The 144,179-nt window shown below is 37.0% G+C and overlaps 1 protein-coding gene across 3 annotated transcripts; it reads right to left on the minus strand.

Annotated features, from left to right (window-relative positions):
* Window positions 1–49,081: 49,081 nt before the first annotated feature.
* Window positions 49,082–109,793, minus strand: MFAP3L (microfibril associated protein 3 like). Of its 3 annotated transcripts, none has more exons than XM_074274003.1 (3): window positions 109,573–109,793; window positions 78,572–79,008; window positions 49,082–50,873 (listed from the first exon to the last, which is right to left on the minus strand). In XM_074274003.1, the coding sequence occupies exons 2-3, from the start codon at window positions 78,870–78,872 to the stop codon at window positions 49,924–49,926; spliced, it is 1,251 nt and encodes a 416-aa protein (XP_074130104.1). In that variant the 5' UTR covers window positions 78,873–79,008; window positions 109,573–109,793; the 3' UTR covers window positions 49,082–49,923. The 3 variants fall into 3 exon arrangements, with proteins under 3 accessions (XP_074130104.1, XP_074130103.1, XP_074130105.1); XM_074274002.1 differs by having other exon boundaries at window positions 109,445–109,793; XM_074274004.1 differs by lacking the exon at window positions 109,573–109,793 and adding an exon at window positions 88,568–88,681.
* Window positions 109,794–144,179: the final 34,386 nt, after the last annotated feature.

Genomic DNA, 144,179 nt, shown 5'->3' on the forward strand with positions numbered 1-144,179 from the left:
TCCATGTGTCCCCTGTAACATGCTGCCTTCTAAGGATGCTGAGTGTCCCGACACAAAGTGTGAACCAAGGCTGCTAGCACCAACTCCCTCCTCCTCCAGCCACATAAAATACAAACTATGGTGTGTATATAGAACACCTGCAAGACAAAGCTGCCTTTAGAAAACTTATTTTTAGTGCTGAGGGTGGGAAGGAAAAGGGATGAATATGACACATGGAACTATTTGCCTCCTGCCGAGGCTTAAAATACCATGAACAAATGGCTACCATCAGTTGCTTTGCTTCTCCTTTGATGCTGGTGCCCTAATTCAGCACAACTGTTTTGCAAAAACTGCAACCGCCTCCATGAGGAGGTTCACGGTTCTCCTTCCTAAATGTGCAATGTTTGGGTTCAAATGTATCTAAGGTGGCCCAGCAGGTAGTGCGCAAGACCTGGAGTCAAGAACATCAAATCCTGCTTCAGACATGAAGTTGTTATGTCAATTTGTGTCTCAGTCTCTCACTCTGTAAAATGGGGATAACGATCATGTTTCCCTGCATTTCCTTTTCAAGGGTTATTGTAGGGATAAAATAAGAAATTTGTAAAGTGCTTTTGCAAACTTGCTTCTTCTTCTGACAACTTTTTCTGTCAGCAATCATATAATATTCCCCACCTTTGAAACTTTGGGACTATTAAGAGTAGCTAGGTGGTGCAGTGGCTAGAACACTGGCCCTGGAGTCAGGAGGACCTGAGATTGAGTCTGATCTCAGATGTTTATTAGCTGTGGTTGGGCAAGTAACTTTGTCCTTATTGCCTCAAAAAAAGAAAAAAAGGAAACTTCAGGGTTATCTTTGACTCTTCCCTGTTTTCTTGTATTTAATCAATTCAAAAGTCCTGTTCATAGGCTCATAGCATCATAGATTGAGAGCTGGAAGGAATTTTTGAGGGCATCTAGATGAGAAAGCCGAGGCCCGGCAACATGAAATTATTTTCCTATGATTCTACAGTGAGCTTGGGGCTGATCCTATCTTAGCAGTGGAAGAAATGTTGAAGAGTTGGGTTTCCACGGAGTATTGCAAGCTTCGAGATAGTGTGGGATAGTGGGTACCATTGACCAAGAGGTTTTCAGAATGTGAGAGGTTAAAGAAGGTTAAGATTCCACAGAACAATTAAGTGATCAATAGAAGCTTTGAGCAACAAGGAGCTGGGGAGCTAGGAAGGTACAGGTAGATTCAGCCGATCAGAAAGAGTCTTGCGGTTTTGAGAACACCATAAACTTAAGATAATAGCAGATCCCACCCAAACTGGTTGGGGTCAATGACCTGACATGAACAAATCACTACTGTGCCTGCTTAATAGGCTAATTGAATATTAAATGAATTGAATAAATTAAAATTTAATAATTTGAATAATAGGCTAATTGAATATTAAACAATACATTCCATAGGAGTAGTTTTCCCACCATTTTTGAACATGGGATATATGACACAGGAGGGGGAACATGTTTATATATATTTATGGGAAATTTTATAGTACAGGTATCAGAAAGATTGTAACCCAAAAGGGAATGGACCAATATGGTCTCTGAAGGGAGGGATCCGCCAAACTAGCAAGTATAAAGCTCCTCTCACTTCTGTGCTCAGGATTTCCTAAAGAAGAGCACAGCCTGCTTCTGGCCATAAAGGTTAAAATGATTCCTTAAGATTCTTCTTTAATAAATGTTCTTCAATGTCTGATTTTCCAAAAGGAAATTTTAGCAATTAACAAGGGGAAAGATACCATTAAGGCGGGCTAAATTCCTGATGAACTAGCCATTATGACACTTAGTAAGTGGGCTAACCCTAAAAGGTGTCTGCAAAGAAGAGAGGTACCAATAGGTTTTTTAAAAGGAGAAAAATAACTTTGGGGGTTGACATCTATAGCTTGGCCTTCTGATTGGATACAGTAACTGTGGGGTCATAATAATTTTGTAAATATAAGGAATTTGATAAAGACTTCAACAGGGGCCCACGGAAGTAAAGGTCTACTTAGGATAACCAAAGGCTCTTTTAAGTCCTATTAATATCCCTCCCTGCTTGCCTCAGGGATATCTTGGTCTCCTAATTATATATAGTAACTCAGTTTCACTCCAGTTAATGGTCCTCTCTGTGGCCCAAGAAGCTACCCAAGACCAAGGACCTCATCCGTACCATCTATCTCTCAGGGTTGCTGTGAGAATCAAATGAATTATTTGTAAAGTGCTTGGAACATACTAGAAACTTAACAAGTGCTTTTTTTCCTTAAAAAAATTTCATTGACTTTGTTGTTGATAATTCACTTTTGTCCCACTTCAGATTTCTTTTAACTCCTTAGTCTGCATTTCTGTTATGCACTTATCATACATTGTAGTTATTGCTGCTGTAGTTATTGCTTTATAGTTTTTATGCATAATAAGCCTATTGAAATATAAGCATCAGGAGTGACCGACCACTCATATAAGCTTCACATTTCATTCCATTTGGTAGTTTCATCTCATTAATTTTTCTTCCATAGTCATTCTCTTAATATCTGCTGGGCAGCTGAAATCTTGCATCTCTGGGTAGAGAGAGAAAGGCTAAAGAGCTGGAAGAATTTTGTTTATATGTTTAACAGATGAAAAATTTTTTCTCTTTTGTAACTTGGGAAATTGAAGAGAGTGTAAGTGGATTCCAATTTAAGAAAGTAGGATTTGCCATGGGGTTGGAGCCGGTAACAATTTGCCTCTGTGATACAAGTGGTTTGACTTCAACCATACTTTTTTCTGTTTTAATTAAATTAAATATCTTAATTAATTAAAATAAAATTCAATTAAAAATTTAAATTAAATTAATAAAATTTACTATTTGTTTAACCTTGACTTTTGAAGTTATCAATGAAGAAAGCAACATGGTTAATCAGAAAAGAATAAGTATCTCTTAGAGATGGGAATCCAAGTTCTTGAGTAGCACTCCTACGCTTGACTTTGGTAGGCATCCTAGACAAGAGAATCCCAGATTTAATCAGCAAGGGGGCAAAGTACTGGGTGGTTGACAGCTACCTGATCCATTGTCTTGCATTGTGTTTGGACAATCTATTATAATTGAATCTGTTTCAAGATCCCTGAGAGATTCTGGTGTAGATTTAATTCCACGGACAAAAGAAAAAAGGGTATAGCCAAATTCAGACCTCCCTAACTGACCTATCTTTTGGAATGCTCAACATGAGGAGATGCAAGGGTGAAAGTCAGTCCATAGGGAAATCTTGCCTATCTTATTCCTAAGGAACTCTCTGGAGACATATGATAGAAGAAATAATTATAGAAGCTGTTGAGTGAGTGACAATCAAAAGGATAAAGGCTTGAGATGGGACTGAGAAAGGGCATTGACAGTCCTATGAATAGGAAGGATTTTACTTCCATCCCACTGATTTTGAGAGAGGGAGAGACTATTGGTGTCCTTATCTTGACTTTCCTACTTCTCTTTGCATCTGCATGGGGTTCTTCCTTAGGAAAATTAGCAATAGTTTTGGTCCAGACTTAGCTCTAGTATAAAGAACCTCAAAAGGATGAAGAAGGAAGCAGAGAAGGAAACTTGCTACTCTAATTCCATTTTGTAGCCCCCTCAACTCTAAGCAAAGTGGTTTTGTTTGAGAGGGAAGAGCATGAGCCAGTAGAAAGAATACTGAGTTTAAAGGCAGAGATCTTTGGTTCAAATCTTAGCTTTGCTATTTATTATCTGTATGATCTTGTTAAGACAACTGACTTCTCTTGGCTTAAATTTCATCATCTATAAAATTAGGGGGTTGTATTTGATGACTCTGAGGTGATTTTTAATTTTAAATTTGGAGACATAGGGGTATAGACAGTCAATAAACATTTATTAAGTACCTACTATGTGCCAGGGGAAAAAAAAACACTGCTTCTAGGTCTAAATCCTGTCTATAGTACTTACTACTTATGTGACTTTGGGTCAATCACTTAACTTCATCATCTATATAGTTAGAGACTTGGATTAGATGGTTTAAGAGGTCCCTTTTGGCTCCTATGAAAACTATAGGAAATGCAAATTCACATATATATTATCTATGCATTCCTCAGCTTCTAATGCAATGCTTGCCATGAAGTAGGTGCTTAATAAATAGGGAAAGGAACAAGAGAGCAAGCATTTATTAAACATTTTCTATGAAGCCTTTTACAAATTTATGCCATTTGATCCTCACAACAACCTTATAAAGTAGGTTATATTCTTACTTTACAGTTAGGGAAACTGAGGCAGACAGCAGTTAAATGACTTGCTGAGCTAGTAAGTGTCTGAGGCTGAATTTAAATTCAGGTCTTCCCATCTCCAGGCCCATCATTCTATCCATTGGTTGTTGATTGATCAATAATCTACATTGTATGCACAATTTGTATAAAGGTATATTATATATAACATATATAAGTATTAATGTCCACCAATAATCAGCAGATTAGTAGACAGTTCTTAATAACTGAGATTGACTCTAGCTTTAGAGTTTACAAAATATCTTACATACATTATTTCATTTAATCCTCACAAAAAAACCTGGAGAAGTAACTAGTGTAAATAATATCAAGCTCATTTTACAGATGATGAATTGTAGTTGAAGAAAATTGAATGACATAACAATGGTCCCATGACGGCTGGAAAAGAGAGTTTGGAGAGTTGGAACCAGAGTTCAGGTCTTCTGATTGAAAATTAAGGTCTGATTGCAATGACTTTAGCTATTATGCAGTGGACTCTTGTGGATAATTCTGGCTTCTTTCCAAGAGTTTATTTGATAATATGATGCATTTCATTATAAAGAGATATTAACATACTGCCCCAAAGTCATACATTGTGCTTGCACATTTCTTTATTCCTAGGACTAGTGATCAAATATTCCCTTTGATGTATTGAACCCCCATTTTGAATCTATCCTTGGAAAGGGATTAAATGAAAAATAAATATAAAACATTTGGAAATGTGCAGTTATTATTGTATAGAGAGAAAGGGACTACACCTGTGACTTTATGGGTAGAAGGAATTCCTGTATGAATGTAGGTCTACATTTTCCTTCCACCAATGTAAGTCTACATTTTCTCTGCAACTTACAGTCTTGGTGTTTTGAGAAGTTTAGTCACTTGTTCAGAGTTCCAGCTAGTGTGTGTCAGAGGCAGGACTTGAATCCAGGTCTTCTTAGGCTTGAGGCCAGTTTCTATCACATCAGGCTACCTCTCATTGGGTGCGTGGCTAGGTCTATATGTATTAATCTGTATGTACATGAATACACATGTACATGTAACATGCAGATAATTTGCAATGCACATACGTGTGTATATGTACATGTTTATATAAGTTCACTGTATACAATGCATCATGACCATGTGCTGTAAACATGTATGCACAAGATCATGCACACATGTGTTACATGAAATGTGTATATGCATGCATATATAATTATACATGTGTGTATCTATATGGAAGGGAAGGAGGGAAGGAAGGGAGGAATGAAGGAAGAAAAGAAGCAGGGGAAAAAGGGAAGAAGGAAGAAACAAAGAACCCTTATATCATATAAGCAAAGTCAAGTAAAGCATATTCTCATCCACAAATGCATTTCTTATTCTATGTATTGTTCATTTTCTCTCTATATTGAAGTGGATAGAATTCTTCTTAATCAGACCCTTGGAATCGCAGATTATTATTTACTCAGTCAGAGTTATTAAATCTTTCAGGATTGTTTATCTTCGCAATACGTGGTAGAATGGATAGAATGCCAAGCCTGGAATCAAGAAAATCTGACTTCAAATTCAGATCCAGACACTTACTTTAGTTGTCTTACTCTGGGAAAGTCACTTTATTCTGTTTGCTTCAGTTTTCTCATCTGTAAAATGAGCTGGAGAATAAAATGGCAAACCACTTAAGTATCTTTGCCAGGAAAATCCCAAATAGAGTCACGAGGAGTTGGACATGATTCAAATGATTGACCAGTTACAATACTGATTGTCTAGTACAAATTGTTTTTAGTTCTTCTCACTTCACTGGGCATCATTCCATCTATTTTCCCAAGCTTCTCTGAAATCATCTCCTTTTTCTTCCTATTGTACTGCACAATAATATTCCATCACATTCCTCTATCATATATTGCTCAGCCATTTCCCAATTGATAATCATTTCCTCAGTCTCTAATTCTTTGTCATTACAAAAAGAGCAGCTATAAATGTTTTTGTCCATATAGGACCTTTTCCTCTCCTTGAATCTCTTTGGGACACAGGACTCATAGAGGTGACACTGAGTCAAAGGTAAGGCACTATTTAGTAACTTTTAGCACATAATGCCAAATTTCTTTCCAAATGGTTAGACCAATTCACAGTTCCACCATCAATGAGACACAACTTATTCACTTATGAATTGTTGATGGAGATTGGTCTTTACAGATGCATATGTGACTAAAACTTTGGAGAGGCCTGTGTACTATATTACATCCTTAGGAACCCCTAGTCAAGTTGGGAGGTGAATTTAACTTCCATGGAACAATAAGGTAGAACAATAATGCACAAACTACATAGGAGAGACTCCATGCACAACAAGATTTCAGAGAACCAGAGAGGTATGTGGAGGCTCAAGGAGTGATCAATACTTCAGGGAAGAAAGAAAATGGAAGAGAGAGACATTTTAAAGAATCAAAACGTTTGAGAAAAGCTGGTGAGGATATTCTAAGCAGGATGAATAAAGACAAGGAAAAGGAATAAAGATGAAGTGAACTGTTGATGTTGAAACTCATTGGAGACTTATAAGAAATAAGGACAGATAGAAGACAAAGATTTAAAAGTCAGGCAGAGAATTTTGAGTTTGATTTAGCTGAAATTATGTTTATTTTTAGAAACTGAATAGAAGTTAGTATAATTTAAGGGAAAGAGTATTGGCTCTAGAGCCTAATATTCAGGTTAAATCTCACTTTTGTTGGTTATTATTTGGTAGTATATTATTATCATAGATTAATTACTTTTACTTCATCTCACTTATCTCCATAATTGAACTAGATGACTCTGAGTTCTATGATCCTACAATACTCAAGTTCCAGAAGCATGAAACAGGACTCAGTAAACTCTGCATACCATCTTATATCTTATGCTTTTATCTAATTATTTTTGCTAACTAGGTCCTAAGATCAGTTGTTTTTGTTCATTTGTTAGTTTTGCAGGAAGGACTGGATGTACTTTGAGTGCCCATTAAATTTTGCTCCCCTGGGCAGAAGTCATGGTTCACTCATATCTAGTTATTACTCTGTGCTTAAACAAAATAATTTTATGATGATCTGGTGATGCTGCTGCTGCCTCACAGGGGATAATTTGAAAAATTGTTTTGAAAATCATAAAGCATTGTACAAATATAACTTGCTGTTTTGGTTCATGTCATTATCATTGTTTCTTGAGCATTTGTATTAAGAAACATTTTTCCCTGAAAATAAATAATATTTTCTCTCATCTTAGTGATATGGGAAGAAGTAGAATGGAGTGAAGATAGGTCAACAGAAAAAGACAATGGTATTAATAAATAGAGCAGATCCCAGATTTTCCAAACCTGTTTCTCAGATTAATATCTAAGTATAACAGCAATGTGGTTACGCTTTCTATTGTTCTGTGACAAAACAAGAAATTTGAAAACTACACAATATTGGGAGTTGCCATCAAATATTTATGTATAAGATAGATTTGGTGCACTTCAACAGAGATCTAATGTATGTATAAAAGACCAAAGGCCATTTTCCAATGTTATTATTGTTTGTCCTTTATTTTCAAAGAAGAACAGTTATATCACAGGGAAGAGCGTGATTTATGTGTTCATGAAACTTGTGAGACAGATTTGTGCAAAGTCTCACTTTTTCTTTCAGTCTTTGAAACCCAGTGGCAACACAAGATTTAACATGATTGGTGATGGCCCAAGATGCAACCTTGGTGTCTTACCTGTCTAACCTCTGAGAACTCCACAGCACCTTCAGCAGTCATCTTCATATCTTCATAGCCATCAAAAGAGATTGCTCCCATCCATCATTCTCCAACAAATAAGTAGTCAAAGGATAGGAATAGTTCTCAAAAGATTTGCAAATCATTAACAATTATTTGAAAAAAAAAAAAGCTCTAATATACCAATCAAAACAATGTTGGGCATTTACTTCATGCCCTGCAAATTGGCATAAATAACAAAAGCTAGGAATAGTCAATGTTATGAGTAGTTATGAGAAGTAAGGCACATAATGCATTCCATCATTTTGGAAAGTAATTTGGAATTGTGCAAAGTGATTATATTGTCCATATACTTTGACCAAGAAATTCTATTATTAAGGATTAATAAGAAAAAGAAGGCCATTAAAATGAAAAAAAAATCCCCACATACATAAAAAATATTTATAGCAGTACTTTCTATAGTAGCAGATGTTAGGTTCTTACTAAGTGCTAATGAGATAATGAGATATTAGGTTCTTACTAAGTGCTAAGTCGGTACTTGACAATTCTCTAGTTCCGGCCTTTCCTGGGGAAGAGCTTGCATGCTTAGAAGGAGCAAGTTCATTGGTTGAAGTAATTCTTCCCAGAAGCCCTTGCATTATCCCACGCCCATTCTCTGGGAGGATAAAGAGGGCAGCTCTGGAGGAAAAAGGGAGTCTCTGCTCTAGACCAGACTTGAGGCAGCTCTCTGCAGGAAGGGAAATCACTTCTCTGAACCAGAGTTGACGGCAACTGTCTGGAGACAATGGGTCTCCACAGGAAGAAGAATCTGTCCAAGAGATTTGAGTTGACACACAGATCTCCTCCCAGAGAGCAATCGGCAGCTTCTGGAGACAATTGCACGTTACAAATTGGCGCCCAACGTGGGGCAAGGACTTTTGCTTATCCTGACAAGGACTTATTCTGAGCCCTTCAGAGCAGCTAGCACAGACCTTCACATTTAAGGACTTATTCTGAACCCTTCAGAGGAGCTAGACTGGACCATAGCAAGCAGTGAATTGGAAACAAAATGGATACCCATTCATTAGATATTCATAGGGAATATCTAAACAAATTGTAGCATGTAAATGTAATGGAATATCACTGTGCTGCAAGAAGTGACAAATTTTAGAGGAAATGTGGGAAGATTTAAATGCACTGATGCAGAATGAATTAACCAAGGCCAAGAAAACATAAGACATGACTATGAGTAAGTAAATGGAAAGAACAACCATAAGATAATCAAATATGAATGATATAAAATTATGAAGAACAAGCATGTCCGCAGTGAAGAGATAGAAGATGTCCCCACCCCTTCACCTTTGTGGAGATGAGAAGCCCAACAATGGCTGTAGAACATTATGCATGTTATTAGACTTTTTGGATGTATTTACCAATTTTGTTGATTTTTTTCACTTTTTCTTTTTTCTTTCTTTAAAATATTATTTGTTTTTGGGATGGTTTTCTAGGGAGAAGAGGGAGAGATAGTGAGGAAATTTTGGTGATGCAAAAAAATCAATAATTATTTAAACTAACAAATATCTTTTCAGCAGCTAGGTCATTGTTATTTTATAAACCACAGCTCAGGCCTATAATCAGCAAATCATTCATTTATTCATTTGTTTGTTCCCAAGTCAATGGTTCATCAATAGAGAGAATTCCTGGTGTAGAAACTGCTTGCCCTAAGGCTGATTGGCTTCTCTCTTGGCCTAGTTTTGTCTTCTACTATAAGACCTCATTCAGCATCATGAACATTAGATTAGGTAACCTTTAAGATTCCCTTCAGTTCAGTTCTAGGTCTGTGATCCTGTAAAGTGGTCACTCAGTGCTATTTGTTGAACTGAACCAAATCTGTTTAGTAAATGGACACTGCTGGCAAGGCTCCTAAGGCCTTGTAGTTGAGGACCTATGTAGAATGAAAATCCCAGATGGAAAATCCTTCTCTTTCTTAACAGAAATTCAATAATGACTAATTGTGAGGGTAGGTGGCTTGATGCTGAAAACCACCTTGGTTTTATAATTCCATGGTTTAGCTCTAGAGTTTGACTCTGAAATCCTAACATAGGTTCATTGCCATTTACAATACAACCACAGAATTTATTTCATAAGTATTTCTAAATTAAGATTGGGAAAGATAAAAACCTCAGAAAATATATCTCTGTGTGGTTATTATATATAAAATATATGTTATATACATAGAAAAAAATATCCAAGAGTTCTTACTCAATAATGCATGAAGACATGCCTGACTGTGAGTTGATTTATTAAATATTGACCCTGATTTTCCAGGGACCTGATGGCAAAGTCAAAGAAAGTCAAATTTCATATTTTTTGCAAATGCTGTGATGACCAGCAGCATAGGCAGGTTTTGGACTAGCTCCCATGGCCTACTGAATCTTTAATAAATCAACTCAAAATGTTTAATAAATCAACTCAAAACAAAACCAGGGATGTTCCATGAATTATTGAGCAACTAACTATTCTTGGATGTTTATTCTAGAGTTTTATCTTTCCTGATGACAATATGGTTATGACCTGATCTTTGTGGAGCACCCCCATTGAGGTTGAGATCTGGTACATGTTCTTAGGGCTGAAGGGAAGTAAGGCTATTAGGGAATAATGAGAATCAATTAGTTAGTGAAATAATTCAAAATTCTACACAGTCTCTTTCTTTTCCTTTTGCATTGAGTTTCATGGAATTCTGTTTCTTTGAATATATTGACTGCAGGTATTGATTGTATTTTCTTGTCCAATAGGGAGCCATGGGAAGAGATGAAGCCAGAAAGCAATATCAATAAATATAATCCAGGTCAATCTACTTTGAGAAGAACAAGAATAATTTTAATAAACTTGATAGCTTTGAAAAACTGTGCCAGATTGCTCCAAGAAAGGCAGCTTCTATTTTTCTGATGGGTTAGTTTTGAGGTGATAGAATGTGTTTGAATAGGCATTCCGTAGTCTTGCATGGTCTTCTTTAGAACAGAAGCTCCTTGAGAGCAGGGAATGATGGTATACAAGAACAGAGTTAATCTGTGAACTTTATCCCATTCCCTCTGCAGATTGAGGTTGTATAGAGGAGATTGTGACCCTTCTAGTATGTGGAAGAATGTTTTTATGTTTGTTCTTGCTTTGCTTTTGAAGTAATTATTAATGCTAATCTAACTTTTAAATAGTTAAATGGAACTGGGGTGCTAGAAACCTTGTGAAATTAAAGGAATATATTCAGTGGGAGTTTGAACCAAACCAATAGTAGAGATGAGAGACCCATCCCCCAGCCTCTTTAAAGGTGGCAGAAAACTGTGAGGGAAAGGGTGAAATGTAGCATAGGTGGCCTTCAGACAGGGAGGATCAGAGCAATAACTTATGCAAGTATTATTATCATTTTACAGATCAGAAAGTGGAGGCTCTGAGAATTTAAATCATTTCCCTATCATTCAACTAGAGGTCTACTGATTATTTCACACTGACCCTCAATAGTTAAATAATAGCCAATAAGGCTGCCTGTCAGTCAATCCTCTATTTTCTAGGGATATTTTTTAGGGTTTTCTGATTGAAAACATCTATTGAATATGGGAGAACAAGACCCAAAACCCCATGTCCAAAATGCAACAGAGGACTCCATTGGGCATCAGAGTGTAGACTGATTCAGGGAAACGGGATGAGGGACCCAGCTCCAGGGCCCCAGGCAAAAAAATTCTTGGGGCATGATGGCAGCCAATGCCACACCCAGAGAGTGCCTCCAAGTCCAATACCCAGACATGACCAATCAGCCAGGAAGCCATCTGATGGGAGAAAGGGATTACATAATCAATCAGCCAGGAAGCAACATGATGGGAGAAGGGGACTACAATTAGGGAGGATAGAATTGTATGCAGCTGGGACAACTGAGATACCCCCTGGAGAGGTGAAATCTGTTCTTCTCCAGCTTATGGATCCCTTGCCTCCAGGCACAGTAGGCTTGACCATTTCCCCTCCTGAGAGTACTTACAAAATAGTGTCCATCCATACACTGATGTGGGAAACTGGGGAATGTGTAGATAATATCCCAGTCACTAACATGGGTAGACAATGTGTGACTTATCAACCAGGGGAAGTAGTGGCATCAGGTTTATTAATACAGACCCCTAATAAGCAATCTGGTTACAGTCACCCACATTCTGACTCCAAGCAGCAAAACCCAGGAATATACTGGACAGCAGCCATGATAGCTGACCGACGTATGCTCACCATCTATATAAATGGCATAGCATTAGAAGGACTGGTGTACACAGGTGCAGATCTCACATTCATTAGAGGTGCAAACTGGCCCAGTCACTGGCCAGAGACTAAGGCAGACACCTACATGTCTGGTGTAGGAGGATCAATAGCAGCTGAAGTTAGTGCTACCCCTTTAAGATGGATATTTGAAGGTGAAACAAGAGTTTTTACTCCTTTTATAGTTGAAAAAATCCCCATCAATCTGTGGATAAGAGACATTTTACAACAGTTAGGGTTAAAAATGAGTACTTCGGTTTTTTAGGCAGGGCTGCTGTTGAAGGCCTGCCAACCCTTTCACCTGTTCCTATCCAATGGAAAACTGATGCACCAGTGTGGATAGAACAGTGGCCTTTAGGTAGCGATAAAATTCAGGTCTTATTAGACATAGTACAGGAACAACTTGACCAAGGACACTTACAACCTTCTCTAAGTCCTTGAAATTCCCCAGTATTTGATAAAGATATCTGGAAAATGGAGGATGTTGACTGATTTAAGAAAGGTAAATGAACAGATGGAAACTATGGGAACTGTTCAACCTGGACTTCCATCTCCTACTCACTTGCCTAGAGAATGGCCTCTGTGGGTTATGGACATTAAGGATTGTTTCTATTCTATCCCTCTAGATAAGGAGGATATGAAAAGATTTGCCTTTTCTGTGCCCAGCATTAACTTAGCTGAGCCTTATAAAAGATATGAATGGACAGTTTTGCCACAGGGAATGAAAAACAGCCCCACTATGTGTCAAATGTATGTTGCTGCTGCTCTTACTCCAGTAAGAAAAGCATTTCCAAAAGTAATGTTATTACATTACATGGATGATATATTGGGATGTGCATCTGAGGAACAAATGTTAGAAGCATGTCTACAAAAAACCATAGAAACACTAAGGAATTATAAATTGCACAGAAAAGATTCAAAGACATGCTCCTTTTCAATATTTAGGATAGGAAGTATATCCTAAGGTGCTTACCGTACAGAAAGTCTCCTTAAGAACAGAGAAGCTAAACACCTTAAATGACTTCCAGAAATTGATAGGAGATATCCAATGGATGCGTCCTGTGCTAGGCTTGACTACCTGTCATTTGCAACTATTATATGACATTTTAAGGGGAGACAGTGCTTTAAATTCATTATGTCAGCTTACAAAAGAAGCTCAAGAGGCTTTGAGACAAGTTGAACTGGCTTTATCCAATTTTGTTGGAGTCACTCAAAAACCCTTGGAAATATCAGTTTTTGCTACGCAAGAGGCACCCACAGCAGCCCTTCATCAAGGAGACAATGTGATAGAGTGGGTGAACCTCCCAGCACAACCAGAACCAAGCCTTACTCCTTACCCAGTGCTTGTGGCTAGAATTTTATTAAAGGCCATTAAGGGAGCAGTACAATTATCTGGGATAAGACCTGACAAGATATACACCTTTTATACTAATACACAAGTTAATATGTGCTGTGAAACCATCCCAGAGTGGCAAATTTTATTAGCCATAGCTCCAAATTTTACATACGGGTCTCCATTAAAGATAACCAGAATGTTACATAATTGGCGATGGATTCTTAAAGAAAAGGTTTCTAAAGTTCCTCTTAAAGGACCAGCTATCTTTACAGATTCATCCAAACATAATATTTGCGCTGTATATTCTAGTGACTTAACTATAAAGAGAGTAATCAGAACTCCTTTTCAGTCCACTCAGCAGAATGAATTGTATGCAATCATTCTAGCTCTTGCTTATTATCCAGGAGACGTAAATATAATATCTGATTTGGTCTATTCAGTAGGTGTGGTACAAAGAATTGCCACAAATAAAATTTGTAGCCTCTAATATATATCACCTCTTTAAGGAACTTCAAAAGCGAGTGAGAAAGCATCCAGGTAAGATTTATATTTTGCATGTCCACTCCCATAGTGGACTTCCAGGTCCTATTTTTGATGGTAATTCAAAGGCAGATAGCCTTCTAACCATGTTGGCCCCAGTACTCCTTTATTTCAAGAAGCCCAAGAATCTCATTCTAAATATCATCAGGCTGCCCAAGCTTTATGTTTACAATTTGGAATAACAAGAGAAGAAGCTAGGAGCATAGTAAAAGTGTGTACAGCTTGCCCTCTTTTCCATGCTCCTACACTCCCTCCAGGGAAGAACCCTTGTGGTTTGAGACCTAATGAAATTTGGCAAATGGATGTGACCCATTATAAATCTTTTGGTCATCTATCTTTTATCTACGTCGTGGTAGACACCTTTTCAGGATTCACTTTTGCAATGCCAGCAGCAAAAGAGATAGCCTGAGTGGTCACTGAATTCCTTATACAAGCATTTGCGATTATGGCTGTACCACAAGCAATAAAAACAGACAATGGACCTGCATATATGTCTAATCATTTTGCACACTTTTGTGCACAGTATAAGATTTTACATACCACTGGCATACCATTTAATCCTCAAGGGCAGGCAATAGTAGAGAGAAAAAACAGAGACATTAAGACACTCCTCCAAAAATAAAAGAAAGGGGGAGCCACAGGAAACCCTAGAGAACTTCTATATTAATTTTTTAATTTTTGACAAAGATGCACTGGCTCAGACAGACAGGTTTTAACCCACTAGAAAGACAGTGTCCAGTGCAAGCAGCTCCACTGTCTTTAGATAATCGCCAGGTGATGTGGAGAGACTCAAAAGTGGTGAATGGAAGGGACCAGATAGATTAACTGCTTGGGGGAGGGTTTGCTTATATCTCCACAGATGGAGAAGGAATCAGATGGGTGCCAACGAGCTGTATTCACTTTGTCCATTGGAGAGAGACAGAGCAGACCCTTGAAATGAAGGAGAAGACCCAAGAAACATTGGGTGGTTCCATTGCTTACTGTGCCCACCACTGAAAGAACCTGGCAGTTATGGCGTTTGACTCATGAACATCAAAAATTGTTGGACTTGAAAACCCTCAGGAATCATTGGATTCTCTGAGACATCATAAGACTGTTGCAGGACTTCAAAACCTATAGGGATCATTGGATTCCCTAACATATAAAAAGACTGTTGCGGGACTTCAAAAACCTGTAGGGATCATTGGATTCCCTAACACATGAAGCAATGGACAATAGATTGGTTTTGGACTATCTCTTGGTTGCTGAAGAAGGTGTATGTGTGACTGATGTTTACATACCCTCCTTCTAGGACTTCTGGAAATCTTTTACAAAACTGTGTTGATTTATATTATTTGTTATATCACTATTTGCATGTACAATTCATGTTTGTTACATCACATTGAGCCTGCACTGATTGTGGGGAGAGTCATCACTAATAGCCTCTGCATTATTGCTATGTGCTTGTATAATAACTCCCATGCTGATGGATTTGTGCATACTTGTCTCTAATAAGACCCTTCAACCCAGAAACCTGCTAGCAATCCCCACTTCCCTTTGGTGCTTTTCATCTCCCCTCCTGAGAAGTCAGGGGGGACTTGATCACCTCCTTTTTGGGGTTCTCACCTCCCTGAAAAGTCAGGAATGGCGTGACCACCTGTGTTCTAAAACAAAAGAAAGTGGGAGATGTAAAGGGCTAGAACTGAGCAATGCACTTGGATAATGGAGCACGTGATACTAATTGCCAATTGGATGGTTCTCTATTAACTTATTTGAAGATTGACCCTCCCCAGCTGTTCTGTGATGATTTGATTGATGGGAAAAAGAGGGGGAGGTGACGTGTGTGGGGAGAGTAGGAGGAGGAAATTGAGGCATTCTCTCTTGTGGCGGTTGAGAGAGGAAGGTGGTGTAGAGATTACTAAATCTAATCCCCTGACCAAGAGACCTCCTCAAGAGAACAAGAATAAAGACTTTTGGTAATCCTGACTCTGGCTGATTTCTGGGAAGACAGAGTTCCAGCATTATTCAACACGACTAAATGATTATACCTATTTTGTCACCCTAAAACAGGTCTACAGATGCCTCTTGCAAACATATCCTCACTCCTGCTTGCTTATGAAACAATATCTTAATAATATATCATAAATATATTAACTTCATGAATTCTTCTCTCTTAATTATTAATGATATTCAGGTTGTCAGATTAAAAGTAATAAATATTATAATTTTCACATTTTTTAATACTTTCTTGCAATGCCTTTGCACATAGTAGGAATTTAATAAATGCTAATTGAATTTAATTGGAAATTAACAGATGATCTTCAGGGATGAGAATTACTTTCCCTATCATCACCTAGATCAACTTTTCCACTCCAAGTGAAGATACTTTTTTCTGCCTTTTACCCTAGATGCAAAAATTCCAAAGGCCTGTATTACTTGTTTCAGTTCTTCCACTTACTGGATGTATGACTGAGCAAGTCATTTATCTTTTCAGAGCTCCATTTTCTTAAACTGCAAAATAGGTATAACTTTAATTCTGCAAGTTGTTATGGAGATCAAATGAGATCATGTATGTCAATATGGTTTTGAAACTCTTATGCTGCTACATAAGTATAAAGTATTATTCAGTGAATTTGGCAAAATGGCTACCTTTGACACTGTGGACCACAGATCCTTTCAGTGACTAACTACATGAATGAAATCAGAGCATATTGGTTTCTTGGCACAAAGGCAGGTCTGACTCCATTCTTTTCCTTAGGGTGTAGAGTCATTAAAGAAAGAACATCCATGCAAGAATTGTCTGAAGCTTCAATATAGTGAGGTGTGGAGACTGCCTAATAAACTGGCAGAGAAAATGAGCCATGCATGAATCTGTCCATGCATATCAATGCATCACATGCATGTAGACACACATCATCTTTGTGTATATTTGCACAAGAATGCAATAAGGACATATGCTTTATTCTTTAATAGCTTATCATATATCCAAGCTCTGGGAAAATAAGGAAATTCCTTACAATGGAGGGAAGAGGAAGCAAGTTGTCACTAATTAATGGGTGTGTACATATTCTTTGCATAAACCTAAGAGGAATTCTTTAGTCAAGCTAACAACTAAAGGACCTGTTTTTACTTGAGTTTTATTTGTCACTGAGCACTTATATAACTGGTTTTACAATCCATAGTCTACAGCTGGCCTACAGAATAGTCAGGTCTGTAACCAGGAAGGGTGGCATCCTGAGCAGATTGGAGCTTATTGTGGAGGACAATGTACCCCCGTTGAATTAGGTCACAATGGAAAGCAGCTAGAAGGGGAGGGTAGCATATGAAGGACAGTCTGTATAGTCCCACTGGGTAAACCCTATGAGAAAGTGGGAGAGGAGAATTGAGGATGAAGTAAGTCAAGTCAACAAGCAATTATAGAGAACTTTTAGGGTTTGTAAAACACTTCACAGTTGTCTAATTTTATCTTCACAGTAACTCTGGGAGGTAGGTGCCCATTTTACAGTTAAGGAAACTGAGGTAGCTTGGGGTTAATTGACTTGCCCAAAGTTCACAAAGATAGTCTGTATTTAAGACAAGATCAATCATATTACCACCAGACTATTGTAAGCCCCTATAGTCTCTTGCTTAGACCACTTCATTAGCTTTTTGAAGCTTGAAAGTCTCTACTCCAATCTATAATCTACTCAGCTGCTAAGGTGATTTTTCCTGTTCAACAAGCTCCAGTAGCTCCCCTTTACCTAAATATAAAAGCCTCTCTTGGCCATTTAAAGCTCTTTCTATTACTTTCCTACCTTTCCGGTCATACTTTATTCCCTTCAACCAATTTTAGAGTGGAACAATGTTAGCTTACTCACATTTTTGGAAACACTATCTTCCATGTCCTATAGACCGACATACTGACTTTCTTCTGTGCCTAGAATGCTCTGCCCCCTCATCTCAACCTCGTTTCTGACTTTTCCTTCAAGATTCAGCTCAGATTGAATCTTTCCTAGTCCCTTCAGCTGCTAATTCCATTCCTCTTGTGCTGCCTTCCATTTATTCTACTTATATTCTATCTGTACTAGTGATTTACATATTTTCTCTCCCATTAGAATGTAATTCTTAGAAGGAAGAGGTGGTTTTTGCCCTTCTTCGTATTCCCAGCTCTTAGCACAGTATCTGGCAGGTAGTAAACACTTAATCAATGATTGTTGACTGGCTGATTGATAGCTAGTGTGTTTCTGAGGCATAGTGTGACCTTTAGTCTTAAGCCTCCAGGCTTCCAGGCCAGCTCTTTCTTCATTATGTTTTCCTACCTCTCATGAAGAGAGCTTTGATTATATTATCAGAGACACTAAAACAGACATAGAGATGTGAAAAGAAAGTATTGAGACTGAGCCCATAAACCACACCTTGAAAACCAACCTTATGACTTTATAATCACACCCTCATGTATCCAAATATTCCTAAGGACACTGGTTAGTTTGTGTGAATGTGCAGTGTGCCTGTGAGTACGTGTCTATGTGTGTGATGGGGAGGGGCAGGAGTGGTCATAGCCAATTGAATTTAGTTCACGAACACTTATTTAGTTCCTCAGATTAATGCTTATATTTGGGATGATATTGTATAGAGAAAGTTGGCTTTTAAGAGGGACAACAGATCATCAAATAATGTATCTGAGGAGACAAGCTGTTCCATTGTTAAATTAAATGGAAGATGTGAAGCCTGACGAAAAAGGAGCATACAGTTATCTTTTCCACATTCTGATTTTCTCCATTTCGATATATCATGGGTTGGCATAAGAAATTAAATCTGAACTTTTTGGGAGTTTTGCAGAAGCTGCAGACAGTGCCTGAAAGCTAGCAGATGATACAGGAAATAGAAATGCATAAAATATATGTATAGTATTGTAAATATCAATATCTTTTAATACATCTAATTCAGACTTCTCTGGTACAAGGGGAGAGACAAAAAATTTTATGCCATCAGAAAGAGGGAGTGCCAAGGCACTAACACCCCTCTCCCCCAATGTGAAAGGGATAATTGTGGAATGGCATAGTAGAGTGAGTGTTGGATTTGGAGTCAAAAAGAAGACTTAGGTCAAAATTCTGACAGCCACTTCCTAATAGTATGAATGTGGAACAGTCATTTCACTTTCCTCCTAAATGAAATGATGGGAGTAAGACTAAGGTTCCTTTCAACTTTGTCATTTTATGAATTTGCAACTTCAGGGGATGGTGAGGTTAACTAAGTCATGCAGACAAGTCTAGGATAAAATGACTAGCAACAATTAGAGAGAAAATAGAAGAGGAAAAAAAAAACAGTGGAGGAAGTAAGTGGTTAAGAAATTTCACTGGAAAGCAACCATGAGCTCCTCCAGGGATCTGAAAATGGGGATGAGGGTGATCAAAATGGTGTGTGCAAGATGTTATTTGCTGAGCAAAAGCTGCTGGTAGGTTGGAAAGAAGCAGCCAGAGACATGTCAAGTTAAGCCAGGAAAGAAAATCAATATGTTATTAGGGCTTGATGGTAGTAAAGTGGTCTATGGTAGCCTGAAAAGTCAAATATTATGTAGCAGAAATGAATCCATCTCTCATAAATCTAGGTCTGGAAGGGACTTTTGAGGTCAACCAATTCAACTTCATCATGTTGCATTTGAGGAAACTGAGGCACTAAGCTTAAGTGCCTAAGGTCACACAGCGATTATTAAGAGAGCTGGAGGATGAACCCATATCCTTAGATTCAAGATCCAATGTTTTTCCCATACTTTATCTCTCAGTTCATAAGTTTTTGATTTTTTTTTTTTTTTAGGTCTCTGGTATCAAAAACAGAGGCTAACCACCCCTCCCCATCCAAGTTCAGCTGGAATCATATTAAAAGGTAATAGAGAAATATTTAAGAAAATAAATAAAAATACAGCAGAAAATAGATGTTAGTATGTGGTTTTCTAAACTATATATGGCCTGCAAGGATGTTTATGTATGGTTTATGTATGACCTCTATTTCTATTTAAATTTGACATCATTATCTTAAACCTTGAAAAAGAGCTGAAAATGTTTATTTCTTGAGCTAACTCCTATTTTGCAGGGATTTGAAGGTCATGAGGATCAAAGGAAACACCTAGTCCACTCATCTTGTGGGTCATATAACTTGGATGTCCTATACTCTGCCTCTTCTGATTGCAGAGCAGTTTTTTGGAATATCATTATTTTTTCCTGGTGGATTGAGTTAGATCATTTCAGAGCCTCAGTTTTTTTTTTTTTTTTTATCTATAAAAGGAAGGGGTAAATGGCCTCTGAGATTCTATCCAGAACTAAATGTAAATACTATAATCCTACAATGAACATGAGATAAACAGCATCAGGCCTACTTTTCAGATTTCATTCATATGACCATATCAACTTACTTGCTTGAGTAGGTGGCCTAAGAAATAAGCTTGCCTGCCACAAAATTTGGATTTTTAAAAAATTATAATTTAAAAATAATTTGAAAGCATTTTTTCTGTGTTTTGACTCATCAAATTATAATGTAGTAAATAATTAGTAGGGTCTCAGTGTCTTTATCAATCCAACTCCACTCCATCAGCCATAAACTGTGGCCAACATAATATTTTGCTGACATGGTCTGGTGCCATTTAAATATACACACTCAAGTTAGAGCAGACAGCATTAAGGCAAGCTATCTGTCTGAATAAAACACCATTATGTTATCAAAATGAAAAATGGCTACATCAGCAAAGAGAATATTAGTACTCGGGACTGGGTGAGTAAAAGAATATCAATCCTTCACTTGATTCTAGAGTCTAACATAACTCTTCAACTCCCTTGGGTGCTCATTGTAAAACTGAAGATGCTTAATGGTACCAGAGAAAAAAACAGACAAATTATTGTATCAGGGGAACTCAGAAATTATAAGAGGAAGGCTTGGCAACTTAATTTAAGGGTGTGAAAGTGAATTTACATGATCTTTAATACTAAGCATTTTCTGTAGGAGGAAAAGAACCCTCTCAAAATATTTTATTTTACTATAATTTCAACCTTCTGAATTTCAAAAAAAACAGGTGGCAAGAATAATTAAAAATTCTATAATAATAATAATAATAATATAATGGCTTTATGCCAGTAAAGTTCACCCAGAAAAAAACAGATGGTAATAAATTTGATCAGTGCCCTCCAAAAAGCAAGGTGCGAATAGTTTCATAAAACAAAGCAAAATGGTCATAATTTAAATGTGAAGTAGATAAAAATATAACACAGGGCAAAAAAAGATCAGGGATAGTTTCATCTCCCCAGGGGGGGAATGAAACTGCCCACACTGATATTTGGTGAAAGCTAAGGCCTGGTACTTTAAACTTCAAAAATGATATCCCATGGTATCCAAAAGCCATAAGCAATCATTTATTTATTTTGATGATTCCTAAAATGTGTGTTGATTGTCAAGTCACTGGGAACCCATCAAATAGATTACCAGTTTTTTTTTTTTTAAGGTTGTATCACTCTGCAAAGGAAAGATGGAATGGCATGAAATGAATATTGGACCTAATAGGAGATTAAATTTCAAATTCCAACTCTGACTATTACTTCTTAGAGAAGAGTAGGCAAGTTATTTAACTATTTTCCTAATCTGGAAAATGGGATAATTCTGTTTATAGTGTCTACATAACAAGGAACTAAATATTTTGTTAATCTCTCAAAATTATATAAATATAAGCTATTTATTGTTCATAATATTCTATGTTTACTTAACTTTTTTTTGGAAATGAACCTCTACTTGTTTCTTTGTTTGGCTGGGAGTGAAGAAGTTGGAATTTGATTTTTTGGTGTTTAGCTTTCCAGCTAAACAGAATGCCAGTTTGACAGTTGGCCATTATTTGCTTGGTTTGGCTGGTGTCTAATCACAGAAGTTGGTTGCTTTTCATTGATGAAAATTCATAGATTGCCTTTAAAATTTTTTTTAAGTTTTAATTTTGACTATCCTAGGCTAATAGGATCCTCTCCAGAGGACTATTTCTCTCCCTCATCCCTGTCCATCCCATCCTCCACCAGCCCCCATATCTTATGCTTTGTTATGGTTAGTAAAAGAGGGCTGAAAACATAAATTATGTTATGAGAGTGTTCATTTTACTGTGAGATGGTTAAGGATATGGTAGGAAATCAAGAAACAAAAGGCATCAATAACATGAAAAACAGCTCTCTCATTGCTGAATTTAGCTGTCAGAGAATATCACATTTCCATTTGAGAAAATCACATAGTATGTTAAAAAAATGATAGCATATAACATTTTTATAGGATTTCATGGTTTGCAAAGTACTTCACAAGTATTATCTCATTTGACTCATACAACAGTTTTGGGAGGTAACTACTATTATTATCACCACTTTACAGATGAGGAAACTGAGACTTAGGTTAAGTTATCTCCAGGGTCACATAGCTATTACATTTCTGAGGTGGAATTTGAACACAGGTCTCACTGACTCCAGGCCCAGTGCTCTATCCAATGTGCTACCCAGCTGCCTCATAAAATAAAAATTGTTTTTTGACTTAATTGTTACAGGATTAAAAGAAACCCATTTTTTTATCCTACCAAATCATTGCTTCCCTGATCATATCCCGTCCTCTCTAATCTCTATATGTTCTTTCTTTCTTTTTTTTTAAAGTCTAACTCAGGTGAATTTTTTCACTTATTCTCCCACGTGAAAGTGCTCTTTACCTCCTTAAAGTTACTTAAAGTATTTTGAATGAATTTGTCCTTTGCTAATCACTTTCTACCTTGAATCACTTATTTGTGTATATTACATTCTACCTTGTATCACATTTGTGCATGGTACATTCAGATTTTATCTCTCATCATACTTACTTGTATATATTACTTTTATCACACTTACTTGTGCATGTTACATTTATATTCTACCTTGCATCATACTTGTGCATGCTACATTCACATTCTCCCTTGCATCACACTTATTTGTATGTATTACATTATATCCCTTAAAGGGAGAAACTGTATCCTTTCATCTTTGAATACCCAGGGCCTAGCACAGTGTTGTTCCCCTAGTAGATCATTTAAAAACGAGTTGAAACAGGTTATTAGTCATGTTGGCATTGAAGGCTGAGTGATTGGTACACAGTACTGCCAAACGACTCAAATTCATGCTGTAGTTGTCTGGTACCAGGTAGGCAGATATTTGGAAGTGAAGAAATTATATTGGAATGAAAAAATGTTGGGAATCATGAAGATTCCAAGCTGAAATCATTATTGGGTGGGCTAGGAAGAAAATATTTAATCCTCAAATATTTGAAATAAATTGAAGTTAAATATTAAAGTGAGTCCCTTATGAATGACAAATCTAAGCTATTCGTGGGATTGCTTTTTTTCTCTCTCAAAGCAATTGGGGTAAAGTGACTTACTCAGAATCACACAGCTCGTAGTAAGTGAGGTTAAAATTTGAACTCCAGTCCTCCTGATTCTAAGGCTGGTGTTCTATCCATTGTACCATTTAGTTACTCCTCCTGGATTACTTTTTACTCTTTATTGAAATCAATTCTGTTCATAACTTCTTCATCCCTGTTACTTTGGTCAATGCTTCAATGTGACCTGATTTTAAATGGTTGCTTATATCTCTGTCTCATAAAATGGAACTTCTTTTCAGGCAACTGTTTCCCATGATATTTATAGTTTAAAAATATTTTTATTGGCGGAGGTCAGAATGCTGTCTAGGTCTAAGGTTTGGGGGGTTGGTTAAAGAAGAATCTGTGACAGAGAAAAATCAGAATTTAGATCATGTCTCTCTCACTATTTCTTTAACTCTCTCTTCCCTCTCTTTAATCTCTCTTTTCCTCTTTTCCCTCTTGTTTTCTCTCCCATTTTCTCTTTCCTTCCCCCCTCTCCTTGTCTCTTCCACTCTTCCCTTTCCATCTCCTCCTCTCTCTTTCTCTCCATGTTTTTCTCTCCTCTCTTATTTTCTTTCCCTTCTCCTTTCATTCCACTCCCTTGTCTCTTTCTCACACTTGAAGCATTCCTGATTCTTGGCTTTTCCAGCCTCAGGGTTGGTTGGGTAGGCCTGACCTTAGGAGCAAGAATTGTAGGGATATACTACAATTATGAATTAAAGGATTCTGGGCAATGCCCCAAACCAGACAACTTCTTCACTAACCAGCACCCTATACACAGAATAGAAACTGATGCTTTTTGGTTTTGAAGATATTACAGGCTTTAAGAGTCAGTTTTTAATAATGAAAATATCCTCAAGTTTCTTAATAGCTGAAGATCATAAAAAACATAGACTATTGGCTATTTAAAGAGACTTTATAAGTCAGCTTGTCCACTCTCCTCATTTTATATCTGAGGAATAGAGGTTTAAAGATTACAGGATTAAATGACTTTGCCAACATCACATTGGTCTCAAATCTTATGATTTCAAAGTCTAGAACTCTTCCCAGTGTACCCACCATGCTGAGGTGTTTTACAAATATTAGCAGAGAACAATAAACTGAAGATAATTGATAGCTAGATAAATTAAAGGATTTGAAAATGGGCAAATGGGAAAGGTGGGAGCTTCAAGAGCTGAAGTTTTGAGGACAGCTCAAAGATAACATGAGCCCACTTTGGAATAACACCAACTATGTTTACTTCATCACTTTTAATAGGTTTAGAGGAAGCTAGAGAATACACACTGAGATGGAGATGGAGGCAAAATAATAACACCAGTTTGCCCAGTCCCCCTTATTTGCCCTTTTCTTCCCAAAGTGCCTTCAGAGGTCTCAAAGACCTTTCTTTGAAAAGCAGAATGCAGTTATATTACTCCATAATATTGCAGTCAAGAGTTTATTTAATGAAAATTCCTAAATTTCCAGAGATTTGGTCAACTAGTGTGGTTTTTATTAGCATATATAGAAAGTTATTATCAGCCTCAATTTCATTAAGAGTTTTTTCCTAACTAGGGATGAGTTGTTCAGGTGACTCACACAGAACCTGAGCTATTAGTCCAGGCAATTATTGACTATCACCTTCAAATGATGTAACCAACTCATACCTCCTGAACAAAAGATGAAGTGGATTTAGAATTATGAAGCACAAATCCCAGTGATAGAATTAGTAAAAAAAAAAAAAAAAAAAAAAAAAAAAAAAGTTTATATTTAGTGTAGCTTTTTGGCAGAGGATGGGTTTATTTCTCAGTTCCTGGAATGTTTTGAATTCATAAATCTTTTTTTTTGACTGGTTTTCAGATAATCCATGTAGTCTGGGATAAAGTTACTTTCTAAAAAGTATGTATTAATCTTGTATTAATAACAACCACAATCATGAACACACATATCAAATAGAGATTTGTATATATGTATTTATGCACACACACACATAACATGTGTGTATTTGTATAAGTATGAAATAACAAATAAAAGGCCAGCCTCAAAGCCACCAAGACCCAGATTTCAAGTTCTAATTGTAACCCAAGCTAAAGGTGTGATCTTAGGCAAGTTACCTCTCAGTAACTTAAGCAATTCTTTAAGACTGTAAGTGATAGGTAAATTGCTGAAGTTTCCATAATGTGAATTACCCATCTACACTTTTAAAAAATCACATGATCAACTCTGATGGACTTGGCTCTTTTTAGTAATAAAACGATTTAGGCCAACTTGTCATGGAGACAGCTATGTGCAACCAGAGGGAGGACTGTGGGGACTGAACATGAATCACAACATAGTGATCCACACCATTTTTGTTGCTGTTTGCTTGCTTTTTTTATTTCTCATTTTTTCTCCCTTTTTGAGATGATTTTTTGGTGCAACATGATAAATGTAGAAATATGTTTAGAAGAATTGCACATGTTTAAACTGTATTGGATGACTTGCTGTCTAGGAGAGAAGAGCGGAGGGAAGGAAGAAAAATTTACAATACGGGGTTTTGCAAGGATGAATGTTGGAAATTATCTTTGTATGTATTTTGAAAATAAAAAACTATTATTTAAAAAAATAAAATGAGCTATTTGTCACTAAAAACCCCACCAAAGCACAGAATCAGGGAATGGTGAAGTTAATATATGTGTATGTTTTATACACACATAAATGTGAACATGCAATGCATGTGCATATATGTGTATATATGCATATAAATACTTAGTTCAAGTATTGCCTACTTCAAGAGGTCTTTCCTGATTCACCAGTTTTTAATGCCTTAACTCTAATAGTTAATTGTAATGTTTCTAGATTAGATTAAATGTCAAATTGTAAGGGGCCTTTGAGCTTATGTCATGGAGCATTTCCATTTTAAAATATGGAACTGAGACCTATAGAGATTAAGTGACTCGGGGAAGCTGAGTGGCCCTGTGAATAGTGCACTAGCACTGGAGTCAGGAGGACCTGAGTTCAAATCTAGCTTCAGGTACTTACTAGTTTTGTACCCTGAAAAATCAACAACTCTTATTGTCTTAAAAATAAACAGCAACAACTACAGAACAAATTAAGTTACTTGCTCAAGGTCACATAGTAGAAAATGGTAGTTCTGGGATTCAAATTCAAGTCCTCTGGCTCCAAGTTCAGAACTCTTTATATATCTTGAATTAAGCTCTGAAGGGAGTTAGAGGTTCCAAGAACAGGAAGGAAGGACCGAGAGCATTCTGAAGAATGTCAAAGATGGGGAACAAAAAGGATTTCCAAATGACTGGAGCATACATGAGGACATGATGATTAGAAGAAAATAGTCAATAGCCACCATGAAAGGTTTTAAATGTTTTCTTGTAGGGATGGCAAGGCATTAATCATGCTACTTGAACAGAGAGGTAACATGGTCAGATGCGTACTTTGAGAAGATCAGTTTGAAAGCTAAGTGAGGAGCACAGCGCTTTGCAAAATGTTTTTGGATTGTTAGCTGTTGTTATTGTATATTGTATTGGTATATATTACAGTTTCTCTGATTTAGTAGATGATACTGAAGAATTACTACAGCTGCAAAATTCGTCAACCTGAGGCCAAACTAATGGTGAGCCTCTCCAGATTTAATGAAGACAGTTGTTGAACAGCAAACATACATTTCACCACTGGACCCACAATGGAACCATTTTCAGCATGATATGACCTACTAAAGCTTATGTTCTTCCTTCATAACTTTGGAAACCCAAGATGACATGAATGCTACAATGAGGCATCAAAGAGGGTGGGGGAATATACAAAGTTTATATATGATGGGGACTCTCATGAAACTTATAGTGTAGTAATGGTAATAGCAGCAGCAGCAGCAGTAAGAGTAGTAGTAAAGTGCCTGGCACTAAATAAATATTAGCTATTTTAATTATATTATTAAATATGTATTCTTTTAGAACTTCCCATGAGCATAAAATATCCTGTATTTAATATTATCATTATTCATGGTAATAATATTTAATTTTCAAAAAAAATTAATTTTGAATTTTACAAATTTACATTTATTTTGACTTGAAATATCATTAGAAGAGAATAGATTGTGACCCATCTAGCCACTTGTTTAGAAGATTTAGGCTCTCCAGCTCTGTTCTTATTTGACATGAATAAGCTTGATATCGCAGATATTTTAACTTAGACCTAGTTCAGGGCCAGGGTCCATAGCTAGTCAGCTGGATTGGGATACATGTGGCATGCATTTGATTATTTGAAAGCTTTCATGATGTCTAGAAAGTGCACAGAATTCTTAATTCTCCATGCCTAGTGTATCCCATACATTAACATGAAGGCAGATATCAAAAGTTGGGCATATGCAATATTTATCTTACCCCAGACCTTCAACATGCATCATGTCTTCCTAAAAGAGTGAGCAAAGTCCCAAAGGTACAGATAAATGGAAATAGAATTCATGGGTAAACACTTTCATGAGCTTGAGAAGGACAGGTTTAAACAAACAGGAGACAGTCTAATTTATCAGGATGCTTTTATCAAATGAGTGTAAATGGAACCTCACAGGAGACAGTCCCAGCAATTCCTTAGGCAGTGGAAGCTGAATCTCTATTCTAACCACACTGTAATGATCATAAGTCATTCATGATAGAAATCAATGACTTCACTTTTTATGACAGCCTTTGTTCATTGTTCCCAGGAACTACTTTCTGGTTTTCCTCAAGAGGGTATTTAGAATTTTAAGCTTTCTCTCTCTGCTTGTTTATTATGTACAGCTCATCTGCAAAAGAACAGGCAGAGCCAAGTTTCTTCCAACTTGGCAGTCTGGGAAGACTTTCCTTTCACAGTCCCCAGAGAATACATTTCAGATCTCTGGCGACTTCAAGTTCTCTCCAACTAAGGATTGTGCTTTGACTGGCCAAGAACTTTATTCTGATCAGTCCTAGTTTCTATGACTACAGAACTCCTCCTGAACCAGCCATGGCTAAAAGAGGCCAATTTTCTCAATTTCTTAATTCAGTGAGACAGAAAGTTGAAAAGTTTGCTCTCTTGTGAGTTGTGGTCTCTTGTGGCAGTTGAAAAATGAAGAAGAGCAGCCCGACAGAACATCCAAAGTGTCATTTTCTCTTAGTTTACTGAGTATGTCTTGACATAGCTCTTTCTCCCTTGCAAAACTGATAATTTGTGGCTTCAGACCTATAAGAAGAGACTTTGGTGACACCTCAATCTTAAATCAAATCCAAGAAGCAGGTGTATCCGATGGAGGACAAAATGCTGCTTCATGGGCATAAACTCTGGAGACTGCTGGGCTTGTTTCTGTCTTCATCTTGAAGATGTGAAATGTTCCTGCTAATTTCCTTATTCCATCAAGCTCTTTTGAGAGGTCTTGCTGTGAGAGAGTAAGTGTCTTGACAGGACGTTATCTGTTAGCTCCTGTGACATGGAAAGAAAAATATAAGCAAAGTATTTTTATCTTATTGATATTAGGCCAAATTAAATCTTTGAGTTTCTTACCTGCCCTATCATTGTCTGACTTTATGGTTCTCTTAAGTTCTCTCAATTTGAGGCCAAAATATGAAAGACTCTTACCATGGAAAATCTGACAAAATGGAGAAGACATTTAAAAAATTAAGAATTTTTAAATTATATTGAAATCACACATGGGGAAGGGATATTGAGATATTTGTTTAGAGGCTGTCACCTATAAAATAAATCAAATCTTTCAAATGGGATCTATGGAGTTATTCCAAGTCTGAGGGAGAATTAAAATGACAGCTATGCTTCAGAATTATTGTCTAGGTCTTCTGACTAAGAACTAAAAATAGATCACGATGAATGGGACTTTACCTCAGTTGCGGATGTTCTAAGGGGGATTCTTTATCCCTCTCATAGTTTTCCAGCCTGCTGTGCCCAAGCCTTTTGGCTTTCTGTCATTCTTCTAAGGCTATCATTCCAGCTAATTGCCTGGCCTGAGTTCCATACACCTAGGGTCCAGTTCTGTGGTGTAACTTTTTGAGGGCCCATTCCTCCTTGTTCCAACCTCTCCTCCAGCTTCCTTCTGGGGATTGGGACATTTAGGACCTTTGACTGTACACCAAGACTTTGTGCCAGACTCTCTAGCTTAAAGGCTTCCTTCACTTTTGGAGCAATTATATTTGGGGTGATCTATTTTTGGCCAGTTCCTTCCTGAATCATATCCTCCTCAAATGAATTTCTTCTGGATGCAAAAATTTCCAAGATATGAATCTGTCTCTCTTCTGACTTCTGACCTATCATTTGAGCTCATGCTTCATCTTTACAGAAGACTTGGATTTTTTTGGGTCTAGTGAATATTCCTGTTTGTAAAAGATTGGGGGCATACATGTAATCGACTTGTAGAATGATAAAGATTTCTTTGAGAATTGAGAGATCTGCCTCTTTCCTGTGTTGGAAATACTTCTGTCTCTGTTCATCATGGTTGATGTATTGTGGTTCATTTAGTTGTGTCATGATGAGATGTATAATTACCTCATTAAAAACTGGAACAGCTATCATGGGGGAGGCAATAGGGAACTGCATGGATCCAAATATAAGCAATATGGTAAACATATGGAGGAATATATAATGACAATCTGACCTAGCTTTAGAGCAAATCAAAGATTTCCCTTCATGCTCTCCCACCTTCATGTCTCCTATATAATTTAAATTTGAAGCATAAAGAAAAATGGTTTTATATGTATATATATATATATATATATATATATATATATATATATATATGTGTGTGTGTGTGTGTGTGTGTGTGTGTGTGTTTGTGCGTGCGCATGCAAGTGTGGGTACATACACACACACAGAGCCCAATAATATAATATTGATATAATCCTTTAAAGTTTGAGAATCAGTAAGCATTATGACAATAGCTTGTGGGAGATCTGGATCCAAACTTTGTCTCTGATATGTATTAAATATGTGACCCAGGACAAGCCAACTAATCTCTCAGTGCAGAGAAGGAGCCATTTTGAATTAATAAAGGAAGTTTCTTCATCTGGGAGTTCTTTACACCAAGAAAATTATAGATCTGGTTTTAAAGTTATCAGAGCACATTATTTTTGTTGAGCCTCCTAACAACTCTATGAAATAGATAGTTCAGATGTTATTATTTCCATTTTACACATGGGAAAACTGAGCTGCAAGGAGGTTAAAATGATTTGCTATAGTCACACACTTAATAGATATCAAAGGAATGTCAATTCAAACATTAGCCATAAGGTTACAATGCTTCCCAGGGGAAAATACTTAGAAAATGTTCATTTTCATGCAGAATGGGGCAATCATAGTATCACATATTTATTTATATTCTTTCTTTTTCTCTCCCCCCTTCCTCTCCCTCCCTTCTTTCTTTCTTTCTTTCTTTCTTTCTTTCTTTCTTTCTTTCTTTCTTTCTTTCTTTCTTTCTTTCTTTCTTTCTTTCTTTCTTTCTTTCTTTCTTTCTTTCTTTCTTTCTTTCTCTCTCTCTCTCTCTCTCTCTCTCTCTCTCTCTCTCTCTCTCTCCCCTTCCTTCCTTCCTTCCTTCCTTCCTTCCTTCCTTCCTTCCTTCCTTCCTTCCTTCCTTCCTTCCTTCTTCCTTCCTTCCTTCCTTCCTTCCTTCCTTCCTTCCTTCCTTCCTTCCTTCCTTCCTTCCTTCCTTCCTTCCTTCCTTCCTTCCTTCCTTCCTTCCTTCCTTCCTTCCTTCCTTCCTTCCTTCCTCCCTCCCTCTTTTTCTCTCTGAGTCATTATTATCATTCCACAGATGTACATGGTTATTGGCAAAGAAGGAAAATTGAACTCAATGAATAGGATTTTTTCCTAAGCAAAGGGAAGAGCAGGTTACATTGCAATCACTTGTGTAATTAATAAAATTGAATTGCAGGAGAGTTAGCATGAACAATGAAATTTAAATTTTTACCATATTCCCCTGAAAGAAAAATAACATTATTGCCTTCTATGGGCATCAAAATCCAGTGGCTCATGCTAATAGGATTATAGAGTCATAGATTTAAAGATGAAAGAGAACTTGAAGGACATGAAATCCAACCTCTCATTTTATAGATGAGGAAACTGAGACCCAGAGAGATTAAATGTTTTGTCTTGGTTCCTCATAGACAGGCTAAAGAAAACTCAGAAAACAGCAGAGTGAGACAGGGACTAACTTATAAAAGTAACTTCAAAAGTTTGTATATCTTTTTTTTTTTTCTTAAATAGTAATTGTACATCCATCCCTTCAGGTCTACAAATAAGATAATAATGATTCATTCTGGAGAGCAATCTGGAATTATGCCCAAAAAGTTATCAAAATGTGCATACCCTTTGACCCAGCCATACGACTACTGGGCTTATATCCCAAGGAAATACTAAAGAAGGGAAAGGGACCTGTATGTGCCAAAATGTTTGTGGCAGCCCTTTTCATAGTGGCTAGAAACTGGAAGATGAACGGATGCCCATCAATTGGAGAATGGTTGGGTAAATTATGGTATATGAAGGCTATGGAATATTATTGTTCTGTAAGAAATGACCAACAGGAGGAATACAGAGAGACTTGGAGAGACTTACATCAACTGATGCTGAGTGAAATGAACAGAACCAAAAGATCATTATACACTTCAACAATGATACTGTACGAGGATGTATGCTGATGGAAGTGGATATCTTCAACATAGAGAAGAGCTAATCCAATTCCAATTGATCAATGATGGACAGAATCAGCTACATCCAGAAAAGGAACACTGGGAAATGATTGTAAACTGTTATTTTTACCTTCTGAATCCAATTCTTCCTGTGCAACAAGAAATTCGGTTCTACACACATATATTGTATGTAGAATATACTGTAATATATTTAACATGTATAAGACTACCTACCATCTGAGGGAGGGGGTTGAGGGAGGAAGGGAAAAAATCTGAACAGAAGTAAGTGCAAGGGATAATGTTATAAAAATTACTCATGCATATGTACTGTCAAAAAAAAAGTTATAATTATAAAATAAAATAAAAATTAAATTAAAAAAATAAAAAAATTAAATTAAAAAAAGAAGAAGAAATAGAGAAAACTAAAAAAAAAAAAAGATAATAATGATTCATGCACAGACTGATTAGGGTTATTGTTGATTAAGAAAATGGAAACCAGATTCAGCACCAGAATGATGGAGAGCTCTGACTGCCAAGAATTACAGCATTGTATTTGGAAGAGACCTCAGAGGCCATTTTGTCCAATTCATCCTTTAATATTAATCTTCTTTAAATTAAGCCCTTGCATTTTTAAAAAATAAATGTTTATTGTTGTATCTTGCTTTTATATTAGTTACATTTTTTCTATGTACTTTTCTCTCTCTTCCTGGAGAGCCTATAATGAGTAGAAGAAAGGAAAGAAATAAATCAGTAATCAAAATATGCAAATCTGACATTGTAGGTAAAGTCATTCCACCCATAGTGTTTCATCTCTGCAAAGAAGCCAGAGCAAGATGCTTTCTCATAGTTCCTATACTTTATCATCATTCATTTATATATTCAAATATACATTTTTATATTATATATAGTTGTAGATTATTTCTATTTATATTATTGCATTCATTATTATTATTATATCATTATTATTAAGCTTTTATGATTCTGTTTACTCTACATTGCATCATCAGTTCATGAATCTTCCCAAGCGTCTTTGTGTTCACCATGTTCAGAATTTCTGATATTCCATCACATCCAGATATCACAAATTGTTTAGATATTCTCCAATCAATGGGCATCCACTTTATTTTCAGTTTTTTACTACCACAAAAAGTTATGTTATAAAAATTGTGATGGATGATACTGGTCCTCTTTTTCATTGTTATTGTGCTTTTTTGGCATATGAGCCTACCAGTGGAACTTCAGTGTCAAAGAGCATGGACATTTCAGTCACTTTTATAATAATTTCAAATTGCTTTCCAGAATAGCCCAGCTTCTTATTGAAAGGAACTATTAAACTCAACAGCTCAAGAGGGTATTTTAAGATGGCTCAGGAGGAAACTTAATCATTTGCATTTTGTTTCTGAATCCATCTCCATCTTCCCCACTAAGAGTATTAATCAAATGTACATGCTCAGGAAGGTAGATCAGCGGGAGGGCTAAGGTAAAGCACTATTCAGGGTAGCAATTAGTGTGATGTATGAACAAAGGGCCATAGTTTCATGATGTCAAATGGCATTAATGCAACATTTATGTATGATGATATGGTTTGCTATCAACAACTTGGGACCTTAAGATTACAGGATTAAATTGAGAAGGGAATTTTAGATGTCATCAAGTCCAAATCCATAATTTTGTAGATAAATCAAGCAAAGTCCTTCCAGAAAGATTGACTTTCCATGTCATAATGCATGTAAATACCAGAGATATGATTTGAATTCATGTTTTCTGCCTCTACTAACAGTGACTTTCCCCAATACCAGTCCTTTTCTTGTCTCTTCATTTATGGAGATGACCACAACCCTACAATATTCCTTTCTCTTTGCCTATCCAGGTCATTTTTGTTATGGTGTATTTATTAATGATGGGGAGAGATATTCAGAATGGAAAAAGTCAAGAGGATTCTGTAAAAGAGGGAAGGAGGAAGTAGAAAGTATATATATATATATATATATATATATATATATATATATATATATAAATGATGTTGTATCTGAATTGCCAGTAAGAACTAATAATTGCAGGCATTTATATAGAGCCTATTTTGTGTTAGGTACTATCCTTCCAACAACTCTGAGAGGTGAGTGCTATCATTGTCCCACACCTGAAGAAATTGAGGCAGATAATAAACAATTTTTCTAGTGGATACAGATTTCTGAGACCAGATTTGATCTCAAGGCTTTCTGATTCCAGGACTGAATACAATATTCCAGATGTGGTCTGATGAGGGCAAAATATGGTGAACTAATAAATATTGCCTGTGTTATACTCCTAACTCATATTGAGTTTGTGATTCCAGGATTGTGGACACTCTTTTCAGTGCTGTGGATCACAAGTCATCCATCCTTGCCTATTAAATTGCTTGTTCTTCATTTCAAAGAGGACCGATGCCATCATGGGATGATGACTTGACTGATTTGTGAATTGGATTGAAGTGAGGCAAAGTTGCACAAAATTACACTGCCATCAGCCTCACTCTCTTATCTAGAATCATTGAAGTTCAATGGTAAGATGAGTGTTTGTAAAATTTTTGCATATCAGAGGCCCCTTAGGCAATCTGACAAAGTCTATAGGCCCCATGTCAGAGTAATGTTTATAAATGCATAAAAATAAAACACTTTATACAAAACACAATCATATTGAAATAAAAGTGAAATTTTTATTTTTCACACAATTTCATGGATCTCCTGAAATCTATCTATGGGTCTTTTAGGAGTTGTTGGATTTTTTTTTTTAACCTTTGTTCTTGAAAATGATAATAACACCAGGGAGATAATGTCAGGGCAGGCAAATGAATTGGATTTGAGTGAGGCAGCCTCATTTTCTTCTCCAAAACCATCTGGATCCTATGGATTAGGATGAATAGAGATGGTACTATATGAAGTAGAAGACACTGGCCTTTTTAAACTAAGTCTTTAACATGTCTCAGTTTGACTGAATTAAAACCCATTGAGTGATTAAGGCTAGTTAAGAAAAAAAAATTGACTTCAGGCTAGGATTGAATATTGATTTAGAGGGAGGTGAATTTAACAGGGACCATTTTCCCCCAAATCTGAGACAATTCTCATAGGATCATGAGCTTTAAGCAGAGTGAAGCCAGCTGTATAGTGGGAATTATAATTCAGAGTCTTACCCTGTCTAGGGAGAGAATTGTAGCTTACAGGAGCTGACTTCTGTATTCCTACTTTTCATTAGTTTTATTTTTATTTTCCACAGGAAAAAGATCTCTGAAGCAAGGCCAAGGCATTCTGGCCAAAATAATTCACTGAAGCAATGACTATTTGTAGTTCATTTGCTGGGGCTGCAGAGATTATGTTCAGAGAAGGGTGCATTTTTATTCCACTTGGTCTTCTGGCCAAATTTGGATACTTGTAGAGACAACAGTGTAATGCTACCAAAGTCATTTCAACATCACAAATTCTTTCCTTTGGATTTTTGGTCTGTTTTATAAGTGCTCAAAATATCATTATATTGAAAACCCCAAAGTGGACAAGGACTCTTTCAATTTATGGATGAAAGTGGCCAAAAAAGAAAGAAAAACTGTATAAGAATTCTATTCCATTATTTAAAGGTGACATTTATATGGGGAAACAACAATAAAATCAACAACTTGGAGATAAGGCAGATGGGAGCTGTAAAAATCCAAAACTCAAAGTGGTTGTGTCTGCATATGGTTGTCAAAAAGAAAGGAAGGAAAGTAGCATCTATTAACCACATATTTTGTGCCAGGCACTGTGCTAAGAGCTTTACAATAATATCTCCTTTGATCTTCATAACAGTACACATACCAGAACATAAAATTTCCCAGATTGCACCAATCTGGGAAAACTTCAAACTTCAGAGATGATGTATCTATCATATGAAGACCAACCTAATTGAATTCAGAAACTCCTAACTAACTTCTAACTAAAACTAAGACTGAAGAATGCTTAGTTTTCCAGCCAGGGAAACACTCCAAGACACTTTGGCTCTGTTGGTAGAAGGAGTCAATGAAGCAAATCACAGATGCTTAAAAAATGGAAGAATAAAGGCATTTTAATGAAATGGAAAATGTCTTAAGACAAGATTGGGGAACCTCAATTCAGAAGAAACCTGCTAAGACCCTGCTTCTGGCAAAGCAGTGTTGTGCTCTAAGACTGAGAAGTGGGTTATTTTCATTCCAAGGCAATGCAACAGAGGTTGGGGTGAACTTTCAGTTAAGTGGAAAATCAAGGCTTGAGTCTATATACAAATAATGTGAATATAAGAATTAGCATAGCTCTGAGGAGAAAAATATAGATCAGAAACACTAATGAAATGGCACTTAAAATATAACTTGATTGTAATGGGTTGTTTTAATGTGCCACATTTAAAAACAAAGAAGCATTTTAAGATGTTTTAGTATCTCTGTCTAACTAGAATCTTGGCCTGGGTTTTAATAGAAGGAATGGGGATTTTTTTTCAGAGGTTCCCATCTGGTTTCATTGAAGGAAGAGGATATATTTTCTTTGAAATGTTTAGATTTTTAAAACTTAGTTTTTATACTAGAGAACATTAACTTGGATGCTTACTGTTGAATCACTACAATCCAACAAATTCAACAAGCATTTATTAAGCTCTGTCTGTCTGCAAGACATTTTATGTACTAGGCAAAGGGGAGACAAAACCAAAACCAAAAAATCACCCCCAAATCCCGGTGCTGCCTGTTTCCCAGTGTCAAAAACAATAAAACAATGGTCCCATAGATTTGCCAAAATATTCCAACACTTGTGGCAGTAAAGAATTGGAAACAAAGTAGATGTTCATCAAAAAAGGGATAGCTAAACAAATAGTGATATGTGAAAATAATGGAATGTTCCTGTGCTATAAGAAATGGTGAATATGAGCAATTCAGAAAAACATGGAGTTAACTCTGCGCCCCACATATATTGTTCATACCCTCTGCCATTTCTAAACTTGCTATTTTTAAATGAATCCTGGTGTCTGAATTGTCTCACCACAAAAGCAGACACATAGATTTAAATACCAAATATAGCATTTATTATAGAATCAATAAGTATATGTGGAGTATGTGAGAACAAGGGAGCTTCTTTCACTCCTACCTTAACTATCTCATATTCAGGTATAATAAAATTATTGATTTTTGGTTCTCTGTAAGCTGCAGTTATTTCCACTGACTGATTGGCTTTGGAGTTATCTCTCCACTCCTACTCTTTTATTCCATATCACTTTTCCTTTTTAAGTTTGTGAAACTGATTTGAAGTAGACAAAATTGTCTTGGAAGCAGGTAAGATTTATAGAACTAAATTCCAGATAGTAAATAAAGAGATATGCTCTCATGTGGGGAATGTATTAGGTTTAATAGAGGTGGGGTGATTTCTAGTCTATCCTTAAATTAGGCTCCTAGAATTGAAGTTGGAAGGGACCCAAGAAATCAGGCCCAATTCCTTCATTTTACAAATGGGGAAACTGAAGCTCAGAGAATTGAAATAAGCATTTTCAGGCATAGCTGACATTTAGACCCAGTTCTTTTGACTTGAAATTTCATGCCCTTTCAACTACATTATTGAGTCCAACAACTATGTGTGTGTAATCATTTAAAAAATCTGTCAAGTGATGGTGGAACCCATCACTATCCCAGGCTACAAAAGCTTCCTCTAAACATAGAATTGATCAGCTGCTTGGAATCCTGGGAAATTCATAATATGATTTTGTTAACTTTCCCTATAGCTGTAGTACTTGTGAGCAGACAAGAGAGTGCAAAAGTAAGTTTCCAAAAGAGGCAAGGCTTACAGTTTCAGGAGGACTGTTCCTAAGACACTGACATGAAACTCTGGAGAGATTCTGGACCTGGAATTAATGGTGTGTTAACTGGATTTGGGAGCTGGGTGAATTTTCTTCATCCTGGCCATCCTATCACTGGGAAGGGCTTCTGACCTCCATAATTCACATCTAACCCATAACAGAATAGAGTGGGGGGACCCAGTGACTGATCCTTAGTTAATGGAAAACCTGACCTTAAAACTGTCGGTTTAGGAATTTTTTACTAATTAAAAAGATTCATGCATATGTGTAGTTTACTTAATAACACACATTTTGTTAGGGTTTATTATTGACTTACTAACACACATGCAAGCACTATTTTAGCTACACATCAAAAATTTACTAATATAAGAAATATTGCTTAATTTTAGCTTTAGTGTCTCTCACCTTCCTTCCTGTGCATCTCTTCTACTTTTGTCTTGACCTTCAGTGCTTCTCACTTCAGCCTCCCTCTAGAACATCTCACCTAGTCTTCCTCCCTAAGCAGTGCTGTTGTTTCCAAAATTATATCTATTCCAGTAGAAACTCAGCTGTGCGTGGTACCCTGACCTCTCACTACAGTAGGGAATGATGCCCAAAGAGACAGGATGACCTCTTTTCTTAGAGGTGGTTTTTGGCATTATTGACAGATGAATGATAGTTAAAAAGAGCTGAATTTAAATCCAGTTTTACATACTATACGAACCTGAGCAAATCACGTATCTGCCTTGATTTCTTAAACTTTAAAATGGGGATCATAATAACACCTGGAGTTAGTAGGATAAAATGAGATAATATTTATAAAGTGTTTAACACAGTGTTTGACATATAGTAGGCAATTAATAAATGCTTATTCCCTTTCCTCTTCCTTCTTGATCCAAAATATGAGCATAAATGATGCTAGTCCTATAGTTCTCACCTTTCCCTTCTAACAATGGATTTAAAACAACATCAAAGCTGATACCCATCCTTTGCTGGACTCTGGATATTGAATACTCTCTTGTTTTCTAATGTAGTTAGAGCTGGAAAGGTAATATGCAAGTCTCAGTTGCACAGATCTAGATATAGTAGCCCACATTTTGGTGACTACAATGGACATTGCCTAACACTTTCTTTTCTTTCTGAAAAGGACCAGAGACACCAATTGGAAGCTTATAAAGAATGCGATTTCCTGCCTCCTTGGGAATAAAGAGCATAGTAGTTCCAATGGGCTTGTGATGGACAGAGCCACCTGCACCCAGAGAGAGGACTGTGGGAACTGAATGTGGACCACAACATAGTATTTTCACTCTTTTTGTTGTTTGCTTGCATTTTTCTCATGTTTTTCCTTTTTGATCTGATTTTTCTTGTGTAGCATGATAATTGTGGAATTATATGTTTGATATATGTTGGATTACTTGCCATCTAGGAGAAGGGGTGGAGGGGAAGGGAGGGAGAAAAAAAATCTGGAACACAAGATTTTGCAAGGGTGAGTGCATCTATGCATGGGTTTTGAAAATAAAAAAGTTTTATAAAAATTTTAAAAGAGAGAATAAAGGGCATGGAGGAGGTGTCACCACTCTGCCCTATACTCTCTGCCTTTTAGCTTCCAAAGACATCCTGGGTAATGAGTCTGATACCAAACTGGACTAAGCCTTAATGATCATACAGCAGTAGCAATTCCTATACAGTGGGTCAGGATCAACTGATGACTTATTAGGAATGCTTGGTCTAGAGCAAGGGCTTCTCAATCTGAGGGCCGTAAACTTAGCTTTTAAAAATATTCTGATGAGTTTTGATGAAAATGTTTCAGTATGGTTGGGGTCCTCTGTGATGCCATATATTTCATTTTAGGCACTTAAAAATATTTTGAGAAAGGGTCTGTGACATACACACAAAAAGGTTAAGGATCCATGCTTTAGAGAGATTCAAGTTTTTTTAGGAAGTAGGTTAAATGAGATGACTTGTAAGGTTTTTCCCCACTCTAAGATTTTGTGATTCCATATTGATAGACTTTTACATAGATCAAAAACTAATGACTTAGAGTCAGTTAATCAGCATTTATTAACCTTCTAAATGTTAGTACTATACGTCATAGTACTAAATGCTGGGGATTAAAACAAAGAAAGGCAAAAGAGAGTCCCTGGTCTCAAGTCTAATGGGGGAAATAATATGCATACAAAAAAGAATTTATATAGGATAATTTGGAGATAATCAAAAGACGAAATATACTAGCATATTGGGGAAAGGGATAGACATCTTGCAGAGGGTAGGATCAGAGCTAAGACTTGAAAGAAGCTTTTTAACCTATGATGGCCTTTTATAAGCTGTGTCATTCTATACAAGTTCTCTGAGTCTCATTTCCCCCATCTTTCAAATGGGGGTTAGTAAATAGCTTGGGCTGTTGTGGTGGTCAACATGAAATAATGTATTGCAAATCTTAAAGTGTTGTATAAATGTCAAGTACTGATAATAATGGGGGGCAGCAGTAGGGAAGGTTCTCCTCTTCATATCCCATGATTTATCAGGATTCCAACAGTAATGGAAGTCAATTGGTTATTTTTCCATGCACATCCATTGTCATGCACATCTTATTGTCAGTATCTCCACCAAAGGTTGAATGAAAAGTAGTTATCTCTTTCAAAAAACTTTGGAACCCTTACCTTAGTGATTTCAAGGTTTTGTTTTGTTTTTTATAGCAACTGAGAATGGTTCACATGATTCCTCCTAAACCCTACTTGTATTATCAATTTGGGAGAAAGGAGGATTTTTCTAGAGTTAATGTCTAAATTTAAGAATTAATTTCTTGATGAGGAGTAAATGATGAGTAGTAAACTGTGTTCTAAACAGAGATGGGTCAGTTCCTTTTCTCTCTTTCCTTCCTTCCCCAAAGTAACTAATGGCGGGTTCGGCAGCAAAGGAATTTGCTACTTAATGCTGTATGGAAACATAGTCTTTATTGACTAAAATGGAAACACCGGAGAGCCGGTGGGCAAAATGGCTGCATGGTACAAGGCCATTTGCAAAGAGAGGATCCCCGAGTTCTCTCTTTTATGCAGTGATGTAAATAAGATAAGGATTCTCTTGTTATCTTTTGGGGACAGACTCCCAAAAGGAATTTCCTGATGCCATTTGGTCTATCTGAGCAGATTAGAATGGGGACTGTAAAACCCTGGCCAGCTCAGATAGCCCAAACTAGTTTGACCACATCTTGTATCAAAGATCCAAGTCCCAAAGAAAGTTGGAGATCAAACAAAGAATACCAAAGGGGCTACCGCCCTCAACATTCTGATCTTCAAACCCCTCCCTACTTTATAACTCATCCCCCTACAAAAATGAAAAAGAAAGTGAAAACACAAAGCCTGAGGTATTTTTGTATTGTATTTTTCTGATTCTTACTTGCTTTGTGACTGTTGGCATTTACTCAATACCAGTCAGCTCCCTCCATTTATATAACAGTAAAATGGTATATAACAAGCAAAACTAACATGGTGAACACTTTGACCTCAGAATGAAGATAGAACCCAAAGAAAATTAGCCTCCTACAAATTTTGTGCACCTTAAGGAAACCTATTTTCCCTTGAGATTTCAATATCATAAGTCAACTCAGAGGGACAAGGGACAATTCCAGTGCACTCACTCATTTTCCCCAGAATCCTAAAGTTTAACTAAGTGTATTACCTCCAATATTATTTAACCCAGCTGTGTGCTAAGTAGCTTCCTCTGAATTGGAGAAGAAATTATCAAAAGCTAGGCTAAGGGGAAGCTTACAAGGGATAAAGTGTTAGACCTGAAGGTGTAGACTCCTAATTCCACGTCACACACTTATGGCAGTACAAAAGTTGCTTTTCTTCTCTGGGTCTCTGTAAAATAAGGATAGCTATTGGATTTGAAGAGCTTTGAGGTCTCTACTCCAGATCTATGAGCCTATGACCAGGGAATGGTGGGATATGCATGGCAGAGAAATAGAGATTTTACTTAACTCACTTTTAATTACCAGAGTATTTAAAACTTTTGTGACCCTTGAGAAATCATTTTACTATTATCATCAAAGACCTTTGAAAAACTCTGGAATTTTTTCTAATATGAATCTAAAGTAGCTTACTTGATAAGTTTTAGGTTAAAAGTTTGATTCTTTAAAGAAGTGAACTCCAGGTATGTTGCATGGGGATAGATTGTACTTGTAATAGACCCTGAGGCAAGGCAGACAAACCTCCACTGTAGATATATGAACTTCGGGTACTTCCTGGTACTTCTTTCTGCTTACTTCTGCTCTGTCCTTTTTCTGGACTTTCTCTGTCTCAGTATCTGGCTGGAAACTTTCAACTTCTTGGCTTTTTGTCATCTATGTTTTGGGGGCATCAGAGGTAGGATATCAGCCAGAGCCACCTTTTAGAGAGCCCATTACTTCCTAATACATTCAATTTCCTTTCTTTGTGGGATGAATTCTGAGAATATCCACAGCAAACTGGGAAGGATAGTAAATCAATCAACAAGCATTTAAAGTATGTTAAGTTAATACTATCAATAGTTTAATACATAGCATTTATTTAATGGTTTAAGGTTTGCAAAGTGTTTTATAAATGGTGACAATGCTATTCCTACTGTATAGATGACAAAACTTAAGAAAAACAAAGATGAGGGTTTTGGGTCAGTTAAGCATTGACGCTGAAGTCATAAGGACTTGAGTTCAAATGCGGTCTCAGAGGGGGGAGAGAGAGAGAGAGAGAGAGAGAGAGAGAGAGAGAGAGAGAGAGAGAGAGAGAGAGAGAGAGAGAGAGAGAGAGAGAGAGAGGAGGGAGGAGAGAAAAAGAGAGACAGAGACAGAGAGAGACAGAGAAAGAGAGAGAGACAGAGAGAGACAGAGAGACAGAGAGACAGACAGAGACAGAGACAGAGGAAGGAGAGGGAGCTTTTACAGTTAGAAGAAATCTCTAATAAAATTTTTGTATTCTGAACTTTCTTTAGATGATTCTAACTTTACTTTAGGGTCACAGAATGAAGAGCTATAAGGGACTGAATTAGTTGTTTAATCTAAATCTTTAAGAGATGAAGAAATTGAAGCCCAGAAAGCTTAATCCACTTCCCACCTATTCTAAAGATATTAAGTGACAGTGTCAAGATTTGAACCCATGGCCTTAAAGTTATAATTACTTATGGGTCATGGAACTCAAGTTATATCTATTACTTTTCTTCTGTTGTTTGTGTTGAGCACTACTATAGTGATTTTTTTTTTCCTTTCTCCCTCTATTTTCCATTTCTTTTCTTTACTATGTTGCTTTCCTTGTTCACTGGTTCATCCCTATTTACCTGTTTTCTTCTTTTCTGATCTCGTTGCATTCAGTTACTAGAGTCTCTGTGTTGACTAATTGACCAATCAGAACATTCCCTTGAAATCTGCTTCTACTTTAGGGCTTTTCATCGGCTTCTGGGTTAAGGACAGCTCTCTGACAGTGAAGTATTCCAATTATTTGAATTTTCTGGATAAAAGGGGACTTTTCATATTAGTTCTGATAGTTTGGTTCTACTTGGCAAGGGTGGGGGGCAGGAAATTAAAACTGTTGTCCATAGGTTTCTGTCTCCAAAATTAAATTCTAAAGGATAAAGACTATAAATCATGTCATAAGGAGAGTTAAGACTTCCTTATTAAACTAGAGATAAGTTTTGTAAACGTTATTCCACTTTACTATTCCCTCTAAAAGTCTGCACAAATGGAAAATGTGTTCACAAAACTAGTTGAGTACAGATTCATATGTTGGGGAAATCCACAGTAGGCCTTAACTTGTTTTCTGAAAAACTGTCCTTCAGGAGGGACACACACACATTTAACAAACCCTGTGCAATTTTTTTTTTGTTGTTTTTTTTATTGAAGCAACAATCAGTTTACAGGATGGATCACATTTTTTTTTTTTTTTTTGGGCTGTTGTTACATCCATTAGATGCTGCCATTTGTTTACATCTGTGAAAGAACATTTACAGTTCACAAAATCACCAAACAATTTTATGATATTTCTGCTCAAAGAAATTCTTTTTTTTTGCTTATATACCCATTACATGGCAACAAAGGACTCCCAGAATGACTGAATTATAACAAACCAGACTTCAGTGTGGTCATTCTTTTTGAGCCTAATGAGCTTTTAACCACTCTGTGATGTCTGAGAGATACCTTCTGATTTTTTGTTTAGATGGAAGGCAATTATGACAGCATTTGAATTGAAATGCTGCTTTGTACCTTTTTACGTTGTGTCTATTCAATTTTTGAATATAGTAATACTCTCTGGGACTTGACCATTTTTATCTCAGCTTTTAAAAGTCTCAATTAAAGGCTCATTGTTCATTATTGCCTTCATAGAGCATTTACTTGTTATAATATTCAAAACACATGCTTTTGGATAAGATAAAAAAATAGCTTCACTAAAATCCGTATCTCCCCTCATTCCTACAAAGTTTTTTAAAATCCAAAACAAAATTCTTCATTCCAATCAACATTTTTTTGCAGGGGTGGGTTGGGGGATAGGAGGTTGTGTAGACCCTGTAATAACATGAGAACTCTCCACTCTGGAAACCCCCTCCACCTTTGCAGAGCTAAAACTCAACTTTAACTTAGTCTTAGGGAGTTGTTGGGAACTGAAAGGTTAACTTGCTCAGGGTCAAAAAAATCAGCTTATTCTAGAGGCAGGATTTTAACCTTGGTCTTTCTGTTGCCAAGGACAATTCTTTAACCAACCATTAAGCCACTCTGCTTTTCATCATCATTAACAGCAACAACAGAATGTTTTTCATTGATTTTTAAAATTAACAAAATCATTGTAAAAATTAGTATCCCAAAGCCAAAAGGTACTCAGAAATAATTATTGAATGAACAATGAGAGAAGGTAAAGTTTTAAAAGACAAGTTTATCAATGAGGATAGAAACTGAATGAGAGATAAGGGAATTAAAGTCTCCAAATAATAACAAAAGGCTGTCCCAGACTGAATCAAATAGCTAAACTGCATTCAGAAAGCTGGATCTAAAACATTATCTTCCCATTAATAAAATGCTAGGGGTGACAAATATATAACCTCCATAAGTATTAAGTCAATCATAGATTATAACTTCCAAGTATGAGCATTGATTCTATCCTGTTTCTAATATGACATGTTTAAAACAAAAAAAAAAAAAAAAAAAAAGTGAATTCCATTTCTAAAATCAGGTTCCCTCTTTAGGTAGGAGTTTTTATATATGAGTTAGTTGGTGGTGGTTTAGATTTTTATTCATACCAGGTTAAAATTAGAAGCTGAAATAATCCAGCTTTCTTCAATTCACTGATGAGGCAATGAAGCCCAATGAGGCTCAGTGTCACACAAATTGATAGAATGACTATTACTACTCAGGTCTCTTGGCTGCCCCCCTTCTCTGCCTCTCTTGCCTAATTAATATCCCCCAAATGTTTTTGGCACCTCACATTGATCACTAGAAATAAAAAGAAAACCTGTGCTGATCTCACACCACAAAGTGACAGTTGAAGCACTTACTTAATTCATGTTGTTCTTCCATTGAAATACATCTACATAACTGAAATATAAATTTGTGGACTTATTTTCCCAAGTGAAATGAATCTGAATTTCTACAAAAAAACAAAACTTATTTCCAATAGAGGAAGAGATCCCAGATTCAGATGGAGCTGAAAAGGACTTCAGAGGCTTTAGAGTCTAAGCTCATTTTACAGATGAGGAAACTGAGGCATCAGAGAGAATACCTTGTCTAAGATCCTGCAGATTGTAAGCATACGAAGTGGAATTTGTATTCAGTTGTCCTCCGACTCCTAAAGCCTGTGCTCTTTCCCCTTTAAAGATCTACCTCTTTGTGTAGGACTTCAGGTCCCTTGATCCTGAATAGGATGCTCTTAAGCATCTCAAAAACATCCCTAGGGATGTTAGAATCACAGGACAAGAGAACTTAGGATGGTAGAGAACATTTAGATACTTAAGATTTTGATACACCTTGTACCACATTTGGTTCCTAGAAAGCTGAGTCAAGTATTGGTATCTATTTCTGTTCATTATGATGTACAAAAGGATGTGGACGGTAGCATATGTGCCCTAAGCATATGAAAATATAATATATAAAACATAATTATAAATTACATATATTTTCAATATAAAATTCTGTATTTTTCACTTTGAGAACCTAATCAAGTTCAACCAAGCTGGCAGGTCCGTTAAGTGGATCAAATAGACACATATTTCCAAGGCTTCTCCAGTCTTTTAAGAAGCACACATAGAAGAATGAGTCTTGAGATAAGACAAGCATCACTCAAACTTGAGCATCTGCCCAATTTTAGGGTGACTGCCTAAGATCCCAAGGACATGGCTTGGAATTAATTTGCTGTGAAGCTTTAAAAAACATGCACTCTCTGGGTGCACTTCAGTTAGATTGCTCTGAATTTCTGTACCACTTTTATTTTTGAAAATTCAGCTTAGAAAAGGAGTTGTACCCCCAGATCTGAGACCCCAACAGGAGAAGTTCTGCAGGGCCCAGACCAAGCTGCAAGGATGGAAAAATAAATATTGATGAGGAGAGCTCTCCCATGCAAAGGAACATTTTAGATGTTTTGTGAAGTTAGAAAAATCAGTTACCTCCTTTAGCCTGAAGTGATGAATACCAATCTTCTCAGTACCCCGCTCTATTCCCGCTTCATGGGAAATCTCTTTATTAGCTACCTGTCACTAAATCAGAACCAATGTGGAGTAAAATGCTTCTGAAGGGAAATATGCATGTGGTTGTGAGAGGTACAATGGCTGACAAGCTCAGAATTAGAAAGAGAACATTCTAAATCATAACATTGCAAGATGATTGATCTACAGTTGGAAGGCACCTCAGAGGTCATCTAGTCTAGCCCCTTCATTTTACAGATGAGGAAACTTGAGACCGACAGGTTAAAGGATGTGCCAAAGAAAATAAATATTAGAGGTTGGACTAGAATCTAGCTGACTCCAGAACAAATTATGTGGATAATGAGTACTTACTAAATTTGTCTGTTACAGAGTATATACACCTTAATTCTTGGTGATCTCACATAATAATGAAATGTTAAAAGACCTTCGAATGCCTCCAATATGGTGGTTGATATTGAATAATAGTTCTTTGGGACTGGAATAGCAAAGGTGAGAAACTGTGGATGGAGCTCAATCTGTACCAAGGAAGTGTCCTAGCTGATGCAATTATGGATCTGTCCACCTGAAGAGGAATACCACTTGTTAACTGCTCATGGCAGGAAATCCACTCATCTGTTAAACATTTTATTATTCGGCAGAGTGAGGTTTGGTCCTCTCTTTCACTGTTATCAAGTCAAAAAGGGGCCCGGAGTAATTTCACTTTCCCATTCCACAAAACATAATTGTTCTCTCTATACAGTATTTGAGAATTGCCATCAACCTCACCAAACAGGGAGCTAAGGCTGCAGAGGCAGTTTTAGAAAGGTCATTCCAATTTCCTTTTTTCTTATAATTGCTACATATGCAAAATCTATAGCTATTACCAGCTTCGGGTGTAGCTTTCTCCAGTTACAATTTATGTTACTGGAAATTATGTATAAATCCATAACGGACATGGTTTTGTACATTTAACAATGAATCTCTTTTCATATAGATGCTGTAATGCTCACTCAGTGGAATGATGTCAGTATTCCGGCTCACACCACCAGCTTTAAGTAAACAGATTTTTCTAGGTGATCCCTAAACCAAAGGCTATGGTCTTTCACAAACCAAGGATACCATATTATCTTGACTAAAAATGAATCTTAGAACAAGCATAGGAAAGGTCATTGGAGACCATTCCATTTTCCAGATGAAGAAACTGAAAATGGAGGTCAAATGATTTCCAATGGTCACTCGAGTAGTAAGTGTCAGAGGCAGGACATGAACTCAGGTTTTTGGATAGCAGAATCAGTCACTTTCTACTGTGGCACAATGACAACTAACTAACAAGCAGCATCTGGGAATACAGATGTAGCTTTTTTTTTTTTTTTTTTTTTTTTTTGAATGTGTATGTTTTCATCCCAATGTACCTATAGGATTGTAGAGTGAGATACTCTATTCTGGAGATTAGACTAGACTATTGAAATCTATTTTTAGTTTGCTAGTCCTCCTAGTTTTCCTATTTATTATTTGATGAAATTTGGACACTATGCATTTTGTAGATGGTATTCCATTGCTCAGAAAAGGGAAAGTTAACTTTACTCAGTCTTAAAGCAAAACAACACAGGTCATGTTAATATGAAGAATTCCTTTTCATAGAACCTTCCAAAGCATGAGAAAAAGGTCAATTTTCTTCTCATGTTGACTTTGATTTTAGTTCTTTTGTTTTTTTCTGGTTTAATTATAATAGAAATGTTAGGATTCCAAGGAGTAAACAAAGAAATCCTTGATTAGTCTAGTGTCTGGTATATGATAGGTGCTAAATGCTTATTTACTTCCTTCCTTCTCCTCCTTCCCCACCTTTCTTCCTCTTCCTTCATTCCTCTACTACCCATAGCTTATTTCTCATTCTCTTTCTTTACTAGTAATAGCATTATAGATTTTTTTTTTTTTTTTAGAGCTGAAACTACCTTCGGAGATGATATAATCTAATTTTCCCATAAGGAGATCAAAAGTTGGAGCCAGAAAGTATCTTGAGACTGTGTTTTTGCCCCCTCATTTTCCAGATAAGAAAACTTGAAGCTAAGAAGTCATTCATTTATTCAGGGTCACTTACTTGTCTGATTAGTGGCAGAAGGAGGACTAAAGTCCACGTCTCTTGAATCTAGTTTTTTGTTTTGGAACTATTCTGCCTCTCACATGTCTACATTCCTCCCACAGACCCTAACAGCAGTTTTGGTAGGAGATTTGGTATGACTGTTCTATGGAACGGAAGGCTTCTATCTCATCTTTTGGGCCAAGATTTGGCCAGATGTTCCCTTCAACACATCTGGTCCTAAACCTTCGTGGAGTTTCATATCACGCAATCTCATCTTTTTGAGTCACCTAATGACAACTTCAGAAGAGCTTCTCTAAAAAGACTTCTCCGAGAATATGCCTGATGTTTTTTATTTCTGAAATCACGACTGTTTCTAGGGTCATAGTTTATGGAGAATGACACTATCTGAGAATGAAACTGGATTGAGGTATGGGGTGTTGGGGAACAGACACATTTAACTTCTGAAAATCTCCCTCCACATGTCAGTGGGGCTCTCCAAAGGCCCTCAGAATCCAATTGGTAAACAGATTTTTATTTGGCTCTTAAAGTGCTGCATCCTGGGCATGAACCTCATGTTCACAATAGCAATTTCATTGTACAAAACGCAACAGAGGAAAGGAAGGAAGGGATAGGGAAAGAAAGAGCAACATGACTTCTTATTCGGAAAGTCTAGTCACTCTTTGCAGCTCTACAAACTGCTACTAGATGTCAGCTCTGGAATAAGAGGCTGATACAAAAGTCTCTGAGGTAAATGTTTCAAGGGGAAAAAATATAAATATAGAGAGACAATAAGGGCAAAGACAACTAAACCAGAAAGAGCAATTAATATTAATATAATAACAATTACTCCATCATAACCAAACAGCATTGAAATGGGGGAGAAAGTGCCAAATAATCCATGGACATACTTTTTAAAAGGGAAAAGAAATGCAGTGTACAAATTACTAAGGGAGGAGAGGGGACTTCCTGCAGCAGAGAACAGAAGGAGCTCTCAAACTCAGAAGGACATATGGTATAAGGGCGCCTTCTGCCACCAGGTTATTCAGCCTGGAAGAGAACATAGCCTAAAACATCTCAGTCCACAACTTAATGGGCCATAGTCTGTCCAAGACCATCTCTTCTACCCATTGGTGTGTCTGGTGTGTAAGGCAGGAGGGGGGAGTTCTAGGTGCACACACACGTGTGCACACAATAACACACACTGCATTAATATCTTTCCCCTTTTAAAAGAGCATCACTCCTATGTATGTTATGATAAGTCTACTGGTAAGGCTTTAGCGGCAAGTACATACTATATCTGTGTTACAAGGAGCAGCCCCTGATTTTCTCGATATGCATAGCTTTTTCAGAGTTAAGTATTATACATGGCTTTCATAAATAATACAGGTATTTGTTACATTTGCCATGGCTGGCTCAGTAGGCTTCAGGTGAGCAGATTCCAGCTGCCCTAGAGAGGGCACAGGTTCTGAAGGAGGTGCTGCTTCGGGAGGCACTACCTCCTTACAAGCCTCAGTTTCTGCCAGAGGCTCAGTGGGCGATTCTGGCTCCTCTGGGACTACTGCTGCCGCAAGCACCTCCTCATCCTTGATCTCTACCTGTACCCCCTCTTGGTCTTCCATGTGGTCCTTTTTGGACAGTGGGTGAACAGAAACCTTGATGGCAATCTGCTGAGGCTGTTCATGAAGGGACGAGGCATCGGAGTCACCAGTGGGTGAGTCACTCCGCTTGAGCGCATTGGGAATTGTATAAACTTCCTCCCCATCTGTAGCTTCCTGGCCCTCGGGGGTGTGCCTAACAAAGTTCTGGCCCTGTTCCTCCAGGCCCACCACTTCCATGATTTCTTCCATTATCGTCCTACAGTTCATAATGAGAGGAGGCAGAGGGACACTCCTGGCCAGCTCCTCAATATAGCGGGCAAACTCCATGGTTTTGAACTGGGTAACTTTGGCAAGCTCAAGAGTTTTGGCTGAGGTGATGATTGGGATACGCTTAGCGATCTCAAAGGCTTTTTGCAGCTTCTCTGCTCCTTCTGTCCTAAAGAACTCATTGATTGCTTTCTCCGTCTTCTTCAAGTGGCTGCTCATCATGCAGAGTCTGGTAATGTTTAAGACCATGACTATGGTAAAAGCCACCAGGCAGACAATCATGTAGTAGATGCCCATGTCCCCAGAGGTAAAGATGACTCTCAGTGTCACTGTATTGTTCACGGTGCCATAGATGTTAGAAGCGACACATGTGTATTTACCTCGGTCTGAAAATGACACCTGGGTAATGTTCAGTAGTCCATTGTCTTGAATCCACCATTTTCCTATTGGGAAGGAAGAAAAAAATTCAGTCAGATGTACAACTATTATGTTTCAGTAATTACTGTGCTAGGCTAGCTAACATATTCCTCAGTTAATAATGGAACCTTTAAGCCAGAAATAAACACATACAAAAGTAATTTCTATTTTTCATACATCTTTAACTGGAAATGTCAAAGACTTATTCTAACTTGCATCACTAATCCACTAGGACCCCTGATCTAGAGGATCTGAAGAGTATGTATGGAAGGTCAATTTAAAATCTAGAATGATTCAGAATTAAAAAAACCCAACACCCTCCCCAAAAAAAAACAACCCCCCCCAAAACAAAACAAACAAAAAAAAACAAAAAACAACTTGGATTTCAGGGAAGCTAGGTGGTATAGTGGATAAAGCACCAGCTCCGAAGTCAGGAGGACCTGAGTTCAAATTTGACCTCAGACACTTAACATTTCCTAGCTGTGTGACCCCAAGCCACTTAACCCCAACTGCCTCAGGGGAAAGAAAAAACTTGTATTTCCCATATAACTATTTTAATGGAATATGGATTTTAAACCTGGAGGTCATAAGATCCTTGATTTGAAGGGAAGCTTCATTAAAATACAATAACTTGCAATATATTATTTAAGCTAGATTTTTAAAAAAAGTTTTGTTTGTCAAATAAAATAATAAAAACATTTTAAAAGAAACTTTTACTGATTTTGGTTTTATAACAGTTATTTCTGGAAAGCTGCTCCCCCTCTAACTAATATTTAAACTCTTCCTTGTCCCACTCAGAAATGTACTTTCCTTTTACAGATAGGAAACTAAGTAAACTACCCAAAATATTGATAGCATCTCACAATGTACACAACTTTCTTTCCTAGTAGACCTTTGCCTTTCTGCTAAGAGGAGGCTTTCAAAGTTGTAATATTTAACAATCAGTTGCTAATATTTTCTTTATCACTAAGTCTAGACATTCAGCAAAAAGTCAAGCTCCAACTTGTGGTGCTTTCTGATTTCTCAGTGATAAATCATCTCTTGAGAATCTTTAAGAACTGGCTCTTAAAAACAGAACGGGGGAGGGGGGGGAAAATATTTTCTTATCTGTTTCCCAGAACCAAAGATGGTTTTTCAATTTCTTACAATCCAGATTTATCCTGTTGTAGGTTCTGCTTATATCACTATATCAATTCATACAAATCTCTGTTATTTGAAACAGCCTGAAATTCCTTGGTTGCTTTCATGTAAGTTACTATAAGCGTAGAAATTCGGAGGCTCGTATTAATTTTCTTCCATTGAGTCTAGCTGTGCAGATACATTAAGACCTCATAAAGTATTTACTACATCTGAAAGGAATATTCTCCTCCTCTCACTACTCCACTGAGCACCTCACACACATACACACATAAACACACACACAATCACACACACTTTTCTATCTATGTGTGTGTGTGTCTCCTCTCTCCCGCAATAGACTAATTGGCTCCCTGCCTAACCCCAGAATTATGATGTTGATAGGTCCCATGTTGTATGTTGGGGATCTTCTCGGATTAGAATATGTCATGGGCAGAGGCTTGCTGAGTGATTCCTGGTTCTGAATCTGAACTTGGAGGTCTGATCTGATTCTAAGTCCTTGAGAACAGGGAAGGGAAGAGAACAAACATTTATTATCTACTATGTGCCAGGCACTGTGTTACGTGCTTTTATTTTTAAACAAATAGTTTTATTTGATCTTCCCAATAAACCAGTGAAGTTGATGGTATTACATCTATTTTACAGTTTAAAAAAAAAAAAAAAAGGCAGATGATAAGTGACATGCTCAGGATCATACAGCTAGATAAGTGTCTGAGAGTAATTTTTAATTCAGATCTTCCTAACTTTAGGCTCAGTTCTCTACCCACTGTGCTACCTCTCTCTGCTTCTCTCTGTCTTGCAGAGTAGGGACTTTTAGCCTAAAGTTCAGAGATTCTAATTTTCAGTGGGTCCAATGGAAGGGAAAAAAATTTTTATTTTCACTAATCTTTGGTTTTCTTTAAAATCTTATGTATTTTATGCTTTTAAAATCATTATTCCGAGGAAGGATGTGTTGAGTGTCAGCAGACTGCCAAGGGCATCTATAACATGATTAAGAATCTGATTTGTAGAGGATTTTAACAGGGAATCCAGGTGAGACCTAGAAAGACTGCGGTCTCTTAAATTTCACTCAGTAAGAAGGCCCATAAAGAGATGCAGATGAACTTCCTAGGGATCCTTCAGAAATCAAGCAAGTTCTGAATACATGCTGTTTGCCTTGGGGCAGAAGTGGTAAATATTAGCTTCCACTTAGAAGGAAGCTATGGGATAAGTACATTTAACTGTGTGGTACTCTGTAAAGGCCACTTTATTTCCTGGTTTTTTTTTTTTTCTTTAGTTTCTAACCATTCTTTCTTTGACTATGGTTTTTTTTTATGTGAGTCCCAATTATGGAATTCAAGAAAGTTCACGCTTTTGAGAATCCCTTTTCCCTTTTAGTGGCACAGGGGACTAATTCTAAGGTCAAATGAACCTATGGGAAAGGGTCTCTGTGCCCCTCCAGTTGGTAAATTCTATAAATAAAACATTAAATGGTTAGCCTGAATTAAATCATCTTGGCAAAACTCTCGATTCTGTCTTTCTTCCTCAATTTCTTTCTTAAGGAGTTCCCTTTGAGACTGGGGAGGCATTCCCAATGACTTATAGTTTTCCCAGTAGATACTATATTCCATTAAGATAAGTTTGGCAGTCATTTTCACAATCATAGGGAATTGGGCTGTCTCTTATGCCAATGTGATACCTCTGAGGTAAAAATATTGGATTTGGGAGTAGAAATGAATATCAGATTTGGGACTAGAAATGAGTTTAGATTTGGGACTAGAAATGAGGATGAGATTTGAGATTAGAAATGAGTATCAGATTTGGGACTAGAAATAAGTTTAGATTTGGGACTAGAAATGAATATTAGATTTGGGCCTAGAAATGAGTTTAGATTTGGGACTAGAAATGAGGATGAGATTTGGAGAAGATACAAGAGATAAACTGGAAGGATAGCTAATAGGCGTGAGTTTTTATTAGGCACAGCTTGGTGCAGTGGAAAGCATGGTTGGTGGTGGTCTGCACTCTACTGCCTCTGGTGCTGGTTTGAGGTCTAGTCTTTGTTCTTCTCATAGGGCACAGGATGCCCAAGAAAGATATTCTAGCACATCATCTAGCCCAATATGTTTTTCTCTTCTCCCTCCTCCTTTCTCTGTAGAAGAATATTGGAATAGAGGTCTCTGGGCATAGATTGCACACCACTCATGCTTCTGCTAGGACCCAGGAGAGGTGGATCTCCTTATCAAATTTGTTTCTTCTCTTCTGCATGGATGAAGATAGGAGGGCAATGAGAGCATTAAGAGGGTGACTATATTGCCAAGGGTACAGATTAGTGTCCTATTAAAAGTTACAGTTTCAGTCATGATAACTGATTCAAGCCACTGCTATGGAATTGGTGATCCTGAAATGTATCCTAATTACAACATACCAATGTTTCACTGGAACAAATGCCCTTTTGAAAGCCATTTCTGCACAGTTGGAGTTATCTCCTGATAGGAAGAGATTACACTTAACTCTTCCTAAAAGGAAGTAGTCTGATGACCTTTACCAACAGTTTAATCAGGGATAACTACTTGGAAGGCTCCCACAACGCCTCTTAAGCATAGTGAAAAGAGTGCACAAATTGCAAATCAAATAGATAATGTCTAATTAAATGACATCTGCAGATTTTAGGAGAAAAACAATGAGCCATTAAGAATATGAATCATGAAAGAACACTAAAATAGAGGCCAGACACTGAATAATTATAATGACCAATCTTGGATCTGGAGAAGAAAGGAGGAAGAAGCACTTCCCTTCTTGAAGAAGATCAGATGCCAAAAAACCACATGTAGATACAGAAAGATGACCATATATTAATAAATTTTGCTTCACTGCTTTTCTTTGTAATTTTCAGTCATTTTCTTGTGACCCTACTGAGTTTTCTTGGCAGAGACACTGGTTTGCTATTTCCTTTTCCAGTGCATTTTACAGATGAGAAAATGCAAATAGAATTAAGTGGTTACTAGGATCACATGGTCAGTAAGTGTCTGAGGCTGGATTTGAACTCAGAAAGATGAGTATTTCTGATTTCATACCCTGGCACTATCCACTGTACAACCTAGATGTTCTTCATTGTTATAAAAAAGGCCAGATTTTTCTGGGGGATCTGGGTAGCTGTTGACCAGCCAAGATAATATCCAAATTATGACTATGATACAAGTACAAATTTCATCAATAAAGTTTTTTAAAGGATGTTATTGTTTTTATATTATATGCTAACTATACTAGAAAATGTTTACTATCATATTATTCAGAAGTATATCATATTACTATTGTGATATATTACTATATACTACAAATCATTTCTATTATTGATATTATACTATCATAGTATTGTTAAATTATAGCACAAATTTAGTATGATTTAGTATATTGTATAATTACTATGATATGCTATCATACTATTATTATAATGTAGTATAATTATTATAACTACTATAGTATAATTCCTCTATTATAATACCACTATTATTATTATATTACCCTATAGTAATACATTACTATTTCTCTGCTATAGTAATATTACTTTTTAGGAAGGACGTATTTATTAAGCACCCACTATGTTCCAGAAACTGTGCTTAGGACTTTACACATATTATCTCATTTCATTGTCACAACTACCTTGAGAGGTAGATACTATTTTAATCTCTATTTTTATAGTTGAGGAAACGAAGGCAGACAGAAGTTAAATGAGTTGCTTAGTAAAAAGTCTGAGGCTAGATTTGAATTCAATTTTTACTGACTCCAGGCTCCATGCTCTGTCTACTGTGCCACTTAGCTGTTCCTTTGGCACTTAATGGCATAGAAGTTGAATATATATGAATCTAATAAACGAGAGGAGAAATTTGAATACAGATCTTTCTTATATCATGCCCAGCATTTAGGGCCATGAGGGCAATTTTGGGTTCTTCTGTCAATCTAAGGCCTCCTAGAAGACATGGTGGAGCAAGCTCCCCACAAGTTGTGGTACAGAGTCTTGGATGCCATCTGCATTGGGTGAGCCTGCTTCTCCTGAGGATGGGAAGGGATTTGGTGTACTGCCTTAAGAGTCTTTACAGGAGAGGTAGAAACAATGGCAGGGCCTTGTGTTCATGGCTTCAGATTAGGTCTCCAGGCTGACCAAAGACCCTTTATTACCATGGCACTCAACCAGACCTAACTTCTTCCAAGTAGTACCCTGACCTCTGGACTCCTTTCTTTACTCTCCCATCCTCATCAAAACTTCTCCAACTCATGTCTCTGACACAGAACAGGACCAAGTTTATGGTCAGTCAGAATTCTAAAAGATATTAATATTAACTTGTTAATGACAGATAAATACATTTACACATACTTAATATGTTAATAACCTTAATATTTAACCCTTCTCACAGGTACTACAGATTAAATATTAACCGAAACAGTGCTTTTGGACAAACTAGATGATTCTAGCAGACTTCTTTTTCTTTGATTTGATGTTCACTGAATCAAGTGAGCCTTGTACTCCAAATGGAAGATTGTGCAGATGGTCCATCAAGAAAAATAATACTCCTGCCCTCTCTGAAATGCCCAACCAGAATAGGACTTCTCAGGCGGTCTCTGGTCCTCTTTTGCATGACCATCTGGCCTAGGCTAACAGCTGGCCATGTTAAGCCTTCTCCTGGTCACTCAGCAGCTGAAGCTAATTTCTTCATAGGCAGAAAGGTTGAATGAGACACATTCTTACACGCTGATATAAGCCTGAAGAGTTGAAATTAAAAAGCAATAATTGCTTCCATGTATTTTTTTTTTAATTAACAGAAAAATGAAGGGTCAGAAAGCACTCATCTTTAAAGTTTTGAGAGGATAATTATCTCTTCCAGCTAGGCAAGTTGCATTTGTGGGAACAGAGAGGAAAAGGCATAGGTCAACAAAAGCATGATGGTTGCTGTGAAGTGATAGAAATAGCAAGGTGCTTTAGTTAGGAAGACTGGGATTGGCTCTGACACTTAGGAAGTCACTGATGTCCACCACCAAGTTACCATGTTTTTGAATTTCATTTTCCTCATGTGTAAAATGGGAAAACTATTTACAACTAATATAATTGTTGTTGAGAAAAGTGTTTTGTAAAAAAACACTTTTAAATTTCTCATTTTTATAAATGAGTTACAATCTATATGGGAGATTCAGGTATGTTTGATTAAAAAAGATTTCAGGCTTTGAAAAGTGTTTGTTTCTCATTATGACCTTTGTTACCTTCCCACCTCCTTTCCCAGTTATCATATATGTATTACTGAGAATTCCATCTCATGAGTTTGGAATACTTTGCCTCCCTGCACCCCAGAGGTCTGGATCCAAGAAGGAACTCCCATATAGCAAAAACAGAAAATCCCCAATAGTTGCAGCTGCATGAGAGTATTATAGATTTACAAATTCAGGGATTCTCTACCTCTCTATACTTCAAAAAAGCTATTGTTAATGAAAATATTAGACTAGCTGACCAAATAGATCTTGGGGCAGACTATTTGCTATACCATATGGAACAAAGGTGAATGAGGATAACATGAACCTAGTATAACATTACGACACAGGAAAGCAGAGATAAGAAAAAATTGGTTGTTCCTGGCCCACTATTTGGTATTCATATGAAACAAAGGTGGTTGAGAATAGCATTAAGTCAGTTTAAGATTGTAGCAAAGGAAGGCAGAGGTGAGAATTGGTTGTTCCTGGCCCAAAGGTTTTTTGTTCTAAATTTAAAAAGATTTTTCTTTTTACATATCAGGAGCAGTTTAATTCTACATGGCATAGTGTTTAAGGGACAGACTTGGATTAAAATAGACCTAGGTTCAATCCTATGTAAGGCATTTATTAGTTGTGTGAAGTCACTAAGAGACAGCTTTCTCATCCATAAGGGAAGAGGCAACTATAGCACCTGCTTGACAGGATTATATGTGACTCGATGAGATAATATTTGTGAAGCCTTCACGTGTTATCTATCTGTGAGCGCTACTATTATTATCACTTCTGCTATTTATTGTTATGTTATAGTTTGCATGCTCTGCCTCTAAGTTGTAACATCAAGGAAGTCTGATATAGTAGAAAGATAGCTGGTCTTGGAGCTAGGAAGAGCTGATTTGAAATGTTACTTCTGATCGCTGGGCCAAGCCATTTAACCCCTTAACTCCCTAAGCAATTCTTTAAGACTTAGTTGTGGAGAAGTTGCCAGTCTACAATAATAGTTTCCTTAGGTGAGAGTTCCCTCTACCAAGGAAACCAAAGGTCTAGTTCCTATTCTTATTATATAATCCTGAAGAAATTCTCCTTATCAGCTCCCAAGTCCTGCTTTCCAGGACTCCATCATCTCCAGAAACTCACCATTCTGGAAGACAAAAACAAGGTTGAAACATTCCTTTTCATATCTCCACCTTTTAGGGCTCCTTCCTCAATCTGGTTGGAGAAGATGGAAGGGAAGACATCTGAGACTTCATCCCTGATGCTCTGCCATTTATGGAAAGAACTCAGGGAATCCTCTATATCATTTCTCACCTAGCTACTTTCCTGGGCTTTATCACCTCCAAAATTTCATTATTCTTCAAGATGAAATCAACTCTTCCCTTTTTCAGATCATTCCCCTTCTAACCCTGGCTTTACTAAATCATCATATATCTCAGCAGAGGAACTTTCCCTTTCTTTTCCCCCTTTCTCCAGCCTTTCGACTTCTTTTTTGTATTGTCCCCTCTATTAGATTGTAAGCCAGGAGCTATCTTATGTTTTTCTTTGTATTTTCAAGGCTTAGTTCAGTGATGGACATGTAGTAGGTACTCAATAAATGTTTATTGACTTTGTAATTGATATTACATCACAAATGATGGGTTGAGTTTTAGGGAGTTGTTTATTATTATTCCTATTATTATAATAGATTGAGAAAACCATCCCCATTGCATAAATTAAAGATTGACTAATGCACACGGGATGAGAACAGCACACCCAGACATGTTGAAGCACAGTTTGATGTCAACATGGGTGCTATCAGCTGAGCCATTTAGCAATTAAGAGAGATCATCATTGTACTGACTGATGCTTAGAAGCAGAACTGAAACCACAAGAAAATCTATAGAGTAGTGAAGTTTATTCTGACCATAAAGTTTACAGATATAAACCATGAAGATCATAAGAGTTACTCTCTAATCTCTCCTTGACAAGTTTAAACAAAAGAACAAAGGGATCTCTGGCTGTATCATGAAAAGGGAATAAAGGTTGTATGTCAACAAACCCTGGAACAGAAGAAGCAAAGATCTAAGGAAAAAACATTGTGTTGTTGCTATTCGGTTGTTCAGTCATGTTTGACTTTTCATGACCCCATTTGGGATTTTTTGGGCAGAGATACTGGAATGCTTTGATATTTCCTTTTCCAGATAATTTTACAGATGAGGAAACTGAGGCAAGTAGGGTTATGTTTGGCCAGGATCATATAAGCAGTAAGTGTCTAGAGGCTGGATTTTAACTCAGGTCTTCCTAATTTCAGGTTCAGTGATCTACTATCCACAGTGCCTTCCCCTTCCTCGAAGAAAGCCATCTAAAGAATTAGAATACAGCAATACTCTGCAAGTTCCCTCTACCAATGTAATTAAATATCTAGTTGTTATTGCAATTACAAAATTCTTTGGAAATTCTCCTTATCATTTCCCACCTGGCTGCTCTTCTGGATCCTGTCTGCAGAAAACTAGTCATTCTGGAAGAATGTATAATGGATTTGATAACCTAGGTGAGGATGGGGGGAGGGGATTCCTTCCCAGATACAGGTCTGTAACATAATGATCCTAAATTGTATAAAACAAAACAAAAATATTTTTTCAATCTTGTATAGTTAAACTACAAACCTTCTGAGTTCTTCCTCCATAGTCCTAGCCTAGGATTTTGAGTGAAATTCTTATGTGGTCTATACCATTGCTTCTCAACCTGTGCTGAAAAGAACCTGAATCATTTTTGTCTTTAAGAGAATTCTAAGTTATTAATAGACATTAAAATAACACATTTGGATGGTCTTAATACAAAGTTCTGCCAAAGTTTTGTTTAAACTGAAAGGTTTTACCACTGTGGAAAAATTTGAGAACCACTGTACTATAGAAATGTTTCTCTGTAGAGATCCTACTTTGGTGCCTTGTGGTGGTATGGAGGTGATTCTGTGTTCCCAAGGGCTATCTCAGTGAGATACAGAACTTGGCAGGTTCTGTCAGACAGGAAAGGAATCGAATAAGCATGGGGAGAGATTGTGTCTTCTATCATAAGGATTCAGCAAAGAACAGAGAGATCATATAATCAACTCTGCCATTTTATAGAGGGGAAAACTTGTGTCTCAAGAAGTTTTGTTGTCATAAAAACAGTACAAATGATCCCAAATCATTGATTCCAAATTCTTTCCTCCTGGTTCTTCTGTAAGTGGTCGTTCCTGTCCCTGTCCCCTCCCCAGAAGTCTTTAAGCAAATGCTAAACACAATTTATTGGGTGAGATGTGTGTATACTTTTTTCAGGCATGGGTAGACCAAGATGATGGTTGAGGATCATTACAATTCTGAAGTTCTTCAATTCTACAAAGTCCCATCTTCTTTCTATCCCACCCTTGCATGCTGGCCAAAAACCAAGCCAAAGTATTAGAGATCCCAGAGGGCTTGTCATTAGGGGCTGAAGTGGTTTGTTTTTTTTTTCCCCTTGATAATGGACCATGAAAAAGAAACATGGGGGTAAAGCCAAACATAATCTGCAGTACTGGAAGGTTTATTAGGTGTTAGGACCTATTTAAGGACCTATGTGTAAGGACCGAAACATTATTGAATTCTAAAGAATGCCTCTCAAGTTACTGAAGAATCAAGGAAGAATTTCCTCCAGAGGCAGCCCTTTCTTGGTGCTTCCTTCAACCTCTCAAACAAGATGAAACTGGGAAATTCTAAATCCACATCATGATGGCACAGAATGAAGTTCACACTTCGATTCATGATTTCTAAGTCTAGATTTAGGTTTCTGAGCCATCTAGATACATTCTTCCAAGAAGAGAGCTTGGTGTACTCAAATAATTAATGGTTTTACTGAAATGATATTGCAATGATTCTTCAGAATTTGAATTCCATAAGCCTTCTATAAGCATGTATAATAAGTCTAATCTATATAATATATTCCTGCTTTAAAATACATGTATTTTGTGCATATATACATATATGTACATACTACACATGCATGTGATCTTAGAATTGGTTCCAGTTTATCATACACACACACATCTTGTATATGCATTGTTTATATGTTTTTCCTATTGGATTATGAATTTCTTGAAGGCAGGGATAATCCTTTACCTTTCTTTGTATCCTGAGTATTTAGCACATTGCCTGACACATAGTAAGAGCTTAGTAAATCCTATTTGATTAGTACTGAATGCTTTCAGAATACATAGGTGCACATGTACACATATATGTAGTGATTCTCACTACATAATATGCTGAACTACTGACAGACAGACATATTTTTCCCTGGGATACTTCTTATTTGTACACACAAAAATATACAGAGGCAGAGAAGAATGATAATAGGGTGCTAGGCTTAAAGTCAAGGAGATCCAGGTTCAAATTTTGCTTTTCATACTTGCTCTGTGGCTATGAGGAAGTTATTTAAACTTTATGCATTTTGAGTAACTAAAATAATCTAAATTTCAGAAAGAATTAATCTAAAGTTCTAGATAGCACTAGAACTTTATTGAAATCCCTAGAACTTATCTAAACTTCAAACTAGTTGAAATCTGTGAGTGGAGAGAGTTTACTTGCTGGAAGTCTCCTACTCTGAGGAAATGGCATATCCTAATGGTATTTGCACATAACATATTTAATTTTCTTGTTGGTACTGAACAAAGCATGCAATTCTTGGGGAAAAAAAGAATTAAAAACAAATCTATAATTGCATGACTGCACCTGTTATGGAGCCTTCATGGTTGATAACAGGTTCTACAGGAATCTATGCATAAAAATGCACCTGCTGTGTGACTGGTTGCACATGCTCTTCTAGGCCCTCCCCCTAAGACTCCTGGGAAGCTTCCTGAGAATATCAGGATAGCTATTTCCTTTATCAGAAGTAGCAAAAATAATTTAATATAATATTCAGACTATAACACAGAAAGGGGTGTGTGTGTGTGTGTGTGTGTGTGTGTGTGTGTGTGTGTGTGTGTGTGTGTATGTGTGTAGGGAAAGGGGTCAATGGAATTTTCTGGGTATGATCCATAGTTATTCTGCATTCCCTTAAAGTTTCCCAAAAAAGAGGAGTGGGTGGCAGAAGGTGGGTTCTTTTAAGATAATATAACATTGGCAAAAATATAGGTTGCAGTTATTCTTCAAATCTAGCTTGTTCAAAACCTAAGTGCAGCCTATAATTATACTCTTAGTAAGAGAGCAAAGAGGAAAAGTGATAAAAACAATGAAAACATTGACAAGATAAATGAATAAAACACCTTTAATTCAAATATAAAAATCATTCATATTAAATAGATAATTTTAATACAATATTTTAGTGTCATTTTCAGGGTTTTTCTATAATTTTTTTCCTTTCAAAGAGATATTTTTATTTTAATAATTGAATGATTTCACTTCAAGATAGAAAGACAAAAGGAATTGTTCTTTTGGATCTGTATTTTAATCCCATAGTTGCCAACCTGTGTGACCTTCTATTGGACTTAGTTTCCTCATCTGTAAAATGAAGATGTTGCACTTGGTGACCTCTAAACTCCCTTCTAGTCCTAAAATCTAACAATTGGAAAATGCATGACTGCTAAACCTGGTCACAAGCAGCTAAACCTGGTCACAGTCATCTTTGAAAGACTTTGAAGAACTTTAAAAGATTTTGAAACCGAAAATAAGGAAGGAGACATATTGTAAAATAAAGGATGATGTTCTGATTTTTTTCTTTTAAAGGGAAGTAGTTTTTGAGTGGAGTCCTCAAACTATAGCACAGTAGGGTTGTCTTTGATTCTGGGAAAAATGCTAGGACTTTTAAAAATGGTTTGTGAACATCTACAAAAGGAAGTAATGATCACAAAGAAATAACAGTCCAAAGTCTTTACTAAGCAAAACACATATTATGTACCAGGCAGGATACAGTGCCAGTCTTGGAGTTACTAACTCTAGGACCTGAGTTCAAATCTGGACTTGGAAACTTATAAGCTGGATGATACTGGGCAAATTACTTAATCCTGTTTGTCTCAGTTTCCTCATCTGTAAAATGGGCTAGAAAAGAAAATGGCAAACTACTCCAAGAATCTCTGCCAAGAAAACCCCAAATGGGGTCATGAAGAATTAGACACAACTGAAAATAGCTAAACAACAAAAATGTGCCAGGCCAAATTTTAAGTGCATCAAGAAATTTAAGGTAGTCTAGTAATGCCAGAATAACCTAATTTTCCCCTTTTGGAAACATTAATGGACTGATAGATTAGAGGAATGCCAGTAACATTTATATAGATTTTTAACAAAAGAGTTAACATATTTCTCTCAGTACTGTTATTGTGGCTAACACAGAGGTAGATTAAAAGATGGAAGGTTCAAGATTGATTTGATGACTATACCCAAAGTGTGGTCAGATAGTAATGTACTCTATGGAGCTGTTTAACATTTTTACAAATGATTTGGATAAAAGTATAGTTTACATGCTTATCAAATTTCCAGATGGTACAAAACAAAACTGATAATATCTGGATGATAGAACTATGATCTTGGCAGGCCAGAACACTGGGCGGAATGTCTTCGTCCCATCCAGCTTTAAATCTCTAACCCTATGAGTCAGAGAAGATGGAGTTTGATGGAAATAAATGTCCCATATGTGAGGGTTCAATTTAAGAAGTTTAAAATTTCCACAAGTACAAGATGGGGATGGTCCCACTGGGTAATGTGCAACTCATCTCAGAGAGATCTAGGGACTTTAATGACCTGCAAGTTAAATGTAAACCAATAGCATGAGTTCATGAGATCACAGATTTGAAGCTGGGGGTAACATCTGAGGTAACTTAATCTAATTGCCTCCTTTTACAGTTAAGAAAAATGAGACCCAGAGAGACTAATGCCAGAGACAGAATTTGAAACCAAGTCCTCTGAGTCTAAAACCTGTTCTCATCCCACTGTACCTGTCAAAAATGAAAAAAAGAAAGCTGATGTGATCTGAGGCTGCACTAAGAAAGGAAAGTGTCCAGAATGAGACTGCATATGGAGGATGGTGGTCTTTTCTAAAAGCTAAATTTCAAAGGGTAGTGGAAAGTCTCCAGATCATGCTATAAAGGGATCTCCTGAAAGGGCTGAGAATTGTTTATCCTGGAGAAGACAGGGTGACAAGGTAGCCATCTTTAAGGATTGAAGGGTGGCAGAGAAGAGGAATTGTTTTCATTAGGTTTTATTCTAGAGGACAGAAATACAGGTTATAGTGAGGAGACACAAAGAGACAAACTTGGACTTTACATAAAGAAAAACTTCCTAATAAGTTTCTAGTAAGTGGAGCTACTCAAGAATGAATGGCTAAAATTTTATGTATAGTTTAAATGCCATTTTAGGGAGTTTTTAATGAAGCAAAAAGCACTTGATCTTTATGATAACCCTGTAAGATAAGAGCTTTTATTTTATTTAATAGATGAATCTATTTAACACATGCCAGTCAGTTGATCAATGAACATTTAAGTGACTTGCCTGAAGTTACATGGCTACTAAGGATCTGAGATAATATTCAAACTCAAGTCTTCCTTCCTGGAAGGAAGCTTGTGTAGCCTTCTAAACTCTATCTGCTGTGCTATTGTGAACAATATTGCCTGTGTGAACAAAGGCAATAAGTTCTTCATCACCATAGGTCTTCAAGTCAGGGCTCTGGCTGAAGATGTCATAGAAGGATTCTTGGGCAATTTAATTCGATTCACTCATTCATTCAGTTCTACAAATTTTTATTATATGAACATGCTTGGGCAAGGCACTGGGGATGCAAAGACTAAAATGAAGAGTCCCTGATCTCTGTAAGCTTACATTCTGGAGACTAGAAATAGAAACACATAGAAATAAATATTGATGGTCTCTTACAAGTTTGGGTTTCCTCAGATCCCAGTTCAAGGCTGCAATGGAAATGTGAGGAAGGCGTCCACACAATATTCTATTTCCTGACATGTCCCCTTACAAAAATCACCTCACCTAATATTCATTTCAACTTGGTGGAAAACTATCTTGCAAAGGGCTAGATTTGTATGAAATACCCCATAGGCTAGTTAAATAATATTTGTATTGTCTTGGTCCTTTTGGCATGTGGGTCCAAAATCATTCCTGATATACAAACAACCCTCTTGCAAACAATGAATGGGGATTCTCTGGTCCCGTCATTAGGAAGAAGATAGAAGAATTCCCTTTTGCATCTCTGTAGCAGCACTATGGAATGGGGAGAAGAGAAACATTTCTGCTAGAGGTCAAATATTAAGTTGGAACTGGGAACACATTTAAGCTATTGACAAGCAAGGAGGCAATCAGGAGCTATCGACCAGAGCATTTGTTGGCAACTCAAGTTAAAAGACAAGACGACTTTGGAGCCATTTTCTTTTCATAATTCCCATCCAATAGCTTTCCCAGTTGCTAATTCCTGCCAAATGAGTGATGAATCATAAGTTATGGTGAGTTTCCTAGAATAGCTCACCAAGGCCTACTACCCCACAGAGGAGATTTAATGATGAAAGGGTCTTTTGAGGTCATTTAGTCCGAGGCTTATTTTTCAGTTGAACAAACATGGTCAGTGATTTGCCCAATGTTATACTTAGTACATAAACAACACAGTCAGGATTTGAACCCATGTTCTCTGACCTCAAATGCAGCATTATTTATATTTTACCATGGGGCCTCCCATAATATAACTGAAAAAAAATTAAGTAGAACAAACTTGTATTAATTATCTGAGAACTTAACCCCATACTTAAGGGCAAGCATATTATATTCCAATACTACAAAAAATACTACAATACTACTAATACTACTACACAAATCTCCCCTCCTAGAGTCTTCACTCACATAGAAAGACTGTGTGGGAGGTGGGCTTCACCTTGTGAATATGACAATCTCAATTCACTCTATGACCTTGCACATTTCATTGGAAGTCAGTAGGTTCTTCCCTCAAGAAAAGATTCCTTGGCTTTCTTCAAAAACTGCCACTTCCTATAGGAAGTCTTCCTTGATTTCCCTTAGTTCTTAATGTTCACTCCCTTTGCCAATAGTATTATACTTATCTAAAAAAAAGCAAGAGATGATAAATTTAGAATTATGAGAGATTTACTTCATTTAGTCTAATTCTCCCCATTTCCAGATGAGGTAACTGAGGCACAGGGGGGTTTTAAGTGACAGGCCCAAGATTACACAGTTCTGTGGAACAGGGTTTCACAAACAGGTCCTCTGACTCTGAATCCAAGCAAGCTACTTAGCATACATAATAGCACTCACTTTAAAGACTGGGTAGTTTTCCTCACAGGACACAATTGTTCCCAAGTTCATTTACCATTCAGATATTTTCTTTTCCCTTTCCCCATTTGAAATGTGGCCTCTATGTCTGTTCCTGAGAACTCAAAACACTCATTGTCTATGGTAATTCATTGTATTGTCTTATTATTGCTGCTTCAAATTATTATCTAACTTTTCATGCGCTTATGGCTCTCCATCCCACTGAAACGGAAAAATCTCTCTGGTGGGCAGGAAACCACATCTGTATTCCATAGGTTCAAGGCTTATTGTCTTGCAACAAAGGAATGTGTGGGCTGACTATTCTTCATTTACCTAACAGATTTATTCCAGAGAAGTCAAGTATAACAAATTTGGGTAAATTAAATTACACTTTAAATATTCAAAGGAGGCTTATTACCTTTTTGGGGGGAGTGAAGCTATCCCAGTGTGATGCAAATAAGATACCCCAATGTGTTTTGTTCTTAAAATGGGGACACACACACACAGCACACACACACACACACACACACACACACAGATATACACACAGAGGCAGAGTCTCTGAGATAAAGAGAGTAAATGGAGTGTTTAATTTACTCTATTTTTAAAAGAAAGACTAAGGGGAGTGTTTTTCCCCCAGAACTAAATTGTGGATGTGCATATTAAAGTTAAAAGCAATAGTATGTAAATACCAGTGTCAGAAGATTGCAAGTTGAAAAAAACTATACTTTTAAGCCAAATATAATAAATACCAAATACCAATCTCCCCATTAAAGCAATTAAACCTCTAGGACTTTCCAATGTCATAAAAAGGTGTACTTCTATTACAGCATTGTGTCTTCTCCATCCCCAGAAGAATATAAGCTCCAAGAGGGTGAGAATTGTTTTTCATTAAGTTATATCCTCAAGGCCTTGCAAGATAGATGCTTAATAAAAATTTAAAGAATTGAGTGAAAGCGATATACCATCTGAAGAGCTTTTAAGAAAGAAGCTTTTTTTCTTAAAATATTTTTAGATTGTCATTGTGGTTTCAGCTGTTTCAGTTGGGTATGACTAGTCCTGACCCCATCTTGGGTTTTCTTAGCAAAAAATACTGGAGTGGTTGGCTATGTCTTTCTCCAGATCATTTTACAGATGAGGAACTGAGGCAAACAGGGTTAAATGCTTTATAAGTGTGTGAGGTGACTCCAGGCCCAGCACTGTTTTATCCACTGTGCCATCCAGCTGCCCCATTTGGGGTTACAGAATTATCCAAAATATTGTGTCTTTTATATGGTGAGAATGTTTTGAATTCTCCATGATGCATTAATAATTCCACGAAATTTGTTCAGTGTCTCTTTCCATATGAATCATTTTAAGAATTAATATTTTAGAAAAGAAAATCTGTATGATACTTTTCCTGAGTTTGGTCTGTCTGGTTTCATGCTGATGATTACAAGTAAAGGACAACCAATTTTTAATGCTAACATGCATACATAGATTGTTTTTGCATCTAGCTTTGTCTGATACAACACATCCTTCCAAAAACAACTAACTTTGTGAATAGGATATTAGTCTTATCAGTAAAGAGAGACCTTTCCCCTGGCCTCTGACTAATCTCCTTAAAAGATAACTGGTTCAGAGAGAAGTAATCTGAATGCTTCGCTGGCATAAAGTATAATTTTCCTTAGATAATTAATTTAATAGTTACAAAGATATAATTTTTCAGATCCAAATAAATGCAGAAATAGAAATGTGAAAAATAATTATTTACTATAAAGAGTTACCAAATCTGATGTTTAATTATAGTATGGATATGATGCCAGGCTTGAATGCAAGCTCATGGAATTCTAACCAAGACAGTTACATCTTCTAATGGGACATTTGTGTCTACTACAGGGTAATGGATTTTTTTATAATAGCAGCTAGCAAAGACCATTCACTAAGGCAAGGCAGCTAGGTTGGGCCAGTGGATAGAGAGCCAGCTTTTGAGTCAAGAGGACCTTACTATGTGAACTCCAGGCAAGTCATTTAATCCTATTTGCCTCAGCTTCCTTATCTTTAAGAGAAGATAAAGAAGGAAATGTCAAACCATTCTAATGTTTTTGCCAAGAAAATCTCAAATAGGATAATGAAGAGACACATGATTGAAATGCCTCAACAATTCACTTAAGGCAATGGTTCTCAAAATGTGGTTTAGGGATCCATGAGGGCCTTACCCCAAGATTTTAGGGTTTATGAGATCAAAACTATTTTCATAATAAAACCAAAACATTTTAATTTTTAATACAGTAAGTATCAACAGATATAACATACAAAAACAAAAGCTCAGCTTTTAAGAGAACCATCAAACTCAAACATGGAAGGGATGGATCAGTAAGAGGAAGAGAAAGAAGAGCTATGCTAATGAAATCAAAGAAATACTACTCTAACATTACTATAATTTCTTACAGAGAATTTAGGGAGTTGCCCAGATATGTTGCAACTACATCAGAGAAGGGAATACTCATTTCACTGAAATCAGACTCATCAAAATAGCACATGTAGCAGTTATTTTATTCTCTTTAAGTAACTGCATTTTTTTTTTGTCCATTAGCATGTTCACTATGAAAGCCAATTTTTAATTATTCATAATCAATGAAGGTAGTGAGGTCTATGTCTGAATAATGGAAATGCATAAGTAATTCTGAGACTACCCTTTAAAATAGTCCTTTTCATCATTTTTTCTCAGCAAGTCTTTAATCTAGGGATTCTTATTTTGAAAAATATTTTGGTATCGATAACTATATTTAAATGTTATGGATTTCTTTTTGTAAACCTAGTTGTTTTATTTCATGCATTTAAAAACATTGAGAGGTGACACACAAAAAGGTTCAGAACCCCTGTTTTAATCAGAAGAGCTAATGAGATAAAATAAGATAGTATTTATAAAGAGCTTAGCACAGTGCCTGGCACATACTGGGCATATTATAGCAAAACTTATTCCTTTCCCTTTTCCCTACCAAGTGCCAATGCCCTTTAACAACTCACATTCAATCTATATTATATGCCAAATATATTAATAGTGCTTTAGATGAATGTTTACATGTGTAAAAGTATACACACACACACACATATATATATATATAATATTATATATGTCTGTTTATGCATGTATACACACACACACTTTTATATGTATATAATGATTCTTCTGCAGAGGCTATTTGTGTCCAACCTGTGACAAAGTGGTCTACTCAGTCTACGTAGTTGGACACATTGTAATTCAGCTTTAACCTAATGTCATTTTGGTTCTTTTTAAAAACAGAGAACAACCAATCAACATGCATGCGCGCGCACACACACACACACACACTATCTATATAATCCCTGCTTAACTATAGCTTATTTAACTATAGCTTATTTTGGAAGGTGATTTTTTACTTTAGAGTAAAAATATACGGCAGACAACAAAAGAATAATTTACAAGGAAGCAAAGGATAGTCATGAACACAATCTTTTCTATTATTGTATATATTTTCTTGAAATGGAAATTTATTGTCACATTTTTTGAATCCACCCTAAAGTTCTGCTGGGCACTTGAAAATTTTTTTCTTGTTTATTTTCACTTTATCTTTCCCCAATAAAATATGAGCTCTTGAAGAGCTGGGACTATTCTGTTTGTACTTCTAACACAGAGAACAGTATTATCTACATAGTAAGCACCTAATATATAATAAGCAACTAATATATAGTCTGTCTTCCTTCCTCTCTCCCATTTTTCCTTCCTTTTTCTTTCTTCTTATACAGAAAGCACCTAATATATCCTTCCTTCCCTCCTTTTCTTTCATTTTTTTTTATTTCTTTGTTTCTTTTTTCCTGTCCTCCTTCCTTCTTTTATTTGTCAATGCAGAAAAAAATGAAAATAAATCTCCTAACCCACTCAATGTCTTTAATTACACCTATTATTGCTTTCATATTATGAATTACAAAGTTGGTCTGAAGGATCATTGTTCATGTTGCCAGTCCTGCATACTTTATTTTGCTGTTTGTCTCAGGCACTAGAGTCACAAGCTATGTCTCTGCTCCAAAACAAATATTCTTTCCTTTCTATCCTGGTTCTTTAATTCTATCTCCTTGATTTATTCCTTTGCTTATCATCTTAAGCTAAGTGTGTGAAAGTAAGGCAAGCTATCTTTTTTTTTCTTCTACTATTGTTATGTTTTTATTTCATAAATTAATTAAATAAAAAAGAGTCAGGCAAGAGCATGGAGGTGGGGAAACAGGAATATAATGGATAAACAGTCCTTGAAATAGCTGGGAGTAGTTCTTATGATATAATAAGTATTCCGTGACTACTCTGTATTAGGTTCCATTAACCATCCTAAGACCCTGATGCTGTTCTTTTATTTCACCCTTTGTCAAAAAGAGCATTGAAAAATATAATTAAGATTGGGGATATTCCAGCACCACCTCAATGCTGGATCCTTTTGGCAATATATTTTACAGTTAACTATGGGCACATCCTTTGAGAGAACTTATAGAAAGAAAAAAATAAAGAAAAACCAATGAGAGCAACAGGAAGATTAGTGAAATTATGCCTGAATCAAAAGAGCGTTCAGAGTCCTGGGCTATCTCCATCGGAGTGTGAAAGAAAGGAGTGATGGTGATCTGACACAGCAACCTTGCTGCTTCAGTTAAGCGAGTCAACCTTTCTCACTTCCAACCCAAACTAATGATGGTGGATCACAGAACCTATCTCAGAATGGGAAGTGTGGCCAGAACTTTGCAACCATTTCTCTATTTCTGTATCAGCACCCTCCTCTCTCAGTGCTGTCAATCACTCACAGAGGGGCTTTATCAGATTAACCAATCAATGAAACAACCATTTACAAAGCACCGGTTCCCATGTGCAAGATGCTGGCTAGACACTGGGAAGATATCAAAGACATGAGTGAAATTCTGACTGCTCTCAAGGCGCTTATATTTTATTTATTAAAGAGATGAACTGAAAACAGCCGAGTTAGGTCTCTTCCTATTCTGTATCATAGCTCAGCAATAATATTCTCCAAAGACCCAGGATTTCATCAGCATGGGGGCTGGGCTATTTCCACTCAGGAAGAATATAAACCTTTTCATGACTTCATAGATGGGTTTCATGATTTGATGAGGCCCAAAACATTGCTCACTCAGTGAACAGGGTAAAAAGCCCTCTCTGAGCTTGGCTAGCCTGGTTCTCAGGTGACAGACAGTCTTTCACTGAGGCCATATCTGAAGGCTTTTCCAGCTTGTTCCAATATGCCAGCCTCCGCTGACACAGCCTTTGTGAACCCAGGGGACACTCCCTTACCACCAGAAGGTATCAGGAGGCTTTTAGTCTGTGTCTCTGTCATATGTATGTCCCAACTAAAATCCCAATATCAGCTAAATACTTAAACTATATCAACAACTTTAGATCAATATTATGATGTCAATAATTTATTATCATTTTCAAGTGATTCCAGTGATTTAAGTGTGGGTCAAAAAAAAAAAAGACTTGGAAGGTAAAAGACAGAGGAATAGTAGCTTCTAGACTAAATCAGATAAAGATGCCTCTCCCAGATGATGGTATCCAGGATCCCTCACTTCCCACACTGCTTATCAAATGTTTATTATTTATTATTAAATATAAAATTTCTGTCTGCATTTGCCTTAAAATTGAAACCTGCATCCATTCATTCATCATTTAACACCTGGAGACCTCAGTTTGCTCACTTAGAAAATGAGAAGATTGTAACAACATAGCCAAAATAACCACTTTATGATAACAAAGTATTTTTTACACATGTTCTTTTTTGAGCCTTACAGCGACACTGTGAAAGAGATGCTATGGTTTGTGATTCCAGTCTGATTTCTCTACTCTGTCCTTCCTTTTATCTTTTGTTCAAAGAAATGATAACTTCATGGCTTGCTCCCAAATTTAGTTGAATTTCTATGTACAGTAACAATATTCTTTATAAAGATATATATATTCACTCAGCACTTTTTATTTTTTCCTGGGGGAGGAAGGGACTAACATGTACATATGCATGTTACTTAGGCACATGTATGTGTATATATAGATACGCATATAAACATACATGTACACACATATATACACACATTTACAACCTTTTATACTGACTTTGGAAAATATCTATAATACACATAAGCATATATATATGTATATCTATGCCTACATATGTATATGTATAATTTTATACATACACATATATCTATATACATATATACATACTACCTTTTATACTGGCCCTAGAAAATATCTATTTGTATGTTTCTCTGAATATGCATATCTATTTATATATATACACATACACACATGTGTATATATATTTTATCTTTTCATATTATTTCATACTATTTACATAATCACATGCAATTATAATGGCTAACTAGGACATCAGGTGCAAGGTCATACCTTAGACAGGACATTTAGAACTGAAGGGGCTTGTTTCGGAGAGGTCACTTAATCTAATCTTTTTAATTTTTACTTATGAGGAACTTAATACCATCTTTGTTGTGATAAGCAAATTGGAGATTGATTACACTCTTGAACAGGCCAATAGCTTGTAAACCCTGAAACAAGACCAATATTGATTAACTACTTGATTGTTTTACACATTAAGACCAGTCAGGGGGAGGTTACTAATAAAAAATGAAGCCAAATATCATTGCTACAAAAATGCATTCCTCTTAGAAAACTTTGACCCTAGTGTTCTTCCCATTCATTGGGTCACGGAATTATAGAGCAGGGAGGTTTTTGGAGGGCTTGTCTTTACTGCACAGAGTAGTCCAACTAAGGTGGTCTTTCTACTCTAGGTCTCCTTGCTCTTTACCTTGATTACAAATAAATGAAATGAAAGAGCAAAGTAATGTGGGGCAAATTCATAATTTTATGGTAGGCTCATTAGTCTGAGAAAAGCTCTGGTGACTGATAACATCCTTCCTTCCCTGGAGAGGTTTTGGACCCCATAGTTCCCACACTTCCCAATGCCCAGGGATAACCTTGGCTGTAGTATCCATGTGGGCGGTGAATCCAGGCCCGAATCCTATTCTCCTTGTCTCAATGAGGGCAGTAGCCCCAGCAGTGACCCGGCCTGAAGTAGACTTGGAGAAGAACCAGGGCCGGAGTGTGTGTGAGGCTGAATGTGTGTGGGAAGAGTTCCCAGTCACTATGGTAACTAGGCATGTGTGATGTCACTTCCTGCTGGGACTATGAAGGTTAGGAAAGGGGATGAATTTATTGGAGTTGGTAAAGCTTCTTTAAGAACACTGTCTCTATTACTGACTGACTTGGTATCCCTGAGCCTCTTTTTCTGTAAAATGAAGGGGATGATGTCGACCTTTCCAGATATAACACTGACCTGAGATACCAGGTAAGGGTCTTAATGATCAATTGTTCTAACTTTGAAGATTTAAGAGGTTCCAGGATTGAGAGGTGGAGGTCAGTGCAAGAAGAATACCACCCAAAAGTGCAGCAGGAGCCAAGCACAAAGCCCCAGTACAGACTTCTGCTTGTAGTTGTCATTCAAGACCTCTGATACCTCACCCTCCAAGGAAGGTGAGACCAGACAAGCATGAGCTCTGGAAAGGTTCTACTGAGCTGGAAAGACTGCTAGTGGGCCCGTGTCTCTGCCCACAGAGGATGGAGCAATCTAATTGAGAGATACATTCATAGCTAGGTTGGCTGGATAGATTTTTTGGTCATAGAAAAGACTTTTTACTAAACTTTATAAGTGTTACAATCTATGTTAGTACAGGGCATGATCACACTTAGGGTAAAATCTAAGTAGAGAATTAATTTTAAAAAGCATTATTAAGTATCTACTGGAATGTTGATGTGGTTCAGCCATTTTTCAGTCGTGTTTGTGATCCCATTTGGAGTTTTCTTGGCAATGATACTGAAGCGGTTTGCCATATTTTTTCTCATTTTACAAATGAAGTAATTAAGGCAAAGTGACTTGCCAGGGTTACCACAGTAAATATGTGAGGCCAAATTTGAACTCAGGTGTTCCTGACTTCAAGTCTAGGGCTTTACCCAGTGCCATCTGGTTGCCATGAAGCTAGGTTCTAGGGGACATATATTATCAAAGTGAGATAGTAACTGTCTTTAAGGTCCTTACGTTCTCCTGGGAGATAATTCTATGTAGGTGGAGAGCACCTAGAGAGAGGGAGTCCAGGAGTAATATTTTAACAAAAGGAAGTACGAATTTCATACTAAATCCAAAGCTGCCAACTTTGGTCAGTTCAACTGGAGTAATGTAATTTATAAGAACTCTTGCTATTCCGTATAGACCAGGGGTTCTCAAACTACAGCCCGCGGGCCAGATGCGGCCTGCCAAGGCCGGGTTATGGCGAATGGGCTGAGGGGCAGAGACAGAGCATGAGTTTTTGTTTTTACTATAGTCCGGCCCTCCCATAGTCTGAGGGACAGTGAACTGGCCCCTATTTAAAAAGTTTAAGGACATTGGTATAGACATCTGAAATCTTACAACAGAGTACTTTTGCACAACAACCCTGGTAGGTAACCCGAGTATAATATTTCTACATTGAATATAGGAGGAAATTGAGGATCAGAGAAGTTATTTCAAATCTGGGTTTCCTTATTCCAGGTCCTGTGTATTTCTTGCACACGTACTAAAATAATGGTTCGATTATCTATCAGTCATACTTTGGAAACTTCAACCATTTAGAATCCTGATAGAAACCCAGAACTCAGGAGTCCTACTCATAAAATTAAAACATCATGGATTTATATCTAGAGGGGATCTTAGTGGTTGTCTACTTCCTGCCTTCATTTAGCAGGTGAGGAACTGAAGATCAAGAGACTCACAGGGAATAAATGATAGTTAGGATTTGAAACCAGGACCTTGTCATTCTAAAGCCAGCAATCTTTCCACCATATGAAGCTGCCCTCCAAATTAGCTTCCAAAGCTGGTTGTAGATAGGAGCGAAGAGAAGTTTATTAGATGTATAAAGCAGTATTTACAAGAGAGGAGACAGAAAAATGATCAACTATTGGGTTAAACAACTCTATATATCCTACAAATCTGAATGTCCCTTCAGCATCATTAAATTCACTCTAGAAAAATTTAAAAACCCAACAAAATGAAAAAGCATTCATTATGCAAGGGAACAGGAAGCAAACTGGTCCAAAAATCTTATTTTATACATGATGACTATTGCTGTGATTCAGTCATTTTTCAATCATGTCTGACTCTTTGTAATTTCAGTTAGAGTTTTCTTGGCAAAAATACTGCAGTCATTTGACATTTTCTTCCACAGTTCATTTCACAGATAAGGAAACCAAGGCAAGCAAGGTTAAATGACTTGTCAGGCTCCCACAGCTAGTAAGTATCTGAGGCCAGATTTGAACTCGAGTATTCCTCTACTTTAACCCTAGCTGGCATCCACTGTGCAGCTCAAGATTTTACAAATAGGAAGGAGCAGCCCAAAGTCAGATCCCCATTTGCTGTACAGAACTTATTTGAACACTGTTGCTTACATGTCTCCCCCATTAGACTATGAGTTGCTCGAGAGCAGGGACTGATTTGTGGTCTCTTTATATCCCCAATACTTAGCACAATGTCTGACTGGATCACAAAAGGTACCAAATAAATGCTAACTGATTGAAATTTTTTTTGTTCATTTTCAAAAACGCTTATTCTATCAGCGTGAGGATAAAACTGTCATCTATCAAAAGTAGAGAAAAATAGAATTAAAGAGATGTTACAACGTTCATGTCGGTATCTGTATCCACCTTGCAATTTGATGCTGATGATAATAATGATAACTGGCACCTGTTATGTGCCAGACACTGTGCTAAGTACTTTACAAATTTTCATCTTAATAACACTGGAAAAACAGGTGCTATTAATAATGTGATGACAGTTGAGGAAATTGAGGCAAACAAAGTTTAGAAGTGACTTGATCGGTCACAGCTCATAAGCTGGAATCTGATGCTGAATTTGAACACGGGGTCTTTCTGACTCCAGGACTAGCACTCCATGCACTATGGTGGCTATAGTGGCTGAGAACAGCTGAGCCTTGGTCATCGGTAGACTTGAGCAAAGTTCACTCTCTACCTGCCTTTACATCTATACTAAGGAGAACACTTGAATCAAGAGAGGTAGAGATCAATATAATAATAACGTATAGCTCTGGGAAGCTATTTCATGTGTAATCAACTCCTTTGACCCTTGCAGAACCCTTGTGAGAGATAGATAGTTAATAATAGTGAGTGTTATTATTCATATTTTACAGATGAGGAAATTGGGACTCAAAGTAGTTAACAGGCTTGCCTCAGGTCAGGCAGCTAATAATTGATGGAGCCCCAGGTCTTCAGTCTAGTAGTTCAGTGTCCTTCTCAATATAATAGATTAGCTCTCTCTCTCTGGAATAATCTTGCCTTTGTCACTTAACCAATGGACTTGTGCAGTCTTGGAGAGGTTACTTCACTTCTCTGGACATAATGTACTCATTTGTAAAATAAAGGGGTTGGACTAGGGATCTTAAGATCCCTTCAAGTTATGAGGTCTGTGGCTCTAGTGAGTCAGTCAAACATGAGACAATAACCATTTATTAAATGCCTACTACATGCCAGGCACTGTGCTAAACACTGGAAATAAACAGAGGCAAAAGGCAGTTGTTGTCCTGAAGGGGCTCACAGTCTTAGGGGGTGGACAACATGCAACAAACTATTGATTCTCCTTTGTTCTCGAAGAGGACCATGACATCAGGGAGATGATACCATGACACGCAAGTGAATTGGATTTAAGTGAAGGAGGGGGTATGTAAGCTCACCTGCCTTACCTTCCCCTCCAGAGCCATCTGGGTCCAGTGGCAAGATATAGATTAAGGTGACTAGAGATGGCCCTGGGTGTACATGCAACAAATATACAGATTATGTATAGCATAATAGAAGATGATAGAGAATTAAAAGAGAGAATGGGATTCCCCTCCCCTCCAAGATCTAGGTCTCTTCATTTTTGCAAATGAGCCACTTTTGGGGGGGCTTCTATATTACCATTTAGTACTATACAAGGACTTGGTGGCACAGCTGATGTAACAAAGATTTGATTTTAAATCTCAGCTCAAATATTTGCTAGCTATGTGACCTTGGACACTTAAATCATTTTTGTGCCTCAGTTTGCTCATCTGTAAAATGGGGAGATTTAATACCTCACAGGTTGTAAGGATAAATTGAGGCAACAGACACAAAACCTTAAAAGGCTATTTAAATGCTAGCTTCTGTTATTGGCTACTTAGCTCTCACGCCCTAAACAAGATTTATCCACACAAAAGCAGAAGAACCCAGCTGGAGGAGCTAAATTCTCCCTTGGGCCTTAGTCACACTCTTGAAGCAAGCTGTGTGCTAAGGGACTTGCATTGCCACAAAATGCCCTAAATAAATCTAGCTCATTAAAAAACGCTCTCTCCTCTGCTATCTTTCTGGCTGTTGCATCTTCCTTCCCTCTACAAGAAGCTATCTGGAAATTTAAGTCAGTCTCAGATAGCGAAGAGTGGAAAGACTCCTGCGTGATAGCGATGGATAGCGTCTGGGGATGTGCTGTGATGAATAATAACGTGAGCAGCTCAAATTCATATGGTGCTTTAAGAGGGGCACAGAGCTCTTCTGTTTGCAGAGTGCTCATTTGATCCTGTGTGGTAAGTGCTATTTCACAGATCAGGAAACTGGGCTGAAAGGGGGCTTCCTTGTAGGAGTCGGTGTGTAATTTGCACTGTTGTCATTTTAAATGACAGACAAAAGGTGAACTGATTGCTGCTTTCAAACACAGGCTAATCATAGTTTTATGGAGCTGAGAGCAACCTTGGGAGGATCATCTGATGTAATTGCCTTATTTTGCAGCTGGAATAGCCGAGGCCCCAGAAGTCACCAGAGGTCAGTTAGTGGCAAAAGTGAGATTAGAACCTCGCACCCCTTCATACAGTGTGCCCATGCCCCTGCCCCCTCCCAACTGTGTACGGTCAGTGCTGTTTCTCCCTCTTCCACGTGTTTTCTGACTCATGAGAAAATATAAAACAAGACAGTATAAAAACAGCTTTTGTGCAGTGCTTTGGCTTCCAAGGCCTCATTTAGAATGCATGAAATTTAATATAACATTTGGTCTTACCTCCTCCTGTGCCCTCCTGGTCTTCCTCTTCCTTCAGTAAGTGGCCATTGGAATTATACCACTTGAAATGAGGGTCAGGGATGCCGTGAATGTTACAGTTGATCAAGGCACTTTTCCCTTCCTTGACGATCACATGGTCCACTCGGGCAATAATGACAGGCATGGATCCCAAAACCATGTCTGTGCTGTTTAAAGTGCTGTTAGTTATATTCTTAGCTGCAGCAAGAGTTGCTAAGAGGCTTATTAAGAAGGGCACAGGAGGCAAGAGGCACGCTCTCACGCTGCTCTTCAGTCGATTCATTTTTCTTTCTTTGCTCTGTAAGGCCACAGAGAGGTGGTTGGCTGATGGAAACTCCTATTTGGCTGGACGCTGTCCAGGACAGGCCACAGGAAACACTTATCCTTGATCCATGGAGCCGCTCCTTGCTTAAACAAGCCTGTAAAAAGATTACAGAACCAAAAAAGTACTTTATTATTATAAAAGTATGAACACATGCATACATACATACACACACACACATTTTATTTTATATATATATATATATATATATATATATATATATATATATATATATATATATATATATATATATATCACTAAAAGACAACTCTTCATTGTCTTTATCCAGCCATTCTGGAGAGTAATTTGGAACTATACCCCAAGGGCTATCGAACTGTGCATACCCTTTGATCCATCTCTACTGTGTCTATATCACAAAGAGATCATAAAGGAGGGAAAAGGTCCCACATGTGCAATAATATTTGTGGTAGTTCTCTTTGTAGTGGAAAGAAACTGGGAACTGAGTGGAAGCCTATCAATTGGAGAATGGCTAAATAAATTGTGGTATATGAATGTTATGAATATTATTGTTCTGTAAAAAACATCCAGCAGGATGACTTTAAGGAGACATGGAGAGGCTTAGATGAACTGATGCTAAGTGAAATAACCAAAATCTGGAGATCATTATATATGGAAACAGCAAGATTAAATGATGATCAATTCTGATAGATGTGGCTCTTGTCAACAATGAATTGATTCACACCAGTTCCAATAGTCGTGTAAAAGCCATCTACACCCAGAGAGAGGATTGTGGGAACTGAGTGTGGACCACAACATAATATTTTCACTTTTTTGTTGTTGTTTGCTTGCATTTTGTTTCCTTTCTCATTTTTTCCTTTTGGATCTGATTTTTCTTGTGCAGCATGATATTTGTAGAAATATGTATAGAGGAATTGCACATGTTTGACATATACTGGATCACATGTTGACTGGGGAAGGGAGAGGAAAAGGAGGGAAAAAATCAGAACAGAGGGTTTTGTAGGGGTGAATATCAAAAATTATCCATGTATATACTTTGAAAATAAAAAGCTATAGTTAAAAAAATAAAAGACAGTTCTTCATACTTCTGGCCACACAAAGTTTATCTATAAACACAAATTCCATGGATAGCAAATTAAACTTCAAATAAGAGCTCTGATGACATATAAAGTTCTTTCACTTGATTTTTAAAGATATAGGACTTTGGGTTTTGGTTTTAAAATAGAATCCTGGCTTTTCAGACAACTTCACCACATGGTGAAGTGAAACTTCACCAAAGGTCGTCCTCAAGACCATATCTTGGTGTGCAGTTGACACCAGGTTTTCAAAGGCTAGTCAAAGTATATAAGCTCTGGTGGGTGCTAGTAAACAACTAACAAGGATATATTAAGCATATGCTAGCCAGAGGCAGTGTGGCGTGATAAATAATTAGCCTCAGAGGTAGGAAGCTCTGGATGCAAAGTTTTGCATCCAGTACATATTAGGAGGGTGACATTGGGCAAGTCACTAACTCTCAGGATCCCTAAGTATCTCTTAGAGATATAAGCTGAAGAGCTGGTGCTGACTGGCACTAGTAGAGGGAATCCCCTGCATTTCTATAAGGATGAAATCATGCATTCACCAAAAACCAAATGTTGTAGATAATACACAGACGAACAAGGAAACAGCACTTGTCCTCAAGCTTACATTCTATATTAGAATACTCTATAATCTTCTATAATACTCTATTCCATATTAGAATACATTCTATGATAGAAATGTGTACATGCATGTGAAACTCTGAGTTCAAGACTGGAGAATTTGCAAAAGGCTTTCCTCACTGGTTGAGGATTTCTTCTTCCTTGTTTCAAGACAAGGAACTTGTCTTGACTCCAGATCTTCTTTAGGTGGAAATCCAATAAGAAAAAAGACTTTTGATACACCAGATGTAGGAGAAATCTGGTGCTTCAAAATGTTCCTAATTTGAATTTATCTTCCAAAAGACTTCAGGAAATTTTTCTTTAAGTGAGATTAGACTCACACACTTGAGTTTTCTCAACATTTCATTCCCAAAGGAAAACTTAACATTCTTTGTATTGTCTGGTATAGTCTATGTAATATCTCTGATATAGGGGGAAAATGGCTTTACTTGCTGTTTACTATTTGTGATGATCTTCTGTGTAATCAGCATCATGGGAAGCAGTCAAGTCTTTTCAATAAATTTGGAACACCTTTTCCTCTTTAAGGGCTAATAACCAGAAAAATGGCTTGATCCCAAGAAAAGAATTATTTCTCCTAGACACATGATAAGTGTATGTGTGCAGGACAGAGATTATCCTAGTTAGTATTCCCTCTCTGAGGAGAGCAGAGTGGCCAGTCTTATGGTCCCTTCTCTAGCTCCTTCCAAGAGGGAATCAAGTTTCCTCTTCAGCAGCATTTAGACAAACTCATATAAATAAAATGCAGGAAATAACTTCCTACACACACACGCACAAACAGAGGCACATGCGTGCACATGCACATGATGCATATGTGTTGTATAAATGTCTGGGGGAAAATATTAGCAACTGGGGAAATTGTAAGCATTGCTTCTTGAGCTGAATTTTAAGAAATCTAGGCATTGTAAGATGTCTCAGAAAGGCTGTGAGGAGAGGACTAATGATGGAGTATGTATCTATTGTTTGATAGGGTAAGCCCAGTTAAGTGAAAGAATTGTCACCAGCTTGTCTGTGCAGGGTAATAAATTTTTTAGTTCCATAAACAGAAACTCTTCAAGTCTCTTGATAAATGGATAGACTGCTCTCTGCTTGCTGCTGAAATCACAAATTCTTGAAGTTAGATTTTAAGATCCTTAAAAACTTTTTTGCACCTCCAGAATCTGGTACCTGGTAGGTATCCAAAAAATGCTTCTTGATTAGTTAACCCTTTATTTTGTGAGGCAATTGGGGTTATGTGACTTGCTCAGGGTCATACAACTAGTAAATATTAAATTTCTAAGTCCGAATTTAAACTCAGGTTTACCTGGTTCCAGAGCTGGTACTCTTTATCTACTGAGCCATCTAGCTATATGTGGGTATTCTCCTTCTGTCTCCTTTCCCAGTTCTTATGTTTTCATAATGTGCCTCCCAGACTTTCAAATGCAATTGAGACTTTTGAGTCTCATTTAGAATCATAAGATCTCCCAACACAGGTGGTTATCAACACGATTACTCTCCTGTTATGCATGAGAAATCCCAAAGGAATAATATTGGCTGCAGATCCCTAGTTCACTCAAAAGGGAAGAAAATACTAGGGTCAACATCTCATGATGTTCAGGCTTCCATGTTCTATACACTCGGGCATTCCTATCTCTAGGGAGGCTAAGCCTGATGCACTATCACTGTGTGTCCAAGGGTGATAGGAAGAGCTTAAAAAGGGTTATTTATTTATGATGACCTTGCAGAGTTTTTCTACCTTCCCTCATTTGGCACTGAATTGTGGTTTTCCTGCAGTAAGAGCATAGAGCAGCTTTCCAACCTCAAAATAGTTTACTAAATTAGATATGCTTCCCTATCAGCTTTTCATTTAAAAGTCATGAAACTGCTAAATGTGCCCCCTTTTTCTATTTTTGTTCAAAATATCCTTATTAACATGTATACTTGAAGTGAATAAAATTAGATCAAGGAAGGGTTTTTTTGTCTTTCTTTTAAAAATATGCTTTGTTATATGAGATGTCTCTCAGGGAGAGGGAAGGCAGAGATACAAGAGGAAATTTAGGTGATGTGAAAATAAAAGATATCAATAATTATTTTTTAAAGATTGGAACATAAAAGAAACATGGAATGTCTTTAAGAATATAATCCTTCAGTGTTCTTTGAGTTAAAATGTCAAAGGCAGGTGAGGGTCTGAGCACCTAATTTGGGAAGAGCTAAATCTAATAAAATAAACAAGGTTGATCATGGGGTGAGGGGGGAGGATGGGGAAGGTTCAGAGAAGGTAGACAGAGTAATGAAACTTGATAACAATTGCAGCTATTCTATAATGAACAATCTCAAGAAATGGGCTTCTCTATGCAAAGGCAGAGTGACCTGTATTTGACAATTTCTGGCTACATTACAGAGGGCAGATGTGTTGGATTAGACAGACTCTGAAGTCCCTCCCAACTGTGATGTTCTGTGAAGACTTTGTTCCTTTAAACATGTGTGTGTATGTGTGTGGGACCCACCCTTGTTATATTCATTAGTGTGGTGAACTTTTTTAGAAGTTCTATCTATGCAGTTTTGCAATTGTTCTTCAACTTAAAGGTCTTCAGCGTTTCCTAAAACACTGAGCCAGTTTGTCAGTCAATAAACATTTAATAGGCATTATGCTAAATGCTGGGGATACACATACAAGCAAAAGGGAGCTTCCTCCTGATAGGGAAAGACAACACATGAAACATCATTAATGGGTAAGGCCTTTCCTCTGAATGGGGATTCTGGGAGGAATTCCCAAGTGGAAGAAGGGGGCTGGAAGTATGGAGGAAAAAGGCAAAGTCTGAAAGTCATCATGAAATCAATCTACAAGCATTTCTTCTGACCCTCAGCCCAGTTCTTTATTCACTATTCTTCTACATTATCCTGCTTCTCCCACAAATATGCATATAAAAAAAGTGCTAGTAACAGGAAGAATACAGAGAGACTTGGAGAGACTTGCATGAACTGATCCTGAGTGAAATAAGCAGAACCAGGAGATCATTATACACTTCAATAACAATACTATATGAGGATGTATTCTGATAGAAGTGGATATCTTCAACATAGAGAAGATCCAATTCAGGTCCAATTGATCAATGATGGACAGAATCAGCTACACCCGGAGAAGGAACATTGGGAAAAGAATGTGGACTATTTGAATTTTTATTTTTCTTCCCAGGTTATTTTTACTTCCTGAATCCGATTTTTCTTGTGCAACAAGAGGACTGTACGGATCTGTACACACATATTGTATCTAAGATATATTTTAATGTTTAATATGTATGAGACTCCTGCCATCTAGGGGAGCGGATGGAGGGAGGGAAGGGAAAAATTGAGTGCAAGGGACAATGTTGCACAAGTTACCCATGCCTATCTTCTATCAATAAAAAGCTATAATTTTTTAAAAATGGACAAACAACATTGTCTAAACCAAAAAAAAAAAAAAAAGTGCTAATGGGGAGAAAGGTACATTCAGTTGAAGAAAGCAGATATTTCCAGAGAATATATATCTACTAAAAGGTGGATCTATTTTTCATTATTAATTCTTCTTAAGGGATGGGGTGAAAGGGAGTGAAGAGAATTTGGAATTCAGAATTTTTAAAAATGAAGAGTAAGAATTGTTTTCACATTTAATTGGGAAGTATTTAACAAAATAAATAAAAAAAGATATTTAATAAAGAGAATTCTTTATACTAGCAAACCCCTCCCCAAAATACCAACCCAAAACATAACCATGGAAAAGGAACAATTCTCCTATTATGTTCTAGTAACGACTGTAGTCAAAAACACAATTATTGTTCTACAAAGACATGCCATCTCTTCAGAGGCCTTATGAAGCGATTTTCATCTCAATGCCATGATTTCCCAGGGTAAACTGATTATTTCCCTCATAAGGAGAAAAAGAGCTTTGGTTTTCAAATGGCACACGTGAAACAGATTGTTTAATTCACAGGTTGTTTGCAACAAAGAATGCTTTGACTATGAATACTCTGCTGGTGTTAATTTATGATTCAAACCAAGTATTGAACTGATTGACAATAAACCAGCTCATAGAATTTAGTGAGTTGTGAATGTACTGTGTAATGCTCTGCAGGTAACTTTATTGTTGTTGTTGCTTTATACTGAAGTCAATTTATTTGTCACCAAATGGCTGGAATATGGAAAAATAAAATGATTTAGATGCATAGAAGTACTGTTTATATTTGCACATACACATGGGAAGCTTTTTAAGTGCCACATTTCCTAGTCTCTTGAATTGCTTATGATCTCTTTAATTGTCAGAGTCCATTACTTTGTGGTTAAGTACCAAAGCCCACAGGAATTGAGCTACCAAGTCATTCATAAGGAGAAGCCAACCAGATAAACCAGAGTATAAGCAATGTCAGGAAGGGTGGTGCCAGAAAGCAAGCCCAATGATCATTAAGGAAAGATGGCAAAGAATGCTGGTTCTGGATCAATAAGACTTTGATATACAGGAAATGTATTCACTTCAGACTTCAGTCTTAATGTGCTTTTTATCTATATCTATTCACATCCCCTTAGGGGGTCATCTGCACCTGTTCTACTTAGCTGCAACATATGCTGTCCATACTTGAATATCCCTCTCAGCCCCTAGACAACAAAGGAGGAAGGTAGGCACTTCCACTTCCAGAACTTGTTCTTCGTCAATTCAGCAACTTTCCCTCATCTGCATGTCATATCAACCAGACCTCAGCAGTAATTATCAATGTGTACTCCAATATCCCAGATCATTCTCTTTCCTTTACCAGAGTTCAGAAATTGGCTGGAAGTTTCTGTCTATCCCTTTGTACTTGAGGAATTTAGGACACCTGTCATTTCCCTCTTCAGGATCTTGACACCTTAGTTCACCGACTTCCTAACCCTCCATGATTTATACGTTCATGCTAATTCAGATACTCTTATGGATGGTCATACCTTTGATCTCACCATCATCCATCCTTGTCCTATTTACATCAAGAACTCTGAAATTTCTCTAGTGATGCCCATGGGAAGAGAGAAACATAGGACCATGTTTTTAGAGCTTGAAGGAACCTTAGAAACCATCTAGTAAATACTTTGATTTTACAGAAAAGGAAATGAGACTCAGAGAAGTTGAGTGATATTTACCCAGATTCATAAGGAGTAAGAGAGACAAGATTTTAACCAATGTGCTTTAATTCTAGTCTATGACTCTCACTGCTCTCCTAGTCATTTTGCTTTGGCTTTATTTTCCTTACTTCCCAATTTTGACATTTGAGTGCTCACTTATTATTAATTACCAATTAATATATTATCAATTTTCCAAACCTTCTGCCTTATCTATTTGTGCCTTGCCAGATCTTAAACTTGGATTATCCTTATCATCTGCTTTCTGTGTTCTTATTTAAATGCTTCTAAATGCTAAAGGCTACTAAAAATTTGGCCCATAATGGACTTAACTGGGTCCTATTGAGGCAATTATTTTATTCTTCCCTAATTTACTCTCTGTCATACAGTGGTTTTTCCAAATCTCTTCTTCCTCTTCAAGTCTCACATACCATTCCTCCCTTATCAGCAGAGGACCTATGCATACACTTTGCTAAGAAACTTCTCCCTAATTCTGTGATCTCAGGATTCCCAATTCTTTCCATCTTTAATCTCTGATAAAGAGGTAGCTACTCTCCTCATCAAGCCTGACCATCAATCCCCTTATTCAGGCCTCCATTCCTATTCCCTCCCTTTTCTTCCATCAACTTAAACTTGTGATCAAGTATTTCTCATTCCTTCTATCTTCAATCTTTCTCTATATTGGCTCTTTCTTTAATGTCTATATACATGCCATTACACATCTGTAATAAACTTTTATTTCATTCTACTTGTATCCACTTAAGCTATCACACTATATCTTCTCTTTCACGGCCAAACAGTAGAAAAAAAAATCTGCATTTGTTTCTGTCCCTTCTTTTAGAAGATAGAACTTTAGCTGAGACTTGTAGAAAAGCTAGAGATGAAGGAGAGAAGTACGTAGAGCAGTCGTGAACATGTTCAGTTCTGAAACAGTGTTGGGTGTGAGGAACAGCAAGGAAATCAGACTTCGGTATAAGATGGAAAGCTGGGACTTTATGAAGTTTATGAAGGATTTTAAAACAAATGATTTGGTCCTGGAAATAATGGGGAACACCTGGAGTTTGCTGAATGGAGGGGTAGTGGGATCAAACTTGTGAAGATAAATTTGATTGCTGAGTGAATGATGGATTGGGATAAAGAGAGATTTGAGACACAGAGACCAACCAATGAGGTGATGAGGAAATGAGGGCCTGGATCAGAATGATATCTCCAACTGCATAATGTACATTTGAAACTGGATGTCCTATAGATATAGCCTAAATGAGAATTTATATTTTTCTTCCAATCCTTTCTCTTCTTCCAGGTTTCTTATTTCTATTGAGGGGACCCCAATGCTGTCAGCCAGCCAGGTTCACAACTTTGGAATCATCAATTTTTCACACTCTCTTAACCTTTCTCATATCCAGTCAACTGGGAAGTCCTGCTGTTTTTATGGCATCAACTGCAGAATACATTTGGCAGAGAAAGAAACTATGTATGTTACTTGCCTTTAAGGTCATTTACTAAATCAGTGACAGTCTGGATGACTTTGTGCCTAATAACATGAGGGGTGCTCTGATGATAAAGAAGAACATGAGAGACCCTCAAGGAACTTATACTCCATCTACAAAAAATAAACTTACACTTGAAACAGAAGGGGTAGGTGGATAGAGCACTAGATTGGAATTAGGATATATCTGAGTTAAAATCTGGCCCTCGATATTCACCAGCTCTGTCAGGGTCCTGGATATATTTCTTACTGCCCCCCTAGCATGTTTCTTCTTCTGTACAATGGGGGTAATAACAGAATCTACCTTCCAGGATGGTTGTAAGAAGTATTTTAAAAGTGCTTTGGGAACCACAAAGCTAAATAAATTCTAGCTATTATGATGATGATGAAATAATTAAGGAAGTATTCTATTCAAACACCAAAATAGCTTGACAGTCATTAAGTGCAATTCAATTATCAAAAATTTACTAAATGCTTAATGTGGGCAAAGTATTATAGAGCTAGGTTCTAGGAATATCAAGTTTTTAAAAATAGCCCAGTCCCAGACTTCAGAAATTGCCAAAGGAGATAACTGAACTTAAAAAAAAAAAGTTATCATTTTTCCCATTGTATTCCCTGCTAAAATTATTCCAAGAGATAAGGTGATTTCTAAGGTTTTTAATTTAATGAATTTCAATGATTGTACTTAAATTTAAGGAACTGCACCTATACTGAAACTACTAATTAGTAAAAATTGTTTTAGCCTGAGTTAGACCAAAGTGAACAAGCAAAGATCAAAGAATTGGGACTTGGAGTTTCAGACCATAGGATGAATTCTCTTGCCTGAACCTCTCAAGCCCTGGTTTTACAAGAAAATAGGTTTGTTTTTATAGACGTACACACACACACACACACACACACACACACACACACACACACACACACTCTCTCTCTCTCTCTCTCTCTTTCTCTCTCTCTCTCTCTCTCTCTCTCTCTCTCATATTCCAAAGAATATAGCTTGAGTTTAGGTCTCTAGAGAAAAAGTGAAAAAGTTCCCAGTTTCCATGCAAGCATTCAAAGACACAATCCAATGGTTATATATAGAAAAGTCTTGATTTCACCCTACAAAAAAAGGCAACACACAAAGGACTTATGTCCAAATCTAAAATAGTTAAGACAAATCCCCTTCTCTCTTCAATGAGTCACACTTCTTTGCAGAAACATTTTCAGTCCTCTGGACTCTTAGCACTAACCAGTAAATTGTAGCTTCCCCACAAAAGGAAAACATTTCAGGATTAATAGAAAGTTGACTTTTCACCCTTCAGGAAGCACCACTTCCCCGGAGTAAATTCAGACATAAGAAAATATTAACAAGTGAAATAAAAGTATGTCAGTTCACAATCTATTACCTTAGAGACAGCCACATGGCCAGTTCGGAGAATTGTATCATGTCACTATGGATAACATTTCAAGACCTAAAAAAATATACCACGAGTACAAATGATCCAGTTGCTTGAAATAAAGCTCAATAAAGCATAAGAACAAAGAACACGGATGCCAAACCCTGCCAAAACCAGGGTTTAGCAGAAAGTACAATGAGTAAATTGTTAAGCTTCATGTGACTACCCATAGCCTCTGGGAAAACTTCTTGAGGTTAGCTTATTTCTACAAATACTGGAATGAAAAGATTAAGCAAGCAGCTGATCTTCCTTCTATTACACCGCCCTTGCTCATTTCAATGGTAAAAAAAAATTTTTAAATAAAAATTCCATTAAGATATAGGGTTTAATGAACCTCATATTCCTGTACCTATGAGTAAATATGACTTCTTTCTGACCTAAAAGATCTCTGCAGCTGGGGAGAGGCAGAGGAATTAGTGGGGAGGAGGAATTGTATAAATATACATATCTTGATTTTCCCCCATCCACAATGCTAAATGATTCTGGAAATTATCGAAAATTGTATGTTCTGTCTTATCCTACTCTTCATATCCAGAATGATTACTCAAATGATCACTGGTACCTTTGTACCACTGATATCTTTGCATGGCCATGACTAGAAAGAATATGCATTTGATCTTCCAGTGACATTCCTATGATTAAGTATAAATCCTCATCCATATCATGCCCAAGAAACATGAGTGTCCCCCAAGACTTTGTGCTGGGCCTTCTTTTTGCTCAGTGATCTCATCTCCTCCCTGGAATTCAATGACCATCTTTATGATGGTCATTTGATCTTTTTAATCAGCCCTAATCTCCATCCTGATTTTCAGATTCACATTTCCAACTGAGTGTTGTACATCTCAAATTGAACGGACTCCTTCCCCTCACCCTCTAGTCCCTTACCAGTCTGTTGCCAATGCATGTTGATTTTACCTTCCTAACATTTGTATATGTTCCCTTCTCTCCCCTCCCCTCTACTACCTTCATCAGTTTCCTACTGGTCCTAGTTACTTCTCTCCTGGACTGATACAATTGGCCTGCTGGTCAGTCACTCTGCCTCTCCAGAACATCCTTCACTTAGCAGTCAACTGACTTTCCTTATTGGTTTTCCAACCAAATTGGTTGATAAATTTTAGTTGTGCAAGGCTCAGAGAGAGATTAGTGCATTTGTTCATAGTCACAAGGTAAATGAGGGTCAGAGGGCAGTTCTGAATCCATTTCTTCCTGACTCAAGACCAGCTCATACTTAACTTCTCATTTTACTTTGACTCCAAATTCCATCTGAGTAGGGATTGTTTAATTTTTTGGGCAGCCCAGGGACAGAATGGATAAGGCACCGGACTTCAGGTTCAAGAAGACCTGATTTCAAATTTTATCTAAATACTTACTAGATATGGCTGTAGGCCAGGCATTTAATTTTTCAGCTTCAGTATCCTTATCTATAAAGTGGTGTTAAAATCAAATGGGATAACATGAAAAATAATGTATAAACTTAAAAACCTACTTGTTTTCTAGCAATTATTATTTTGATTTTATATCCCTCTTTGTATTATTTTGTCTTAAGCACTTACTTGCATCTGGCAGATGTTTAAATGCTTAATAAATGACTAGTGATCTGTTAGCTGATCAGTAATGATAGAAAAAATAGCAAATAGTTTTAAAAATAGGTCAGTTTCCCCCTCCCACCCCTTCCCACCTTCACTGGGTTTAAGCATGAATAAGAACTGCATAGGGTAAGATATGAATTATTTGACTTTTGTTAACTACATTGTTAACTACACAAGTGGCAAAAATCCCCCAAACCATGAGATCAAAGATTGACCCAAGTATCTAACATTTTAGTCTCTATCACTTTTTGCAAAAGCAAATAAAACAAATATTCCTTAAATTCTTTTCCCTCCGGCTCCTTTTCCCACGTATGTGTATTCGATTTTAAATACTCATGGTTAGTTTCGAGCAAGGACAATGGAAACCCAAATCCACTTGTCAGGGTAATTTGCAATGCAAGCATGTTCCCACAGACCTGACTCTAGCCTCCAAAAACAAGTCATCCAACTTTTTTTTTTTCCAAATTAGATAAGTAGCTATCCTAGCATTCAAGGGCAAATCACTGGTATGAAACACATGGTCTTTTCCATACATCTTTTTTTTTTTCTTTTTTAAGATTCTGAAGACATCTGTGTATGTAGATTTTTCAATGCCTGTAGAGATAAAAGCAATTTGGGGTGCTATTTGAAAGGATTAACGTAATATTTTAATGGTTTCTACTCATGGTAGAGCAGTAGGTTAAAGTAATCTCTATCCCTCCAAAAGAGTTAAAACCATAAGATTATAGATTTAGCGCTGGAAGCACTTTAGAGCCCATCTAAGATGGGCAATACTTTCAGAAGGGAGGAAACTAAAACCCAGGGAGACAAGAAATGCTTTGGGTAAGATAGGATTTAAACTCAAAGTGTCTAATCAAAGTCAGTGTTCTTTCCACTTTGCTATGCTCTCTCATATATTACTGATTTCAATACTTCAAGGAACCATGGTTTTCTTTTCACTGAGAGATCATATCCTTTTAGATGGTCTCTGTGAGTTACCATGACTGAATTTTTTTTTTTAATCATCTGACCATCAGACAGACTTCTCTTTTAGATATACAACCTGTTGCCCAGCCTTTATCAACACATTTTTTTGGTAGGGCCTACCGAGTTTGTCCTTTAGTGGTATAACTTTTTGAGAGTCCTGAGGCACCTCCATGTCTCAATGAACCATTGGAATAGAGTATTAATGGAGGTTAAGGTGCCCATTTTGGTTAATAATTCACATATGCAACAATTCAGCCCATTTACTCATTGCTAACGAGGTACAAACTGTGATTTCTAGGCTCACATTAACCCACAGGAGCTACTGGTAGTCATTGACTTTGTTCTTTTCATTCTCTTTATAACCATGAGCAGCAGATTGATGAAATAGAGGGACAAGGGCCACCACCAACAATGGTTATGTCAGGAGGAAAAATACATTTTCTTAAAATAACATGTTTTGTTTCTCAAATATAATATTAATGACTAGCATTTATTTTCAGGTTTGTAAAGCATTTTACATATTTCATTTAATCCTCATAATAAACTTATGAGGTAGAAGCATGCTATTATCTTTATTCCCATTTTCTATGTGAGTAAACTGAAAATGAGGTTAAATGACTTGTCCAGAGTCACATAGCTAGCAAGGACCTAAGATGAAGTCATGCTGACTCCAAGTCTACTCCGATCTACTGTTCTACCTAGCTGCCTCTGAAACAAGAATCTGTCAAATTTAGGGTCCTAAACATCTCCACCTTAAAAGACTGAAATTTATTTTTATTGGGGACAATTTATCTTGTTCTGCCTGGTCCATTCCTTAAATTTCAGTGTTAATTTCATGAAAACAATCTATAAGAGATTAAGCATCTTTTTCCGCATCTATCAGGGACAGACTGAAAAGATGATTTTAATTGGCAATCACCTTAAATGAAGGTTTCACAACTGTTGATTTGTTACTGAATATATGGGCCAGATAACCTTGAGAATTAGAAGAGACTTGTTTAGATGAGTTATTGTTGCTATAATTCATTAAAGAAAATAACATTATATTCCTTCCCTTCCATCCTCCTTCTTTCTCTGTCTTTGCTGGAGGGAAAAGTGCATTTTTATTGAAGTTTGGCATTTAGATAAAATCATTACCATTTGATCTCTGAAAAACTAGTAGGGCATCTCTCTGAATTTCTTGTTGTTTCAATGTGATACTTTCTATTGGCCAGAAGAGATGGCTATCAGAGAAAAGGTAACTGGAACAGCGCCAGAATCGCAGGGGAGAGGTGTAGGTTTGTTTATGAAGCACTTAATGAAGCACAAGCAAGGCCTTTAAAGCTTTTTCTCGTTGGGATCTAGAATTAAACCATATGCAGCAGAATCTAATCCCACACCTGTCCAAATATGCATCTAATACATACAATAGAAAGAGAGCAAAACTTGGGAGTTACAGGAGTTGAATTCAAACTCTGACTCATTTACTACATGTATAAATTTGGACAGGTAAAATTTACCTCATATTTCTTATTTGTAAAATGAGGGTATTGTTCAACATGGCCTTCTATTTCTAGGAAGATTCCTTGATACATAGATAGTTGGTCTCCCTTAAAGATAACTTAGAGATCATTTAATTCAAGCCTTTGTTTTATGGATTAGGAAGGCAAAGAGATTTTCTAACTTGTTAGAGGTCACACTTAATTCTGGTGATAACTTCACTGATGCCTAGGAATCTTTATATTATTCTCTTATAGACTCTTAGGTCACAAATTTAGAGCTTTGAAGCATTGTACTCAACATTGTAATCAAACCCCAAAATTTTAGTCAAGAAACTGAGACCTTCAGAGATAAAGTCCCCAAGGACACATAGCTAGAGGGAATGGCAGAACTGGGATTTTGAACCTCTAGTGCTTTCACTCATGTCAAGCATTCTTTCCCTTATGCAACTCTGCCTTGTAAGAGTTGCTGCAGTTCAGAAAGATTACATAAGTCTCTACTGAATGCCTTATAAAGTCCAATTTCTGTAATCTCTTTCTATTCTCTTCAAAATTCTAATTCAATCCCTGCCTTCCTCATTCTTAACATAGTATCTCTTTCCTATTAAAAAAAAAATGGAAATCATTGCAAGTGAGTTCCCTCAGTGGGCCTTCTATCATGCTCAAACTCTCTCTGCATCCTGGTACTTTTCTTCTTCATTTCCATCTTTTGAGCAAGAAGCATTCTTCTCTGCTACCAAGGATAGATACTCTCTACTTGTATAACTGATTTTTACTCCCCGCTCACTGGAAATTAAGACTATTCCAGGACCCATCCAGGGCTTTGAAAGGCCAGCTTGTCCTTACCTTGCCTGGTTCCAGGCCTCCATAGCACCTCCTGGATGTTCCAGTCTTGCTGCCCCTTGTGAATCTATCATCCTCCACCTTTCTGTATAGCTGTTTTATCTTCCCTCCTTAGAATGTAAGCTCCCTGAAGGCAGGGACTGTTCCTTGCTTTTACTCCTAATGCTAGTGCATAGCCCTGTCTCTACCATATCAAGTTTTTAATAAACATATTACCTGTCTGTCTATACATGTCTTTATCTAGCTATGTATGCATCCATCTATCTATCATCTAACTCCTCATCCCTTCTCATTTTCAGGATCTTGTTTCCACAATGACTTTCCAGATTCAGTCTCTCTTTCTTTCCTGATCCTTTCCTTCTGTCCACAGTATGTTCTGGAAAAACTCCTAAAGAAATCCTTCTTCTGTTCCTACTATCCCCTCATTTATGAACCACTGAATCCCTCTGCTAGGACAAAAATGATACCTAAGGCTTGATGTCAGGGAAAATATCCTAACAATTAGAATTGTCCAAGTGTAGAAGGGGGAGAGCTTCTCTTTTCTTAGAGGTTATCAAGTAGAGACTGGACAACTATATGTAATGAGAATGCCTTTATTGTGTGGGTCAGACTAAAGGATTTCTTATACTGTTTGGGTTGAGGAGGGCATGTTCTTTCCTTAATCCCTTTAGACTTGCCTTTGACACATTGCAAGCCTCGATGGCTATTATTCCAAAGCAAAAGAGCCCCTGAAACTCTTTGCTTCTCTCATACTTTCTTGAAGTGCAAAAATCCAATGAATCCTGACCCCTGTATTATTGCATTTTAATAGAGGGCTAGCTGCTCTGAATATTAAATTGTTGGAAGGAGAAGAAAGAAGGATGATAGGATAATGTGTCACAATATACACAAGAGTATACTTGAGGAATATGTAGGCAATAGTTTAACAGAGAAACATTAAAAGACTTTCACGAACTGATGCAAAGTGGAGACAGCAGAGCCAAGGAAACAACATACAAGAGGAATATAACAATATAAATGGAAATACAAACATCACAAAAGAGATAAATGATGAGATAATTATTGAAAAATTATCAAGAATAAGAAGCCTGGCTCCAAAGAAGAAATATAAAAAGATACATCATCTTATTTCTTGAAGACTGTGTGTGTGTGTGTGTGTGTGTGTGTGTGTGTGTGTGTGTGTACTGGGGAGGAGGGAAATCACAGGATCTGAACATTGCATATAACTTTTTTTTAATAGTGATTGGTCTTGCTGAATATTTTTTTTTATTAAAAATCATTATGGAAAATAACTAGAATTGGGGATAAAAATACTAGTGAATGGATATCTAAGTGATATTAAAAGATATCAATAAAATCTGTTTTCAAATTCTACATTGCCTTCTGCATTGTGCTAGGTGGAAGCAATAAGATACTTTTAAAACCTTAAAAACTGAATAAATAAAAGCAGCTCTTGATATCCTAGTTATTAAAGGCTAGCCTATTTACATTTATATACCAACATTCAATTTCACCAACACAAGAACTTTTGGATCACATAGCTATCTTTATTATCTACTTCATAACTTAAGAGAATTGCCTGAGGATCAAAGAGGTTCAACAATTTGCCCATGGTCTCTAATTTAGTAAGTGTCAGGGATTGAGATTTGAACATAGGTCTTCCGATCATTAGCATTATATCCATGTATTCCTCTTAGGAAATATGCCATGATATTCCTCTTAAAAAACATCCGATTTATAGAGAATAACCTATGGCATTTTGAGATATGAATCCATAAAGCCTGTTAGCATTTTGTGATAAACTGTTGGGCTAGACAGTCTATAGAGTTTGTCCATAAATCCATATAACTTGGACAGAAATGTTCGTGGACTAGAACTAGATTTGGAATTGAATGGGAGAAGTAGAATAGTTGCACATCTGTCTCCCCTGTCAGATTGTGAGCTCCTTGAAGGCAGGGACTGTTTAAACTTTCTTTGTATGACTTATGCTTAACACATAGTAAGCCCTAGTCTACCTAGTACTTAGTGTTTAATAAAAGCTTGTTGAACTTAACTTGACTACATAGTTACCAAAGTAAATTTTGAGTTATCTAAGAGAGATGTGTGGAGGATAGAAACAGTTTTCTAGCATGTCCTGTAACTTCCACCCATATTCCAGAAATATTTGATAAATTCACAGAAATGGCTCCCTTGAAATTAGCCCTAATTGGGACTATATAGAGAATTGTGTCCCACTTCGTTGTTTCCCCATGATCATGTCAAATATATGTAAGACCCTGTAATAAAATGATGTTGTTTGTTCTTCATTCTCAAAGAGGATCATGATATCAGGACGGCAATGCCAAGTGAGTTGGATTTAAGTGAGAATGGGCTGTATAAAGTGATCAGCTTCACATACTCCTATAGAGCCTGGTGGGTCCAGTGGCAAGATACAGATCAGGACAACTGGAGATGGCCCTGCATGTAGTGGGAAACCTGGGCCTTTTGAAGGTAAGGTCTTTAACAAGTCTCAGTTTGACTGAAGCAAGGCCAATTGGTTTATTAAGGCTGGTAAGAATTAAAGTAAAGAATGCCCTCTAGACACAAGAAACAAACAAATTAAAAAATCAATCTGGGAGAGGAAGATCCTCAGGGTTTCTGGCCCAAATGTTATTTATTTTTATCCTTAATCAATCGGGGTTCAAACAAAGACCAATGGGTCTTGGTCTAGGAACTGTTGTTGGCCAATCGATGAAAGCCAGGGTGATTTGGGTGTAAGACATGATCCTTAAGAAAGAAATTTAGCCAGATGTTACTAAATGCTTAACATCTTTAGAAAGTAGGTGACATTGGGAAAGTTTCTACAACTATGGGTCTCAGCTTCTCCTGTAAAATGAAGGAGATGAATATTAAATTATCCTTTAAGTCTTCTAGTGTTAACAATCTATGATACTAATTCCTGGGCTGATGCTTAGGTTAACACTCAACAGTAAGAAAAATGTCTCTCCAGAAGACTGGTTGCCTGGCAATGAAGATTTCTATAATGATTACTTCACTCAGAATCTAATTCAACTTCAAGAACTGCTTTGTTCTTAGCATTGATCTTAACAAAAAGCAATTGCTTAATTCTTTTGTTTGCTTTCAACTTACATTCTCCTATGATTTACAAAAATTCAGCCCACCTCCCTCCCAAAAAACCCCCACCCAAAACAAATCCAAACTATTATAAGAATTGTACTGTGGGAGTTTAAGGTCATTCAGGCACACAGAATAGGAAGTACTTCATCTTTCATCTGAGAAATCTTTCATATTTGTTAAAATATGCCTAATATCATGAGAGAGTAGATAAACATTTTTTTTTCTTTACTTCCTCCTTTACAAGGCCATTACCAGAAATAAATATTGTACCATGAGCATTTCTCTGAGACTTAAGTGAAAACTTTTTTGGACTTTTTGTCATAGGAAAATAAAAAAAATATTTAGTCTTTTCCAAACGTATTTTTCAAAAAGGCAGAACAGAAGTACTAAAATTCAAAATATAGTCATATTAACTCTTTGGTTGCTTGACTATTTTCCTTTTTTGGGGGATGAAAACAAAAATGACATCACTCTGTTGGGGTTAAGGTACACTGTGTCTGACTGATCAGACCACTATAAACTCACCAGGTTCTACTATAGGTCAGGCACAAATAATCCACATTAGTTTTGGAACCCACATCCTTTCCATTTCTACTAAGATGTCAAATGATTATGCCTTTGTTGATAAGTTGGTTACATTTACACAATCATTTCATTAAATATTTAGATGATTGTCACTTTATGACAAAAGAATTGATGACTTTTCCCCATATCTTCCAGTTAATCTAGATGGCTAATTTAAGACAAACCAAAGCTAAATTTTTTCCCAAAAAATAATATATTAAAAAATTAACTTAATTATTATACTTTATTAGAAGGTAGAGACCAAGGTGATTAATGGAAAACTTGGAAAATAATTGACTGCTTTTGTTTTCTAGAGTGGGAAAGAGCATGGATTATCATCCATCTCTAATTGTTGTTTACTTTTTTTAGGATTCTAATAATGCATTTTTATAAGACTTCTTCAAATGGATTCATGATATTGATGTTTATGAAAACTGCAACCTGTTTCTTCGTCTTAGCTATCCTTGTTCCAAGTCTTTCCATAAATTCTCTATAAAACCTAACCAGTAATCAGGAGATCTTTTTCTGGTTTAACATTTCATAGAGACCAATGCAAAATCTAGCCCATATATCTCTTTTCCCTTCCTAGAAATACATAACCAGCTAATAACCTTTTCAGTTCATGTTTCCAATGATGCATTTTACAACACTCCTCAAGAGCAAGTGTCAATGATTCTTAAGCTTAGGTCATTCTTCCATTGTCCTTTGGGTACCTAGCAATCATAAAACTTAGAAAGTCAACAGCTTCCTATTCTGTTCTGAACAAAGTTTAAATTCTACTGCCTGGTAATCAAGACCCTTTACATTTACCACCTTACATTTCTAGATTTTTTCCCTTTATACACTTTATGGTCCAACCAAATACCACAGATCTCCTTGAACATAAATACAATTCAGTGCCTTTGCTCAGGCTAATCAAAGGAGCCCAGATCTAGAGCTAATGGGACTTCAGAGGCGTCTAGTCCAATACCTTCATTTTATAGATGAAGAAACTGAGGCCCAGAGAAGGGAAGAGAATTGCTCATGATAACATGATAATGTGTCTGAGATGGGATTTGAACTCATGTTTTCTAACTCCAAAAAGGATGGTCTTTTCACTTGAAGTTCTCTTTGCCTGTGACTGGGATTTTTTCTCTTCCTAAAATCTGTTGAACTTCTGTATCACTGGAAGGAGATCATCAATGAGATCTTAGATCCATTAGAGTCATCATGAAATGTTATGGTTTGTATTAAAACTACTGATGTTAATCATTCTCTCCTCCTTGATATTCTTCTCTCTACATTTTTAGCATATCGCATTCTCCTGGTTCTCTTTCTATCTATCAGACCTTTCCTTCTCAGTCTTCTTTTCTGTACAGGTGTCCCCTCTGGATTCTAACCTGGGCTTTTACAATTTCATTTGGTGATTTCATCAGTTCCCATAAATTTAATTAATCTCTATGCTGATGACAATCACATCTTTTTGTCTTTTCCCAATCTCTAGTGATCTCCAGTCTTGAACCTTCAATTATTTTTCAGACACCTCAAACTGAATTTCCACTAAATATCTCAAACTCAACATATCCAAAACTGAATTCATGACCTTTTCTCCTAAATTCTGCCCTTCTCTGATCTTTTCAACTCTGCCAAGGATAGCACCATGCTTCTAGTTCTTCAGCGTTCAACCTAGGATCCAACTATATCAGTTCTACTCAATAAACTTCAGTGGCTCCCTATTGTTTCTAGGATCACATACAAAATCCTCAATTTAGAATTCAAAGGCCTTCATAAGCTAAGGCTCCTCTACTTTTCCAGCCTTCTTAGATCTTTGTCTTTGAACCAATGACACAAACTTTCTTTTTATTCCTTGAATGATATATTCCTAGAACTTTCTCTGACTGTTCCTCATCCCTGGAATGGTCTTCCTTATCATCTCCATCTCTAGGCTTCCCTGGCTCTCTTCAAATCCCAACAAAAATTCTCCTTATATAGGAAAACTTTCCCAATCCCTCTTAATTCTATTGCCCTTTCCTTTAAAATAATTTCTTATCTATTCTGTATATTGTTTGTTTAAACAATTTGCTAACTTCCTTGCTCTCCCACTAGATTATGTACTCCTTGATGTTAGGAACTGCTTTTTTGTCTCTTTTTGTATCCCTAGCTTTTGACACAGTATCTGGAATAACCACAGTAAGTGATTAAAAAATATTTATAGACTGATTATTCCCTTACTAGCCAGTTAGTACCTTGAATGCAGGAACTGTGTCTTGTCTAAACTTTGTGTTTTCCCTAAGCACTTAGCACATTTAAAAGCTAAGAAATCCAGTACCTCTTTCCCCTGAGTTTCAGCTCCACATCAATAACTGCCTCCTGAACATCTCAACTTGGATTGTCTCAAGTACTTCTCGAACTTAAAACATGGAACACATGCATGTCTTTCTCCTCTAAACCCACCCTTCTTAATTTTTTTTTCAAAGAATCTTTTAAATTTCTATTTTTTTGGAGATAATTGGAGTTGTGACTTGCCAAGGTCACACAAATAGTAAATATGAGTCTGAATTTGAACTCAAGTCCTCCTGACTCCAGGACTGGTGTAATTTATTTATGTAAAAGGGCAGTATAATCTTCCCAGTTTATCAGATTCATAACTTAGGGATCATATTTAATTCCCAAATATCCATCATCCTGCAGATTCAATTATATGATATGGGTCAATAATTTTACCTTTAAAGCATCTTTCAGAAATGTATATTCATACCAAATTTGGGCCCCTCACTGATTTTTATGAAGCTTTTTTTTTTTTTAACAGCCTCCTTATTGATCTCTTTGCCTCCTTTTCCAATCTATCCTTCACATAGCTGCCAAAGCAGATTTTCCTAAATCATGAATCTGATCATAAAACTTCCATGGCTCAAGAAATTCTGGTCTCTCCCTGTTGTCTAGAGGATAATATCCAAATTCTTGCTTGATTTTGAAAACCTTTATCATCTGTCGTCATCAACCTATCTGTACTAAGCCTCCATTACTCCAGGCAGATGGGCCTACTTTTAATTCTTCAAACATGACATTCTATCTTCTGGTTCCTTGACTTGGTAAGGTTTATCGACTAAGCCTGGAGTATTCTCTGTATTTGTAAAGGCATGTTAGAGAACTTTACCTCAGTTGTTAGTATTTCTAGCTATCTCTTCCTTAACATCTCCGACTTACTTTGTATATATTTGTTTTTGTTTGTTCATGCCTAGGAAAGCAAGCTTTTTGATCTCATGTTAGGAATTAACAGAACTAACCTATTTTTACTTTCTTAGCAGCAAATGGTTAATAAAATACTTATCTGTGTGATGCTGGAACTTGCTTCAATATCAATTCAATTATACTTGAAAAGGTATATTCTAAGCCTATTTAACAAGAATATTACTTTTTTGCTATGTGCCTTGAAAATGCAGAAATATAATACCAATTCTCTGTGCTTAAGGAGTTTCCAATTTGAGGACACATAACAATGTGTTATGTGTCAGTATAGTATGCCAGTATAGTATGAAGAAAGTATTAAAGGGAAGACATGATCAGTGCTATGAAAGAAGAAAAATTGTGAGATTCATCTATACTGTATGAGCAGGAGGGTTTAGAAATAGTTTCTGGGAGGAGATAATATGAAAGGCTTTAGAGTAGATGATCTCTTCAATCCCTGTAAGATCCTAGGATTCTTAAGTGTTAAGGACCATGCCTAAGTGAAGGGGCAGGTCGATTCTCTGAGAACCTCCACAGCTGTGAATCATAACACTTGAAGGAGTTAAAAAAGCAGTCTGCTGCAAATGTTCCTTGTGGATTGGGAATGAAATAAATTGGAGGCAAGAGGGAAGAGGAGAAAGGTCAGACAATGCAACTGCCTCTCATTCAGAGAGATCAAAGAATGCAACTGCCTCAGTCTCCTTGTATCGTCATCATCCTTTCACATGAAGAGATCCACTCCACAAGTCTGAGTAAGACCTCCAGCTGCCACTGGCTCCTGTATTCCACAACACAGGGAGCCCTAATGTGGAACACAAAAATTACAAGAATCACAAGAAACAAAGAAGCAGCAGCGCCTGAGAGCTGTTCATGAGTAGGACCCTCCCAGAGTTCCTTGGGTAACTAGCAGGGAAGGAAAGGGAGAAGAGACCTGGTAAGAATATTTTAGTCAGGGTAATTAAATGGGTCAACACATCAAAGAGAGGAGCCAGGAGACTGATGAAAGACTTATGAAAAATGCCTGCTCTGACTATAGCCCTCCATTTAAAAGTTTGCCTCCATGACACCTCATAAGCTTCAACACCTGCTATAGTGCTGTTTGCACTCCCTAACATGTGGACTTAGATAACAGCTATATATAGCTTATAGCTAGGAGGAACCTCAGGGTTCATTGCCAGGGGTTCTTAACCTGAATTTGGTGAACTTTAATTTTTTTGTTTGTTTGTTTGTTTTTGCAGCAATGGAGTTAAGTGACTTGCCCTGAATCACACACCTATTAAGTGTCTGGGGTCTGATTTGAACTCAGGTCCTCCTGATTCCAAGACTAGTGCTGTAGCCACAGGGCAACCTCGTTGTCCTTTTAAACTTGTTTTAAAAGATATTTTGGTATTTGTATTTCAACATAATTGGTTAACTTGTAATTCTATGCATTTTACTTTATGAATCTGAAATATTCTGAGAAGGGGTTCATGACTTTTAGTGTGCTAAAGGATTTGTGACATAGAAAATGTTAAGAATTCCTGATCTATTCTAAGACTTTATAGATGAGGAAGCTGAGCCCCAGAATGGTGAGGTGATTTGTTTGCTCAGTCATATAATGGGTCAATGGAAGAATAGGAACTCAGACCTACATTTGAAAAGGTTTGGAAAATAATGGGACTGTATTTCCCCCAGATGTCCCTTGACATCTCAAACTTTAACCATAACAGAACAGAACTCATTCTCTTTACCCCTAACCTCCTCCCTACCTCTATAACTTTGCTATTCCCATTGGAAGGCAAACATTCTTCCATTTACCCAGATTTTTAAGGTAGGAGTCACCCTTAACACTTCCCTCTACATGCCCTATATTCAATCATTTGCCAAACCTTGTCAAATCTATCTCCATAGCATCTCTCCCAATTGCTCTCTTCTCTCTGCTTACATTGTAACCATTCTACTTCAGACTCTCTGGATCACTCATGGGATCTCTCTGTCTTCCTTCTCCGTACAGCTGCCAAATTGATATTCCCAAAACACATGTCTGACCAGGTCATTCATCTTGTCAAGCAGTTTCAGTGGCTCCCTACTATCTATAGGATAAATTCCTCTGCTTAGCAACAAAAATCAAATCTTCAAGTGAATTTTACATCACTACTCACACATTCTATGTTCTGGCAAACTGAGCTTCTTGATACCCTCTCTAAATAGTTTAGAATTCTCTCTCCATGGTAGGAATATTCTCCCTCTTCCTTTCCACCTCCATTCTGGACTCTACTTAAGCAAAAAGTTGCCTACTGCAACATAGACTTTCTTGATTTCATCAATTGTGAGTGTTCACTTTACCCTCTCTAAAATCATTACACACACACACACACACACACACACACACACACACACACACATCCTGTATTTATTTATCTGTGAATATGTGCTATTCTCCAAATAGAGAGTATAGAGTAGAAAGAAGAGGAACTATTTTATATTTGTATTCCCGGTGCTTGATACATTGCAGATACTTTAAAAATGCTTATTGATTGATTTGACAAATATTCAGTACTACTCAAAATGTATATGTGTTGAGATGAGGAGAGGTGGGATATGAGGAGAAACTAGAGTTACACATCTACATATAAAACATAATGGGAAAGTGAAATTAGAAAGGTGTAAACAAAATTCTAAGAAATTTTAGGAGAGAAAGAAAAAAATTCCCATTTGAATGATTAAGGCTTCAAGGAGAATATAACAATAAGAAGACATATTGGCCAGAGGAGAAGTAATTTTAAACCTTGAGTACAAAGAGCAAAGATAAGAAGATAGAGAAGGGTAAGAAGTGTGAGGAACAAGTAAATCCAGTTTAGCTGGGGCAGAGGATCCATGAATTCATCAGGTAAGAGGTGAGATTGCAAAGGTAAGGTCCTGAATGTCACCACACCTACTAAATATTAATTTTATTCTATTGGTGAGAGGAAATCACTGAAGGTTTTTAAGTGGTATCTATAGTCAGAGCTATACTTTGGGAAGAATAATTGGTTATTCATGTGAAAGGGAAAAAAGACTCCAAGAGATGGACTAAGAAACTTCTGTAAGTGACCTGGCAAGAAGTAATGAGAATCTGTGCTAAGGAGATAGTAGTGACGATAGAGAGGATAAGATGGATAGGAAAGACACTGATAAGGTGGAATTTTTAGGAAGTAGAAATTGGAAATGTGTGTGGCACAAGGGGAGGGGGAGATAACCCACAAAAAATGGAAAAGAGTTAAAATGAATGTTGAAATTTTAAACCTAGGAAAATAGAGGTGTCATTAACAGATACAAAAACAGGAAAATCAGGAGGAAGAGGATTTTTAAAGTTTGTGTTAAATTTTTTGTTTATTTTTTAATAGGAGGAAGGTAAGGGATCAATTTTGTTCTGAACAAGTTTGAAATACTGATGGAATATATTAAAGAAGCAGGTAGAAATGTAGATATGGAATTTGGGGAAGAGGTAGGCAAAAACTTAAGATGAATTTAAGAGTCTCTTATATGGCTAAATAAAGGTCATGAAAGGAGAATATATTTACAGTAGTTATAACTGAAAGCAACCTCAAGATCATCTGTCCCAATCTTCATATTTCACAGATTAAGAATCTGAAATCCAAAGAGAGAGTTAGATGTGGACTAAGGCCACATAAGAGCCTGAATTCAAATTCAGGTTCTTTGACCTCAAATTCACGATTGTTTCTATTATGTCACACTAACTTCACTGAGAAATTAAGGATAAGAACAGACTTTAATGAAATGATTTTGTTTAAGGGAAGAGGTGGGGGAAACAGATTAATGAGTAGCCAGAAAAAGAACTGTTAGAAAAGTAATTGTCCTAAAAAAATAAGACATAGTTTCCAAAAGGAAAGAACCAACAGGCTTAAATAGAGGAGAAACAGAATCTTGTGAAGAGTGAAGGAGTGTGGAAGAGTGATAAACTTGGGCATGAAATAAGGAGGATTTAAGTTCAAAACTCACTTGAGTAGGACAAGTCCCTTAATCTCCTCAGGCATCAGTTTCCTCATCTATAGAATGAAGGGCCCTTCTAGCTCTAAATATATAATTCTATGAGAAAGCCAATGAATTTGGTGATTAAGAATGTTACTGACAGAACCAGGAGAACAACATACAAAGTAAAAGCAAGATTATATGAAGATCAACCATGATAGACTTAGCTCTTTTTAGCACTATTATGATCCAAAACAATTCCAACAGATTTGGGATGGAAAATGCCATCTACATCCAGAAAGAGAACTGTGGAGACTGAATGTAGATCAAAGAATACTATTTTCACCTTTTTTTTCCTTTTTTGGTGGTTTTTCTCTTTTGTCCCGATTTTTCTTTCACAACATGGCTAATATAGAAATAGACTTAAAATTATTATTCATGCACAACCTATATCAGCTTGCTGTCTTGGGAAAGGAGGAAGAAAGGAAGGGAGAACAAATTTGGAACTCAAAATCTTGCAACAATGAATGTTGAAAACTATCTTTATATGGAATTGAAAAATAAAATACTACTCAGAAATTAAAAAAAAAAGAATGTTACTGATTAATTTTTTGAGAAAGCAGTTTCAGTAACATATACACACCTATATAAGCAGGTAAACTGAATCATTCATGATGTGCATGGTGTGATTTAAATCCTTATAAAATAGCTTTTGTAGAAGTAGCTACTTTTGACCATTAAAGTTATAAACCTACTGCCAGGAAACTGAACATAGGGGAACAGATATTTTGTCCCAGGATAACAGGTGAAAAAAATATATTCAAGACATGAGTATCCTATTCACCGGCTTGTTCATTCATTCATTAAACAAATGTTTATCCAAGTACTTACTTACTATGTGCAAAAATACTGTGATACTAAGACAGGTACAAACAAGTTTATGCGAAATGATTTATGAAAGATGCTGGCAATAAGTAATGTGGAGTTCAAAGGTATCCTTTCCAGTTGGGCTGAACAAAGAAAATTTCATGAAGGAAAGAATAATCTATACTGGACCTAGAAGGATTGAGGTGGGAGTAGGGAAAAGGGCACTCTCTTTAGGGAAATGTGGGGAACAAGAAGCTGAGGAAATAAGATTTTAAAAAGAGGAATTAAGTGGATAATCCATTTGGATCATAGATTAAGAGTTGAAAGATCTCAAAGATCCTCTAGCCCAGCATGCTCCATTACAGAGGAGGAATTAAATCCCTGGGAGACTTACTTGATCAATAAATTAATTTTAATTTCTGAGAATAGAGGTAGACCTGGAAAGTACCTGAAGAATTCAGACAAAAACATTTTTTCTTCCTCAGGGTTTGAGGATAACAATAAAAATTATAGTTATAGCTTGGTTTGATATAAATTGGCTATTAATATAAATAAGCAAGAGAGAATTAAGAACTATCAGACTTTTTGCAAATGCCTCCCCACACCCCCAAGTGGAAAAAGGTCTGAGTTCTGGGAACAAAAAAGAAAGAAACCAAAATGAAGAACACGTCTCTAAAAGGGTCCTACATTTAAAAGTTGACCTCTAAAAATATGGTATATACTTGCCAATCTTAATATACTTTGTAGCCTAAGATTCTTCTTTCCGAGGGAAGTGATTTCTTGAACTCTAAATGGTTGATTGAAGGTGATGTTTCTGAAGATTATGAAGGAAATTATATCTCTAAAGGCAAGGTCTAAAGAGGAGATCTCCATTTAATCCAGCTGGTTGTGGCAGTTGCCAGGGCAACACAACCTCAATGGACAAACTTTTTGGCATGTCCTTGAGGATTAGTGTGGTTTATTAGCCACCTTTGACAGTTTTAAACTATGAAAAAAAAATTTAAACTTCACAATTAGCTCAATTTCTCTAATTTTTAATTCCAGAGCCTATTAAACTAGTAAAAACTAATAACCATCTGGGTAAGAAATAATTTTCTGGCAACTTTAAGGAGCTATTATCAAAATTCTTAAAATGGAATTATTTTGAATTTTCCTTTGGATTCTCCTCAGTTTGAGAGATTATTTACTTCCTTTGGAAAACTATTGTCATGCACCAAACAGTCCCATTCAATGAATCTTCTAATCTGGAGGGAAAGGAGTTGGTTCTATTTGCATAATCTTTGAATTTCAAAAATTGCATGCCTTTAAAAAAACATCAAATATGCTAATTTGGGAGTTGGATCTTGAGCAACCAAGGCAAAAGCCACTTCTCTGAATACTATTAGAATGAGGTTCCTAGAAAAATCTTTTTTCTTTTTTAATAAAATTCTGCTCTGGAAGGAATAGTTAGGCCTTTGTGTTAATAAGTTAATGAAATAGAAGCTATTTCTCAGTTTCAGAAAATTTAGCTTAACTCTGTACTATGTTAAGCTTTTTGTAGTTACCACATTGTTCCTCAAAAAAATCCAAAGACACCTGAAACAAAGTTACTAGTACTTTGGGTTCCTAGTGTTTTTTTATTTTTCTTGGTTATGGTATTTGCCAAACAGTAGGATAAAAAAGCATGAGTAGATACATACATACATATATATGTATGTACAAACACCAGGAGTGGATAGATACACACACACACACACACACACACACACACACACACACACACACACACACACACACACACACAATACCAGGGCTACTGCCAGTTGTCCTGATCTATATCATGCTACTGGATCTTGGCTCTAGAGGGGAAAGTGAGGCAAGTGACCTAGCACAGCCCCCTATCACATTAAGTCTAATTCACTTAGATATCATGGCATTACTTCCCTGATGTCATTGAAAGGAAGGACAAATAACAACCTATATGTATGTATATGTATAGATGTGTGTGTATGTGTATTTATGTATAAATATATATATCTTATCCCTGTTAGCAAAAGAGATGCTCAGACCCACAGAAATGTGAAACAGTTGTAAAGCCTACTCAAAAGCAATGGTTTATGAAGGATGGAGAAATCAAAAACCTTGAAATTCTCATACAAACTGGCAAATGCATCTGGAGGTATAAACCCTCTGTATATAGCAAACGTGAAAAAATTATGAAAGGTACTATTGAGACTTTAGGACCCTAGATTTTAGGAATTATAAAATTACAGAAATATCATCTAATTAGCTCCTACTGGGGCAAAAGGTTCTATTATCTTGCTTATCTGAAATCTTAGTCTATAATTCCAATGGTTTTAAATGACCCTAAGTACTTTCTTTTGGACTCTAAGTATTTATTCTGATTTGGGGTAAAATCAATGGGGCCACTAGAAGAGAAACGTTCCAATGAGTCAATTACTGCATTTGTACCATTTGAGAAGGTAAGATGATTATAGACTATAGTACTCTTTGTTTAAGATAAAGGATCTGCTTGTCAGTTTAAACCACTTTGCTTAACAATGCCGTGGTAGTTTCATAGACAAAGCCGGAAAATGTCACTAGTAATATAATAAAATAATATGAACTGCAGATTGGCGTAATGAATAGAGAGCTTGTCCTGTGTCTAGGAAGCTGGAATCCCACCTCGGAGAAGCCAGCAGTGAGACCCCAGGCCAGTCATTTTAGCCCTTTGGGCTTCAGTTCAATAAAATACTATAGTTAAATAGAAAGTACTTCTAGCTCTGTAGAATTTTCAAAGCTAATGACATCACAGATCCAGTTCCTAGCCCTAGATTAAAAAAAGACCACATTTATTTATTAATGGTTTTAAAGCTGACAGTATTTCCTTATCAGAGAGATCAGTGAAACAAGGGCTATTATGCTCTCCGTGTTGAAAATGGGGAAACGAAGGAGCACAGACTAAGGACAGGTTAAGGGACACTCAGATCCCATGATTAAAGTAAGAGGGGGAAATCCGGCTTTGGACTCCAGGACCACTTTTATTTCCACACTATCAAGCTGGCTCTTGTCACTTAATTACGTATTAAACATTATAGTGAGCTAGATTTCCAAATTCTGAATTTAAACCTAAGAAAATCCAAAGTATAATTTGTCACAACAACTATAACTTCACTCCAGGCACCTTTAAATACATTGACAACTTAGCACTAATAGTAGCTTAAATTCTGCAGTGTGGGCAGATAATGGCACTGAGAAATCTTTTAACTTTTTTTTTTTTTTTTTTTTGGCTGGCTTGTTTTCAAAAAGTGTAAACTGAATAGTTTTTTGGGGGGTGGTGCTGAGTAGGAGCTTAAAAAAATAGGTTCAGCCACTAAACGTTGTGTTCGGTTTTAAATCAGAGAAAAGTCTATTTTAAAAGCAGAAGAGGCGCGTTTCCACATTTTACCCTAGGAAACAGAACCGATGCCAACTTGCCCAGGCTTCATCTTCTAGTGGAAACTTGAGTCCCCCCTCCGTAATGTCACGCCGCACTTCTTACTGACAGCTCGGCTCCGAGTGCTTCTGCGGCACCGCGGAGCAAGAGACGTATTCCTCTCTCTCTCCCCCCACCCCCACCCCCGACGCCTGCCACACACTCACGCCTCAGCGGCCCCCGGAGCTTCCCAAGGAAGCATCAATCTCATCCACGCATTTTACACCTCGGTTCGGGAATTGGAAACTGAGGCACTGGAGGCCACCAACGCGCCCCACGAGTCTCAAGAAACCGGATTCCCACCGCCCTCTTCTGACCACTGAAGAGCGGTGTCCTGGCAGATCCTCCCGCAGAGGTGAACAGCCTCCCCTTCTCTCTGAAGGTTAATCACGTTCCATCTAACTGCAGGTCCGGCTGTCTGGGAGCCCCGGCATCCCAACGCCGGCGTCCCGCCGCCGCTAGATGCCTGGTCCCAGGCGGGCTGCCGGCTGCTGCGCTCTCCCCCGCCATCCCCTCATTGACTTCTGCGGCATTCTGCGCCCCTCAGGAGCTCCCTCGCTCGTCACCATGCCCGGCGTTCGCCCTAGCGCGCAGCCTCCCCGTCAGCTGGCCTGCCCAAAGTTAGCTGGCGCAAAACGCCGGGCGCAGCCCCCCACTCTGGTCCGCTGGCTATCCTGTCAGCCCGCCGCCCCGGCGTGTCCGGGTCCCCGCGCCCCGGGCGCTAGCCGCCACCGCCGGCTCTCGCTCCCCACCCCTCTTTTTCCTCCCCTCGGCGGGCGCCCTCGCTAACCTGAACGCTGCCACTCAGGTAGCCAGCGTGTGCCACGCGCCATCACCAGCCCGGCGAGACCGGGCTGAGCGCCTCCATCCCCGGCTGCTTCCCTCGCCTGCGCGCCCGAGCCCCAGGGCGGTGCTTACTGCGAGGGGCCGGTGCCCAGATCGGTGCCCAGATCGCCTCTTCGGTGCGCCGCTGCCGCCTCCTCAGGGATGCGCGAGCTGCATGCTGCAGGCTGCGGGAGAGCAAGAGCTGCCTACCCACTGGCAGCCAAAAAAACCTGCCCGGCTCCCGAGCATGCCCAGTCTGGCTTGCCGGAGTCACGGAGGAGTTTCAGGGAGGCAACTCCACTCTTCCGGATTTTAGCAGCAGCCAGAGGAAGAGTAGCCGGGGGTGGGTCGAAAGGAGAGAGGGAACCACCCAGTTCCCTGGAGATGAAACCTGCCAAAAGGGCGGGGCTAGGGGAACTGGAAGAGGAGGAGGAGGAGAGGGAGGTAAAAGAGAAATAGTCTTTGGGTAAGAAGAAAAGTATCTGCAGCCACAAGTTCTTCTCAAACAAGTCGGAAGGTTCTAGAAAGCTTCAACATCCTCTTAATATGCATAGTTTGTACCTAGCTAATTTTGTCTTGATTGATATCAGGAATACATAGTGTTGTTATTGTTCATTTAGTAGCCAAGTTTAAATCCTGATTCTAGGACTTTGTTACTCAATTGTGGTCCGTCAGCAGTCTATGGAAAGGATGCTACATTTGAGGTCGGATGGCAGTGGTTCGAATATCAGTCCTTCCATGTTAGCTTTTGGGTAGAATATCAATGGTTTTCAGTTTCTCATTTATACAACGTGGGGGTTCAAAGAGAGGGTCGTTTCTGTCATCTCATCCCCACGACAGTTGTAGGCGTAATCAGCAACATTTTCCAGATGAAGAAACACTTTTGCAGAGTAATGAGAATTACCTTTGCCGTAGCAGGTGGACTCCAGGCTGCAGGTTGGGAATCAAACAATTTCACATGCTTTTGGGCCTGGCGACTTTGATAGCTAGAGTGAATATAAAAGTCCGTGAAAGGGAAAGAGGCACTGGGCACACATTGGTGGTGAGTGGGAAATCAGATGGATGCTGAGAGGATACAGCATTTACACAGGTCGCCTTTTCTTTTCCTACCATGAACTTCATTTGTGTCAGGTTTAAAAATAACAGTAGGGAAAGGCTCTCAAAAAGCACTTCCTCCTTGCCCCACTGTGCTTCCCAGAGAATAATAATATTTAACATTTATATGGCACTTTAATATTTTCTCATTTTTATCCTCACAACAAAGTGTGAGGTACATACTAATCTTATTTTCATTTTGCCGATGAGGAAACCGGTTTAGTGACTTGACCAGGGTCATATAGCGGAAAAAAAGTATCTCAGTTTGAACTTGACCCTTCCAGACTCCCGGTGGAGCATCCGCTGTGCTACCCAGCAGCCCACGATGCTGCTAAGTCTAAAGAAAAATCGTGTGTGTGTGTGTGTGTGTGTGTGTGTGTGTGTGTGTGTGTGTGTGTGTGTGTGTGCGCACAAACCTTCCAGAATAAGACTGCTCCCGTAAAATGCCCTTGCCAAAACCTAGGGTGAGGGGCTGGTGGCGTTGGTGGGTAAGGACAGTACATCCCAAGCTCCTCCCCTTCCTCCTAGCCCATCCCCTATACCGCCTCCTTCCCCGCCCCGTTCCATTTAAGGGTCCCTTCGCTTTTCATTCCCTTCAACCACCGCTAAGACCCGGAGAAGCAGGATCTTGTCCATCGAGCCGCCTCCTCGGCACCTCCAGGACGCACTGGGCATGTTCCATTGCTGGGTCAGGGTTTAGTGACGCGTAGGAAGCTTCTCCGGCAACCTTGCCCCTTCGCGGAGATTTTCTTTCCCCTCTCCCTCTCCGGGCCCCGACACAAATACAAGTGGCCGGAGGCAGCCTTGGTCCCCCACGCCGGGAGGCTCCCAAGTAGGTCAGGGCTCCATTGAGCATGCTCGCGCCGGGGCCAGGCTCCTCTGCCTGCTTTAGCTAGTCGCCGAGGTGAAGGTCAGGGGCTGGATGGCAAGCGGGCCGGAGAGGATGCGGAGCGGGGTGGCAAGCTTGCACCTTCCGAGCACGCGAAGCTAGCGAAGGACTGCCCACCCTAGCGCAGCACGCGTGGTGCAAGAACGAAGCGGGGTGGCAGTGTTTTAATTACACTTATTTTCCGGCGTCCTTGGAACTGGAACCCAAGTTTTCTCGCTAAGAACTTCTCAGCCTTTTCCTTTTTCAGCACTCCTTCCCCCCCCTTCTCTTCTCTCCCCTCCCCCCAATCCGAGACCTTTCGATCGCCTTTTAAACTCGCAAGTCAATTCAAGGAACATTTATGGAGTGCCTACTAAATAGTAGGCACAGACACTGCAAAGAGCTAAGGATGCAGAGACTAAAAAAACCCAAAAAAACATTGAGCAGTGCCTACCTGCCCACAGGGCGCTAATTACTTTCCGGGGGCAGGGGGGAGGGAATATTTTAACTGGTATTTTAAACTATTCTGTCACATCCCTGTCCTAAAAAGAATTTGTTGATGAAATCTGCTTTTTCCCTTGAATGCAATACTGTATTCTATTCTCCCTTTTTTGGGGGACCACCTTGCATGCATTCCCTTCTCTCTTCCCCATTTTTCACCTATCAAACACAAGCTATGGAAGTGAGTTTTCTATTGTATGGTTTGTGATTCAGTCAACTAGCATTTGTTTGTTAATCGTCTACTATGTCAGGTGCTGTGCTAAGGACTAAAGATGCAGGGAAAGCCTAATGGAGTCATTCATAGTCTGGTATCAGTTAAGGTATTTTATCCCACATTTTAGAGAAGTTAAAGAAATTAGGAAAAATAGATTTGTAGAAGGAGCTGGAAGAAGCCTCTCTAGAAATGCAAAAAACCCTAGACTAGTTCTTCTATTTCTAGCTGTGTAATTATGAGTAATCCATTTGTCCTCTCTAGGCCTGAGACTGTAATTGTATTAAAAAAATAAAAAGAGGGGTGTGTGTGTATGTGTGTATGTGAAATTATATTTGCACTACCTATTTACATGGCTGTTGGGAGAAAACACTGTTTAAAAAAAATTCTGAGATTGTTAACATTTGAATCAGTTCCCATTTTGGTTGGTTAATTTAGTTGCATTTACTATTTGGTGTATCAGCTCTCCTTGCTGAATAGAAGGAAGAGAAGTTAAGGCAATAAACTGTGGCAGAGAATGATACAGTTATGTTTAAAAAAAAAAAAAAAAGATTGAGAAATCCTTCATATCAGCCCAGAAGTCAGATGAGCTTCCACTTAAAATTACACTAGAATCTCTAATTTCTTTGGTCCAAAACCTTGCCTTTCCCCCATAAATGGTGTGTGGGCATGTGCGTGTGTGTGTGTGTGTGTGTGTGTGTGTGTGTGAAGGCAAATGAACAACTTTGGGAATAGAGTTGAATTTTGGACTCAGACCTATTCTGAAGACATCTTGGACCCCCTTCTGTAACTTTGAGACTACTGAAAGAAATGAAAAGGTGCTTATCAAATACTTAGGAGGTCTGAATTTGAATGTACTGGGGATTGAGATTAAGTAGTGGTGGTGGATAAGGATATTTTAAGAAAACTAGACACTTCTAGACTTGGACTCTGACAGGAAAGCTTCAATTGGAATCCTTTCTTAGATACTATCTTTCTAAAGAAGTCTCACTACCTGCCTGACTCTGAACAAGTCACTTAAGCTCAACTTCTTTATCTGTAAATGGGAATAATAATAGCATGTTATTTGACCCCCATAAAGACCATGTAAGGAAGGTGCTACATGGTCTTTATGGGGGTCAAATAACATGTGTAAAATACTTTGTAAATGTTAAAAGTCCTGAATAAATGGCATCTCTCTGCCTTTGTGTTGTAACAGCTTACAGGTTAATGGGCAGGTATAGGACTAAGGAAGGAAGAAAAGGAGTTTAGAAGAATGGAAGTTAGAATTTAATATTGTTTCTCAAAGGCGTTTTTGAGAGTTGGTCCAATCAGTACTCTTAATTTACAGCTAGGTTCAAATATTTAATTATATGGAATTTATGAATTTTTCTCATAGAAAGTGTTTTTAAAGAGTGACAAGGTTTCCAGGACAGACCATGAAAACTCATTTGACCAACATTATAACAAAACTATCTTCCTTTTAAGTACTATCCTGATGCCTCATTAAGATGTAGAGATCAATCTGGGTTTTGGAAGGTTGTACAAGCTGATCCCAAATTCTAGGCATTTTTATCAAACTGAAACGACCTTGAGTGCAGTCCCAGTAATAACTTGTCCTACGATCAGCTTCTTTTGCTAGCCTAGTGCTTGGCCAGGTAGGGAGGAAAGGGAAGTATGTTATGTCTGTTTCTCATCCCCTGGTTTATCCTTGGGACCTCCCTGGTGCCAGGGTACCTGTAAACTCTCTGTAATTGTGTGGAATGATGATCCAGTAAGCCTAAGACTCTGTCCCCTCAATCTTAAGATGGTGGCTTTGATCAAGCTCAACAGACTTATGCTTTTCCTTCTGTGCAAACATGCTATCACCTTTAGCCCTTGTTTCTTCTGACTGTAGTCTCACATTAACTCTGTGACCTCTATCTAAATTTTATATAAGATTGCCAGAATATGCTGGTGAGATGAAATAAGGAATCTTTAGATGCAAGCAGAATTCTAACGAGGCAAGCTCTTAATTAAACTATTAAAGAAAAAATTCAATTTGCAGAAGGAGGATGTAGAGACTTTAGGACTTTCATGGGAGAAGGGAACAGAGTGGGCCCAGACTGAGGAGGAATTCATTTAGGATATATCTGTGTCTATTGGAGTAAATGGGTAGGAGAAACTGTCCATTTCATCACTTCCCATTCTATTATTCTTGCTAAGAACTAAATTCATTGGTCTCCATTGCTAAAGAAGTGCAAGGGCTATTCCTTCCCTCCAAATTTCAGGAACCTGAACAGAACCCCAGTTGCCTGGCCCTAGTTATAGATCTTGATGTAAATATTTTAAAAAATAGATGCTGCCTTCCTTCTGGGGTCTGGAACTCAGAATTTTTGCTTGGCTATTGATTCTGTGTTTAGTTTTGTTGAAATGTTACAACGCTTATATAAAAATTTTCTAACCCACTTTTGGCATCCACCAAAAGGCAGAAGAAACCCAAAGCAGTTCAATCTATGCTTTTGTTGTATGAATGAATAAAGTAATGTGGTAACACAGCAACAAGGCAATATTTCTTTTTCACAGTATTGTAGCTCATCTGCTTATTGTAATTTGTTGTCACTTGCACTATTAAATTCCACAAGGCTACCTTACTACTTTAATAGGAACAAATTCAGTGTCTCAGAGTTTAATATTCATATAACAGGATGAATGTCAATATGATTATATTTATTAACACATATGGTGCCTTTCTTAAACGATTTAAATGAGACAATGACTCATGCTTCTTGGAATAAAAATGGTTTATAGATAGAACTCAATAATTATTAATAAGCAATTAACAATGACATAATTCTAGTAAGAATCATTGTATCTTGCATATAGTAGGTGCTTCATTCATTTAATCAGCTCTAATCTAGGTGCTATTTGAAGGAAGGAAAGAAGGAATAAAGGAATAAATCATTTAAGATCTCTGTTTAGAGATAATATGACTGATTGATTCTATTACTTTCTAATGCAGCAGGCTTATGTGTGTCTTATAGCCTAGGGTACAAATTCCTGAAAAATGGACAGAGCTTGGCAGGGCAGGGGTCTTGCTAGTCTTTGACAACCATTGATTGTCTCTCATGAATATTACATTTAATTATGTGAAAAGTCAGTTGGTCGCATATTATCCACAAGGGAAATGGTTGGATAACAAATTCATTTTAAGTCAAAGCACTTTTGTATATGCATATATACAAATATATGGTTGTGTATTATATAAAATTATTATTATAAAATTTCAATTTTTGACAACAATATTTAACATAAAGCAGATTTATTTTTTTTGTAATATTCCTGTAACCTTTAATAATGGTTTAATTTTCACTGATGAGAAGAGTAAGGAGGAAAGAAATTAGAAACACATAATTAATACTGAAAGAGCTGAAAGTATAGGCCCAGGCCAGTTATATATGTGTCACATATATAACATTGTTATTATGTGATATTTTTAAAATGTCTGTATCCAAAGACAATTTGCCTAATTATTTGTATTTATGAGCAGGTATTGTTATAAAAATAATACTGAACATGAAGTCTGAAGATCTAAATTTGAACTCTGGCCTCCAACACTTAATATTTGTGTGATTTTGGGCAAATAACTTAACTATAATCTCTGTTTTCCTATTTTTAAAATTGAGGATGATAATATTTGTACTATGTACTTCGTAGTATTATTATGAAGATCAGTTAGAATCCATATAGTCATGTAAGCATAGTAAAAGTGTGTGTTTGTGATGGGAATCTGACTAGGGAAACTGAGCCAGGAGACCCCCCCAAAAAATAGCTTCCCTCGTTATCGCGACCTAGAAGCCAGCCCAACCCCACCTCTGTTAAGTACCACTATATATGTTAAGTACCTTTCTATAGAGTTCAGCAGACACCACCCAAGTTTTCTATAGAGCTGAACTAAAGCTAAGTACCCCTACTTAACTTTCAGTAGATCTGAATTCACGTTAAGTACCTCCACTTAAGCTCTATACAATTTGAACTATCACTAATCAAACTTTCTACATCCTTACTGAAGCCTATACAAACCCAATAGTTCTGTATAGTCTCAAATCATAAATAGGAGGGTGGGAAGAATGGGCGGATGGGCAGAAGGGACAGAACTCTAATTCCATCAAAGAGTTCTGCTCCATTTGAGATCTCTTGATGATTTATAATAAACTTCTAATTTTACTTATAATTTAGTAAATTCTTTTACTTCACCCGCTCCTTGTCTCATCAAAAGCCTGCACGTCCCCAACATTTGGAGGAGGAAGGGAGGGAGAGAGAGAGAGTCAGAGAGAAACAAGAGAGGGGGGAAGGAAGAAGAGGGAGGGAGGGAGGTGATACATCAACTTGCAGATTCAAGTTACTTTGTGAATTTGGATAAATTCAAGGCCCTACCATTGTATTCACCTTTACTAGTCAAAATAACTAGTTCAAGCTCTAGTTCTAGCACAAGTACAGGTCATTAAATGACAAAGTAAGTAGCAACAAAATATTTTTCAAGGAAGAGCAGGTGTTGCTATGCTTTCTTGGCTTAAAACATATACGTTGATTTTTTTTTTTCCCCTCTCACCAGCTCTTTTACAAAAGGCAGAAAAATCCTTTCCCTTAGGACAGTCAGAAAGCTCCTCTGTCCTGAGTCTTGGCAATTAAGGCTTATTATTGCTTTAGAATAAAAAGCATAGTCATTTAAAGCCTTTGCATTGGGTATCCTCATGTTTAAATGACTCTTCTTCCTTATCTCTGTCTCTGTCTCTTGAAATGTATATGCTTCCTTCAACACTTAGCTCAAAGGCCATTTTTCATGGACATCTTTTGTGTTTACCTTTGATACTACTGCCTTCGCTGAGTATACTCTGTATATTTAAAAACTCAATTCTGTATATTTAAATACTCAATTCCAGTCATTCAAATACTCAATTTAGATACTCTCCTCATGGATTTAGTACTATTTTATATCCTAATGATGCAGATTGCAAGCTATCCCTGTCTGCTACCTTTTATAGCATCCTTTGCAATTGCTTGATGACTGTCTGGTTGTCAACGCCCTCTTGTGCTTATATAGCATATTTAAACAATAGGTAGAAAATGATGACTTGTCCTGATTAGTAGTTATGGAAAGATACACATGATTGGCAGTCAGGGAATGGAGAATGACTTTGGTATTGTCCTACCTCCACATTTTTCCCTGAAACATGGAGCAGAGAATTCATAACTTTTATTCTAGTCATTCCAGTTACAGTTGTGTTGCAAGATACTTGTCTTAGCCCTACTGTGAGTAGTGAGAATTCTTGTGGGTACCTTCTAGATGGCTGCAATGCTCTCATCCATGTGTGGTACGGAAATGGTGAGGGGTCACCATTTAATAAAAAAGCTGGAGAGAGCTCTAGAGAAAAGCAAAGTTTATTGTCCATCCTCCCTTGTCCATATTTTTTTTTTTCTTGAACCACCTCCTGTGGGCAGGACAGCACCTTTAATCCCTAACGCAAAACGCCCCCTCCCACCACTGACTCTCATCCTCATTGGCTGAGAGTCTTACATTCTAAACTCGAGATCTACCCATGAAATTGAACTTGACCAATAAGTACATAGTTGCCCATATTTGGATGAAATAGGGAGATGATATCATAGGAGGGGAAGGCAATGCCCTTTGCTCGAACTTCAGAGTCCTTCAGGCCTACTCGAACTCTGAAGTAGATGAAGCCTTACTCGATTTTCACAACTGTCTTGAAAGATCTCACCTCATCTCATTCATCCAGAATCCCCTAAAATCATAGATTTTAGAGGGGAAAGGAACCTTATAATTCATTCAATCATTAAATCAGGGATTTTAGGAGTAGAAAGGATCACAAAGGTCATCTAATTAAGCTCCCCCATTTTACGGATGAGAATACTGAAGATCAGAGAGGTGAAGTGACTTCTCTTGTGTCACATAGGTGGCAGAACCCAGAGTCAAATGGATGTCCTCTGATTCTTTTCACTGCATGACATCAATTCCTTATAAGATCAACCTTTCCATCTCTCCCCCCCCCCCCCCACCTTAAAGTACAACCTTCAGCACTCCAGGGCTTAGTTCCTGGACAGCAGCATGCTTATTAGAAGAATATTAGGAGACAGAATTTTGAGAAAAGAAACTTTTTTTTTTTTTTTTTGGCTATGGAATTGGCACCTTAATTAAATGAATGAATATTGATGTGATCTTTAGATAAGGATCTATTACATAAGAACCAAGCACCACAGAAATAAATTTAAAACACAATAAATCACTTTTGTATATGCAAATGAATGGGAAACTAGGCATGGTACCATGACCTTTAGTAAAATTTATTTTTTATATCATCGACAAAAATTGGTCAAATAATTCATGCAAGGATGGATTAGATGTATTAGTCTGAGCCAATGAAACTCCTCTATTGAATGAGGGGAAATCAAGACTAATAAATAAAGTTTAATCTATTATAAAATAAATGTTCCAGATCTGCCATGCAATTTTTGAAACATCCTATAATTTGTCAGGACAGTTTGTTTAAGAAAAGATAAGAATGCTGAGTTTTTACAAGAAAACAAATTAGTCAGTGATTCTTCTATGACTTATTTGCAGTGGAAGTTTTAAAAAAATTAAACATGACGTATGAACATTTAGTGAAATGATTACTGCCAAAAGAAACCCATCTGTGACAATAAAAATGAATTGATATTATTTCACATCTTTGAACCTACTTCAAGAGATTCACTGACATAAACTAAAGCAGTTTATCTAATTTTTAAGACATCAGGGAAGTTTTCCTTGATGATTTCTTGAAAAATGTTGTCTGGGCTTTTTGTTTCATCATGTGTTCAGGTAGTCCAAAAATTCTTAGATTGTCTCTCCTGCATCTAATTTCTAGGTCAGTTGTCCATTAAGGTATTTTATATTTTCTTCATTTTTGGATTTATTTTTTGACTGATTCTTGATGTTTCATTGAGTCATTCACTTCCATTTGTTCAATTGTAATTTTTAGTGACTTATTTTCTTCAATTATCTTTTTTATTCCCCTTTCCATTTGGCCAATTGAATTTTTAAAATGAGTTGTTTTGTTCATTGAATTTTTTTCCATTTCACAAACTCTGATTTTCAAGTAGTTTTTTTTCCATTTCATCAAATCAATTTTTAAGGAATTATATTCTTTTCCCATTTTATTAAATCTATTTTTAATGAGTTTTCTTCAGATATTTTCTGTTTCCTTTTCTAAACTTTTGAATTCTTTCAAAAGACTCTTGTGACATGGAGACCAACTCATATCATTCTTTGAAACTTCTTCTGAAGACATTTTGCCTTTAGTGTCCTCAGGGTTTGAGGTTTGTTCTTCCCTGTCTCCATAAAAGCTATTTATCAGAGCTCTTTTTGCTTTTTTGCTCATTTTAAAAGGTTGAAGTATGTGCTTAGGGCAAAGGGGAGATTGTCTCAAGCTTCCCCTACAGGTAACAATGATATCAGTCAGCCTTGGGGCTGGTGCTGCCAGCTTCCTTTCCATGCTGAGTGGGCATGGCTGAGTCCTACATTTTGCTGGGTTTCAGGGGCTCATTATTTGCCTTCTGTAGCTGTATTAGAAGTCTCACAGCTGGTCTGCTTAGTCACTGGCTTCTGAACCAGGACAGAATAGTCAATGCTGCTTTATTTTGGGTAAGAGCCTCTCAATAGAGTCACCTGGCATAAAGACCACTCCATCTAGGGGTCCCTGTGCTGTACCTGCATTGGACTGCTTCCTCCCTTGCCCAATTGAGAAACTTTTCCTAAAGTTCTTCTAAAATACCTTCTGCTGAAAATGTGTTACACTCCAAATATTTGTGGATTCTGTCACTTCCAAACTCCAAAAGTCAGAGGCTTAATCTGGGGTTGATCTGATGGAAACCAGGAAGAGCTCAGACAGAGACCTGTCTACTCTCTGCCATCTTGGCTCTGTCCAATATATATAGTTTTTATGCCATAGAGGTGTTGAATTTGGTGAGAGAAGATAAAATCCTAGCTTTGACAAGGACTGGTTTTGTGACCTTATACAGAATCACTTAATCTTTATATTTTTTATCAGCCAAATGGGGAAAATAACTTTTGTAATGCTTCTAGTTTCCTCAAATTGTTGGGAGGGAAACAATCTTAAAAACTTAATGTTCTGAACAAAGGTAAGTTGTTGTTATTATTATTTGGTAGTCTATGTTTAGAATGGTTTCAAAAGCTCATCATTTTTAGCCTTACTCTGAGTCTGGGGGACCTCCCTTCCTCTCTCCCTCTTTCTGTTCTTTCCTTCGTTCCTTCGTTCCTTCGTTCCTTCCTTCTTTCTTTCCTTCCTTCCTTCCTTCCTTCCTTCCTTCCTTCCTTCCTTCCTTCCTTCCTTCCTTCCTTCCTTCCTTCCTTCCTTCCTTCCTTCCTCCTTTTCTTCCTTCCTTCCTTCCTTCCTCCTTTTCTTCCTTCCTTCCTTCCTTCTTTTCTTCCTTCCTTCCTCCCTCCTTCCCTTCTCTCTTTTCTTCTCTCCTTCTTTCCTTTCTTTCTCCTTTCTTAATTTTCTTCCTCCCTCCCTTCCCACCTCCTTGAGAAGGCAAGTAATTTCATATTGTAGTAGACATATAGAATTATATGTCTTATTGGCATCTCAAACTTAACATGTCCAAAACTATTTATTATCTTTTCCTCCTAACTGATTTCTCTTCTGAATTTTTCTGTTACTTCCCAGAGGTACAACTATTCTTCCAGGCACCCAGGTTTAAAACAAATTTGTTGCCATCCTGACCTTTTCCAACTTTCCCCACACATTCAATTAGTTGTGAAATTTTGTCATTTCTACTCTCTTGAATGCATCTCCAATTTGCTACTGTCTTCCCTTCTAATGTTTTTCCATACATAGAGATGTAGCTATAATCTCATCAGTCTCATTCATTACTGGAATGAAAATGAATGTTTTTTGAGTAGAGTCTATATTTTATCTTCAAAGTAAAATGATAGGGTGGAGCCAAAATGGCATATTAGAAGTGGCAATCTATCTGAACTCTCCTAACATTTCCCTCAAAGAAACTTTAAAATAGTGCCTCAAATCAAACTTTGGAGTGGTAGAGCCAACAAAATATCAGGGTGAAACTTTTTTTTTTTTTTTTATCCAGAAAAAAGAAGACCATTTAAGAGGTTGGTAGGAGAGGTCCATGACACAGTATTTGTGTGTGTGTGTGTGTGTGTGTGTGTGTGTGTGTGTGTGTGTGTTTGTGGTCCAGAGTATAGTACATATGGTACCAGCATTAGCAATAGGCTTTGGAGGCAGCTAAAAGAGCAGTTCCCAGAGCTCTCTATCCAGAGATGACCAGGAGGTTGGGCAACAGCTCAGTAAGAGATTTCAAGAGACCCTTTGTACAGCTGGTGTTGAGTGGAAGCTCTATTTTCCACTGCAGTATTAGGTTGCAGTTTCAGGGCCAAGAGGAGTCCTAGTTCTTGTAGCCATAGGGACATGGGGCCCCTTCCTCGGTAGTCCAGAGCTCAGACTACAAAAAACAGTAGCTATACCTCTCCTCTGATCACTACACTGGGAAATACAGAAAACTTGCAGATCCCCAGAACTAGCACTGAAAACAGTAGTCCAAAAATCTTGGGACAGGATGAGCCAAGATGAGTAGAACCTATCTTTAATGTAATGTTCAAAATTAAGAAATAGACTAGAAAAATGAGAAAACAATAAAAAAGAACTTGACTATAAAAAGATACTATGATGGCAAGGAAGAACAAGACATAAAATTAGTGATAAGGACATGATCCTAGAGACATGGACTGCGCTCTTCCATAGTGTTCTCAGTCTACTATCATCAAGCAACATGGAATTTACTGACCATATATCTCAGGTTGAAGTCAATACCTCTCTGGCTGAATGTCCAATTAAAGAAAAGATTTTGAATCCATTAGGCTTCTCTTGTTTTGCAAAGTGTCTGTTGTTGATTCTATTTTCCCTAAGATTAATAAGGCAAGGGGTCCTTTGCTCATACAAAAACTGACTAAAATCTTCCAGTTTATATGGCAAGAGAAGGATATCTCTGAGGAGTTCAAGAATGCCTCCATTGTCCATCTCTATGAAGGAAAAGGAACTAGGTTCTCCTGGGAGAAGCTCCTTATCAATAGCCTAATCCTTCACCTGGAAATGGTCATCTACCTAAGAACCAGTATGGCTTCAGAAAAAGCCAAGGAATAGTTGATGAGTTTGTTGATGAATAACTCCAGGAGAAATTCCAGAGGCACAACAGTGATCTATACATGTCTATTAATCTAACCAAGGTCTTTGATAATGCCAGTTTTGAAGGCTTGTGGAAGATCATGGCAACATTTGGTTGCCTGGAGACGTTCACCATTTTTGGATGTCAATTTCATAATGGATGCTTGAACAGATTTTTGGATAATGGATGCTGTTCTAAAGCTTTCCTTAGACACAAATAGAATGGAGCAGGACTGAATACTTGTTCCTATGATTTTTTTTCCCCCAGGCAATTGGGTTAATTTGCCTCAGGGTATTGCAGCTAGGAAGTGTTAAGTGTCTGAGATCACATTTGAACTCAGGTCCTGACTTCAGGGCTGGTGCTCTGTCCATTGCACCAACTAACTGCCCCCTGTTTCCATGATTTTTAGCATAATGTTTTCAGTAATAATATCAAATACCTTCAATGAAGATGAAAAAGGCACCAAGTGATCCAGGCCAGTTCCAATGATCTTGTGATGATGAGAACCATCTGCACCCAGAGAGAGGACTGTAGGTACTGAATGTGGACTACAACAGAGCATTTTTACTTCTTTTGTTGTTGTTTGCTTGAATTTTATTTTTTCTCATTTTTTTTGATCAGATTTTTCTTGTGCAGCAAGATAATTGTAAACATGTATGCCTACATTTGATTTACATATATTTTTTATCATGTTTAACATATATTGAATTACTGCCATCTAGGGGAGAGAGTGGGGGAAGGGAGAGAAATTGGAACACAAGGTCAATATTGAAAAGTATATATGTTTTGAAAATAAAAAGTTTCAATTAAAAAAAAAAAAACTGAAAAAAGGTCCTCCACATATAATTATATGATAGGGACAGAATAGTATAAAGTGCAAGGGTTGGATACTTGAGTTCAAATTCTGCTTCAGACAATAACCTGTAGTGTTTGTGACTACTTATTGAAGCAGGATTTGAACTCTGTTCTACCATATAAATATATGATTAGAAAAGAACAAATGCATACCCAGATGATAGCTAGTAAGTTGCTTCTTTTTTGTATATAAAAAATAGTGTAATATTTTGAAATAAAAATGATATGTGTATTTTTCTACTCTTCCTTCCAGGAAATATTTACTGATTTAGTTTTTGGTATATCCTGGATCTCTGAAACTCACTCTTCACAGAACCTCAGTAATCTCCTTGAGATTTACCTTTAAGTAGCAACCTGATTTTTGATGCCAATTTTGCTAACTCTAACTTAAGTTCTAAATATCTATGTCATGGGAAGCAAGCTCTGTATGAAGACTGAGCCTAAGTATATTCCAGATGATCCCAGAAAGAATTCCAGAAACTTGATCTGTTATGGACTCTGTAATTTGCTACCTCCCACCTTTTCTGCTTTCTCCGTCCACCTCTACATATGTAATCAGTTGCCAAATCATGCCATTTCTATCTCTTACATTGGATTTCTTCTTCTTACTGACAAATCCCATCTTGATTTAGACTCTCATTCCCTGTTGCCTAGTTTATTGCAATAGCACCTCAATTGGTCTCCATGTCTTAAGTTTCTCTCTTCTCCATTTTTTCTGAATTTTTTCTGATTTCTTAACTATAGATCTGACCATGCCATTTTCCTATTCAATCACATCCAGTGTGCTACTAAGATAAAATTACTAACTATTCTTGTTAGCTTTTAAAGCTCTTCACAACATGGTCCTACCTATCATTCTAGCCTCAGGGTCCATTACTTATCCTCCCAAACATTGTGATCCAGACAAATCATTCTTCTCTCTTTTATTTATTCACATTAATCCATTCTTGGTCTTCATGCCTTTGCCCTGGCTCTTCCTCATTCTTTGAAAGCCTTATCCTTACTCTGCTTCTATTTCTTTGAATCTTAGCCCAAGTACCTCTGTCTACATGAAGCATTTCCTGATCCTTTCAACTACCAGTGCCCTCCCCAATTATCTTGTATTTGACCACCTTTATTTATTCTTTTTATATTCTGTGTTTACTTATTTAGGAATTAGTTCCCCCCTCCCATTAGACTATAAACTCCTTGAGAATAAGGATGGTTCAGTTATTTGTATTTGTATTTATAGTCCCCAACAGACCACTCACTTTACATATAGTAGGCACTCAATAAATTGTTGATTGTCATATTTTTTTTTAAAAATAATTTTTCTCACTTGAGTTAAATGGAAAGACATTTACTAGCTGGCAGTGAAGTGATGTAATTAACCATTTTTATTTCTAATAGATCTCTATTGTATATAAAAGTACTGGCCCCAGGTAATGGCAGGGTAGGTGAAAAACTTGAGATTGAGAGATCTGAGATTTGAGAGATGTCACTTCATGTCCCTGTAATCAAGGTAAGGTTTTCATAACCTGTCCAGACTCCTTCATTCAGGATGTTAACTGTTCCTTCTAGCTTTGTGGCAGTTGCAATTTATAAAGCATGATATCTTGGATTTTATCAAAAGTTAAATAATAATAAAAATGTTTGATACATCATTCTCAATCTCTCCCCATCAATTGGCTTCTTCTCTGTCATTTATAATTATGTTTAGATCTCATCTATTCTTTTTTCCCCCAATCCATTTGTTTAGTTTATTATAAGGTAGAACTATCCCAATTCAGTCTCTCTTTGGAAGAGTTCCAGTAGATCTCATCTATTAGGATTCTTACAAGGTGCTAAGTCACTGGAATGGATAGAGACAATAATTATCTAATTCAGTATGAGTGATCTGACCCTACAAAGAGATGTTATGGGCCAGAACTTGAAACAAGGTACTGAGTGGAATTGAGAAGACAATGGTTAAATCTAATTTAGCATTGATTTAATCCTACAACAAATAATGGTTTCCTAGTGATGAAATGATTGGGGTATACTCAGTGTACAGCATATAAGCAAGGAACTCCCACAAGCCCATTGTAACCCACAAGCCCACTCTCGGAGGCTGAATCAGATTCATTCTAACTTCCACTATTGTGCTGGCTGGAGACACTGGGAAGATGAGAGGCTGAAGCTGGGAGAGGCAAAGGACTAGCAGCAAGAGCTCTCGGGATTCAAGAAAAGCAATAGGCCTCAATTAAAGTTAACTCGGTCCAGGAAAAGATTCAGGATTTTGAAAGACAAAATAAAGGATATGGACTTTAACCCCTGGCTGCATTTGGTATTATTGAACTGAACTGAAACTAAGGCTGCCTCCAGAAGCTCCCCAAGAAACCTGCCCCAAGAGAACGACTGGAATTTAGAGAAACAGAACATTATTACACTCATCTATTCTTAAAACACCTTACCTCAACCCTGACATCTTTCTCCTCAAGTCACTTTGCCCATATCTATTTCTTTCTCATTCTATAATTTTCCTTCCCTCCATAGCTAAACTTCTGAAAAGAATAGTTTATAATCACTAATTCTACTTTTTCACCACCTATTTCCTCCTTGACCTCTTTTAGTCTGATTGATGACTACTCTCCTGAAACTTCTCTCTGAAAGGCCACCAATGACCTCTTAATTGCTAAATCTGATTGTCTTTCCTTAGTCAGCATTCTCCTTGACCTTGTCACTACTGACCATTTTCTTCTAGATACTTTTTCCTTCTCTTAGTTTTACATCTAGATTCCTGGAGCTTAGCACAATGCCTTTAAATATAATAGATGTGAAAGAGTCACAAGTCACTTTGATGACACTGTTGATGAGACTATCAATCAATTTAGGTGACACAGTGAATAGAATGCTGGGTCTAGAGTCAAGAAATACTGAGTCCAATTCTGACCTCAAGACATTTTTAGGCGTTTACCTCAGTTTCCTCATCTGAAAAATGAAATGGGGAAGGAAATCTCAAACTGCTCCAATACCTTTATACCACTGTACTAAGCACTGGATATACAAAAAGAAGCAAAAGATAATCCCTACTCTCAAGGAGCTTACTAATGGGAAATATAACAGGCAAACAAAATACATACGATAATAATAAATAAATAAAAAATATATAAAGCAAACTATATGCAGGGTAAATAAATGATTCAAAGAGAGAAGGTACTGGAATTAAGAGAAGTTAGTAAAGGTTTCCTGTAGAAGGTAAGATTTTAGTTAGAACTTAAAGCCAGGGAGTAGTATTTGGGAGTAAAGGAGGGAGAGTGTTCCAGATATAGAAGACAGAAGAAATGTCTGGAGCCAAGAGAGGAAGTAAGATGATGATGTATTGTTTAAGCATTAGGCCAGAAAATCAGTGTCACTATTACAAAGAGTACATCTTGGGGGGTTAAGTATAAGAAGAATGGAAATTTAGGAGGACTCTAAGTTATAAAAGGCTTTGAATAGTAGATTTTGTAATTGCTCCTGGAGACAGTAGAAAGCCACTGGAGTTTATTGAGTGGAGGGTATGAGTGTGTGTGTTTGTGTGTGTGTGTGTGACATTATTGGACCTGCACTTTAGAAAAATCATTTTAGTGACTGAATGGAAGATGGATTAGAGTGGCACTTGGCTGAGAAGACACAGAATTCCTATTTGGTTCTCAGTGACTAAGGCTGTCCCTTAGATGATTGACGACCTGAGATACAAAGAAGCCAACCCTTGCCTGAGGAGCCATCCCCCAATATGGTCTGTAAAAATGAGCTCTATTTTGGCTTTCCTCTATTCAGGAGACAGATTAGTTTGCAACAGAACTGACTAGTATTGTGGGAGGGTAAGGATTTATGCTCATAAATGGTCTCCTTTCCCCTAACCTAGAAATGATTGCCTTTTTGCAGAGGGTCTATGGGAGTTCAATATGCTTTCAAGTGGTCTGAGAGAGGAGAGACCTTAAGAGTGGACTTTTCCAATAAATGAAAGGGTAAGAGCTAAGGAACTGAACAATTTCCCCTAGAAGAACATGACCAGATCAGTCATGAATATGTCCACTTAGCCTGAGAGAAAAGTCCCAACATGTGGGGTTACCTGTGAATAACTTTAGTTTCCTAAAATCCCCAAGACTGAGGATCAGGCCTTTTACAAAGAGAAGAAAATTGCCTATTTCTGTACGTATACTTCTTGGAGAAATAAGAAAGCTGTGCCTACAGTTCTCGAATAGCATCCTCCTTGGAGGAAAAAAGCTGTTGTTATTTAAACAGTGCAAATTTGATAGGAAAGGGATTGTTTATTCAGTAATCCTAAAGGGTATTTGCCTTCTGGGGCAAATCAAATCATAGAGTGTTAGTGCAATTATGGCAGAAAGTATATAGAATCCTAATAGAAGCTAAAGATCCACCAGAATGTTAAAAATGATTTACCAATGATAGCCCCAAGTTCAATACCTTTGTGAGGGGAGCCAGTGGGCTATTTGAGTGCTTTATTTATTTCTCTGATTATGGATTCCTGTGAGCCCTTCATACATTCTGTATTTCCTATGGAATAAAGAAAAGTCTGTCCTACTCATCTGCATTGTTACTTTGAATGCCTATGAGTAGAGACCCCGTTATTCACATTTGGGAAAATTTAAACATGAGCCAAACCCAAGTTATATTTAGAGATTTTCCTGGAGAAACTCCACATGGAGGCAATGAGATAACAGCACTTTTGGGATCAGTCCTAAGGTATGAACTGAGTCTGTAGAGGCATTTGTGTGCATGTGGGAAGGTGTAACTGGAATATGGGCTATTTAGCTGGTCAAGAAATGCTTGTTGAATTGGATAATAAATTAACACAGTAATTGTAGTTTCAGTTTTTAAAAATGAGGAATTTCCAATTAAAGTAAGTGTGAGAAAGGAAAAGAGAAACTAAGGAGGTATGCCAAGAAGGGAGAAATTGATAAAGACAAACTTTTTACTTTACCTCTGGGTCCATGCCATAAAATGATCATTTCTGGCTTGCATCAAAAGCCTGGTTTTCATTACAACAGAATAAACTTTTAAGTAAGTATCCATAGGCATCACAAAAGCTTTGACCAATAAGGGCTTAAATTTAGCTTTGAGTGCATTATAGATTATAGTAACCATCTAGTTACTAAGTTTATTGAAGGAAAGGTCCAGAAGATGAAAGCTGTGTGGAAATCTGCTGCTGGGATCAGCATCCGAAGCCTGGGATTCTTAACATGGACATCTATGCACTTGGATGAGAAAAAACATTATATCTTTAGTTCAATATAATTGGTTTGCTTTACAATCCTACACACTTTATTTTATGCATTTAAAAACAGTATTCTGAGAAGGGTTTCATAGGTTTTACCAGACTGTCAATGGTATCTATAATAAAAAAAGGGCAAACAAGAACTTCTAGTTTAAGGCATTCTCAATTGTGTGCAGGAAAAGCTGGAGAAAGCTGTAGCATAGCAAGGGACTTGGGACTCTGAGAGGGACCTAAATTCTTAGAGATAAGTGAGAACAATTGCAATGAAATAAAGGATGGCTTGTATGTCACTCTGATTGGGGCTAACATTCAGGTACTCTCTTGAGATTACTACCTTATGACAAGAATGCTCTCCCTGTCTCTCTCTCTGTATCTCTGTCTCTGTCTCTGCCTCTCTCACTCTGTTTCTGTTTCTGAAACGGTCTCTGTCTCTCAAGTCTCTCTGACTCTCTTTGTCTCTCTCGGTCTTTGTCTTTCTATGTGTAAATACATTTGTAATAATGCCTATTACAAATGTTATTAGAACGCTAAGAGGGAGAGGTAACACATCAAAACTTGGGCTTGCTGGCATAAAATCTCACTCTAGACCCATCCTTCATTCATTCAGTACCACTCTTCACAATTCATCTTTCACCTGTCTTCTATATCTTCCTTTTTTATTTACCATCAGTTTCAGTGGAGAATGAAGATTTATGAAGGAGCTAACATTAGCACTGAATTGATGAAATATACTAAGATAAAGGACCAACCTATTTTGTTTGTTTTTTAAAGTTAAAACATATTCTTTAAGATGTGTTTTTATTGTTATATACCTTTAGGTTTTAAGTGGTACAGATATAATTGCTGCTCCAATATAATAAATCATTTTCTTTTAGAGAGATTTGTTGAAGTTTTATAACACTTGGGTTAAATTCAGGAAGCTGCTGTCTTTCATGAAATAAGAGCTCTGGTTCCTTTATATAGCTGCTTCATGAAAAAAGGGATGTTGGGTAACAGCTATTCTTCCTCTCTGGGCAAATTCGATTTTATTCTTCCTTTATTTATGTTTTTCTCCTCTGTGCTCCCTTCCATTCCCATTCTCCCCCTCCTCCTCCAACCTGCATTATAGAATTTCTTATATGACAGAAATACTCTTCAGATTGGGGCTCTCTTCAGAGCTGTTTATCTCCTTAAAGAAAAGCTAATTAATGTGTATACACCTGGCATTATTCATTAAAAAACCCCAACTCATCCTTGTTTCTGTGTCCCTTCATTTCTATTTTTCCCAGTATGCCCTGGATTTTGAAAATACTCCCAGTATTTTCAGTGAAGTTTCATTGTCTCCAGAGATTCTATAAAGGACAGGGTAGGAAGACATGACAAGAAACTGTCTATTGAGGATGTTTTTCATAAATTCTGTTTTTCTCTATGGGGTTGTATTATATGACTGAGGATATCTTAATGGAGCATAGCCAGAAAAATAGGGAACTGGAACAAAAACCTTTCCATGTTCTTGTTTGCTCTATTTCTTTAACTAGTTATAAGAAAAAAAAACAACTGTCTATTGTGTTCATTTCTGATTATCCTGCTGTAAAATAGGAGAGTCATCCAGGAGAGATGAAACACAATTTGTGATTTATAAGCACATGGACTTACATTTTTTTAATATTTTTTAAAATTAATTTTATAATTATAACTTTTTTTTGACACTACATGTGCATGGGTAATTTGTTACAACATTATCCCTTGCACTCACTTCTATTCCGAATTTTCCCTCCTTCCTTCCACCCCCTCCCCTGGATGGCAGGCAGTCTTATACATGTTAAATATGTTATAGTATATCCTAGATACAATATATGTGTGCAGAACCGAATTTCTTGGATTCCAAAAGTAAAAATAACCTGGGAAGAAAAACAAAAATGCAAACAGTTTATACTCATTTCCCAGTGTTCCTTCTCTGGCTGTAGCTGATTCTGTCCATCAATTGGAACTGAATTAGATCTTCTCTTTGTTGAAGATATCCACTTCCATCAGAATTGATCCTCATATAATTTTGTTGTTGAAGTATACAAAGCTCTCCTGGTTCTGCTCATTTCACTCAGGATCAGTTCATGTAAGTCTCTCTAAGACTCTCTGTATTCCTCCTGCTGGTCATTTCTTACAGAACAATAATATTCTATGATATTCATATACCACAATTTACCCAACCATTCTCCAATTGATGGACATCCATTCATTTCCCAGTTTCTAGCCACTACAAAAAGAGCTGCCACAAACATTTTGGCACATACAGGTCCCTTTCCCTTCTTTAGTATTTCCTTGGGATATAAGCCCAGTAGTAGCACTGCTGGGTCAAAGGGTATGCACAGTTTGATAACTTTTTGGGCATAGTTCCAAATTGCTCCAGAATGGCTGGATTCTTTCACAGCTCCACCAACAATGTATCAGTGTCCCAGTTTTCCCACATCCCCTCCAACATTCATCGTTATTTGTTCCTGTCATCTTAGCCAATCTGACAGGTGTGTAATGATATCTCGGAGTTGTCCTAATTTGCATTTATCTGATCAATAGTGAGCACATGGACTTACTTTAATTATAGGCATTATAAAGAACAATATGGATGAAGAACATGAGTTGACAGTGTCTCAAGTATTTGATCAGACCTATGCTCATTGTAAGAAAAAACTTCCTAACACCTAAAGCTGTCCAAAGATGGAATAAACAATATTAGAAAGCCAAGAGTTTCTTTTCTCTGGAGGTCTTAGGATAGAAATAAGTGACCACTTTTTGAAATTGTAGCAAGATTTTAATTTGGGAATGGCTTTGAACTAGATTAATTCTCTGAGTTCATATTCATATACCACTATTGAGCTTCTTTTCAGATCACTTTGTAGAATCAGCATTTATAGAGAAATGTTAATGTCTAACCTTCTTTGTGGTTGTAAAACTTACATTATCCTAGCAAGCTTCGTGGGCAATTTCATAGCTTCACTCACAAGCCACTCTTAATATTAAATGGCAAGAGAGAATGACCAATGATGTTTTGGAATGTAGTCTGTCTACCTGAAACAATGCTTGGTGCTATAAAGTTCCAAATAATTGGATACAGGTGGAAAATGAATGACTACAGGATGCCTGGTGTTTGCTTTTCTTTCTTTAACTGCATAGCACACCCAATGAATGGTGGTAAGGAGATATCATGTGATTAGTGGATTTGTGTCTGGTTAGTAAGATGTGAGACAATTGTGAGCCCATTAAAAAAACAAATTTTAAAATGAGAAATTTAAATGACTTCTCTTTATCTGTGCTTTACTTACTACCCTCTTGTTTCTACCTAAACCTACAACACCCTTATAATCTTGTTCATTTGCCCAAATCTTCAAATGTAGTTTCTTTTCTGAATCCTCCCTAAATTTTCCTACTATTGTGATGTCTACTCTCTATTCTATTTGTACTCTCTCTTTCTATTTCTAGTAATAGAATATTAAGATTTAAAGACACTTTTGTAGATCACCTAGGTCAAGAGTTATCAAATTACGGCCAGTAGACCAAATATTATGTGCTGCTTGTTTTTATATGTCTGAAAGTTAAGAATGTTTTTTACATTTTTAAATAAAATTGTATATTTGTAAACAAATTTGTATTTAAATAAAATTATATTTTAAAGGACAAAATTTAGCTTATCAGCTATACAAAAAGAAAAGGGACTGGATTTGGCCCACAGGTCATATTTTTCTGACTCTGTGTCAAAGCCAACCTTTTTTGATCCCTTTAGTCCTTGAATTTTTGGCAGTTGTCTTCTACCCCCTATTCATTATGAAAGGAAATAAATTCCAGAGTTTACCATGCACAAAATAGATTCATTTCTTCTCTAAGGATATAGCCAACATTTTTTCACTTTATTGATGGGAAGTCAATTCAAAGTTTCTATTTTCATAAGATGATTTAGTTATTTACTAAACAGTCTCTATATTTCTTTGATAAGTCATTTTTTTGTCCAAACTTTTCCTTTTTTAAGAGGAGGAATTTGAATATAAAAATTATTTCCCTCAAGTCATTCAGATCAAGTAATAAAACCAAAGCCTTCCTAATTCATAGAGATGTTGTGGACAGACAGACACATTAATAGGCTGTTGGAGCTGTGAAAGGGTTTAACCAATATGGAAAGCAATGTGGAATTTACAAAGAAATGGACAAAAATATCCATAGTTTTGGATCAACAGACCATTGTTGGGCTTATACCAAAAGAGAGACCCCATGTATGCAAAAATATTTTTAAGCAGTATGTTAGAAACAAAATAGATACTCATTGATAGGATGAATAAATGTATTGTGGCAAATATATGTGTTTTAAGAAATGATGAATAAAAGGAATACAGAGAATAATAGGATGACTTATAGAAAGTGAAGTAAGTAGAAATAAAAGAAAAGCAATGTATTCAATGCAAATAAAACAAATAGCAACAGCAAAGCAAGTGGAATTGAGTGTCATAAAGTGATCATGAACAAGTTTATTCTTCCTTCTCCCTCCTCCAAAGATGGAAAAATGAGTTTCCTCAACTTTATTGCAAGGTTATTTTTCTTTTTAGTGAGTCAGTAGGAAGAGTTTGGGATTTGGATTTAGGAAGACCTGAATTCAAATCCTACCTCAGACTTTTAAATGCTGTGTGATTCTGGGCAAGCTACTTAATTTAACCTCCTTTACTCTCTGTTTCGTCCTCTGCGGACTGTTTCTTAGGTTGTAAGGATCAAATGAGATAACATGTGTAAAGTGCTTTGCTTAAACTAGCTTAAATATCATTATAGTTGAATATGGAAAGGCTGAAGAGGATATATGGAGTTATATAAATGATACAAAAAGATAACAAGAAGCTTTTTTTTTTTTTTTTTTAAGGAAAAGAGGCATAACTCAGAGTGTACAAATTAATCTGTGAGTGTGAGAAATAACTCCATTGGATTTAGGAGAGGCAGTTAAAAGTCTTTAATTGTACAGCTGCAAAAATGGGTGTCTTATATAATAGGAATCCTTAGGATCCAACAGATATATTTGGTTTTTGTTTTTTAATACCCAATATGCAAGTCCCTCCCCTGATTCTCCCTATCTGGAGCACCTAATCCTCCCATGTGAGAGGGAATTTTCCCCACCTCCATCCATTTCATCATTACATCTTCCCTTGGTATTCACCTTATTTGGACATAGTTCAGCCCTTCCTGATTTCCCACTGACTGAATACTGCAAAGGTTTTTGCCTTTATGAAAAGTCTAAATTCCCCCACTTGAGTCTAATACCCCTCTTTCATCATATCACCACACCTTCATTCCAAATCCCATCTCTAATTATATTTTACGATGTGTTTCTTATTCTAAGTACATTTTACAATGTGTTTCAGTGTTTTCTCATTCTAAATCCCCACCTTTGCTTACATTTTCCCTCTGTTTTCAAGTCTGAATCCCCCACCCCGATAACATTTTCCTTTTATTAGTTTTGTTTCCTTGTTCCATGTTCCAGCCTCCATGTCTAGGCTTCATCTTTCTAATTTAAGTTTCATTTCTTTGCCCCCATCCAATTTAATTTTCATAACTCTGTGGAAACCAGCCCTCCATCCAATTCTCACAGTGAACATCTGCTTATGATTTTTAGTGAAAATAATATATTTTTATCAATTTACTAGAACCAACTTTTAAGCAAGATTCGGCTTTGGAGAGTAAAGTAGATCTCATGTAGGATTTCAAGTTGGAAGGTACCTTCGAGAACATTTAGAGCTCTCTTGTCATTTTACTAAATGATAAAACTGAGACTCAGAGAAGGAAGTAACTTATTTCCCTGATAGATTATTAGTACTATAGAAAGGGTTAAAACCCAGGCCTGATGGAGTAATGGATTTGGAGTGGATTTGAATCCTGACCCTGCTTCTTAATATAGCTTTGTGATTTTGGGCAGATTATTTACTCTCTCTGGGCTTCAGTTTCTTTATTTATAAAATGGATATTATAATTGGCATTTACCTCAAAGGATTATTAAATGAGGTAATATTTGTGAAGGGCTAAGCACTGGTACTTGTTAAATGCTTGGGGGTTCCCCCACCTTTCTTTCCATGTCTGGACACTTTCTAAAATACCCCCATTGCCTTCCATTATAGGAGTATTATATTAGACTGAAAAACTGTAGCAGAACTTGGGAATGCACTTTTTCTATGATTGTTTCAAAGCCTGTGTCTTTGTATCTCTGATGTTGAGAAGTTTATTTGAATATCCCTTCTATGAAGGACATTGAAGTATAGTTGGGGGGTAAAAAGATGGAAAAAAAAAAGACCCCAAAATAAAACCGCAGTCTCTGTCTTAAATGGTCTTAAATAATCTCATAAGGGGATAAGACAGATAACTGTGATATAGGTTAAAATATGGAAATTGGAGACAGGAGAGCTCAAAGCTACAGTATGAGGAAATTCAAGGAGGGAGGCCACTTCTAGAGGCAAATTGAATGCCTGGTCCTTAGGAGGTACTCAATCACTCTTTATTATTTTGACAACAAAGAAGCATTCTGCAGATACCTATGGATACCAATGCTGCATTCTTTCACTTAAATAAATCACCAGATTATATGTGATTAGATTTGATCAATTTTTATCATAAAACAGGTCCACACCATAAGGTTATGCATTGATTTCCTTTTCCCCCCAATCATTTCCCCTAAATGTGGAATATATTTGGCTTTCTTAGATGATATCACTCTGACTGGAACATTTACTGTCATATTATTCCTGTCTGTGAAGCTTGTTTCAGGAAATTTGAATTAACTGGAATATATTTTTTTTCTTTAGTTTGTGTGCTTTGTTTTGGTCCCAAAGGAACCCTGCCATCTGCTGGTGAGGTTTGTCACTTCAGCTCTCATCTTTTCATTTTGTCTTTTCCCCCTTCAGGCTTTCAGCAAAGATTTTAGAATCATAGGGTTATAGCTCTAGAGATGGAAATTGTCTAGATCAAGATCATTTTATATGTGAGAAAATTGAGGTCTAGAGGGATTAAGTGTCACTCACAATGTTCTCTCAGTAATAAACATCAGACCTGAGAGTTTAACCAGTACTTGAGAGACAGCCATGGCGTGGTACATAGAGTGGTGTCCTCAGACTCAGGAATACTGGATTCCCCTTCCCCTCTGCCTGTGTGTGTCTGAGCAAGTTACTTCTCTCTGTGTGCCTGTAGTCAGCACTGAAACTCTAGGCTGGAGAGCAGGTGCTTATCTATATGAGTAGAGGGAATGTTTATGTGGGATTTCTTAGGTCAATGAAATCACAGGACTAGTCCAAATCTTCCCTCCCAAAAAAACACTTTAAAATCAATTATTTAACATATTTAGAAACAACCTTACACATGTATTATTATATGTATATAGATTTTTTGAAATATTTTTCTTGGGCCAATTTTTTAAACCCACCTACAAATATCAAGTTATGTTACTGTTTCTCAATAGCCTATGGAACTTTCTGATCATTCAAGTTGTAGAGAAGGTGCCTACTTCTATTGGTAAAGGAAATTTCCTCACCTGGAAGTTCTTCATTCAAAGGTATTGAACAGGCAGCTTGTGGATGCCCTGCAACACCCTAGAGTGCGCCCAGACTAAGGGAAATATTTTACAAAATAGAAAAAGTACAACAGGATGTAGATAATATTAATATATAGTTTTTTAAGTCAATATGGCTGCAGGGATCCTTTTGTATGACTTTCTTTCCATTTGAATTGACACCACTGCACCATCCCAATGAAATCATCTCTCTTACCCATCCACATCCAACCAATTTCACTTAATGCTTCTCCCATTCTATTCCTTTCAATGTGAATTCAGATTAAATCTATGGTTAGATATTTCCCACATTATGGGAGGGGCAGGAGTCTTTTAAACCTGCTTTTGATGAGATGCAAATGATGAGGTCAGTGGTAGTTGTGATGGGAAATCCCCTCTGGTTGGAGCCGCAGGTCCTATTCACAAACCCAAAATCTGTGGCAAAAGGGATTTATTGGCACTGAGAAGACAATATCTTCATCAGTGGACAAAAGCCCCGGCAGGGCAGCTTGCCGAGATGACAGTTTCCTTGGCAATCCTAATCCTGTTTTGCACTTCTGCAAAGACAGTTTGACCAACCCTTCATTATAAGGATAAATCTTGGCCTAGGGGCTGGAGAGCAGTTTGAACTGACTGTCAGGCTGAGATTTCCAACTGAATAAAATCACTTAATGGGAGTTTGAGCTACTGGGAGTGGACTAATCTTCAACTCAATAGAGGGTGCAATGATATCCCTGGCCAAGATCTCTAAGTGAATGAGACCACTTAACTTGATTCCCTGAGTGTGGGCCTCTCCCAGAGGAGAGTTTGGACAGAATCCCCCTATCATTTCCCCCCAAAAGTCAAAGGGGACACAATTTGCATCACTTTTATTTTAGCAATTTAGAATGGGGGTCCCAATAGGCATCCTTTTACATTTTTAACATCCTTAGGCAGGACAACAATTCCATATTTTTTTTTTTCTTGAACCTCCGACAATATTCCATTTCCTAATTCACTTCAGCTTGACTCACTTTTAACAACAGCACAATTTAGGTTTTCTGGGAACCTAATCTGTGATTTTATTAATCCCCTGACTGAACAATTTAAGGGAAGTTTGGTGATGCAGTGGATAGAGTATTGGAGCCAGGAAATCCCACATTCAAATCCAACCTTGGGCACTTACTTAGTCAAGTCATTTAACCCCTATTTCCCTCAGTGCTTTATGTGTAAAATGGGGTCACAAACCATTCCAGCATTTTTGCCAAGAAAAACCCTATGGATAAAGCTCATAGCGTCCTGTTGAGTAAGTCATGACAGAACAGCAGAATACTTTACACAGTTATCTAATTTGATTTTTCTGTAAGACGTATACACTGAAACACAGTCTATCCTGTCCAATTTATTTCCCTTTCAAGCATGATCCCTCCCAAATCACACTCATATTTATTTTATATTCTCTTTTACCCCCAAAGAATCCTGCCATGCATTGGCACTTTTGGGTATCTAATCAATAAATAAATCAATAACCATTTCTCAAACTCCTAATGTATCCAGCAATGTGCAAACTACTGGATATACTAAAAGAGGCAAGAGAAATCCCTGCCTTCAAGATGCTGACAATCTAATGAGGGAGACAAGATGGAAACAAATGTTTGCAAAGCTATACAAAAGGATATGGCCAAGAAAGTTATAAATATCCTACCACTCATTTACACTCAGACCTCAGAGCTTCAGGGGTTAGGGGAGGAAAAGCAACCACAGTGAGCTAGGCCACTCAGAAAAAGCTGCAGAAGGCAGTGTGTCAGCTATTGCAGCAGCTTAGCAGCCTGTCACCCAACCTGTCACTAAGGCACACACTGCTTGTATGAGGGACATAATCCACGTGACTCTTTCTATCAATAAAATATATCTAGTTAATGTCTTTCACTCTCATTCTTGTCTTTATAGTAGAATGGTTAAGAAAATTGACTATCAAAGCCTTAGCAATATTTTTTGATGCTTCCTCCCCCTCCTATGTTTGTTCACAGTATCGTTTAACAAAATAGATGGAAAGTTACAGGAAATACAAAATTCTGCTATAGTTTCTCTTGGTTGATTTTAAACAAATTTGATTTAGTATCATAAAATATATGCTCAAGTCTGGGGCTGCTAACCCTGTTTTGTGTTCTAGATCCCTTGGACAGTCTGGTGAAGTCTGTGGACCCCTTCTCAGAACAGTAACTTAAAATAAATAAAATAAAGCAATATTACATTACTTTAACAAAATAGACTGAACATTATAGGAAATACAAAATCCTGCTATGATTTCTCTTGGTTGATTTTAAATAAATTTGATTTAGTGACACAAAATACTCTCTTTTACCGCCCTCCCCCACCAAATCCTGCCATGCATTGGCACTTAAGTCAGGGGTTTCTAACCCTGTTTTGTGTTCTAGACTCTTTGGACAGTCTGGTGAAGTTTGTGGATCTCTTCTCAGAACAGTGGTTTAAAATAAATGAAATTTTAAAAAACACATTATATTACAAAGGAAACCAATTATATTGAAACATAATCATTGGAATATTTTTAAAAACATGTTCATGTAACCCAAATTAAGAATTTTAAAGAGTCTCCAACAAGCTGGATTTTATGAATATGTTAAGACATACTAGAATCCCTGATTAGATACAGCAGTTAAGATAACTTTGATCAAAAGTCTTCAAATCGCCAATGTCTTGACATAGAATAGGGAGACTTAAGTTCACCATTTAAGAATGTCCTAGGCAGCAAAGGGCTATACAACTGTGCATATCCTTTGATCCAGCAATGTTTCTACAGAGTCTAAATTCAAAGAGATCATAAAAAAGGGAAAGGGACCCATATGTGCAAAAGTGTTTGAAGCAGCCTTTTTTTTTTTTTTTTTTTTAATTGTAGTGGCAAGTTACTGGAAATTGAATGGATGCTTATCAGTTGGAGAATGTCTGAATAAGTTATAGTATATGAGTGTAATGGAATATTATTGTTCTATGAAACAATCAGCAGGTTGATTTCAGAAAGGTCTGCAGAGACTTCCATGAATGGATCCTAAGTGAATAGAACCAAGAGAACGTTGCACACAATAACAAGATCATACAACGATCATCTCTGATGGACTTGGCTCTTTACAACAATGCAATGATTCAGGACTATTCCAGGAGACTTGTGATGGAGAGAGCCATCTGCAACCAGAGAGGAGATTGTGGGGACTGAGAGTGGATTACAACATAGTATTTTCACCTTTTTTGTTGTTATTAGCTTGGCATATGAATGTAAATGAATGTTGTTCTAAAAGATATAATGAACAGGCTGATTTCAGAAAAGCTTGGAAAGACTTACATGAACTGATGCTGAGAGAACTATGGAGACTGAATGAGGATTGAAGCATACTATTTTCACCTTTTAAAATTTATTTGCTTTTTCTTTCTTGTGGTTTTCCCATTTTGTTCAGATTTTTCTTGATTAAAATGAAAATATGTTTAAAGGGATTGTACATGTATAACCTATATTAGATTGCTTACTGTCTTGGGGAGGAGGAGGTAAAGGAGGGAGAAAAGAAAATTTGGAACTCAAAACCTTACAAAAATAACTATTGAAATCTTAACAAAAGAATGAATGTTCTGGGCAGCATAGAATTAGAAGTACAAGAGGCTCTAGATGCTCTAATTTGCCAATGATCTTATGTCATCATCACAGAGTCTGCTCAATAAGATCCATGAGCACTGAAAGGAATTGATTCTAACACAGCATGAAGGAAAAACAACCTAAATCATTAAAGAATGCATTGTGTCTAGGCTATGGGCACCCCAATGAGTTGGTCCTTCAGTACTTGTACCTAGATCAGGTATTGTAAAGGACGGTAGGCACAACACAGAATTAACTAGAGGTATAAGTCAGGTTATAACAATATTTGGGAAGTTTCTCAATACTTTCTACAATATTAAATTACTCCCTGACATAAAAACTCAGTTAAAAAAAAAACAAAACCCATGTTCTTCCAGTAATGCTATGTAGGTAGAAATAATGCTATCTTGCTAAAAAATAATATATAAAATTTCCCCCATTAGATTGTGAGCTCTTTGAGATCAGAGAATATATTTTGCCTTTCTTATATATCCTCAGGACTCAGTAAGTACTTGGCACAAGATAGACACTTAATTAATGCTTTTTGACTGAGCTCTTTAAAGGATCATTCAATCAATCAGCATTTATTAAGCTTTTACCATATTGCTGACACTGTTCTGGGCACTGGAGATACAAAGATAAAAATGTAACAGTCCTTGACCTCAAGTTGATTATGTTATATTAAAAGAGATTTCAGGTGATTCAAAGAGCTAAATGTTGGGCATAAGTTAGCCATGGTTTATTTCCAAGGATGAGCTTCACATGACATGTGATACAGAAGAAATTGTCAGGAAACAAATGGTATCAAAAGTTGGTAGCTGGTCTTATAGAAAGAACAAGAGATAACAAAAAATAAGCTCCAAAGCTGTGCTAGAATATTAAAAAAGAGAGAGATAATAAAAAATAAGCTCCAAAGCTATGCTAGAATATTAAAAAAAAAAGAAAAAAAGAAAAGATCAAGAATAAGGCAAGAGTAAGTCATCTATGGAGGATTTATGAGAGGACACGGAAAAGAATCACATAATAATAAAAACTCTTACCATAAAAGAGTACCCAGATCATAGAATCACAGAGCCATATTTCAAGTTGTAAGGGATCTCAAAGGTCTCATTCAAGCCATATCTAAATAAGAATTCGTTTCTACCTACAGTTATTCCTTTCACATCACGACCTTCCCCATCATGGTTTTAATATATCAGGGGTTGGTATAAGAAATTAAATGAGAATTTTTAGGGGAGTTTGTGGAAGTTGAAGGCCAGTAGATGAAATAAAAACATTTAGAAATTCAGAAATGTATAAAATATATGTAAAGTATTGTATAATATTAAAGTATTTAATATTTTAATACCATAATATTCATACTTCTTTTCTGGTGCAAAGGGAGAGCCAAAAAAGTTTACAAGGATTTTTCAGATAACCCCCTCAATGTGAAATGGATAACTGTACAACATACTGGACAAGTAGTTGTTTAGTTTTTGCTTGACATATTGAGCAGTTAGAAAATTCTTCTTTACCTTTAATGAAAACTTTTCTCTGCAACTTTTACCCAGTGCTCTAAGTTGGTTTTCTTTGATACTTTAATGCACCTATCCTTTTATTGGTGTTAGTATTCCTTTCCAATAGTGGAGCTCTTAAGGTAGTCAGACTTTCTCATGTATATCTCTTGCCTAAGCTCTCCCATATGTCATACACAGCCCAGTATACTGGGGATTTTGCTTTAGATGAAGGACTCTTAGCCTTTTTTCTGGTGTCATGAATAACTTTGGCAGTCTAGTAAAGCTTATGGACCCCTTCAACCAATGCTTTTAAATGCATAAAATAAAAGGTGTAGGATTACAAAGGAAACTAATTATATAGAAATAAAGCTATAAGTGTATGCATGCACGTGCAATATATAGACATATATATATATATATATATATAATCTCTCTCTATCTATATGATATATATGATATACACACACATTCCCACACACATATGCTCATACAAATATTCAGGAAATTCCTCAACTCTTTATTTTTTGACATTGCATACATATAACCAGTGGTCTCAGAAGGCTTTTCACTGGTTATCTCTTGCCCTCACTACATGACTGAGTAACTTTTTCTTTTCTTAAAAAACATTTTTATTTAAAGTTTTGAGTTCTAAATTCTCTTGTTCCTTCCCTTCTTCCTTCTCTTTCCCCCTTCCTGAGATGGTAAGTAATCATATAGGTTATGCAATTATGTAATACACATAAAATCAATAAAACACGTATTAATCATTTTGTATAAGAAGACCTGAAAAAAATGAAAGAAAGTGAAAAATAGCATGTTTTAGTCTGTATTCAACCAAATATCAGTTTTTTCTCTGGAGGCAGATGATATGTTTTATCATTAGTCCTTTGATGGATCATTGTTTTGCTAAGGATAGTTAAGAATAAGGATACATTCTTCATCAAACACTATTGCTGTTACTTTGTATAATGTTCTCCTGTTTCTATTCACTTCATTATGTATCAATTCAGATAAATCTTTCTTAGCCACTAAAAAAGAGCTGCTATAAATATTTTTGTATAAATAAAATAAGTCCTTTCCCACTTTTTTGGATGTTTTTGGGATATAGACCTTATTTTTCATCAACACATTTCTTTGATTACATACTTGTAACCCTTCTCCAGTTCAATGTTCATTAACAATGTGTGCAATAGACAGAGCTCTCAACTTGGCAGCTGGAAGACCTTGAATTCAAATCTAGTCTCAGATACTTATTAGTTATATAATCTTGGGCAGATCACAAAACCTTTGTTAGCCTCAATTTCCTCATCTGTAAAATGAGGATAATAATAACAACTGCTGCTCAGAGTTCTTGTGAGGATCCATCTTAAAGAACTACATAAATGTTAGTTATTGTTATTCATATCCATCATGTGCCTTCTGAAATAGAATAAATGTATAACTAAATACTAAAGCTTGGAGATGTTTTTATAAACAGTTTCTTGTAGTTAAATTTTTCCTCCTTGGATATGAAGCTATTGAAGCCTGAATTGGGCTTTAACATTGAAGGCTTTTAAAAATAATTTCAAACAAGAAATTATTGCATTGTTTGGTCATGCTAGCAATTAAAATCCAGAGTTGATTAGGGAAATTGTTGCCTTGTTTTAACTAATATCCACTACTTCATTTGTTTAGCTTTTAGATTTTCACTGAGAAAAAATTCAGTGTACCAATTTGGACTCACAAGGGTTAGAGCTGGAAAGACAATATCTTCATTTTACCAATGAGAAAACTAAAACCTGACGTGAAGAGCTGACTCTACTCCAAGGTCATACATTTAGCAAAACTAGGATACATATTTAGGTTTTCTGATGCTAAATTCAGTGCTCTATCCATGGTACCATACAGCCTCTTCCATTTTTCTTTAAGCCTCATATAGCATATTATCTTATGTATGATATCCTAGAAGAGCTAAACCATCATTATTATCACCATCTTCACCACCATTTCTCCTCAGGGCCCAGTGGAAACAAACCAGGACTCTGAGCCCAAGAATCTTGGGAATAACAATGCTTCTGGGTTAGTTCCCTTACCATCATCCTTGGAAGAAACTATTATGGAGATAAATCCTAGAAATTTCTCTTATAAATGATATTGCCACATCCACTGAAGATCCAGAAAAGAAAGTTCTTGCTACCAAAGTCCTTGACATTATTAAATGGCTCAACATCAAAAATAGATACAATTTTATCAGTAAAATGATATTAAAAGGAGAAACATTATTATTTGTTTTGCTCCGCTCCCTAAGGACATGGAACTTTTCCAAAAGACCTTCCTAACACCTTCCATGTGTGTCTTCTTTATGAGTTCCTTGGGAGCTGGGACTGTCTGGTTTTTTCTTTGTGTCTCTTGTTTTAGTAAGTACTTTCTAAATGCTTCACTCATTCACTTACATAGTACAGATTTTTGTGTTACATTCCCTAAACTTAACTGAAAATAATAATAATCTTGCTATCCTCTTGACTGCCAGCTATTTTCTGTGATAAATATTTGATTACCATTGGATTATAAAGCAAGGAGCTGTGCCTGCTTTGAGGGAGTATGATTTAAATAAATACATATATTTAGGCCTATCTATAATTCTCTCTTATTCTGTTCTTTTGAGTACTTCCTCTTTAAAACTTTAAAGTTATCTTTAATCATTTTCTGATTAGACCTAGTGAGCTGTGGGGAAATGTACAATACTCAATTTTCAGAGGATTTAGTTAGTTGATTTTTGAAAAGGATTTTGAGGAAGAATCATGCTGTTCAAGTGTTATCATTGATCAAAAAAAATGCTGAATGCTTTCATTATGAAGAATTGAAAAGGAAATGCATAAATATGGAGAGTTTGACAATTTGGAATTATGTAGTTACTTAATAAGTTTTTCATATGGGGTGTATCACTCAGAGATCTTACTAATGGAATTACACTCTAAGAAAGTTAATGGTAGCAAAAAAGGAAGCAAAGACCTATCTTTATAAAATATCATTATTTATAATGATAAAATTCTGAAAGCCAGTTGTGCAA

Source organism: Sminthopsis crassicaudata, chromosome 6 (assembly GCF_048593235.1).
Source record: "Sminthopsis crassicaudata isolate SCR6 chromosome 6, ASM4859323v1, whole genome shotgun sequence".
Lineage (NCBI taxonomy): Eukaryota > Metazoa > Chordata > Mammalia > Dasyuromorphia > Dasyuridae > Sminthopsis > Sminthopsis crassicaudata.

Coding starts and splice junctions, on each gene's coding strand:
- MFAP3L (XM_074274003.1), bottom strand. CDS start 78,872: ATGAATCGACTGAAGAGCAGCGTGAGAGCGTGCCTCTTGCCTCCTGTG. Junction 50,874..78,571: donor CCAGGAGGGCACAGGAGGAG/GTAAGACCAAAT, acceptor CCTTCCCAATAG/GAAAATGGTGGATTCAAGAC.